This window comes from Oncorhynchus keta, chromosome 4 (assembly GCF_023373465.1).
Source record: "Oncorhynchus keta strain PuntledgeMale-10-30-2019 chromosome 4, Oket_V2, whole genome shotgun sequence".
In the NCBI taxonomy this organism is placed as follows: domain Eukaryota; kingdom Metazoa; phylum Chordata; class Actinopteri; order Salmoniformes; family Salmonidae; genus Oncorhynchus; species Oncorhynchus keta.
Window position 1 is genome coordinate 27,318,577 of NC_068424.1, and position 121,896 is coordinate 27,440,472.

The window sequence follows — 121,896 nt, forward strand, 5'->3', positions numbered from 1 at the left end:
ATAAATATTTCGCAGTTGTTTAGGTACATTGATTCTCTACACAATGACTGCTTGTTTTGGCACATAAACTGAAATCTATGAATTTTGGCTACCAAGAAATGGCAGAGCAATTTCTGCATAGAGCATCATTAAACTGATGGATTTTGATGGGGATTTTTTAAAATGTTACTGAGCTTGTGTATGTTGATACATGAACTACTATTCAACATGATCAGACCTGGGATTTGAACTCACAACCTCTTGGTTCACAGTATTCCGATCATTGTGTTACACCAACACATCTGCGTCAGTAGCTGATTTCCCCTGTATTCTTATACTTTGAAATTCAAAAGGAATCTCAGCTTTGTTAAAAATAAACTTGAGAAAAACTGTTTTATATATATATATATTCAGGAGTTACATTGAAATAGAATGATATGCCCCATTAACATTCGACATCAATACAGATAACCCTTAAATTGGTGAAATATGTAAGTAGACACTCTTTCAAATGAGTTGATTTCAGCCATACCCATTGCTGACAAGTGTATAAAATCGAGCGCACAGCAATGCAATCTCCATCCACGAACATTGGCAGTAGAATGGCCAGTACTGAAGAGCTCAGTGACATTCAACGTGACACTGCCATAGGATGACACCTTTCCAACGAGTCAGTTGGTCAAATTGTTTGCCCTGCTAGAGCTGCCCCGGTCAGCTCTAAGTGCTGTCTTGTGAAGTGGAAACGTCGAGGAGCAACAACCCGCGAAGTGGTAGGCGACACAAGCTCACAGAACGACACCGCTGAGTGTTGAAGCACATAGCGAGTAAAAATGGTCTGTCGTCAGTTGCAACACTCACTACCAAGTTCCAAACGGCCTCTGGAAGCAAAGTCAGCACAAGAACTGTTCGTCGGGAGTTTCATGAAATGGGTTTCCATGGCCCGAGCAGCCACACAAAAACCTAAGATCACCATGCGCGATGCCAAGTGTTGGCTGGAGTGGTGTAAAGCTCGCTGCCATTGGACTCCGGAGCAGTGGAAACACGTTCTCTGGAGTTATCGAGTTTCACCAACTGGCAGTCCGACAGACAAATCTGAGTTTGGTGGATGCCTGGAAAATGCCAGGAGAAGGAATAATGGTCTGGGGATGTTTTTCATGGTTCTGGCCCCTTGGTTCCAGTGAAGGGAAATCTTAAAGCTACAGCATACAAGGACATTGTAGACGATTCTGTGCTTCCAATTTTGAGGCAACAGTTTAGGGAAGGCACTTTCCTGTTTCAGCGAGGCCCATAAAGAAATTGTTTGTTGAGATCAGTGTGAAAGAACCTGACTGGCCTATACAGAGCCCTGACCTCAACCACATCGAACACCTTTGGGATGAATTGGAACGCCGACTGCGAGCCAGGCCCAATCACCCAAAATCAGTGCCCGACCACACTAATTCTCCAGTACCTGAATGGAAGCAAATCCGCGCAGCAATGTTCCAACATCTAGTGGAAAGCCTTCCCAGAAGAGTGTTAGCTGTTATAGCAGCAAAGGGGGGACCAATCCCATATTAATGCCCATGATTTTGGAATGAGGTGTTCGTCAAGCAGGCGTCCACATACTTTTGACCATGTAGTGTATTTGTTTTTTTTGCATCTCAATCCATCACATCTGCCAGTGTCACACTTCCACATCTGTGATGAATGGTGGCAGAGCTAAAGCATGTTTGTCAGACCGTGAGAGATCCTGAAAATCGATCTTCTCACCAAAAGTCTGTAGCATCCAAACGATTTGACCCACAAACTACTACAACCACTCTATGGAAGGAGAACATTCTCACGACCATGATGGTGTTCGTTAGAACCCCCACGTCTGAAGGTAACCTGTTTAAATGGAAGTATGGTTGAAGGTAGTTTTGTGCCCAGCCAAAAAAAGGTATTCAATATGTGTACACACAAAACAAAATATTTCCTAAGTGATTTTATATCGCCTAAATATAGGACAGACACTTCAAAACCTTGTTTCTTTTGATTTATTTTTTGACCGTCCTTTTTGCCATTTATGACCAAAATCAATATTTTATTTTAAAAAATTTAATATATTTCTTGTACTTAAAGAGTCCTAAAATTATCCATAGTATGATATGATTTCACATGTGAAATTTCACAAGTGAAATAGTGATTTTCCATGTAAAGTCATGTGGATTTTCCACATGGGGGGACACCAGCTATCTGAATTAGGTCTGTGGCCATGACAGAGATAGACCACAGATTTATTGGCAAGAATACATTTCTGCACTGCTAAAATTTGCACAGAATCAAATTGATAATTGTGTGATTATCTGACCACACCAACTAAAAAGTAGAAGTTCTCAGGGACACTTGATATTAATGCTCTTGGGATTTTTAACTTGCAACCTTTTGGTCTGGAGTTCATTAATGCCTCAGCAGTGCCACCAGATATATATCCTCACACTCTTGAAATGAAGAGTATGGTTACGGTACAATGTTGTTCCCTGGTTTACAAAAAGGTCAAAGGTACACATAGGTACCCTTCAGAGGTACTCATAGGAACTCACATGGTACTGGTCGGTACCTTTTAGGGTACATGTGCAGATAATTTAGTATAATTGTACATTTTTCTACACAATTATTCAATATTCAGTATTCAATATAAAAGTTACAATCATTACTGCACTTTGAAATGTAGGTGTGGATAATGTGATGTCTCAGGCTCATTAGCATATTTGGGGGCATGGTGTAAGATACTCTGTTGTATTTGTGCCAAAGGGTCAGTGGAAATGTTGTACGAGTTTAAATGGTTTATTGTTATGTTGCTGAAAGTTGAGCACGTCTTTTGACTCGGTCAGTTCTGCAAACATTGTAAGAACTTGTGACACTCAAGAGCTAAACTGTGAAGAGGTTACTGTGCATTTTCCAGTAGCTTAAGGGCAGCAGGTTCACAGAAAGATAAAGTTACATTTTCAAAACGTATTGTCAACTAGCTGCAAGTTGGTTGTTGTACATTCCACAGTGCTGTAGCCACTGTCCACTGCAGATGCGGAAGGCTGACATAGTGGATTGACATGCAGCCCATGCAACAACCTGATATCTGTAGCTTAAACAGAGATTTTAATGGTGATTTGTTTTTGTTTTGCTATGTTTAATCAGATTGACACATGTGCATCAATTGACTCTTAAGAATAAATGAAATGTTGTATGGCCCTTCAGTATCACATGCACTGATGTCTGCCTTTAACAATGCTGGAGAACTGACGTTGCACAAACTTAGTGTTTATGAGCAGAATACAACAGATCACATTAACTGGGATATAACGTCCCCTCTCATTGGAGACCAATAAGAGCTATCTGAAAGCCAAGCCTCCAATAAGCCACGGCTGTAATGTTCTACCGCTGCTACAGTATGCTGCCAAGTAGCACGTAATGTTACATGTTGTCAACAGAAGAGTCAGTGAAGGCACAGTAGGTTACTGGAATGTATTGCTAGTTCCAGCCAGTTGCATGTAAGTTTTTGTGAATTTTACAATAGCGTACTGACAAATGGTTTCCAATTAAGAAAATACAAATTCACAGCAACAAGTTGCCATTATATTACTGGAAAATGCACATTAAACTCTTTACAGCTGTATTATCAATTTAATACCAGAGTGCTGAGGCATCCGTTGAAATCGCTAAGCTGTTTATTTCGAAGCAGTGTGCCGATGCTTGTATTGCTTTATCAGAAGCAAGTGAACAATGACGTCCAAAGCTTGGTTTCTTTGAACAACCACCTGATTGGTTTGGTATTGGTAGAAAACAAGAATGCTACACTCTGTGCGTGCGCTACGGCGTGTGCAATATCATCTGTAGTAATTTTGCTGTTCTAAATTCTTCTGACCAGCACTTGAGTAATTAACATATTTTCAACACAATTGGCTGGAAATGCTCAATGCCTCTGTAAGCTTTGTTTCTCCATCACTCTTACAACATTTGCAGTACAAACAGTGTCAAAGGAGGTGCTCTACTTGAATTGGCATAACCGGCAAACACTTAAACTGCTACAACACTTCCACTGACGGTTGGCACAAATCCACATGTATTTGTACCACGTCCCCAAATATGCTAATGAGCCCCACCAGTACATTGCCCCCATTTATCAAAGTGCAGTGATGATCGTACCTCATATTCAATTTTATAATATTGCGTAGAAAAATGTCCCATTATACCTACAATGTATCAAATTGTACCATGTGAGTTCATATACTGTATATACCTCTGAAGTGTACCTTCGACTTTTGTAATCACAGGGAACAACACTGTACCCTAACCATACCTTTATTTTTTAGTGCATTAGTACACATTCCAAGCAATAAGTATGAATCTGGTGGTACTGCAGAAACATTGATGCTTTCAACCAAAAGGTTGCAAGTTCAAATCCCCAAAGCATTCATGTATACTCTATGTCCAGTGTGCTTGAGTACTGCTAGTCTTACGTTGATGTAATGTTTGTGGTGATAATTATTTACTTGATTCTGGGTAACTTTTAGCAAAGTGCAGGAATGCACCTGGTGGTGTAGTAGGACATTTCAAGTTGCTAGCAACCAAGTGGTTTGGGATTCAAATCCCAGTTGAGTTCCAAGTGTGGTTAGAGTACACTCTTTTTTACACTATTACATTCACGAAAATGGTTAGCTCCTACAGACAGTGAGTCACGTGGCCGTGGCTTGCTATATAAAGCAGGCAGAAAGGCATTGAGGCATATAGTTACTGTTTAATTGAACATTAGAACGGGCAAGACGAGAGACATAAGTGACTTTGAGTGTGGTATGATCGATGGTGCAAAGCGCGCTGGTTTCAGTATCTCAGAAACATCTGGCCTCCTGAGTTTTTCATACACGAAAGTGTGTAGAGATTATCGAGAATGGTGCGACAAACAAAAAATCCAGTCAGCGGTAGTCCTGTGGATGAAAGCAGCTCGTTGACGAGAGGTTGAAGGAGAATGACAAGAGTCGTGCAAGCTAACATTCGGACCACAAACCACAAATAATGAAGCAGTACATCAGTGGTGTGCAGAACCACATCTCGGAACGTACAACTTGTCAGTCCTTGTCACAGATGGTCTATTTCAGCAGACGACCACACCGGTTTGCACCCCTATCAGCTAAAAACAAGAATGAGCTGCTCCAGTGGGCACGAGATCACCACAACAGGAGGACTGGAAAAACATAGCCTGGTCCGACGAATCCCACTTCCTGTTGCGTCATGCTGATGGCAGAGTCAGGATTTGATGTAAGCAGCATGAGTCAATGGCCCCATCCTGCTAGGTGTCAACGGTACAGGCTGGTGGTGTAATGGTGTAGGGATTTTTTTCCTGGCACACGTTAGGTCCCTTGATACCAATTGAGCAATGTTCCAATGCCCCAAAGAATTACGTCTGTTCTGGAAGCAAAGAGGTCCGACCCAGTACTGGATGGGTGTACCTAATAAACTGTCCACTGAGTGTATGTATAGTCAATCTGCATTATGTCCACATAACTGGTGGCGCAGCAGGCACTTCACAACCAAGAGATTGCAAATTTAAATCCCAAGTAAGGTTCAGTCCCAAGTTATCCAGGGGATATTGACACAATGTTCTGAAAACATTCTCGGGGATAAACTGGGAACTTGATAAAAACTCACAAGGAACCATCTGTTTAAATTGAAGTAATATCAATGATGCATTTTAAAGTAAAATATTCTCAATGACATTCGACATTTGGGTTTTCACGTGCTCAAATGTTGTCACGTGTAGTTTCATCGTACCGTGTTCAAAATGTACACACTCAAACACGCACACACATACTAGACAGGCATAATCACGTCACAAACAGTTGCCGAAGAACTGTTGTCGTGCAGTATAAGGTTTACTGTAGTAAGCAATATTGATTAATTTCATTGGGAAAAGATTCAACATAATATCATTAGTATAATATACAAACCTGCTTATATACAGATTATGATGCATCTCAGATTAATCCAGCAGATTGATTCAACCTACTCAAACAGTATAATTTAATGCTGTTGAATTGAATGTGAATTGCATGACATTTACCTCTATTGACCTTTTTCGGATCCTTCTTTATAGGCCTAATCATTTGCAATAACACTTTGCCATTCCGTCACAGAAACACAACACTGAACATTCATTTTGTTCACAACATACAGTAGAATGAATAACCTCGAAGACGACCTATAAGATATTGATAAGAGAAAACCAATAACGTCTACTAGTCACAGGTCATTTCTCATAGTTTACTATTTCTTCAACCAATATTTCAACATTTGAGATCCCTGTAGCCGAGTAGTAAAACCTCTTCATTGGACAGGCAGGCACACATAGTGCTCTTGAAAACAGAAAATCAATCCTAAAATGGTTTCTTTATATTCTTTCAGGGTGCGTTTAGGTTACATTATAGCTCATCATATTTTCAGATTGACAGGGAGGGGAAGCGCAACTAGGTCTTTAGTCTCTTAATACTCTGGCGCTAAAACGCCAGCATACTGATTGATGCTATGAACCTACGGTGAATGGTTCTCAGGAACCTGGACATTTAAATCGAGGCCTTGGGATTCTGTTTAGAGCTCTAGTCAATCTATTGTTGGGTTTGACTTTTTATTTATATACATATAAATATATATATTTTTAAGGGGTATGACTTGATGGGTTTGCATTGATCGGCTCTAGACAATCCATTGAGGGGGTTTTGACTGATGTTTGGCTATTTTTCTCCTTAATTGTTAAAAGAGAAAAGCATAGTGGCTTGATAGTGAAGCGATTGCTTTCATTTCGGTCAGTACAAAGTCATTTGAAATACACACATTCGAGACTGGAAATTCAAATGGCTGTTAGCCTGGGCATTGGGCAATAGTATACTTGATTCAATAGATTTCAAGCTACTGTAAGAGGTATAATCCAGCCAGAATGTGATGTCATCTTATCCTGCTCTCTCTTTCTGCAGGGGAACTATTGATCTCGGTATAAAGCCCTGTTTATACATGGTCCTAACATGTCCTTTGTCCTGATCTTGCATACATTCTTATTGTGGCCACATTTTTAGACAGGTGTAGGTATTCAAAAGACACATTTTGATTTGATTCTGATCAGATCTTCCTGCCCACAACTAAAGGTAGTCAGGCACACAAGTGTGGACGGATCTGGACAGTGAAACCATTTAAATCATCATTATTCCACCCTGTAAAATCCTTGACAGTTTGCACCATTGTTCATTAATTATGTGTGAAATAATTCACTTGTGGCATCAATATGTGTGATAATAAATATTATTTTGAAAGAATATATGTCAAATAACTTGCATACAGGGAGGGACCAGCAAATCTGGTCACATTGAGGAGACATCAGACATATAAGAAACACATTTTAATACAATGTGTAGACATGTCTGAAAATGTGTGCACAATCAGAATTTGGACAAGATCAGGACACATAATAGAACCAGGTATAAATAAGGCTTAAAAGACCACAACATCCCATAAAAGCATTGCAGGAAAGCAGCCAGGACATGCATACGAATATCCTAAAGTGGTTATGGTGCACAATGCTTTTAAAGGGATGCATTTCTCAAAGTCAGGATTCAAAGACAGTAAAGTAACCTGAGACAGGGAGGGAAAATTACTGGCCCGGCACAATGCGCCCTGGGAGTGTCCCGTGTCCATCTTAGACTGGAGCCACTGCTAGTGTATTGTATGCACACAATGGTGGTGGGGGGAAAAAGGCTGAGATACTGTAATTATCAAATCCGTGTGGCTTCATCATCATACTGTGTGGGGATTTAGCTGAAATAGGTTCTGTGGATGCTTTGAAGATGGAGCACCTGTTGAAATATTTTGAGAGCTATTGAGAATGTGCGTATAAACTCAAGAATTTGCTTATATTCATCTCTAACACATTTAAATTATGGCAGCCACCTGTTCAGTCTTGACAATTAAGCATGCTTCACTCACATTATACAGTTGACAAGTAGGCTATGCCTAATTAGGATCTCCACTCAATTTCTCTAACACAGGTTAAATGCATAATTACATTAACTCAGTATAAAATGGCAGGACATAAGGAACTCTTGGCTAGTTTCTTTTCACCCCCAGAGACTCCCAATTGGAGATTTTGAATGTCAGTTATTTCACTTCTACACCTTGTTATCTTTGACAGGATTTTGTCATTCGAGATAGGCAAAGGACACACTGAGGGCAAAACAAATTGTTTGAAAAAACGGCCTTGTTTAGTCGAGAAATACCTTGACATTTTCTTTTCAGTCTCCTATTATTCCATCAGAAAATATGGCTTTAGCCTAAGTAAGCTATCAACAGATACACGTATAGCCTACGATATCCGACCACTCTTACCTGTAAAACACCAATCACACAGTTGAGTTTCATATAAATATTTATTGCAGAGGAGGTATTTTTTATGTACATGCTATCACAATAACACAATATAAATCTACCAAATATTCCCATATACGGATGCTATACGCTTGTCATAGAGCAGTAAGTATAACAAGCACATAATACAGTGGGTAATGGTACAGTATCACTCACTAAACAACTTGTAACAGTCCATAAAAGATACCGTTTTTTTTTTGTTCTATCAAGGGCAGTGAAACATTGGTCCTACGAATTTCTTGATATCATGCAGAAGCCACGAGAGCAATAGTTACAACGTTACAGCACTGAGTAGTAGTAGTAGTAGTATTTCCCAATCAGTGACTTGGTTTGGTCACAAGAGAAGTCAGGTTAAATCAAACAAGCTTACGAACGGAAATCGCCCATGGTTAAAAAGTAAAATCATGAGATCGAAGAAAAGTGACAGGACACAATATTCATGTTGAAAAGGTAACAGGTAACAATGGGTCTTTAGTCATCATTATGTTCAAGAAGCGAAGTAGGTAGGACGTACTATACATACAATGACCATTTCCAGAGAGACTGACAAAATAGACACAGATTGAAACACTTTGTTACAAATCCATGAGCTGATTCGACTGCCACAAGGTACTGATACACATATCATTGAAGGTTATGTGTATCTAATGTGACTGTTAAGACCTGTGTGATGTTAATTTTTGTTATTGGTACTTAACAGCACTTTCACGCCATTTGAGAGGTATGAAGACACCCAATTATGAATGGTATAAAACATAACTTTTTTAGCTTCGAGAGTTGTTTGTAGTGATCTTACAGTGGCTGAAATGACCAGGTATCATATGCTCAAGAGCCAATGGGTTCATCTTATCAGTGTTTGAGGGGATACTATTGGCTAGGGGCAGGCTAAGTCCCTGGGATTGTCTGAAGTTGACATTTAAGAGCAGATATCACAATGTATGTGATGGTTGATACGTCTAGTTCATAAATATCATCGAGGTCCATCAAACCATTACAATCAAACTTGGCAGGGTGACATTTCCTTTCAGACACTATTCCAGCTGCCCATTAAGCAAAGCCTGTGACAAATCTCAATCTCATGCTCTAAGGCTGATAGTCTGGGTTTGACATATTTCAGACATGGCCCCATGAGGTCAATGGTAGATATAATTTTCTGTAGAGGGAGACAGAAATAAGACGTAACATCTAAATCATGTTTTATAGAGTCTGGATGTGGAGTGGCTATATTATGATATACTGTACCTGTTTGGTTGTTAAACAAGATCAAGTGAAATATTATAAAGAGATAATAAAAGCATAAAAAATATTGTTTGATAATTATTTTGCTTTTGAAAACAAGTTAAATCTCCTTGTTCAAGTGTTAAGTTACGGAGCAAAAATAAGATAATGTAATAATTTGAATGAAGCCGAAATTTGATTACCTAATCACATGTACAGGCATCATACCCTACAGTAATCCATGCCAACTGTAACAAACAACTATGATAGCTGTACAGGAATCATTACCAATGACAACATTCAACTCAGTCCAAAATAACATTTAATTTATGAGTACACTGTTACATTATTGTTATATTGATATATTATTTCCATTACATTACCTTTCATCAGATGTCGCTAAGAACCAGTATGGTTAATAAACTACAATAAATTATTATTGTGATGTAGCTATTTTGTAACTCAGATATTCCTCTAAACGTTCATCTTTAATTGATGCTTGAAAGCAAAATGATTTTTTTGCTTGCTCAAAGAATTGAAGCTTTTGGAAACGTTAGACATAAAGTGTGAATAAGGAATAATACTTTTGAATATGAATAATGAAAACCTGGTGTGAATTTATTCGGCCAAGAATTTGTAGAGACAGTGTTAAGCAAAAGTCCTACGACAATAAAACGAGCATTATACTTCAAACACTAGAAATATACTGTATGTATAAAAATGCTAAAACGATCACAAACACAGGTATATGTTCTATCCAGAAAGAGGAACAATTAGACACACATTAATGCCATAATGCCTCTCCTCATTGTATAATTTCAACTCTCAATGTGCTTTTGGGAAATGCAAAAGCTTAAAAGGATGAGCTAATGCTTTTCTAAAAGTGAAAGAAAGAAAAAAAACATGCTGAAGTATTAATAACACAAATGAATGATTATTTGCTTCAGTTGACAAACCGTTTGGATCCCACCCCTCTCGTTACCTCACTGTGCATGCTGTTTATATAATACACCTTCGCAGAACAATCCCTGTTCCACTCAGGACTTTACACAGACTGAAAGAAGACAGTTCTATTTAGTTAGGCACATACAGTAAAACATTTCTGCAGACTTGGAAGCATTAGACATTGCTGAGAACTAAAGGAAATCTAAAAACTCAGCAATTTAAACATGGATGTACATGTGGTGACTTGCTAGAACCATGAGGCTGAATAAAGTATGTGATGAAAAACATTTTCCCTAAGGTTTTCGCCTAAAGTGCTATAAGCTGATTTCCTCACTAGCAGCGCCTTGGTCTGGGAACACAAAAGTTGTTAAGTTGTTTGTCATGACGCGATTCTTGTGAGTTCTTCCACTATTTTGTTAAAGATGTTCCCTATATCTTTGGCATTCTATTATTTGTTCAACAAGCCACTCTGACTATAAACATAGACATGGTAGTTCATGCTCAACAACTAGTACATTTCAGTTAATAAAACCTGCAGGAGAACATCTATTTACATAATATCGATTAACCTTGTTTTCGAAGTGTGCCATGTTAGTGTGTGGAGGGCTTTTTATGACCGATTAAAAGAAGATACATATTTTTTCTTAAATGCAAATGTCCACTGAAATGTCCACTCATAAAGAATATGAGAAATGTCTATTCAACATTGCACATAAAGTGAATTGGAAGTTGCATAATTGTACGACTAAGATTTATCATTCAGAATACTCTGTAAGAATCTGGAATGCTTAATATGATTTTGTTGCTTTGTTTTCGTAAGTTTATACATTTTCACACAAAAAAAAGACAAAACGGGGGAAAATATTGGAAAGGAAGGCAACTTGTGCAACTTGATATTTTCGTCGAAGTCACCATATTCATAGTAAAAGTCTATTATTTGAGGACTCTAAAGTGGAAAACAATGTATACAACAACAACTACATTTCCAGTTGTCCATAAATGTTGATTTATGTCAGGCCTTCTTCCCTGCAGTACTGTCGTCAAAGTCCCAAGGACATACATCAGCCTTTTTCCCGCCACTTACAACCCCCCCTTTGGGATTTGGATTACTCTGTTTCGCTGCAGAAGTACCCTTGTCTGTTCCTTTTTTCTCTGATGCATCCTCATAATCCCACGGACAGACTTCAACCGGCTTCCCTTTAACTGCTCCAACATTTGCACTTTTCCGTTTTTCTACCATTGGCACCTCCTGACTACTCTCTACGTCCCAAGGGCACACCTCTGTCATTTTGGATTGGCTCATATGTTTCTCTGTGGATTTACTTTTGTCCTTGGCTTTCGCTCTAAAGTTGTCATCGTCAGTGTATTGTGCCTTCTCTTTCTCCTTCTCAAAAGTTCTTGTGAAAGGTGTGCCCTTCTTTTTGGAGGGGAATTCCTTTGTTTTGGAAACTGTAGTAGGACTAGGAGTTTTCTCAGAATTGGGAGATATCGCTGGGGTGTCATAATCCCAGGGACAGACGTCAACCTTTGTAACCGGCTGGAGGAGAGAGCTGCCTGGTAATTTGCAGAGTGGTTCTGACAGAGCACCTTTCCCTTTGCTCTCCACTAGAGTAGTGCACTTGTTGTGCCGAGTCTTGTCAGGTGAACAAGCTACCTCAGCTATCTTGACAGGCTCCTCTTCAAAGACCCAAGGGCATACGTCAACCTTCTTTTTAGAGCTCTCTGCTGCAGGTGGAGGCTGGCTAGACTGGATATTCTTAGCAGGTTGAGGAACCTGACTGGATGATTGCGGCTTGGATCCCTCAACTGGGGCTTTTCTCTCAACTCCATCCTCCCAAGGGCATATGTCTGCTCGCTGGATGTCTTTAGAATGCCGGGAGCTTGTGGAGGACTGGTCACCTTTCTGCTTTTGCTGTTGGGGCTTGACCCCCTTGGTTCCATTTCCATGGACTGTGGTCGTTTCCTCGGGTGCTATGGAGACATGCTTCTGGACCTTGTTCTCAGAAGGTGTTGGCAGGTCCTCTACTTCCCAAGGACACACCTCTGTGAGGTCTTGTATTTCCTTGGCCTTCGATGAGTCGGAGCAGATGGATGGCTGGCTGCCACTCACCTGCTGCTTCATGATCCCAGTTTTCGCTGCAGTCTGCTTGTACTCCACCGACTGGCTCCCTATCATGTGAGGATAGCAATCGTCTTCTGATTCTGGACTTCCCTTGGTTTCTTTAGCGTTCTGTTGGAACTTCTTGCAGCTGTCTTCAACAGTCTGTGTCTTCCCTCCTGTCAAGCCCAAGGTCTTCTCTTTGGCGCTGGCGATGACGCTCAGTGACTTCTGTAGCATGGACGTTCTTGGGTGGATGGGCTTCTTGTCTTGTGTCAGGTTATGAGCACTGGCCGATTTGCAGACCAAGGGAACGTTCTCAGTCAATTCGCTCACAGCGTTTATCTTCTCATTGGACTTCTTCTTGACCAGCTTTTTGCCCATCAGGGTGTCTATAAGGGATCCCTCAGTGGTCATAACCTCCATCTTGTCAGTAGTAGAGCTGCTGGAGTCCTCGCTCTGGTCGCGGACATGGTCGTAGCTACTGTGCGACTTCTTCAGGGTGAAGACTTTGCTCTTCAAGGACTCCTCTTTGGCAGGCTTCCCCGGATGAGAGGGGTCGAAGGGGTTCTTCCTCAAGACGCAGATGCTGTTGCGATTGCTCCCATGATCGCCCCCTTCCTTGTCTTCACGGCTGCACTGCCGGTGTACCGTCTCTGGGATCTCCGTAATGCGTCTCATCAAGGAACGACCCAGTCCCTTCTTGGAGCTGCGCTTCTTCTGTAGGTGAGGGTTGTTGGCCAACATCTTCTTCCTCTTGTAGATCTCCAACTGGGAGTACAGTTTCTTCAACTCCTCCTGGACATTTATGGAAAACACATAATGACAAGAATAAGACAAAAAAAATAGAGCTATTAAAATGAATTAATATGACTAAAAGTGATCTGGGCCCGGTTTCCCGATAGTGTTGCAGTGTTTTAAGTGTTTTAACGATGCATCAATTGAATACAGAACATGCACATTTGAATTTGAAACATGAACAGTGCTTAAACTACGGACAGTGCTTCAACGATGTACACAGTGTATAACATGCTCTTTGACATAAATAAAAAACAGGTTTTGGACAGTATTAAAGATGCAATAGGCAGAAATCGCTCCGCCATTTCCTGGTTGCTAAAACTGTGATAGTTAATCTAATTTCAGTTTATGTGAAAAAAACAAGCAGTCATTGTATGGAGAATCATTGTACCATCTAAACGGCTGTGAAACATATTTTCCATAACCATTTTTTCCCCAGCAGTTTAAAGTTGGTGTACAAAACCGAAAAGATGCAAAAATTCAACCTAAGCATGGGTAGCATAGAAATAGCGCGCATATAATAGATCTACCGCTTCTTAGACTTGGTTTCAATGCGAATGACAGATCTATAACTTAACTTCTATGTGCATTTGGTCGGGTCGCCAAAAAAGGTTAGATATTGCCGCTTTAAATAAGGAAACTGGAGTGTGCTTTATTGTTAGGTCTTTGAGCATTGGTCTTGAATTTAATGTATTGACTGCTCTCTCAAGCATAATTTTAGGAGATCTTATCTCTCGCTCTGATAAATAGACTTGGACAATGTGCTCAAGTCTTTGGCAAGAAAATTCTTCAACTCTAATAAACAAACGGAAACCTCTGCTCCTGCTGATACGTTTTCCCCAAAGACTGTTGCTAGACATTACATCTGCAAAAATCTTTATTTTTGCCACAGTCAGAGGACAAGGATTCAAAACGTACTGTATCAAAACGGTTATGCAATTGAATGAGAGAATTTATTTTAAAAAATGGAAAGGGAAAGTTGCTCACCCGGATGTCCTCTGGATCCAGACTGTGTTCGCTCCAGGCTGATGTTATGCTGCTGTTGAGGTAAGATCCAGAGCGACCCATGTCCAATTCATCCTCATAAGCCTCAGAGGCAATGTCATCTCTCATGTGAGTACCATGAAGCAGAAACTGTAGTCGACAAAAGAGAGTGCAATGACTTAGTTTGATTTGATTTCGATGTATAATATCAAAGCAATGCTATGATCAGAATGAGAGGTTTACCTTGGGGACAATCATTAGCCCCAGAGTGACAGTTACAGTCAGGTGGGTGTGAGCAAACCATAGTAGCAGCATCCAGTCTGGGTGGAGCTCAGGTGCAAGAGTAAACCTGTACAGAGAGAAAGATAGAAAGAGAGAGAGAGAGAAAGAGAACAAGAAAGAGAGAAACAGAGAGAGAAATGGAGAGAAAGAGAGAGAAATGTAGAAATAGAGAGCAAGAGAAAGAGAGCGAGAGAAAGTGAAATAGCAAGAGAGAACGAGAGAAAGAATGAGAGAGAGAGTGAAATATAACGAAGAAGAAAGAGAAAGAGAAAAAGAGTGAGAGAAAGAGAAATAGCAAGAGAGAACGATAGACAGAGAGAATGAGAGAGAGAGAAAGATAAAGAGAGGTTGAATTAATAAGTGAGAGAGAGAGAGAGAGAGAGAGAGAGAGAGAGAGAGAGAGAGAGAGAGAGAGAGAGAGAGAGAAAAAGAGAGAGATGGCAAGCAAAAAAAACTTTTTTTAATTGATTGTGAAAATGTAGAAAAACACAACTGTAATAAAAAACACATTACAAGACATACAGTAGGACCCGGTTCTATATTTAGCAGAGGTTGTGTTGGGTTACAGATGAGATTCCCATTTGAATAATGCTATGCAGAGTCATTAATCATAGAGCTCATTGAGAAATCCACAGAGGGCTGGCATCTGCCTCACTGACAGTTTGCAGAGAAGAAATTGGGCCTGTTAGCTACAGTACACAACGTCACCATTAGCATGTTTTTATTCAATAGCTGATCTATACATGTAATATTGAATAGATTGTGGCAGGCAGTGTTATTTCTTTCTAAACTGTAAACCTAACCCGTAACCAAAGATGAATTGGCAGGAACATTATAGCGTGACAGACAAAACTGCTGATTCTAAGCATCACACAAAACACATAATGCATATTGCAGAATTTAAGTGAATGACAGTGGTTTTTGTGTACTGTATCAATAAGAAATGTATTTTTGCGCTGCAGCACACCTCTCAACACGCAGGCAGTGTGAGAGACATAGACAGGATGTAAGATGTTCATTTTAAACCAAACTCTGTCTGGGCGTGAACATATTTCATTTCACTGCTTGGAGTGGTTTATCCATGCTGATTACTGCCTCAGTAATCCATTTCCCATCAGGGAGATTGTCTTCACCTTGGATTGTTACAGTATAGGACACTGATTCGCTCTGATTTAGAAGAAGCAGCTTGATAACTTCCCACTGGGCACACACTGGTTGAATCAACGTTGTTTCCATGAAATTTCAATGAAACGACGTGGAACCAACATTGAATAGAGCTTGAATTTATGTCTGTGCCCAGTGGGTTCCTTGCTGAACTGTATTAAAAAAGTCACTTTGAGGCAGCAACAACATTGATTATAGATCCACTGCACATCTATTTTCGACTGACGATCAAGGAGAAAACATACTAACAGTTTCCAGAGTGAACAAAATGTAATTGTGGAATAGTGCTTTAATTACAGTAGCTACAGTGTTGTAATTCAGCTTGGTCTCATTAGACATAACATAGTACATGTAAATCCGGGATACTGAAATGAGTATGATACTGTATGTTAAGTTTGGTATGGTTACATAAGACAGAAGGTTAAAAACTAAAACTTTTAAACTACTCAGCATGTTAGAAAATCCTTCCCTTTCCCCTAACCTTAACCCTTTTAGCTAATCTTCACCTACCCCTAGTCTTAAACATTTAACCAAACTCCTAACCTGAACCCTAATCCCTAACCTAGCTAGCCCGCTAGCTAACATTAGCATTAGCCGCCTAGCTAACGTTAGCGTTAGCCACCTAGCTAACATTAGCCACAACAAATTTGAATTCGTAACATATCAAACGTTTTTCAAATGTGTAACATATGGTACATTTAGCAAAGTAGTAATGTATTGTACATTTAGCAAATTCGTAACATATCATACGAATGGATGATGGATATCCACAAGTTAATACAAATCATACAAAATGTAACATATCATACTAAATGGAGTGTCTCGGATTTACATATAGAATAATACCAAATGCTCTGAGACCAGGTAGAGTGATTAGGAGGCATGTCCTGTCACACAGTAATTTAACCACTTGAAAGCCTACATCCCAGTAAATGGCATCCAGCAGGCTCATTAATTGGCAGGAGTTAGTGAATGGTTATTTCATGTACAGTTAAAGTAGTGGTAGCTAAAAACCATGAGGGGAGACTAAGGTCTAGAGAGAATGGGTGGTACATTTTCAAGAGTTTTTCCCAAAACACCTCATTAAGAAAACATTCAATAAAATCATCGGTAGAGCTTAGAGTAAATATGTTGATTATGAAATAATCACAAATAATGATCTGAACACTTAGAACAGAGAGTTCGCTAATTGCCCCTACAGATGCGACAGGACGTCTCCTTGACTTAACTGGTCACAGTGGGACCACATGCAGGTTCTATGAGTAACAGCCATAGATTGTGTTAGCTCTAACAAGCCCATGCGATACTCCCTGGTGACAAGCTCTCAGCATTTCCCAAACAGACAAGACACATTTTTGCATTTACGTTGGGCCTCGTCTTGCTTTTAACTGCTGAAACCATCCCAACGCCATAACAGAAGTCGAACGCCGCCATAAACACACGCTGGCTGTCAGATTTCCAGCTAATACAGGTAGCCTAGCTGTTAGTGTTGGGCCAGCAACTGAAAGGTCACTAGTTTAAATCCTTGAGCTGACAAGGTGAAAAATATGTTGATGTGCCCTTGAGCAATGCATTTAACCCTAATTGTTTCAGGGTTGCCGTTGATAATGGCTGACATTGACTCCACTCTCCAAGGGTGTCTCAGGGGGAGTTGGGATATGCAAAAAACACATTTCCACAGGACAAATATAACAGACCGATTAAAAGGTAAAACGTCCATGCCTTCCCATCCTATCTGTAATCTCTGTTAACATCTAACTGAAATGATGCTGCCAATAGCTCTGAATATCTATGGTGTGTCAAAACATAAATCATGTTGACGTGCCTAATGACTGAATAATCTGATGTAGCTGAGCTCCCAATAAGTAGGATTCCAACTGGGAATGGGTTTGGTGGTGTCAGCTGAAACGGTGCAACATCTAATTTAGGATGTCTAGTACTTGATACATAGGCTACACGGAAAGCAGAGGGCATATTCATAGACTTGGATACAATAACACAACTCCCCTTTGAAACGCATCGAGATACTAAACTTGTGGCTCATTGAATATCGTTGCAAATTGGTGGAAAGCAATAGGCAAGCCAACAGTGAGTGACAAGAAAGTGTCCGATTATTTACATATAAAACATATTAAAGTCCACGATGTGTAATATTCAATGCATATACTTCTCTCTAAATATAGCTAAATATTACAAAAACATATACACATCCATACTGTCATATCTCTCCCCACCACAGGTTGGGATCTTTACCTAATAACATGGAAGATGGCAGACAGGACGAGCTCGTTGTGGAGGGCGATGGCCATGTAACGGGGCTCGTGGAAGGCTGACGGCACCGTCCTCACAGTGTAACACAGATACACTCCCCACAGCAGGAACAGGAACTCCGCTGTGTGACAAACATGAAGAAGGACATGGAGAACTTCAACCCAATGGGAGCTACATAGCTACTGTAGGAAAGGCATTAGAGTGTAAATCGGCAGTAGCAATAATAACAAAGCCCGCTCTCCGCTCCTGTTTCGGTAAAAAGCCGAGTTATGGAGCTGGAGAAATATAACCACAGTCAAATTCATAGATAGAGCTGTGGATGTGAGGACTGACATCCATGATATGAAAATTAAAGTTTTAGCATTTTTGGACTTTTTTTATATAGTGTTTGTTTATATGTACTTTGTTTACAGACATTGGAGTGAAACAAGCTTATAATTTCAGCTCTTATGGGATACGACAGTTAACTAAACTCATGAGACACTGATAAGGTATATTCTTCAAAATGTAGCAACTGCTGATTGTCCCTTTAAAAATAGATAGATTGAATACTTTATATATACCCAGGGGGAAAGACATTAGAGTAACAACAAGCAATACATACAAAGCCTGTGCATCATGCTTGGAATGCAAAGGAATGGGAGGTTTCACCCTTAAATGCTCCCCTCCTCACCTTAGCAGTATAACTATCAACATCGACCACCCATACACTCCACAGTTGACTGATTTCATGGACTCAGGGCAATATAGATTGTCTAACACTGGCATGTTGAAAAATGACATGTTCAATAAATGCAATGAAAATGCAAACCTGCTCCTACTGGCTGTAATTCTCCAGACACTCCATGACTTGTCCAAGGTTTTATAAATCTTCCCCAACCCCCCTTGTTTTCTGGGTGTAGCTTAGCCGGCTTGACAGCAATAAACGTCTGCCGTTTCCATGAATAGTTGTCACCATTATTTTAACATTCACGTTGCTTGTCTGCATGAATGGAAGTGCTCCAAGGTCTGACAGAGGCCTACAGTATGTGCCTTACACAGCAGGATAAACACTATTGAGTGCCATAGCTCACTCAAAATGCCATTTGTTATGTTTATCTAAGGACTAAGATCCATCAAGAGCTATGACAGGCTGTAATCTACCATGGCCCTGGGTAGATATTTAGGTCTACATCAATAAACAACAACACAAAATGGCCGCCCTGTGTGTCCTACTGTATAGTTGAGTCGTTCCGCGAAATAGGTAGTGTAACTCACCTTATTTGAACATTCTGTCATAACGAGCACATGATGTAAAAAGGGCTTCATAAATACTTTTGATTGATTGATTCAACTTAATAAGTCAAATAAACAAATTACTATAGTAAGTGTCTAATAAGTGCCAAATAAAGTCACAGGGTTGACCGTAACAGGGTTGATGATTTAATCTTAAATCTGCCATGAATCCCCTTGTTATAGAGGGAATGCAAGCTTGTTGTGTGCAACAGGGAGGGGCAATTGAATGTACAGCTTCACAAAAAAATGTATGTGTTAAAACATTTCTAGTCTGTCGATCTATGGGTAACAGGGTTGATGTGTTATACTCGGCCCGCTCAGTTTTTCACCACAAAAGACAAGAAAATGTCCATAAAAGAGTTGAATCAGCTCACCTGCTTTTAGATTATGCTTTGACTATTACAGTGTCTTCATAAAGCATTCCCACCCCTTAACTTTTTCCACATTTTGTTATGTTACAAGGTGAGATTAAAATGGATTGAATTGTCTTTTTTTTAGTCTACGATATACATGAAGTACTCTCTAATGTCAAAGTGGAAGAAAAATGTGAACATTTGTAAAAAATATATATATATATATATATACATATACACTACCGTTCAAAAGTTTGGGGTCACTTAGAAATGTCCTTGTTTTTGAAAGAAAAGCTTATTTTTTTGTCCATTAAAAAAAACATCAAATTGATCAGAAATACAGTGTAGACATTGTTAAAGCTGTAAATGACTATTTCAGCTGGAAACGGCTGATTATTAATGGAATATCTTCATCTACGTACAGAGGCCCATTATCAGCAACCATCTCTCCTGTGTTCCAATGGCACGTTGTGTTAGCTAATCCAAGTTTATCATTTTAAAAGGCTAATTGATCATTAGAAAACTCTTTTGCAATTATGTTAGCACAGCTGAAAACTGTTGTCCTGATTAAAGAACAAGTATCTAGAGCATCAGCATTTGTGGGTTTGATTACAGGCTCAAAATGGCCAGAAACAAAGAACAAAGTACATGAGAGTGTCTAGTTTGAGAAACAGACGCATCACAAGTCCTCAACTGGCAGCTTCATTAAATATTACCAGCAAACACCAGTCTCAACATCAACAGTGAAGAGGCGACTCCGGGATGCTGGCCTTCTAGGCAGAGTTGCAAAGAAAAAGCCATATCTCAGACTGGCCAATAAAAATAAAAGATTAAGATGGACAAAAGAACACAGCCACTGGACAGAGGAACTCTGCCTAGAAGGCCAGCATCCCGGAGTCGCCTGTTCACTGTTGAACGTTGAGACTATAAAATAACACACTAATATATCTTGAATACATAAGTATTCAACCCCCTGAGTTAATACATGTTAGAATCACCTTTGGCAGTGATTGCAGCTATGAGTCTTTCTGCGTAACTCTAAGGGCTTTGCACACCAGGATTGTGCAATATTTGCTTATTAACTTATCGTCTCCAGCTTCCAATTGGCTCATTCATTGCCCCCCTCTCCCCTGTAACTATTCCCCTCTTCGTTGCTGTAATGAACAGAACATATGTTTTGTAATATTTTATTCCGTACAAGCTATTTTTATTTTCACTCTGTTGTTTATGGTTAGTATTGTGGAGTAACTTCAATGTTGTTGATCCATCCTCAGCTTTCTCTTATCACAGCCATTAAACTCTGTCACTCTTTTAAAGTCACCATTTGGATCATGGTGAAATCCCTGAGATGTTTCCTTCCTCTCCGGCAACTGAGGAAGGATGCCTGTATCTTTGTAGTGACTGGGTTTATTGATACACCATCCAAAGTGTAATTAATAACTTCACCATGCTCAAAGGGATATTCAATGTCAGTATTTTTTTACCCATCTACTAATAGGTGCCCATCTTTGTAAGGTATTGGAAAACCTCCCCGGTCATTGAATTTGTGTTTGAAATTCACTGCTTGACTGAGGGACCTTACAGCTAATTGTATGTTGTACAGCGATGAGGTAGTCATTCAAAAGCATGTTAAACAGCATTACTGCACAGAGTAAGTCCAGGCAACTTATTATGTGACTTGCTAAGCACATTTTAATCCTGAATTTAGGCTTGTCATAAGAAAGACGTTGACTACTTCTTGACTCAAGACATTTCAGCTTTTCATTTTTTTTTACTTGTAAAAATGTGAAATAACATAATTCCGCTACATTATGGGCTATTGTGTGTAGGCCAGTGACACACAATCTCATTTTTATCCATTTTAAATTAAGCCTTTAACACAACAAAATGTGGGAAAAGTCAAGCGGTGGGAATACTTTCTGAAGGCAATGTAGATGTAAATCAAATTCTATTTGTCACATGCGTCGAATACAACACCTCACTGTGAAATGCTTACAAGACCAACAATGGAGTTCGAGAAAGAGTGTTATTAATAAAACATTTACTAAATAAACTAAGGTAAAAATAATAATTGAATCAATCAAGAAATAACACAAGAAATGTACATAACAATAACGAGGCTTTATACCAGGGGTACGGGTAGGGAGGCAATGTGCGGGGGTACAGGTTAGTCTAGGTCATTTGTAAAGTGACTATGCGAGGAGGAGGGGGTCAATGTAAATAGTGTGGTTGGCAATTTGATTAGCAGTCTTATAGCTTGGAGGTAGAAGCTGCTAAGGAGCCTTTTGGTCTAAAACTTGACAATCCAGTACCACTTGCTGTGCGGTAGCAGAGAGACCATTTTTGGACCTTCCTATGACACCACCTAGTATATATGGCCTAGATGTCAGGAAGCTTGGCCCCAATGATGTACTGGGCCGTACGCACTACCCTATGTAGTGCCTTAAAGTCAAAGTCAAATAAAATTTTATTAGTCACATGCGCCGAATACAACAGTGAAATGCTTACTTATGCAGTTTCAAAAAAAATATGAATAAGAGTAAGAAATAAAAGTAACAAGTAATAAAAGAGATTAAAGATGCCAAGCTTATAGAGCTTATAGAGACAGGTGAGTGTACCAGATATACGTCATCAGACATGTCATCAGAGAGCGCAACAGAACATTGTACTGTCTACACTCGGTTTGTTGTTTATATTCAAATGTTTTCATTAAATCCATTTTATTCAGAACTAAAGTTTTGTTGCTAAGGATTCCATGACGCGGTTAGCCTTTACGGCTGGGACTGCAAGTTTGTGTTGCTTTTTTTGCGTGGATTCTGCGCGTGCTGGTTGGCTGTAGTACAGACACCTGTCATCGCTGTGGGAAAGACTCATTGTTATCTTTTCCTAAAACAACTGGTTGCAGTAAAGAGTCAATCTGGATACTAAGGAGATCCTGAGGGAAATCGATGAGTACCAACAGCTTTACGCTATGGAGGAACAACATACTCCATCATGGAAAGATCTGACCACCTCACAAAATAACTTTAACCCCCCCCAAAAAAGAAAAACAGATTAATCTACAGACACGGGCAATTTACTTACCATTGAGGTAGAGGCTAGAGCTCTGGCTGGAATCCATGCAATACTGGAAAAGTTGTGTGAGGAGGTAGCAGGGCTGAGGGGGAGTTTGGAGTTCAGCCAAAGTGAAATTCTCACGCTCCAAAGAGAAAACAAGACACTCACAGCCAAGGTAAAAATCCACGATTCCAACATGGATTGTCTACTCAGGGTAAACAGGGACACTCACAAGTCGCAGCATTCGTGAAAATCTCATTTATTCTGAGATTCCTGAGGACGCATCCAATAATCCAGAGGGCGCGATCAAGAGAATTCATGCAATCCGCCTTGAAACTCCCTATAGAGCCTGTAAACAAGGTGGCTTTCCACCGAGTACACAGACTTGGAGCTCGGAGCGACAAGACCAAGGGTCCCAGACCGATCATCACAAAATCTGAACACTACCAACAAAAGGAGCTGATCAGAAGCAGGGGAAGGGAGCTTAAAGGGATGAAATTCGGTCTCAATGATCAATTTCCAAGGGAGATAAACAAACATCGTAAGAGACTGTATCTAGTACAAAGATAACAAAGGGAGAATGGTAGGCGTGCCTTTATCATTGTGGACAAACTCTTTATAGATGGACAGCTATTCCGAGACAGCTCCATGACACCGTGGCTGTACTAAATTCTACAGGGACTTCACGTTACGAAAAAAAGAAGGCATAGGAACTGTAAAAATATCTGAAAATGATGAAGTGGATATGAGCACACACATACTCAATGGCATGCTTGCTTACACATACACATTTATACATACACACACACCTGACTTCACTCTCTTCTCTCACTCTCTCTTTCTCTCTTTTCTCTTCTCTTCTCTTCCTCTCTGTTGTCGAGAACTGTTTTATAGTTTAATGTGTTTATTGTTTGTCTGTATTTTTTATGTACTTGTCTACAAGTTTATATATGTTTACAAAACAAGCAAGGGGAAGATATCAGAATAGGGGCATTGGGGAATAATAACATATTGTACGGAATACATTTGTACTGTAGTGAAGCCGTCTCTAGAGCAATGCAAGGTCTCTTTCATGATCATGTGAAACGTCAATTGCTATGGAAATGCTGGGATGTGTTTTTCAATTATGTTAAAGGTAATTATGATGCAACTATGATGGTGATACGATATGGATTACAATTATCATCATGAATATTAAGGCTATATGCACTACATGTTACACACATAGACACTCAACCATGCAGAGTTATTATTTATTTGGACAGCACACATTATAGTCTTACTCTTCTACAGTCATCGTACACACTCACTATATCACATCCGATATCATACACATCAACCTACTCAGATTTGCTACACACATAATATCTTTCAATTTTTCAACATCTGTGGCATTGGCTCACAGGCAAACAGGCAAGGGAATAAAACAAACCTATTTCTTGAATTCTAAATATCATACATTTGAAAGCTCTAGTTATGACCTTCATAATACCTCTTATGGCAGTAACTTTACAAGCAGTAATTATGGTAAATAAGACTGGATTTTATTTCTAAATACCTGTTTTAAAAAAAAATCCATTAGTTGTCTTATAGAATGGGTAAAGAAATGATGTATAGCAACCCCAGGAGTTAAATAGTAAATAACGGCTACTTCTCAGAGAGTTTTGTATTGTCAAGAGGAGTTAAACAAGGGTGTCCGCTGTCACCAGATCTATTCTTTATGGCCACTGAAATGCTAGCTATTATAATCAGATCCAATAACAACATTAGAGGATTAGAAATCCAAGGCTGAAAAACAAAGGTGTCCATGTATGCCGATGACTCGCGTGTTATATTATGTCCACAAGCTAGATCCCTGCAATATCTCATTGAAGATCTAGATAACTTTTCTGTATTCTCTGGACGAAAACATAATTATGATAAATGTACAATTTTACGTATTGGATCCTTAAAAAATACAACTTTTACATTACCCTACAGTTTACCTATAAAATGGGCTGATGGTGAAGTAGACATACTCAGTATTCATGTCACAAAATATATAAATAAGCTCTCAACAATGAATTTCAATAGAAAACTTGTCAAAATAGACTAGATCCTGAAATCATGGAGAGGTAAATGCCTGTCTATTTATTTTAACCCTAAATGTTTCTCAAGTAGATTACTAATAAAAGCTCATCCATTGTTTAAACATTGCCTTTTTGCTTTTGTGCAGATTGCCATGTCTCATTTTAGATTAATTGAAAATTATACTTTTTTCAAAGTATCTCTATTTTTCAAACAAGCATTGCAAAGCTGGCTACAATTTCAATTTCACCGCCCTGAAAAGGTAAAACAAAATATTACAACAAATATTATGGCTGAACCCAAATGTGCTGGTTGATAAAATACCTGTATTTAAGGGAAAGGTGCTTGAAAAGGCTATTTTGTTCATATATTGTAAATTGGAATGGTAGAGTTATGTCCTTCATGGAGTTATCAGAATTGTACAGAAAGGTCTGCTCAATCCAAGAGTACAACCAATTGATTACAGCATTACCCCAAAAATGGTGGAGGCAGGTGGCAGCGTGAGGAGGTAGGGAACAGGTCTGTCTGCCCAATATAAAGGAAAAAACTGGTGGAGGAATTAAAATAGCATAAATAGGAAAGTATTCCAGTTTCATTTGAGGACCAGGATGTTGATAACTGTGCCATACAGATTTCAAAATAGTTGGGAAGAGATTTCTGATGTACCGATTCCATGGTAGAGGGTGTATGAGTTGATATATAAAACAACGCAAGATTCAACACTTCGTGCTTTTCAGCCAAAATTATTATATATAATTCTTGCCACCAACAAAATGTTGACTATTTGGGCCATAAAATCATCAAAGCTCTGCAGATTTTATTGTGAGGATACAGAATCAATAGTCAATTTATTTTGGTATTGCCCTCAGGTAGCCTGTTTCTGGTCTCAGGTTCAGGAATGGCTGAAAATGCATAGCATTGATCTAAAATTGACCCTAGAAATAGTACTGTTAGGAGATCTGGAGAGACAATTACTAATATACTAATACTCGTAGTAAAAGTATTTATCTTCAACTTGCGATCTGTGGATTATATTTGATTAGATAGATTGAAATTGTACGTTAAACATCACAGCATAGTTGAAAGATATGTGTTGCGTAGAAACCCGAAGTGGGTGGTCAGGAGAGATAGACGAGATGGGCTGAGGGAAGCTGAGGGTTGGTATGTGGAATTGGAGACAAGTGGGAGTGGAGTTGCTGTGAGGGAGATGATGGTCAAAGGTAAAAGTCAAAACTAAGTCAAAATTAAACATTATAAAAAGTACATTTGAATGACACTAAGTGGCAGTGTTTTTACAACTAATGTCGATTTGCCTGAGGCTGATTCCGTGCAGATGTTTGTACACATGTATATACACACACTCTCATTCAAATAAACACATACAAGAACACACACATACATGTAATAATGCCAGACATGCACACACACATATACAGTTGGCATTGCTTTTATGATTTTAGTTGTCCTTGATGTCCTTTGTTTAAATGTTGTTGTTTTTTGCATTGTTGTTGGCTGTTATCTTCTGTCTTTTCCTTTTTTCTCTTTAGTTCATTCTGTTGGTTGTTGGTGTATTGGGGGGTTCTTGGGGGTGGGGAATGGAATTCATTGTATTTTATATTTTTCTTCCGGGGGGGGGGGGGACTGTTGGAGGGGTCTCGAATGGTTGAGGGACAGCTATTGGAAAACTGTGGGGGGGGTCTTGAAGGGTTCGGGTTCACGTTTTTTGGCCTGGTGGTAGATAGGTCAACAGCACATTGACCCTGAATGTTTCTATGTGTCCCTGTGAATGGGAATCTGTTGGATGACTGGTATGATGTAGTTTTTGAGCGGCTTCACTGCAAGTATATTGTATGTTTTGAATACTCAATAAAAATATATTATTTTTTAAATTCAAATAACTAATAGAAGAGCAGCAGTAAAATAACAATAGCGAGACTATATACAAGGGGGTACCGGTACAGAGTCAATGTGCGGAGGCACCGAATAGTCAAAGTAATTGAAGTAATATGTACATGTAGGTAGAGTTACTAAAGTGACTATGCATAGATGATAACAACAGAGAGTAGCAGCGGTGTAAAAAGAGAGGTGGGGGGACAATGCAAATAGTCTGGGTAGCCATTTGATTAAATGCTCGGGAGTCTTATGGCTTGGGGGTAGAAGCTGTATAGAAACCACTTGGACCAAGACTGTGCTCCGGTACCACTTACAGAGAGAATAGTCTATGATTAAAGTGGCTGGAGTATTTGACAATGTTTAGGGCCTTCCTCTGACACCGCCTAGTATAGAGGTCCTGGATGGTAGGAAGCTTTGCCCCAGTAATGTACTGGAATGTACGCACTACCCTCTGTTGTGCCTTGCGGTCAGAGACCGGACAGTTGCCATACCAGGCAGTGATGCAAACAGTCAGGATGCTCTCAATGGAGGAGCTGTAGAACCTTTTGAGGATCTGAGGACCCATGCCAATTCTTTTCAATTTCCTGAATGACTATCTTGGTGTGCTTGGACCATGTTAGTTTGTTGGTGATGTGGACACCATGGAACTTGAAGATCTCAACCTGCTCCACACCCGCCCCGTCGATGAGAATGGGCGTGTGCCCGATCCTCATTTTCCTGTAGTCCACAATCATCTCCTTTGTCTTGATCACGTTGAGGAAGAGGTTGTAGTCATGGCACCACACGGCCAGGTCTCTGACCTCCTCCCTATAGGCTGTCTCGTCGTTGTCGGTGATCAGGCCTACCACTGTTGTGTCATTGGCAAACTTAATGATGGTGTTGGAGTCGTGCCTGGCCGTGCAGTCATGAGTGAACAGGAAATACAGGAGGGGACTGAGCACACACCCCTGAGGGGCCCCTGTGTTGAGGAACAGTGTGGCGGATGTGTTGTTACCTACCCTTACCACCTGGGGACGGCCCGTCAGGGAGTCCAGGATCCAGTTGCAGAGGGAGGTGTTTAGTCCCAGGGTCCTTAGCTTATTGATGAGCTTTGATTGCACTATGGTGTTGAATGCTGAGATGTAGTCAATGAATAGCATTCTCACATGGGTGTCACTTTTGTCCAGGTGGGAAAGGGCAGTGTGGAGTGCAATAGAGATTGCACCATCTGTGGATCTGTTAGGGCGGTATGCAAATTGTAGTGGGTCAAGTGTTTCTGGGATAATGGTGTTGATGTGAGCCATGACCAGCCTTTCAAAGCACTTCATTGCTACAGACATGAGTGCTACTGTTCGGTAGTCGTTTAGGTACATTACCTTAGTGTTCTTGGGCACAGGGACTATGATAGTCTACTCAAAACATGTTGGTATTACAGACTCGGTCAGGGAGAAGTTGAAAATGTCAGTGAAGACACTAGCCAGTAGGTCAGCGCATGCTCGCAGTACACGTCCTGGTAATCGTCCTGCAGCCTTGTGAATGTTGACCTGTTTAAAGGTCTTACTCACATCGGTTGCAGAGAGCGTGATCACACAGTCTTCCGGAACAGCTGGTGTTCTTATGCATGTTTTGGTGTTTTTTGCCTCGAGCCAGCATAGAAGTAGTTTAGCTCGTCTGGTAGGCTCGTTTCACTGGGCAACTCTCGGGTGTGCTTTCCTTTGTAGTCTGTAATGGCTTGCAAGCCCTGTCACAGCCGATGAGCGTCAGAGCCGGTGTAGTACGATTCGATCTTAGTCCTGTATTCATGCTTTGCTTGTTTGATGGTTCATCGGATGGCGTAGCGGGATTTCTTATAGGCTTCGGGTTAGAGTCTCACACCTTGAAAGCGACAGCTCTAGCCTTTAGCTCAGTGTGGATGTTACCTGTAATCCATGGTTTCTGGTTGGGGTATGTACTTGTGGTCACTGTGGGGATGATGTCATCGATGCACTTATTGATGAAGCCAATGGCTGATGTGGTGTACTCCTCATTGCCATCAGAGGAATCCCGGAACATATTCCAGTCTGTGCTAGCAAAACAGTCCTGTAGATTAGCAACTGTTTCATCTGACCACTTTTTTTTTGATCGAGTCACTGGTGCTTCCTGCTTTTAATTTTACTTGTAAGAATTATGGTCAGATTTGCCAAATGGAGGGACGAGGGAGAGATTTGTATGTGTCTCTGTGTGTGGACTAAAGGTGGTCCAGAGATTTTTTCCCTCTGGTTGCACATTAAACATGCTGATAGAAATTTGTTAAGACGGATTTAAGTTTCCGTGCACTAAAGTCCCCGGACACTAGGAGCGCCACCTCTGGATGAGCGTTTTCCTGTTTGCTTATGGCAGAATACAGCTCATTGAGTGCAGTCTTTGATGGTATGTAAACAGCTACGAAAAATACAGATGAAAACTCTAGGTAGATCGTGTGGTCTACAGCTTATCATGAGATACTCTACCTCAGGCGAACAAAACTTCGAGAAATCCTTAGATATCGTGCACCAGTTGTTATTTACAAAAATACATAGTCCTCCGCCCCTTGTCGTACCAGACGCCTCTGTTCTATCCTGCCAATACAGCGTATAACCAGCCAGCTGTCGTCGTTCTGCCACGACTCCGTGAAGCATAAGATATTAATGTTGGTAGTTTAATATTCCACATCAGTCATTGATTTTATTTTCCAGTTATTGCATTTTTGCTAGCAGAATGGAAGGAAGTGGGGGTTTAATCGATCGCCTACGAATTCTCAGAAGGCAGCCCGCCCTCCGTCCCCTTTTTCTCCGCCTGTTCTTCACGCAACGATGGGGATCTGGGCCTGTTACTGGGAAAGCAGTATGTCATTCACGTCAGGCTCGTCGGACTTGTTAAAGGAAAAAAAGGATTCTGTCAGTTCGTGGCGAGTAATTGCAGTTCTGATGTCCATAAGTTATTTTCAGTCTTAAGAGACGATAGCAGCAACATTATGTACAAAATACGTTTTTAAAAAAGGAAGTTACAAACAACGCAAAGTAACGAACAAAAAACACAATTGGTTAGGAATACGTCAAACGTCAGCCTTCTTCTCCAGCTCCATCTTGTAGTATCAGCCTTCTTCTCCGGTGCCATCTTGTAATGTTCAATGTTTCTTTTTAATTAATAATAAAACAAATAGTTTCACCACATTAAAACAAGAGTTCAGTTCACTTCACAAGGTTGACCTTAAATTAGGGACAGGTTATTGTTTTTTCCATTGAAATGAATCGCATGAAATAAATAATAATCTTCAGAAATCACTTTGTGAAAGCAACAAAATAACTAGGGCTTTACAATGATGATGAAATGATAGGGTTAAATGGGTTCAAATCTTCCTAGAAGTCACGGAGAGACATTTAAAAATGCTGCATTTTGGCACTTTAGCAAGTCTTTATTTACAGTATATCTCTATTTAATATAACAGGCTTTTAACATTCAATATTGGTGCACATTTTCTATTTAAAACATCAAACCTTCTAATTGACGAATTTAACAGTTTTTCTTGAATATTTGTGTTGTGCTGTATTTGACTTGTTTTATGTTATATTTGATTATTAAATTTGATATGCAGGACTCCCTTGTGAAAGAGCCCTGCTCTCAGTGGTGACACACTGCTTGAATAAAGGTGAAATAAAATCAAATAAAGGGACTCATTTAGTGGAACGACCCAGTTGCTTATACACAGCTTAGTGAGTCAAATATAGCTGGACATTGAAAACAACGCTGTGTTCCATCCTCCAGTTTTTCCCCTCTTGAACACAAAGATGTTTGGCTTCAACACAGCGTGTAATGGTTGCCCTGGGCTACACCTGTTCCACAAATGCAAAGCAGGGCCAGCGTTCTGTTTTCCTGGACCTTGGAGCATTACTTGGACCTTAGTCAGCATATGCTTAAAACAAGTCTGCTTTTCACTCTCAATTTGGGCTGACTTGCAGGATATCTAAAGAGAGTTAATGTCTGTTATGGGAGCACAGATAAGGGTGTAAGCCAGGGATTCCCAAACTTTTTTGGCACGCTACCCCACTTTGATATTTTTTAAAATTTGCAACCTCACCATATAAAAAATTGTGATGTTATCAAAGGCCAATGTATACATTTTTAATTGGGGCTATAACAGTCTATAACAGCCTATAACAGTCTATAACAGTCTATTACAAATCAGTCTGGTGTGAGTATGGTTTGAATTGACTGAAATGCATCAGAAAGGTATTGGGAAGTTCAGAAGATCATCAGGCAATAGTCTTGTATTACTGTATATTCTGTGTAGAATTTTTCCCCCCATCTGATTTAGCGCCTGGTCTTGTACGCTCTGTACTAATGAGTCCTGTGTGGCTTGAGGGTTACCAGAAGACACATACGTGTTCCTGAGAGTCTTATCTTTCAGTGATGGGGTCATCACTGAAAGATGGGTTGGACAATCCTTTTCTCATCAATCAACTTGAAAAAAAACGTATAGTTAAAAACTGGAAATCAACCAATCCTGCAACGTTAACACAATGGGAAGATTAAATGCTTTATTATCTAAGTGCGTGGGCGATGGAGAGGAACAAAATGGTGCAGTTTGAGGCCATGTGGTAGAGAGTGATACGGGTGCTGGAGACTGCATGTTGTCGTTTGTATGTTTATGTTTTGTATTATATTTTTTTTTTTATGAATCGAATCGAACAAAATCTAATAAAATCAAACAAAAATTGAATAAAATTTAAAAAAATTTGCCTTCATGACTTCCTCCATGACTCACCTTCTGATTACAAAAAAAAAAAAAAGTTCAAAAGATAGAGCCACATTTGTAGCAAGGAAACCAAAACCGCTCTGTTTATTACAACCACATCTAGCGGCTGCTGGACGTTACTGATGTGACTTCGGTTCAATGAACCAAGTGCAATTTTCCCCAAAACAACGTGTTCATATAAAATATTTATGTCTCTCTCTCTCTAAGTGGGGATCTTCACACATTTAAGCCATAAAATACATGATTGGCCCTCGTATCTTTAACAGGAGGCAGTAAGATTACTATGTTTCTGTCTCAGTTGGTGAGAGAAAGGCGCTGGCAATTCCCTCAAGCATCACATACAAAAAATGCACTCACTTGCATAGTTTGCTAAGTGGCATATATTATTATTGCCATCACAAAAGAGGTTTCCAGGTTAAATAAAGATTTTAAAAAATGTCACTTACCGACGGCCATCATGTAGTCCCAGCGATCTAGCAGGCACATGCTGAACTGGAGGCCGTCCGGGTCGGGGGTGTAGCCCACCTCGATGAGGGCCAGGTTCCTGTCCAGGTTCTGGCAGACGGCCGAGGTCCAGGCCACCAGGAACCAGCAGACGATGAGCAGGATAATGGCCAGGAGACGCAGCACCCGCCAACTGGTCATGTAGGGGATCCGTTGGGCCGTTCGCGACAGGAACACCTTCAGGACCCTGGGGAAATGTGACAGCTCAACGTCAAGACACACAAGGAAAGGTGCTGCTGTGATGCTGCTTGTTGATTTTATTGTTGTGGTTTTATTGTCATCGTCATCTATGAATCACGATAACATTCGTCATTATAGTCACTATCATCATTCTCATTAGCATCATCATGCAATGATTACAATGTAATGATGTAATAGTGGCATTGCTACATCTCTTAATTCCCTTCCCTTTCCTCAAATGAACACCCATGGGGGCCATCAGAGACAGAGAGGTCCTGTAGAGTGTTTAACATCAGCCCCATCCTCATTATTAGCCCCTAATCTTCCAGACACATTGATGAAGTGTCCTGTGCATCCCCCCTAATGAGCTCCTCTCAAAAATGGATCTGTGCAATGTGCTCAACTTCCTCCACGACTCACCTACCGATTGCTCTCGCCCAAATTCATCTCCCCTCGCCATAATTAAGAGCTTCCTTAGGTATTTTTGCCACCTTCACCTGCTGAGAACACTGGTGCTGTCGCCATTTCCGATCACACTCCTGTATCTATTTAAAAGACGTCTGCCCCATGCCTCATTATCAACTGTTCACAGGGGCTCACCCTCCACCTCTCCTCCTCTAGACCCCTCCCTCTCTCCCACAGCTAGCTTTGACTAAGGGGTTTCCCTCTTTCTACCAGCATTACTCCCTCTATTTCTTTTCTGCCTCCTGGCCTGTCTCAGCCATTCGATAAAATGTAATAAATTGAGACCATTTGGGCCAAAGTGCTCTCTGTTTTTTTCTCCCCTCACTTCCTCCCACACTTTAACTGGGCAAACTCTCAGTCTCGCTTAACGAGGTAGTGACTTTTTTTCTAAAGTGTGGCCTGATGAACAAGCCAAGAAACACCACTCGCTGCTCCCCGTACTTTATAAGGGCTCTTACTTTCAGGAAGGAATTAGACATCATCCGACCTATAATTGCTTTTATTAAAGAGTATCACAGTGGGTCAATAGGGATGAACTGGCTTGTTTAACACGGTTTAAACACATGTAGGTGGCTTGTGGATAAAACAAGAGATTGCACTGTAAATGTGAATGCACTTACAAAACTTAATACAGACTTGAAGTGCCAGAGCTCATATTTCATTAAATGACTGTAAATGACTGTAATTGTATGTGCCAGACTTTGTCTCATCTGCAGTGAAATATCTTTTTAGTCCAGGAGTAGGTTTAATCTACTGTAGGTCCAGGAAACCAGCCCTTGGGGTACATCCTTTCCATTGTTTTCCCTTTCCTTTAGTTCATTACCATTGCGGATGAGACAGACTTTGAAAGCAGGCAGAATGGCCCTTACAGCATTCCATTTGATTCATGTTCAGAGTAAAACAGATCATTGAGTAACACCCTGAACTCTAAAGCTGGCAGAACACAGGCAGGATGTGATTGGCTATGTTCAACCTTTGCTTCTTTCTTCCAGTGCACAATCAACTACAGTAGAATCCTTCCCTTCGCCTCTCAGTGCACATCTTTCTCTGGTGTTCCCAGGACATTGGTATTGGGTTGTCCCTGTCAAATAGGACAGCCCCAGTCACCTAGAGAGGGATGTGACATTTAATAACATGGATTATCTAGAAACTGCCAGTGAATCACTGCCAGTGAAAGAAAAAAGAAAGAAAAAAATCATAAATAAACAGGGTGATTCATTGGCAGTTTCTAGATAGCCATGTTACTGTGTGTGTGTGTGTGTGTGTGTGTGTGTGTGTGTGTGTGTGTGTGTGTGTGTGTGTGTGTGTGTGTGTGTGTGTGTGTGTGTGTGTGTGTGTGTGCGTGCGTGCGTGCGTGCGTGCGTGCGTGCGTGCGTGCGTGCGTGCGTGGCGTGCGTGCGTGCGTGCGTGCGTGCGTGCGTGGAATATACTCTGTTACACATGTGCGTACATGAGTGTTTTCCACTGCATGCAACCCTGTACAAAGCCATCAATCAAGTGCTTTCCAGAGTCCCTTTCTTGGGACATGACTCTCATCCTAAAGTAATTACTCAGCAGGTAGCAATATAACATCATTTATCCCATACCTGGTTAATAGTAATGCTTAAACATGGTAAAAAAGAGTACCTGTAGAGCTTTAGGGTCACTGTCCCATAGACTGTGGTGAATCCCAACAGGCGAACCCATCTCAACAAGATACAGCGGAATACACTGGGCTGGAAATACAGAATGACCACCTGCATGCAAACAGAGAGAGAACATAAGTGTAAATTACAATCATTTCTGTTTTTGTGATTATACTGCTATGGTGTCCATATTAGTACAGTCACATAAAATAAAATCATACCAAACGGTATTGGTAACAAATCTTGTCGTCCTTGACCTTTAAAGGATGGGAGGACTGCTAAATCACACAAACCTTATTTTCCATGTACTGTACGGAATAGTTTGCAAAATGCCAAAATAAGTTCCTGGAAAAGCCCTGCTGTTCCTGTTATGCTTTTGAATGTTAATGTGGTCATAGGTCAAGTAAACACAGAGTGAAGTGGTGAGACATGGCCTACATTCAACTTCTAAGGGTGACTTTTAAAGTATAGTCGTGTAATCTGAATTGTGTCCATTCAAGCAACAAGCCAACAATTCACCTTCTGTATGAAGTGCCTTCAGAAAATATTCATACCCCTTGACTTATTTCACATTTTATTTTACAGCCTGAATTCAAAATGGATTAAATGTGGGTTTTATCTCACCCATCTACACACAATACCCCATAATGATAATGTGAAAGCAGGTTTTTAGACATTTTAGCGAATTCTTTTGAAGAATTACATCCAGAAATATCTCATTTACATAAGTGTTCACACCACTGAGTCAATACTTTGTAGAAGCACCTTTGGCGGTGATTACAGCTGTGAGTCTTTTTGGGTAAGAGCTTTGCACATCTGGATTGTACAATATTTGCCCATTTTTCTTCAAGCGCTGTCAAGTTGATTGTTGATCATCGCTAGACAGCCATTTTCAAGTGTTGCCATAGATTTTCTAGACGATTTAAGTCAACTGCAACTAGACCACTTAGGAACATCAATGTTGACTTGGTAAGCAACTCCAGTGCATATTTGGCATGGTGTTTTAGGCTATAGTCCTGCTGACAGGGGAATTTGTCTGCCAGTGTATGTTGGAACAAGGTTTTTCTTTAGAACATTGCCTGTGCTCATAGCTGTATTCTGTTTAGTTTTATCCTTTAAAAAAACTCCCTAGTCCTTGCCGATGACAAGCATACCCATAACATGATGCAGCCACCCCCATGCCTGAAAATATTGAAAGTGATACTCAGTGATGTATTGTGTTGGATTTGCCCCAAACATAATGCTTTGTATTCAGGACATAACATTAATTGCTTTGTCACATTGTATGCAGTTTTACTTTAGAGCCTGATTGAAAGCAGGATATATGTTTTGGAATATTTGTATTCTGTACAAGCATCCTTCTTTTCACTCATTTAGTTAGTAACTACATTATCCGTCCTCAGTTTTCTCCTATCACAGACATTAAACTCTTGAACTGTTTTAAAATCACAATTGGCCTCATGTTGGAATCCCTGAGATCCCACTGAAGTTGGTTAGGACCGCGACTTCAGGGAAAAAGGGAAATTATAATATCTTATACTAATACAATTGCTCAGAGAAAGAGATTTTGTTGAACAAGTAATACTTTTTTCTCAAAAAGGTAGGGGTCAAAGGGATCCAAATTATTGACACCCCTGAAGATTCTGATAAATAAAGTAGTCAAAAGTTTAGTATTTGGTCCCATATTCCTAGCACGCAATAACTACATCAAGCTTGTGACTCTATAAACTTGTTGGATGTATTTGCAGTTTGTTTTGGTTGCGTTTCAGATTATTTTGTGCCCAATAGAAAATAAATGACTCCAAAATGTATTGTGTCATTTTGGAGTCACTAAATAAGAATTGAATAAGAATTGAATATGTTTCTAAACACTTCTACATTAATGTAGATGCTACCATTATTGCAGATAATCTTGAATGAATCGTGAATAATGATGAGTGAAAAGGTTACAGAGGGTCAAAGATCATACCCCAAAGACAAGGGGAGGTTAGCATGTCTTGGCGGTAATGATCTTTGACCCTCTGTAACTTTTTCACTCATCATTATTCACGATTCATTCATGATTCATTCAGGATTACAATTGTGTTTGTAATATTTGATACTATTTCCCTCAAAAGCGTTGCATACAATATAGCTTTATATTATTTATTTTATACAGTCATTATTGCTCATCTTTATCAAGGGTGTCAATCATTTCGGACCCCACTGTATGTATGTATGGCGGGATGGACACACATACGCACATACACAAACTCATCGACACCCTCCAAAACAAGGCAGCGGGCACCAGAGGAGGGGCTGTATTTGAAAAAAAGGCACAGCTGTGCCTTGGCCTCCTGCGGACCTCCACGAGCATCTGCTGTCGGGAGTCTTCCTGGTTTAGCCCTTAGTAGTGTGTGAACGGGGGAAATGCTCACTCTGTATAATCCAATAAAGCCTGTATGCTCACTGCCAATGTGAGTCCATCGGATTGATTAGCTAAAACTGCTTCCGTGTAGATTAATTACATCTCGGCCGTGTTTGAAGTACTGACTGTTTGGTCATAATTGAGTGCAATGATGGTTAGGAGAGGAAATGAGAGGAGAGGAGAGGAGAGAGTGAGACAGACAGACATAGAGAGTGAGACAGATAGAGAGAGTGAGACAGACAGACATACAGAGTGAGAAAGAAAGAGAGAGAGAGAGAGAGAGAGTCAATACTTTGTAGAAGCACCTTTGGCCGTTGATTACAGCTGAGTCTTTTTGGGTAAGTCTCTATGAGCTTTGCACAACTCGAATGTACAATATTTGCCCATGAGAAAGTGAGAGAGAGGGAAAGAGAGAGAGGGAGAGAGGGAAAAGAGAGAGAGAGAGAGAGAGAGAGAGAGAGAGAGAGAGAGAGAGAGAGAGAGAGAGAGAGAGAGAGAGAGAGAGAGAGAGAGTGAAAGAAAGAGAGAGAGAGAGAACTGGTACTGAGTAAATACCATTGGTTGTTGATGTACCAGGAACAGTATGGGGTGTTGTAGTCAAAGTTGAATGTTCTGTAGGGGTTCTATTGCATTGACTCTGTGTTCATTTCCTAGGTGAGAAAAAGTGTCTAACCATCGCCCCAGTATAGGTCATCTGACCATAGCCCGAGACAGTATGTCTGTATGACTCTATTCCCAAACAGACACAGTATGTTACCCCAGACACTTGTCTGATGCCCAGTCCCAACACTCTATAGTGTGTGTAGACTTCTCGCTGGTCACACCAAGTCATTCAAAGTGGAAATATAGGTCATATATGGTTGTGACGTTGATCAATGAGATTTCAACCTTTATTTGCCGATTCAAAAAATTCCAATGGGAAAACAATGTCCGATTTCTGGTCTCGTTGTCATCTAAATGTGTGTCGCTGCACTTTCAACCATTTAAAAGCAAAGCAAAGTTCAAATATATTTTGTATTCATACAACTTAATGTGTTATCACTGTGCTTCATCTAATAGTCTAACCAAATGACCTGGATTGCAGTTGAGATTACATAAAAAGTACATGGTGCGAGTGATTAAGGCCTTTTCTGCTCAGATTATTATAGCAATTGTGAAAATCTCCACAGATCTGCGACCTTTGCATGCAATCTTGAACATGCACATTTTCTATGATTACATAAGAAGACATTTATAGTTACTGTAGGCTAACCTCAAAATGTGGCAATATATGTGTTACTCATTTTAAGGTTAAATAAATACTGTTACATTAGTTTGTAAAAATAGCCTTAACTTAAGGCTATTTACTATATTACAAAAGTGATATTGAGTTGTGTTTGGTTTGTCAACACAGTCCAATATCAACATTTGAAGGAGATGTATTTTTTGTGACACTGATTAAGTCTGGCTTTAAGTCCAGTTTGTCTACAAATGAATAATTGATATGTTGGATTCACGTCTCCATCTCAACCGAGAATCAAAGTAAAGAATGGGACTAAATCAAATCAAACTTTATGTTAAGCGCATTTAGTCCTATTCTTTAACTTAACATTTTTGTGGTTGAGATGGGGACGCGAATCCAACAAAACAATTGTGCTTTTTTCAAATCCAACGTATTTCCCACATCAAAATTGGTTGAGAAATGACATTGGAACAACATTGATTCAACCAGTTTGCGCCTAGTTGTGTTTTCATGAGTGTATGGGGTTTAAGCTTCCTGCACTTTGGTACCATTTGAACTGTCTCTCTGTTCTTCAGTGTCCTAAATGCATATCTACAGTATGGATGTATTGTAAGTAAGGATGTATTGTGAGTATGGATGTATTGTAAGTAAGGATGTATTGTAAGTATGGATGTATTGTAAGTATGGATGTATTGTAAGTATGTATGTCTTGTAAATATGGATGTATTGTAAGTATGGATCTATTGTAAGTATGGATCTATTGTAAGTATGGATGTATTGTAAGTATGGATGTATTGTGAGTATGGATGTATTGTGAGTATGGATGTATTGTGAGTATCGATGTATTGTGAGTATGGATGTATTGTAAGTATGGATGTATTGTAAGTATGGATGTATTGTGAGTATGGATGTATTGTAAGTATGGATGTATTGTGAGTATGGATGTATTGTAAGTATGGATGTATTGTAAGTATGGATGTATTGTAAGTATGGATGTATTGTGAGTATGGATGTATTGTGAGTATGGATGTATTGTGAGTATGGATGTATTGTGAGTATGGATGTATTGTGAGTATGGATGTATTGTGAGTATGGATGTATTGTGAGTATGGATGTATTGTGAGTATGGATGTATTGTAAGTATGGATGTATTCTGAGTATAGATGTATTGTGAGTATGGATGTATTGTAAGTATGGATGTATTGTGAGTATGGATGTATTGTGAGTATGGATGTATTGTGAGTATGGATGTATTGTGAGTATGGATGTATTGTAAGTATGGATGTATTGTGAGTATGGATGTATTGTGAGTATGGATGTATTGTGAGTATGGATGTATTGTGAGTATGGATGTATTGTGAGTATGGATGTATTGTAAGTATGGATGTATTGTAAGTATGGATGTATTGTGAGTATGGATGTATTGTAAGTATGGATGTATTGTGAGTATGGATGTATTGTGAGTATGGATGTATTGTGAGTATGGATGTATTGTGAGTATGGATGTATTGTGAGTATGGATGTATTGTGAGTATAGATGTATTGTGAGTATGGATGTATTGTAAGTATGGATGTATTGTGAGTATGGATGTATTGTGAGTATGGATGTATTGTGAGTATGGATGTATTGTGAGTATGGATGTATTGTAAGTATGGATGTATTGTGAGTATGGATGTATTGTGAGTATGGATGTATTGTGAGTATGGATGTATTGTGAGTATGGATATATTGGAAGTATGGATATATTGTGAGTATGGATGTATTGTGAGTATGGATGTATTGTGAGTATGGATGTATTGTAAGTATGGATGTATTGTGAGTATGGATGTATTGTGAGTATGGATGTATTGTGAGTATGGATGTATTGTGAGTATGGATGTATTGTGAGTATGGATGTATTGTGAGTATGGATGTATTGTGAGTATGGATGTATTGTGAGTATGGATGTATTGTAAGTATGGATGTATTGTAAGTATGGATGTATTGTAAGTATGGATGTATTGTAAGTATGAATGTATTGTGAGTATGGATGTATTGTGAGTATGGATGTATTGTAAGTATGGATGTATTGTGAGTATGGATGTATTGGAAGTATGGATGTATTGTAAGTATGGATGTATTGTAAGTATGAATGTATTGTGAGTATGGATGTATTGTAAGTATGGATGTATTGTGAGTATGGATGTATTGTAAGTATGGATGTATTGTGAGTATGGATGTATTGTAAGTATGGATGTATTGTGAGTATGGATGTATTGTGAGTATGGATGTATTGTAAGTATGGATGTATTGTGAGTATGGATGTATTGTAAGTATGGATGTATTGTGAGTATGGATGTATTGTGAGTATGGATGTATTGGAAGTCTTTCTGTACAAGCATCATTTATTATGACTCTCTTTAAAGACGTTTATAACAAAACTTAATTTACTGCCCAGTAATCACAAATCAATCATACTAAAACCACGAATCATCGCAATAACAACCAAAATTGCCCTTTAGACAAGGAAAGCGGTGTTTGGTCTATGTTAGCTATAAGCCCCGGAAACCCACTGAAATGATGCCCAGCCTAGCAGACAACAGAAAAAAAACTGATGATTGTCCAAAAAACATCCAGAACCTAAAAGCGAGAAAATAAACATTTGAAACAACATAATTATCTGTGCATTGCAGATGTGGGATAGTTCATGTTAATCCGATTAGCAGAGGCATTAATATTTCCCCCCAGGCAGAGAAGCAGTAGGCTAGTGAAGCTGCACGCAGGCATAGTAACCTTTGTGCTCACTAGGTTTGAGTCAGTCAGAGGACAGAGAAGGACCCCGCTGGAGATGGATGAGTCCCACATCATCAGCAGCAGCTCAGAAGCAGAGCGACAACACTGAGCAGACTGAACTGAATTAAACTGGCTAACAACACACAGAACAAAGTAGACTGGCTTGAACCAAAACCTCCACCCCACTAAGTTGGACAACATTAACTACAGTTACTCTTCCTGAAATATACCTGCTTTGATTGAAGCAATGCGAAGTTGGCCACTTCCTTTCGTTGAGAAAGTCCTATGGGGACCAGTCTTGTAATTACAGAGCTCCAGGCTCTTAAGTTGAACTGTCTTAGTGTTGATGGGGGATAAATCTGTTACATATCGGATATTCTTTTTGACGATATGTATCGTTTTGACAATATCTCAATATTATTTTGGCGCTCGTTGGCTGTGCCTGCACCAAAACGGCAGTATTTTTCCTTCATAGCTTATTTTTCCATCTTATTTTTATTATTTCCCCAATTTCAATCTTGTCTCATCACTGCAACTCCCCAACGGGCTCAGGAGAGGCGAAGGTGGAGTCATGCATCCTCCAAAACATGAACCACCTAACCGTGCTCCTTAACACGGTGCTCCTTAACATGGTTTAAGCTGGTGGCAGCTTAAACCAGAAGCAACAATGGGTTGGAGGAAAGACCGTTCAACTGGCAGCCTTCAGGCACCCGACCCTCCACAAGGAGTCTCTTGGGCGCAATGAGCCAAGTAAAGCCCCCCCGGCCAAAACTTCCCCTAACCAGGATGACACTGGGCCAATTGTGCACCGTCCCTATGGGATTCCCAGCCACGGCCGGTTGTGGCACAGCCCAGGAATGAACCCAGATCTGTAGTAACTCCTCTAGCACTGCAATGCAGTGCCTTAAACCACTGTGCCACGCGGGAGGCCCAAATCGTGAGATCGTAATACATATCATATCGGCACAACGATTGTGATAAGATCATCTCGCGAGGTCCCTGGAAATTCACAGGCCTATGTGTTAGTGTCTGCTTTTTTTCTATTCCTTCTTAACTATGACGTGACTATGTTACCGTATATTTCAATTGCACTGGTAACTCAATATTTATACAACAAACAAACCAATGGCACTTCAAATCTAGTCCTGGGAATACACAAAGACCGCAAATAAAGTTGTGCCATTTGGTCTCAAGTCCCACTTTCCACAAATGCAAGTGATAGAAGAGAATGAGAGAGAAGAGAGAAGGAGCGAGGAGAGAAGGATCGAGGCAGGCACTGAGCAACTTGCTGACGCATGCCCAGGTCCATTGGGAATTAACAAGGCACAAGAGGTCACATGATTTGTAAAATGCACCATGGGAAAACACAGATCATGACACCCTTTTAGATAAAGTGCATAAATACCCAGTGAATCCGTGATGACGTGATGTGGCTGTATACGGTTTGCTTCTGCAGGATGCCACAACTGACACTGAACCGTCTTTACTCGTACACTGTAATAGTATTGATGATTTGATCAATCATTTACCTTTTTTTTTTTAAAGCAATGTGATGATGACTACTGTGGCCATGTTGACCCAAATGCCTCCCAAGGTTGTGTCAAGTTGGCTGGATATCCTTTGGGTTGTGGACCATTCTTGATACATACGGGAAACTGTTTAGTGTGAAAAACCCAGTAGTGTTGCAGTTCTTGTCACAAACCGGTGCGCCTGGCACTTACTACCATACCCCGTTCAAAGACACTTAAATCTGTTGTCTTACCCATTCACCCTCTGAATGGCACACATACACAATCCATGTCTCAATTGTCTCAAGGCTTAAAAAATAATTGCTCATAGTTACTCATACAAGAGAATTTTACAAGGCTCTAATTTCCTATTCCAAAACAATGAGAGGAGATGACTTGGCCGAAACACAAGGTCCAAAATGTCTCCCTCCTGGATTCTCCACTCTACTCTGTAGCTACGTCTCAGATATCCAATATGATATCCTCTACCCCCCACAAATCTCTCTCTTACCATCGCCATGCACTGCTACCTACTTACCTACACACACACACACCAAAACGCAAGCATGCACACACACACACACACACACACACACACACACACACACACACACACACACACACACACACACACACACACACACACACACACACACACACACACACACACACACACACACACACACACACACACACAATATCCTATTCAGCAGAGAGCCATTAGGCTAGCAACACACTGTTGAACTGCACTTTCTTCAGACTGCATCAGTTCTGGGAAAAAGGAAAGCCCTGATGCTTTGACAAGTGGGTGTTAATTCCAGTATGCATAAAGAGGAGGACAATTCCTCTCCCTTCCTCTGTTTTAAAGCCTTCTATTAATAATCAATGCTGAGTGCTCGGAACTTGGACTCCGCTCTGGGGGAAGAGGGAGGGGATCGGGTGTTGTTTGTGTGTGGGAGATGTGTATGGGTGGGGGGAGGGGTAGTCTACCTTATACTTTTCTAACAGACATCAATGTCCTGGAGAGCATTATCAACACACACTCATCTCTAGAATGTCTACCGTGACTATCAAGGCTCCAGTTACAGTATAGGGCGATTCCATGCCAGCGTGGCCCAGTAATATTATGGGTATCTCAGATTGTTCTGGAAATTCTCAAATAGAATTCTCTCGTTACGAAACAGGATGTTTGACATGGTTTTTACGTTTGTGTCAAAATATTTTTTTGGGAGAAGAACATGATTAAAGTGGCCATATTAGGCCCTTTTTAGACCTATACATACATGCCTTCTGTAAGACCTGATGATCTGTGAAACGTACACGATACAGACATCTTCGTGTCATTATACTCCCCTTAGGGTGCTCTAACATATGGAGTAGGTCTAGATTCTGAAATGCTATTTTTCACATTAATTTATTCAACAATAATAATATTCATATCTCAAAAGTACCCTTTTTTAATAAATTTATTTAACCTTTATTTAACTAGGCCAGTCAGTTAAGAACAAATTATTATTTACAATGACGGTCTAGGAACAGTGGGTTAACTGCCTTGTTCAGGAGCAGAACGGCAGACTTTTATCATTGCAGCTCAGGGATTCAATCTAGCAACCTTTCGGTTACCGGCCCAACGCTCTAACCACTAAGCTACCTGCCGTCCCTGGATTTTGTCAATGTTTTTGACGTATTGTTTTAAACAATATAGTCTATAAGTGCATCACATTTCCAGAATGGGCTCTTTGCTACTTTTCAAGATCTGATACATGTTATGAGCACCACCAACACAGTGGATGGGAAGATGGATTTAAAGGAAACTCTCTGCTGGTGATTTTCTGAATGTGTAATCTTGAAGGACGGCTGTGATTGTTACGACAAAATGGTGCTAAAGTAGCAGAGAGCCTGCTCTAGAAATGTGACATGTTTGAAGAGTATGTTTTTTCAAACAACATGTCTCAAAATAATCAGAATCAAAAAGTGGTACTTTTGAGATATTCATATTTATAAGTATAATGACAAGAGTTGTTTTGACAACAAGTTGTTTTCTGTATCGCATGGTTCACAAATCATAGGGTCTTACTGGAGGCATGTATAGGTTTGTGGTTTGCGATACAAATGTAAAAAGCATATCTAACATTCTTCCCTCCCAATTACATTTCTATGTGAGAATTGCCAGAACAATCGGAGATACCAAAATATTTTCGGGCCTTCCTGGGGTGGAATCTCCCATAAGCTATGATGAGATGACTACTCATTGACCACCTACATGTATGACAGGATACATAGTTTGTTCTCATAATTACTCTCATAGCATTTTCTTACAAGTTCTTATACTCCGTCCATTGTGATTTCACCATTTATATATTTTTAAGCACTTATCTACCTTAAGTCTGTCCCTAGAGCACCACGTGCTCTTCTTTCTACAGAACACAATAAGAGCATGGGTGGAGTAGAGAACCTGTCAGTAAGTGTTTGAACACAGACACGAGTGGAGACAGGGATGAGTTTGATAATAACACTTTTGTCAGTCAACACTGTCTGAAAGAGCCCACAACTTTCACTTAACGTGCTAGACATCGACATACGGTAGCTTCGCCCCATTAAACCACCTCAGTCTGTTGCTCAAACGTTGTTCAAGGTAATATAAGCTCGGCAGAGGGAAGTAAGAGAGAGAGGCAGCGAGTGAGATGACAGAGTGAGAGGAAGAGAGAGAGAGAAAGAAAAAAAGAAAGAAAGAAAGAAAGAGAGAAAAATATCATAATGCACTATACATGAATCATGCTCTCATTCCAGTGTTAATGACCACCTTTCCTGAATGAACAGTCCTATTGTTGCTCATCACTGCATCATAGTACTGGGATCTCAAAACCAGCGTTTGTCAGTTGAAAGCGTAGTTAGAATGCATTCATATCTTTCTATTCCAGCGGGAGTGATTTGGTTTTTGCACCCGTGTACATTAGCTGGGATTCTTTGACTGCTGTGCTTCCTTCACAAAGGCCTGTGGGTCCTGAGAACGTCATTGTGCTACAGTACAGTAGAGAGCCCTGCTGACGAGCTGACTGTGTCAGATTGTACAACTCAAGGCTTGATACAAATGGATAAACAAACGTATTGATGGCAATAAGTCTATAATGCTGACTTTACTGTTGTTGGCCTCCCAAATCCACTCGCTTTTCTCAGCATCCCAGTCACAAAGGTGGGAATGAGCAGACTAAGAAAACTCTATAGAATGAAGCTCATTCAAGCACCCATAATGCTCATCATTGCCAGCTTGTGTCTTAGAAGAGTCTGCCATCATGGGTATTGTTGCTGAAATCAAATCTAAGTTTATTGGTCACCTACATATTTTAGCAGATGTTTTAGCAGGTGCAGCAAAATGCTTATGTAACTGGCTCCTAGCAATGCAGTAAATGTCAAACAATACACAATAATAAAACAATAAAAATGTCTAAACAAATCCAATTTTAGCAAAAGCTCTTATCCAGAGCAACTTACAGGAGCAATTAGGGTTAAGTGCCTTGCTCAAGGGCACACAAACAGATTGTTCACCTAGTGGGCAAGGGGATTCGAACCAGCAACATTTCAGTTACTGGCCCAATGTGCTTAGGCTACCTGCCGTCCCAATTAATCACCAACTAGCGCTGTAACAGTAATCCAAACGCACCAGGGTAGTTCCCGTCACCTCATTTCTCTCAGTAGTCTATTGAGTAGGACTGTTCCATGTTGTTTTTTAACAGCAACGTGTGAAACCCTGGGTTTGTCCCAAATGACACCATATGTCCTACGAAGTGCACTACTTTTGACCAGGGCCATATTGTACTATATTGGGAATTTGGTGCCCTTTAGGAGTTTGCCGTGCTACAGTGGGAGGTGAGGAGGGAGCTATTGACCACATGAGACCGAGATCACAACAACATAGCCTTTGACCACCAGAGAATGGGCCGCTAATAGTTTATCGAATCCCATTGTGACAAGGGGGGGGGGGGGGACTTTTTGGCAGGGGGACACTATTTGGCATGACAGGCCTTTATGTAATTGACTTATAGCCTGTAGACTATAAACATGTAAATGAGATGGAGAGATGGTATTGATAGATGCTTGGAGGGGGGTGAGTACCTGAGGGATCGATCCCCCACATGGACCCTTTCCTTCCTGTCAAGGTCAGGACGTGTGGCCCCGGGTATTGATCTCCCGTCAGCTATTTGATTCCACTGTTATTTAGTTAGATAAAACAACTGAACTGACAATGTGTGTGTATGTGTGTGTGTGTGGGTGCGTGCGTGCGTGTGTACATGCGTGTGTGTTGGGGGGGTTGTGTGTGTTTGTGTTTTTTTATGTGTTCCCACAAGAGATTGCAGGTGTGATTACTGACTGCGACCATCACTTAAATCATTCAACTACTGTATGTAATGTCAATACATTTCCAATGAAGTTCCGCTTCATCGGTGAACCATTCCAAAAAGCTAATATTTTCATTCAATCTCAACCACTGGTATCTAACCGTTGAACCCCTGAAGGATTTCCTGTGTCACAAAGGTCAAATGCCAATAACCTCATCACCATAATACTAACAGGATTAAAACCTTATCAGGTGCTTACCTTAGAATGCTTGCATCCCACCCCCACTTATATAGTAGGTACAGTGCCTTTGGAAAGTATTCAGACCTCTTGACTTTTTCCACATTCTGTTACGCTACAGTCGTATTATAAAATGGATTAAATAAATTAAAAAATCCTCCGTAATCTACACACCATTTTTTTTTTTAAATACCTTATTTAGTGTTCAGACCCTTTGTTATGAGACTCGAAATTGAGCTCAGGTGAATCCTGCTTCCATTGATCATCCTTGAGATGTTTCTACAGCTTGATTGGTGTGCACCTGTGGTAAATTCATTTGATTGGACATGATTTGGAAAGACCTGTCTATATTAGGTCCCACAGTTGACAAAAAAACGTTTTTGCTTTGTCATTATGGGGTATTATGTGTAGAGTGATGAGGAAAATGTTTTATTTAATACATTTTAGAATAAGGCTGTAACGTAACAAAATGTAGAAAAAGTCAAAGGGTCTGAATACTTTCGAATGCACCGTATGTGACTGTATACAAGGTTTGAAATTATTATGCTTCAGTCAAATATTATATCTGTTTGGGCAGTCTACAAATTATGTGTAATTATGTTCCAGCCCCCTGACCATCCGTTCAAGAAACAATTGTCCCTTTGACCTCTTATTCACCTTTCCCGCATACACTAGTAACCCTATAGTAAATTTTCTGGCATAGAAATACAACAAATAGAACTGCCGCCTGTTCTTTATTCTGCATGGTAGCTTGATTTGAATTAACACGATAAAATACAATGCATTCCATAAAGGATACTAGGAAATACACAGAAGTCCAGCTCTGGAGTTGTGACCTGAGCTCAAAAACAATATTTTGGTATTTAAAAAACAAAAATTGTCCTCTGTTGAAACAAAGTCTCAAAGTGTTTTGCATGTCAGCATTCAAGGTTTCAAGATATTGGACTTTCAACACGCAAAGTGTCACCAGTGACACTTTCCTTATTTTTTCCTCCTACAGTGTAGTATCCTAACTTTCAGTTGAAAGGGAGCATGTCTGTAGGGAGCCAGGCAGTGCTTGAAATCAAATCTACTCCCAAAAAAATGACATTTCATAAGCTTCAAATCGCACCTTGGTTCAGCTGCTTTGACTGCCTGTCTCCCCTGCAAGCTTATGACATTTCACGAGTGTGAGTTTTGGTTGAGAAGATTGAATTCAGCCAAGGCAGTGCGTGATGGTGTGTGCTGCCAATAAACAGGCATGGCTAAGGGTCTGAGTGACTGGGTTTACTCAGGTTCACATGGGCGAAAAGGGGAAAAATCCTCCAGATGGAAGTAATATTGTGGGCTACAATTTGTCTCCACTCTAACATTTTTGCATTGGTTGCATTCAAGACCATATCATTTTTATTGAGCTCAGGTTATCAGTGTCAGAGTAGCATAGCATGTTCGTTCATTTTTGCCTTATCAAAACAAATGTTGGTAATTTATCGAGTCATGTAATATGACATAGAATTGCAAGAAATGCATTTATAAAAATAACATTTTCCTCCTAAAAATAATAACAATCCTGAATGTGTACAAATCCTAGAAACGCCTCTAGTTGCCAGAATGTTGCTAGAACATTGCCAGAACCATGCTCCAACCAGCAGACATTAACTAGTTAATGCAAGACGGTTCACTATGTGGGGCATTCCAATCTTCTCATACAACGATAACTGTCAACATGTGTTGGGCCTGAGGCAAAAAAAAAAAAAAAGAACAAATCCCTATGAGCTATTTAACATGTCTGTCTGTTTCCATCTGAGAAGGAGATAATGTGAGACTGAAGCCTCAGGAAAGTATTATGTCATTACACCCCTTCTCCTGCTTTGACATGCCCACTGCCATTCTATCCATCCATCTCTCTCAATCCTCTCTGTTCTGGTCATCATCTCGTTCCCCTCCTCTGTCTCATCATCTCGTTCCTCTCCTCTGTCTATTCCACTCTAATCGAGTAAATTCCTTAAAGGGAGAGAGGGGTGGGGTGTGGGGTTGGTATGGGATAGGGGCAATGAATCTGTTTTGATATGAAAGCTGACAGCTACTCCCCAATGATATGATATGAGAGGGCCCAGTTGCTATGGGCAAGGTAATGGTTTCTCCCCCTCGTCCCCCTGAGGTTGGCCTTGTGTAAATTACATCCAACTTGGCCTCCCACAATACCTTCTCCTTTTCACCACTATTTCCTGTGAGATATTCCCTCTCAATGAGACATGGGACATATTGGACCGTTTGTGTGAGTATGTGCCGCAAATTACAGTGTGCATACAGGATGTTCATCTGGACATTTTGATATGTGTCACCAACACAGAGGTCCCCAAGTTACTCAGAACTCAGCTGTGCACACTTCACATGTTGTCACATTACTGTCCGAGAGGTGAAAACCCAACTCAACACTCCAACCCTCCACATTAGGAAATCAGCGGATGCATTTTAAACAACCGCCCTGTATGGCCTCACTGAATATGAAAACTACGCTCAGGAAGAAGAGGAACGAATAGCGAGGGTTGAAAGATGGCGACTAAAGATAGCGCCGGAGAACAAGGCTGACGTTTTACGTATTCCTAACCAATTGTGTTTTTTCGTTCATTTCTTTGCGTTGATTGCAACTTATTTTGTACATAATGTTGCTGCTACCGTCTCTTATGACTGAAACTTAACTGAACTGCGATTACTCACCACGGACTGGCAGAATCCGTTAACGAGTTCGACATGAATGATATACTGCAGGCCCAGATCCCCGTCATTTGCGTGAAGAGAAGGTGGAGAAAAATGTGCTGGAGGGCGGACTGCCTTCTGAGAATTCATAGATGATCGAATAAACCCCCACTTCCTTCCATTCTGCAAGCAAACGTGCAATCTTTGGATAAAATCGATGACCTACGTGGAAGATTAAACTACCAACGGGACATTCAAAACTGTAATATCTTATGCTTCATGAACGACCACGGCTGATCAACGACATTATCAACATACAGCTGTCTGGTTATAAGCTGTATTGGCAGGATAGAACAGCAGTCAGTGTCTGGTAACACAAGAAGTGGCGGACTATGTATTTTTGTAAATAACAACTGGTACATGATATCTAAGGAAGTCTCAAGGTGTTGCACGTCCGAGGTAGAGTATCTCATGATAAGCTATAGACCCCACTATCTACTTAGATAATTTTTATGTATTTTTAGTAGCTGTCTACATACCACCACAGACTGATGCTGGACTGAGACCGCATTGAATGAGCTGTATTCCGCCATAAGCAAACAAGAAAACGCTCACCCAGAGGTGGCGCTCCTAGCAGCCAGGGACTTTAATGCAGGGAAACTTATATCTGTTTTACCAAATTTCTATCAGCATGTTAAATGTGCAACCAGAGGGAAAAAACACTGGACCACCTTTACTCCACACACAGATACACATACAAAGCTCTCCCTCACCCTCCATTTGGCAAATCTGACCATAAATCTATCCTCCTGATTCCTGCTTACAAGCAAAAATAAAAGCAGGAAGCTCCAGTGACGTGATCAATAGAAAGTGGCCAGATGAAGCAGATGCTAAGCTACAGGACTGTTTTGTTAGCACAGACTGGAATATGTTCCAGGATTTCTCCGATGGCATTGAGGACTACACCACATCAGTCATTGGCTTCATCAATAAGTGCATCGATGACATCATCCCCACATCATACCACAACCAGAAGCCATGGATTACAGGCAACATCCATACTGAGCTAAAGGCTAGAGTTGCCACTTTCAAGGAGCGGGAATCTAACCCGGAGGAATCCCGTTATGCCCTCCGACGAACCACCAAACTGGTAAACGTCAATACAGGACTAAGACCGTATCGTACTACATCGGCACTAACACTCGTCGGATGTGGGAGGGCTTGCAAACCATTACAGACTACAAAGGGAAGCACAGAACTGCCCAGTGAAATGAGCCTACCAGACAAGATACACTACTTCTATGCTTGCTTCGGGGCAAAAAAACACTAAAACATGCATGAGAGCACCAGCTGTTCCGGAAGACTGTGTGATCACGCTCTCCGCAGCTGATGTGAGTAAGACCTTTAAACAGGTCAACATTCACAAGGCTGCAGGACCAGACGGATTGCCAGGACGTGTACTGCAAGCATGTGCTGACCAACTTTCAAGTGTCTTCACTGACATTTTCAACCTCTCCCTGTCCGAGTCTGTAATACCAACATGTTTTAAGCAGAGCACCATAGTCCCTGTGCCCAAGAACACTAAGGTAACCTGCCTAAATGACTACCGACCCGTAGCACTCACGTCTGTAGCAATGAAGTGCTTTGAAAGGCTGGTCATGGCTCACATCAACACCTTTATCCCACAAAACATAGACCCACTCCAATTTGCATAACACCCCAACAGATCCACAACTCCAACTTCATCATTAAGTTTGCCGATGACACAATGATGGTAGTTCTGATCACAGACAATGACGAGACAGCCTATAGGGAGGAGGTCAGAGACCTGGCCGTGTGGTGCCAGGACAACAACTTCTTCTTCAATATGATCAAGACAAAGGAGATGATTGTGGACTACAGGAAAAAGAGGACAGAGCACGCCCCCATTCTCATCAACGGGGCTGTGGTGGAGCAGGTTGAGAGCTTCAAGTTCCTTGGTATCCACATCACCAACAAACTAACATGGTCCAAGCACATCAAGACAGTCGAGAAGAGGGCACGACAAAACCTATTCCCCCTCAGGAGACTGAAAAGATTTGGCATGGGTCCTCATATCCTCAAAAGGTTCTACAGCTGCACCATCGAGAGCATCCTGAGCCCCAAGTCACTGCCTGGTATGGCAACTGCTCGGCCTCTGACCGCAAAGCACTACAGAGGGTAGTGTGTACTGCCCAGTACATCACTGGGGCCAAGCTTCCTGCCATCCAGGACCTATATACCAGGCAGTGTCAGAGGAAGGCCAACCACCCTAGTCATAGACGTACGGCAAGCGGTACCGGAGCTCCAAGTCTAGGTCCAAGAGGCTTCTAAACAGCTTCTACCCCCAAGCCGCTAGACGCCTGAACATCTAATCAAATGGCCACCCAGACTATTTGCATTGTCCCACCCCCACCCTCTTTTACACCGCAGCTATTCTCTGTTCTTATCATCTTTGCATAGTCACTTTAGTAACTCTACCTACATGTACATATTACCTCAACTATCCGGTGCCTTCGCACATTGACTCTGTACCGGTACCCCCCTGTATATAGTCTCACTATTGTTATTTTACTGCTGCTCATTAATTACTTGTTCATTTTATTTCTTATTCTTATCCAGATTTTTTTTTAAACTGCATTGTTGGTTAGGGGCTCATAAGAAAGTATTTCATTGTAAAGTCTACACCTGTTGTATTCAACGCATGTGACTAATACAATTTGATTTGATTTTGATTTGATTTGACTGGTCGACCTAAGTCAATGTACTGTGTTTGTCCAACCCTCTTTCATGCTCTTCCATCCATGTTCAATCTCACTCTCTTAAGTTCCTCTTTCTCTGTAAACACACCAAGCACCACAATAGCACAAGTTTATCTACCCCCTAACGTTCTACTCAGAGAGCATCTGTGGGTTTTGGATGAGCCCTACGCCTCAGCACTTTTGCAGAGAAGCAGGGAAGCAGGGAGGCACACGATCTGGCGGTAGGGGTGGGCGGGGGGGCTCCAAAACACGGCGCTTCACCCTCCACCCACAACAGATCCACTTAAGGCAGATTGAAAGTGTCGGAGCAGCTGGGATAGGAAGCAGGAAGGGGGCAGGCGATGCCAGGCGGGCTGTGTTTCATGGCCTGACAGGTCAGGATGCATTATCCCTCAGACATACTGTTTCTCATTAGCCCCCTGATGTGCTGTGACGCTATGTCTGTCTGCCCTGCACTGCATGGGGACTGGGGAAGGCCTGAGATGGAGGAGGAGAGGAGAGACGCAAGCAGACAGGTGGAGGAGGAGGAGAAGAAGGGAGAGGTGGAGTGTGTATGAGAGAGAGAGAGAGAGAGAGAGAGAGAGAGAGAGAGAGAGAGAGAGAGAGAGAGAGAGAGGGAGAGGGGGAGAGAGTATATGCATGCATGAGTGTGTGTACATGTTTGTGGGTGTATGTGTGTGAAGCAACAGGAAGGTAGCAGAGTAAAAGCCCAGAGTCTCTGATGGGGTACCCAGGCAGGGGGAGAGGGAAAGACGGGGGGTCTCAGTGGCAGCCTGCGCTAGCACACACACAGATGGGCTGGGAGAGGGAGCAGCACAAAACACTGTGGGGGAGGAGAAGACAGGAAACGAAAGAAAGAGAGATGGAGCTACCAACAGTGAATAAAGGGAGGAGAGAATTGTGAGTGAGTGAGTGAGTGAGTGAGTGAGTGAGTGAGTGAGTGAGTGAGTGAGTGAGTGAGTGAGTGAGTGAGTGAGTGAGTGAGTGAGGATGTCCCACGATGGACAGCTCCCACAAATGATTCTATCTGAATATATCCCCCCTTGATTGAGAAACTTGGTGGCATTTTGAAAATGATGAGAAATAGCAATCCAAACTGTCACTTTACTCCAATCTCAGGCTTTCGAGCCACCTGAATAAGAGAAAAATACATAGTCAGAAAGCTAATGCACAGATCACATGGAGAATCACAAGTTATGTGTCTGTTCCCTCCTTTCTCATCTCCACACAGCCAAACAGAAATAGCCAGCATTGGCACTCCCGTAATTTCCTTTCTCTCCTTTTTTCCACTCGCTCCCTGTCTCTCCTCCTGCCTTATTCTGGGCAGCGACTGAAGTTATTGCATGTGACACACTGAGGAGAAGGGGGGAAAGGGGGGGAAATTGCATTACTCCAAAGAACGGAATGCCAAGAGAGCGCTGGGATGAGATGCATCTCCTTGCTCCTTAATAACACTGGAATTATTTAAAATAGAAGCAGCAGCAGCGGTGGAATATTTCTGAATCTATATTTAGATTGGGAGTGATGCGACTCGCCCTAGCAGGCAGGAAGGAAGGCTCATGTGAGATTCACAAAGGAGACATGCAAAGGGATCAGGCTGGAGATCAATATAGCGTGCTGCGTAGACAATGGACTCGAGCAGAAAGGAACCATTTTCATATAAAGGGACTGAAAGACAGCATATCAAAATGAGACAAGGAGGTCTTGTGGTGACTTGGATTTCAATACATAAAATATGGGTATAAATCATTTCCTCAGCCTTCCAATATGTTCAGTATTCAATTGGGATGGCTCATTTTGATAATGGAAGATGTTTGCCAAAATGGTGTTACATAAGAATTGTGGTCCATTCCATTTCAATGGAAACAAAAGACATGGAGCAATTTTTCAACCACAGTTTTTAATGAATTTGTTGTTGTAATTTCCATATTTTAATTTCCATCTGAGAAATGTCCACTTCCTGCTCGTTCACCAATCCTCCAACAGGACTGACGTTGTCCATCCAATCACAGACGACCCCAACCCCATCCAACCAACCCCTGCTTTCGCTCCCTATTTCATTGCAATTTCAAAGATGATTACTTTCCTTGTCAGTGGCTAATTGCATTGATTAGCGAGCTGCTCTAAATCAGTTCACTTTAATTTACCCTTCGTGGCTATGCTAAGCCCATAGCTCGCTGCGATCACCACTAAATTGCAATCACCCAGAGGCCCGGGGCACCACTGACTAAGACATAACAATACATCCGCGTAAATCAATGTTATGTGGAGACGCCCTGAGGCTCGGTCATCTGTGGAAATAATCAGACGCTTCAAATAGAAACTCTGGTTATTTGGTTATTTTCATCTGCCTCTAAATTGTATCGTTTGCTCTTAATGTTACTTAATCTAGTATAGTTGATCGTTTCTATGAGTTTCTACACTTAGAATGGTATAACATCTGTTATGAGTGATGTCACACGTGTCAAATAAGGTTCTAGACCGTTAATGTCAACCATCCTTATTGTGAAGAAATGTGTTAGCAAATGTAATGTAATTGAATAGGAGACTTGTTAAGGTCTGAGTAGGTGCTGCACACATGTAACATGAGTGGCTGGTCAACAGATGGTATATTTCACAGGTTGCTGGGTTCATTGGGCAGATTAGCAGCATACAGCTTGCAGGAGGTCAGAGGAGAGCCCCAGGATGTTTGTCTCCGCCAAACAAAGAAACACTGTTTAACTCTACTCTGTAGAAACCCTCCAAAACAAGGCACTGTGATTTATGAACGGTTTTCTATGACCTGACCAAGTCAACATTCCATGGCAGCCTTCATGCCACATTAGTCTTGTCATACAAAAAAAAAAGTTGTTTTTGTGTGTTGTTGAATTAATATATGGTCTGGATCAAAAGTTAAACTGAATGGCAACTTTTTGTCACATTCTAACTTTGTCGTAAACTTTTAAATAATAAGGGCAGAGGCCAATCATACTACAGATAGTAAATAACCCCCCTCCTACACACACACACACACACACACACACACACACACACACACACACACACACACACACACACACACACACACACACACACACACACACACACACACTGACTCACCGGAAAGTAGAGAAGCAGTGCTCCAGTCAGGACGGCCTCCAATAGAACTACCCCAGAGGCTCTGATACTCTGGAACACAGGAGACAGAAACAACATTTAATAAAGGTTTAATTTGAATAATGCTAAAACTCTACGTATTAGTAAGAGCCAAGACGACCTGAATGAAGCCTACTTTCATAGCTACTTTATTGAGGACAAATGTACTCACGATGACTGTGATATGTGGTTGTCTCACCTAGCTACTGTACCTTAAGGTGAATGAGCTTATTTTCAGTCGCTCAATAAGAGTGTCTGCTAAATGACTAAAATGTCAATGTACTAGTGCATTCGTAAACAAACAAAATAAATAACAGCTGTATCCTAAGCCTTATCAAAACTCATCAAATAAATATTTGCCCCACAGAACTAGAACATTCTACGTTTTTCTATGGTTTTCCATTTCATGGATATTTCCAGGCTCCTATTACAGTCCATCAGACATTCAGCCATGCATTCTTTTACAGTAAACGGTGCGTGAGGATGCTTTCAAGGGGCAATGGACAGCTGTGCCATTGGTTGGCAAACATACAGTATAAGTGCCTATACACAGCTTACTGCTCTTGAACCTTGAGCAAATGATAGTGCTGCTACCACGCATAGAGTGGCAACAGAAGTAAAGTCCCTTTTGGAGGATAAATGATGATTACATACAGGGACATTCAATATGACATACCTCCCAATTCTAGAAGTTCTATTCGTGAGAAAAGACATTGTTCGTCTCAGCCCTATTAGAGCAAACTCATCCCAAGGTGTGTGTGATCCAGTAAGGAGATGTTCTCCTGTCAGTGAATCTGTCAACCTACATCCTAATCAGAGATTTCTCACGCTCAAGACAAAGTCCTAAATGAAGCCAATTAATTGACCGAACCCAACTGAGGGCTTAGGTGTTGTGCTCCAATCCAGAAAGCTAATGCGATTATAGAGCCAAAAGTTCAACAGCCGAAAGTTCACCAGGCTATGAATAAGGAACTGGTTCAGGACTATACGGCTCTACTACATAAAGTAAATGTTATGTTGTAGAAGTAGAACAGCGAAGTTGCCTTTAATACTGTCAAATCTAAGTAATGGCCTTGCCATATTTTGCCAGTATCAAATCAAATCAAATGTTATTCGTCACATGCGCCGAATACAACAGGTATTAGAGTGAATACCTACTTACAGTGAAATGCCTACTTACGAGCCCCTAACCAACAACGCAGTTAAAAAATATGGACTTGGACTTGGAGCTCCGGTACCGTTTGCCGTGCGGTAGCAGAGAGAACAGTCTATGAGTAGGGTGGCTGGAGTCTTTGACAATTTTTAGGGCCTTCCTCTGACACCACCTGGTATAGAGGTCCTGGATGGCAGGAAGCTTGGCCCCAGTGATGTACTGGGCCATTTGCACTACACTCTGTAGTGCCTTGCAGTCGGAGGCTGAGCAGTTGCCATACCAGGCAGTGATGCAACCAGTCAGGATGCTCTTGATGGTGCAGCTATAGAACCTTTTGAGGATCTGAGGACCCATGCCAAATCTTTTCAGTCTCCTGAGGGGGAATAGGTTTTGTCATACCCTCTTCACGACTATTTTGGTGTGTTTGGACCATGTTAGTTTGTTAGTGATGTGGTGGAGCTCTCAACCTGCTCCACCAGAGCCCCGTCGATGAGAATGGAGGCGTGCTCTGTCCTCTTTTTCCTGTAGTCCACAACCATCTCCTTTGTCTTGATCACGTTGAGGGAGAGGTTGTTGTCCTGGCACCACACGGCCAGGTCTCTGACCTTCTTCCTGATGTGGTGTACTCCTCAATGCCATCGGAGGAATCCCGGAACATATTCCAGTCTGTGCTAGCAAAACAGTCCTGTAGCTTAGCATCTGCTTCATCTGACCACTTTTTTATTCATCTAGTCACTGGAGCTTCCTGCTTTAATTTTTGCTTGTAAGCAGGAATCAGGAGGATAGGTTTATGGTCAGATTTGCCAAATGGAGGGTGACTGAGAGCTTTGTATGTGTATCTGTGTGTGGAGTAAAGGTGGTCCAGTGTTTTTTCCCTCTGGTTGCACATTTAACATTTACATTTACATTTAAGTCATTTAGCAGACGCTCTTATCCAGAGCGACTTACAAATTGGTGCATTCACCTTATGACGTCCAGTGGAACAGCCACTTTACAATAGTGCATCTAAATCTATTAAGGGGGTGAGAAGGATTACTTTATCCTATCCTAGGTATTCCTTAAAGAGGTGGGGTTTCAGGTGTCTCCGGAAGGTGGTGATTGACTCCGCTGTCCTGGCGTCGTGAGGGAGTTTGTTCCACCATTGGGGGGCCAGAGCAGCGAACAGTTTTGACTGGGCTGAGCGGGAACTGTACTTCCTCAGTGGTAGGGAGGCGAGCAGGCCAGAGGTGGATGAACGCAGTGCCCTTGTTTGGGTGTAGGGCCTGATCAGAGCCTGGAGGTACTGAGGTGCCGTTCCCCCTAGAAATGTGGCAAAACAGATTTAAGTTTCCCTGCATTAAAGTCCCAGGCTACTAGGAGAGCCACCTCTGTGTGAGCATTTTCTTGTTTGCTTATGGCGGAATACAGCTCATTCAAAGCTGTAAAAGCCATAGGTGCTAAAGCCATTGCTTAATGCCAGCCTCTGACTGTGGTGGTATGTAGACAGTTACGAAAAATACAGATGAAAACTCTCTACGTAGGTAGTGTGGTCTACAGTACACACATTCTTGAGGATTCCATATCCAAGGCAAGGAGGTTTCTTAAAGTTTTTACTTGTATCAAAGAATATCACTGTACCCAAGATTATTTTATCACAGAGATGTTATTATTTTACTGTAAGAAGCCTGGGGGATTTGGAGAGTGTGTGGGAATTGGAGAAGCAAGGCAGATCTATTTATAAGCCTATAGCATCGAGGACAGCCATGGAGAAACTGAATCTTGTTAAGAGAAATCAGATCCCTCCACACACCAACTCAGTGGCCTTGTGGTTAGAGTGTCTGCCCTGAGATTGAACGGTTTGGAGTTCGATCCCTAGTCAAGTCATACCAAAGACTCTAAAAATGGGTCATAATGCCCTGCTTGGCACTCAGCATTAAGGTGATGGATCGGCCCATGAAAGTCTAGCATCCTGTCCAAGGGCTGCCTCATGCTAAAAAAAAATATGTAATAGGCTCCTGCACTTTAGGCTGCTCTGACAAGGCTTACTTACCAGTGAGGCCTAGACTAAACCCTTGTCTTAGACTCAACATAGTTATTTTCATCTACCTAAGGTATGCAGCACTGTTCTCAATTTCATTGTACTAACATTCTCCCTTCATAACATATGCTGAACATCAGGGCCTATATTCTTCAGTTTTCCCTTTAAGATCATAATGAATAAGATAATGTAGACAGGGTGGGCCTGTTCCTAGATCAGCACTCCTACTCTGAAACATCTCGTGGATAGAAGCCCAGCTCTATAGTGAACTCCAAAACGTTGTAGCTAAGATCATCTCATAGAGTCTAAGAGTGAGACATTTGGTTGGCAAGGAGCGAACGCTGATCTTAGTGCCACGAATGTCTTGGAAAACTCACTCCAGTTCAGTTGAAACTAAAGATACAACTTTTGAACTGGTGCAAATGCCAACTAAATTCGTCAATCGGCATTAAAGCTTAGAGTTGGAACCTTAATTCTGCCATCAATGTGCCAAACTGTACCAGATTGTGTGTGCCCAATGAATCATGTATAATCAGATAGAGTCAATTATTATTTGTGCTGCTCTGAACTCTCAGAAGAGGTATCTCCATGAATAATACACTTGTTGAACGTTCCTGAGCTACCCATGGCCATATGGTCGAAACACATCCAATCTATACAGTAAAATATACAGCACATATCAATCTGTTCAAAAAGTACAGCACAGTGTGTCCCCTGTTCTCATTCAGGTTCAGGAACAAAAAAAGGAAAGGATAAGATAGACCCAGTCATCCATTAACTAATACATCGACATAGATGATGAATTAGGATGGAAAATAACATGAATAACATGTATTAAATCATTAACTATATATCAATATATCATAAATCAATGTAATAGATGATGAATAGTGATTATGATCCATGTAGATGGGGATGAATGACGGCTGAATAGTGCCTCACCTTGTTCCTGCGGAAGTGGTAGATGATCACCATGCTGACAAAGTCCACCAGCATACACAGGACCTGGAAGGAGAGCACGGCCATGCGCAGGGCGCTGTCGCTTCGAGCAATACAGGGCGTGTCATCCTTGCAGTAGGCACAGCCCTCCTGACAGGGCAGGCAGTCGCTGGACGACCCCTCGGCCAGGTTAGGACCCCCGTTTGAAGCTTTTCCCTTTCTGCCCCAACCTGTGACAGAAAGATTTGTTAAAGATTTTTTACCTGGGTCATAAAAACTATTTCCAATAAAATGGCACTTCAACACTCAACTAAATTAGGTACTTTGTAGTACTTTATGGTAGCTTTATTTGGTAAATTACTTAGTGCTATTCTTCTGCTCCTTTGTAGCAATTAGAGGGAGCCAGGCTCCTTATGTCAACGTAACCTTTCACCCTGTTCAAGTGGCTCTCCTTAAACGTGTTAAACATAGGCCCTTCTCTCTGATTATGGCTGCTCCTCCTGTGGTTTCCTGTAGGTCTCTACGTGGGTGTTCGAACACCATCTGTGCCAGGCCTCTATATCTCTAATATCTTCTCTGGCTTCGGCATCATCACCATCATCATCATCATCATTATCATCATATCATCTCACCTCCATTTATTGGAATTTCACAGCTATTTTTTTAAGATAAGACCCAACATGTGCATAAATTGCACCCTATTCGCTACATTGTGCACTACTTTTGACCAGATCCCGGGCCCTGGTCTAAAGTAGTGCACTCTAAAGGAATAGGGTGGCATTGATTAACTTCCACATCTTCGATCATTGATGACATCATTTTCAGTATGTAAAAAAGGATTTATGTTGTGTACCATTGTATATAACAAGGAGGGGTGGCATACTGTTTGTTGTAATAGAGTGTTTCTGTCAGCAGTACATACACCTACACCTGACATTGCTAAAGCCATAGCTAAGTAACGGACACTTTAAACGTCGCTGACTGTTTGATTGGCTGTATGGATGAGGGCATAGAAGCACATCTTGTTTAAAATGTTGAATTCAAATTGAGTCTGAATGACTCACTCGGCTCTTGTGTTAAAGGTCCAATGCAGGCGTTTTTATCTCAATATCAAATCATTTCTGGGTAATAATTGAATACTTTGCTGAGACTGTTTTCAATTATAATGGTCAAAAATAAACAAAAATAGCTTCTTAGCAAAGAGCAATTTCTCAAGAAAGAATATTGCTAGGACTATCTGGGAGTTGTCTGAGTGAGAAGGGGAACACTGAAAACTAGCTGTTATTGGCAGATAGGTTTGGAACTCTCTTTCTTATTGGTCTAATAATGATGTCCCCAGGCAGGCCAAAACTCCATCTGAACCAAAATATGAAGAAATTTGAGGGGGTTTTCAAACAGCATTTACACTAAAAAGGCATTATCATAATTTTCACAATTAGTATTATTATTATAGTATTCAAATATGATTCCAACCTCATAGTATGGAAATATATACATAAAACACAGGAAATCAAGTTTTTGACTGCACTGGGCCTTTAAGTAAACAGCCTTTTTAAAATGATGACAGTATCCTCTGTAAAAACAAAAATAGGTGCAGTGAAATGTGTTGTTTTACAGGGTCAGCCATAGCAGTACGGTGCTGGCTCAGGTCTTCGAACCAGCAACCTTTCGGTTAATGACCCAACGCTCGAAACGATAGACTACCTGCCACCATATGATAGAGTGAAAGCCTGGAGGATGAAACCTAAGCTCTCTCTGGTGTCTGTACTGCACCTAAACATCAAAGCATATGCGTGAACATGAAAAGTCAACACAGTTTCCCTGGTTCAACGATTGGCATACCAGGATTCCGCAGAGAATACTCATGGCTAAAGCACAGAGAAATGTGCAAGGCTCACATTATTTCTAAATGGACAAATTCAGGGGACATGAAAAAGGCTGCTGGGCTCAGATAATTGTCTCAAGAGGGGTGTCGATGGAGAGAGCGAGAAACCCTTTAGTGATGCCAGGTTGGCAGCGATATTGGGTAAAAATCCAACCAGTTCTACCATTTACTGGGACTTTGCTCTTAACCAAAGACTATTTTAGAACTCTATGACTCTGCACATCCTTGATCTCCTGAAAATACCTACTTATCTCCCATTGGTTTGATGGTATGACTCATAGCTGTTTCTCATTTGGCTCATTGCTTCTCCTGTTGACTCAATTTCTCACAGTCTGAAAGCGAGCCTAACTTCATTGGAAGCTAAAGCTATAGAAATGTAAGGAATCGAAAAGGAAAGGTGAACAGTGGCGGTTTCCTCTACAAAGAGTGTTGAGGATGGAGAATGTTCACTTTGAGATTAAGACAACAGTTGTTATTGGCCCGGTGGTGGGCAAGACTGCTGAAGAACATCTACCCCTCTCTGAATGAGAGAGAGCTTAACTTCGTGGTGGGAGCTCTTGCTGTGCTGTCATATGAAAAAGGGGACGAGTGTGGGTAAGGATGGAGGGATGAAGAGAGGGAGGGAGGGATGACGGGGGGGGACTGATGCAGACACAGAGAGACATGCAGAGGTCCGGGTGGGATGAGAGGAGACTGAGGGAGAGAGCTGGGAGGAGAACACAGGAGTGTGAGTGGGCTTCAAGCCCGACCAACCGAATACCACAGGGGCTTCATGTCTGCAAGGGCCTATTCTAATTAACATACAAAGGAGGGAAGGAAGAAGGGTCACAAAATGACGATTCCACTGTATCTTGTTCCTTAAATAAAGGATTATAAAGGACCACATGGTGCCAACACCAGGCGAGGTTTAAGATAATGTCGTCATAACAACGGTAATGTCGTCAACAACGGTAATGTCGTCATAGCAAGGGTTATGCTAATGCTACTAACACTACTTAACATGTCGTGAGAGAGTGTTCAAAGGGTCAGACAGCTACATCTGCTAAGTTCCTCTTCCCGATTAGGAGCCATCATATGCGACTGGAAGGAACAACAGAAAGAAGAAGAACTGGAATACATTTGCATGGTCAACACATCACCGTCTTGCAGCTGCTGCGAATGAGGATCATGATTTTTTTGAGGACCATGATTTGCCTTCAGTCCTCGCCATGCTCTCATCCCAAGTGATGTCACACATCGCAGAGCATGTTTGTAACATGTTGGCAAATATCCGTAATGTTACTTACTTTTGAAGCCATTGACCGCCACTCTGTTGGGGTGGTAGAAGCCTGTCTTGCACTGGCATTTGTATTTGTCCAGCACAAACCCATGGCCTCGGATAGACATGCACTGTGGATAGGAAAAGACAATACAGTATTTGGCATCTACTGTAGGTACAGGTGTCAATATATGTTGAATAAAATGGACAATATATGGATTTACGGTACAGTGTATGTGTTCATCTTGAGAAGCAGTTGCTCTCAATGGTAATTCTATTTACATTTTAAAAAACATATGTCAAAGAATCACACTCAATTCTCTCAGCAATTAACCAATGAAAACACTTACAACAGTGAGCACAAACCTCCAAAGCCTCGTCTTAATCAATGAACATAATGGGAAAACCAGTGAAATGCTCCATATTAAATTAGGCGAGGCTGTTTCATTTGATTGAGCTGATAGGAAACAGAGAGAGGCCTGTTAGAGAGAGCTCCAGAGGAGCGTCAAGGGGCATCCTTGGCAGACTTTTCGCCGCATTTGCCAAATTACAAGATGTAATTAATATCTAAATTAAGAACAGGCGTATTTGCAAGGATTAAAAGAGAACTATTAATTCTATGTCTCGGGGGACCTGATTCCATCTTCCATTCCGCTTCTAAAACATCTGGGTCACAGTGAGACAAAATTGTATTTTTTTTTAAGAGTACCGTCTGATTTTCAAACTGAAACCAGATTTTATTTTCTCTGCCCAGATGATTAATATAACTTCAGTTGAGAATCCCAGGATAACAACAGGGACTCAGACTAAGTATTGGACTCCACCAGACACTTAACACGATGTGTTGAAGTGTTGGTGACCTGTGGTTCAAGACCAATGGCAGTGGCACAGTCTACTCTAAATGAAGCAGTGGCTATTGTGACTGGACTTTGCATTAAGAGGTCGCTATTTCTGGCTGTCTCTCAAGGAGCTCTGAGCCGGGGCCATCTGCATTTACAAATCTGAAAACAGTCAACCAGGCCCTCAGACAAATCCTTTGAGACTCTCCTTCCCGACCATCTGCAATCGCAAGGTAATTACAGAGTTACCGCTCAATAGACACTCTTCTCAGACGAAGCACCGTTGTCACCAAGCCACCTAAATCAGCACTACACAGTTTTTTAAACAGAATTATTCAGCAGTATGGTGGCATAGTAGTCCTTGATTCAAGCCCTGCCTGAGATATTTAGTTTATTTTTAAATGAACCTTTATTTAACTAGGCAAATCAGTTAAGAACAAATGTATATTTACAATGACAGCCTACCAGGGAACAGTGGGTTAACTGCCTTATTCAGGGGCAGAACAACAGGTTTTACCCTGTCAGCTCTGGGATTCAATCCAGCAACCTTTCAGTTACTGGCCCAATTCTCTAACCACTAGGCAACCTGCCATCCCAGCTGGCTATCTGCTGCCCCAGGAATATGGTGTCAGAAGTGGGATGTGCATTCAAATCAAATTTGCCATATGGGGTACAATATGATTCGCTTTACATGGCGTCAAATCGTAACTTCATTGCAGTGGCAAAACCAGTTTGATCTCAGGCCTACCCAAAAAATGTCCCAGAAATTATTCAGTATAAATTGTGTTATAATTTATTACATTTTTAAAAGAAGCGCATGTGAGATTTATTTTCTATGGGTAATTTTATTATAATGTAACAAAGAAATAGCCCGCGACAATCAAGTTTGCTTCCGACTATTGGTTACATTTTAAATAAATTCATACTGTGGTTTGCCTCAACAACCTGCCAACGTCACATGGCTAAACTTTGTAGCGCATTAGCTAGCAAGTTCTACAATGCTAGCTTACTCAAATTTACTCACCGGCTAAGGTCATTTAGTAGTTCTAGCAATGGCAAACCAAATGTCGATCGCTAGGTTTTTCAAAAAAGGAAAAGGAGTGAGGAGAAGGAGAGTGTGCCAGAAAATCATTTGGATCAATACACGATAGCTTCCAGAATGAGACATTAACAGGTGGCGCCATGATAGAAACAACCGCAATCGCCATCACAACCATCAATGCCACGTCTAGCCAGGCATGCTTGCCTACCCCACGGCCTCCTCTCGTTTTTGATGCTTCGGGCGGGAGTGAACCTGCAGTAGGTCCACCGACAGATTTGTCTGCTGTTTATGAACAAGCCTGTCAACCAAAGCTAGCAAAGTTCCCTTCAAGTATGATAAATGGCAAATCACGCTGCTTCACTTAAAGTTGGTATGACCAGTTAGTGTGGATTGAGTATAGTAAAGCAAAATATGCAATTTATTGTACATTTTGTAGGCACTTTCCTGAGGCAAATGTCGAATTCAGATTTATGACAAAGTATGACTCAGAAATACAAAACAGGCTTAATGTTCTACCTCGCAATGCCACGCTTATGAGCCCCGAAATTCAGAACAAGATGCTGGAGTGTGCAGCAAGACTGTTACTGTGGAGGATAAAAGATGAAGGTCATTCTGCGCCTTCCACGTATTTTGCCATACTAGCAGATTAATATAAAGATCAATCTAAATGAGAACTTATTGCTGTGTGCATCCGATACATTCATGCTGGAATGGTTAAAGAAAGAGCTGTTGGTTTTATGGAAACTGCTGATTTGTCTGCACAAGGAATGTCTCGGAAAATACTAGAAGTGTTTCAACCCCTGGAGTTGGATCCCACTCTGTGTGTGTCTTTGTTTTGATGGTGCATCAGTCATGTCAGGGAACAGAGGAGGGGTACATGTCCTACTAAAGCAAACATTTAAGCAAGCGGGAATATGTGCATTGCAACTCCCACCGTCTGAATTCGGGTTCTGTGCACCGCAGCAAAAGTGTCTGGACACGTCAGGACTTTTTTAGACACGGTAAATCAGCTACCCACATTTATGAGTGGATCCCACAGACATGCTGGATTCATAGGAAGTACAGAAAGAGTTGCATCCCGATAGACCGTGTATCGAGCTAGAAAGATCCACGGGTGTACGGTAGAGTTCAAAATCAGGGTCTGTGAGCAAAGTGCTGTTACTGATAGATGTCATTTTAGAGGTGCTTTCAGGGTTTTCAGAGGCTTGTGGACAAACCAAATTAGAAGCCGATGGATGCCCTCTTACAACAAATCCAGGACAACAAGTGTGTATTCCTTATTCCTGTTACAGAGCTCTCTCTACATTATCTGTGACGGACTGTATTGGTTTAATTGAAATCCTCAAACGCAGGTGTTCTACGTTCAGAGACAACTCGGGAGGAGAATTCGATAAAGTTCTCAGGCTAACTGAAGAGGTGATGATTAAGCGTGATATTAGTAAATGGGATGTGAGTGCATCACGGCAGCGAAAACTGCCTGTAAAATGTGCAGACAAGTGTCGTCACAACTTCATTAGGGAGAACAACAATATTCTAGACAGACAGATTACTGAATTGAACTCAAGATTTCAATAAAACACATATGGGATCATGCAAGCAGCAGCCTCCTTTTCCAAGGAATCCCAAACCTGCGGCCTTAAAGAGCGGCTGAAGACCACATGCATTCTGCAATATCAATTGAGGATGCTGAAAAGTAACATGGGAAAGAGTGACTTTTCCTCCATAATGGGTGTACTTGACAGCTGCCCTGATGATATTTTCCTGAATATAAACTCTCTGTTAAGGATCATTGACACACTTCCAATGACATGCAGTGTGGAGAGACTTTTCTCAACAACAACTAGGATTAAAAAAATTGTCTTCGCACATCAATGACAAGCGGCCGGCTGAACCACTTCAGTTTGCTGTCTTTTGGCCGTGAACTGAACCACTTCAGTTTGCTGTCTTTTGGCCGTGAACTTACAGATACATTGGATTTTGATGAAATCGTCACCATATTCAACTCAAAACCTCTCCATTTGCACCTTGTGATGTAGGTCACGCCTTATGACACGTCTACTAAAGGTAAGGAACCATTTTATAGTACTACTGCCCGCCGTGGTATAAATTGTAACATCGAACATAGGCTTGTAAACCCATTGAGATTAAAGTGCATCTGAAGATGAGTTTTGTGTTGTTGGCAAGTTGGCAACTGGTCTAAAGTTACTGTCTTATTTTAATATGCTGGGATAGGTAATTATTTGTAAATGTAACGAGGTTGCTCCAAGTACTATGCACTAGTATAAAATGATTGTATTACGAAAATAATATATGGTGCAATCACTAAATAAATAAATGAATAAGTATAAAAAATGCCTATCCAAAAAAGATATATATGCCTACGCCCCTGTTTCAGTGACATGTAACTTGCCATGAAAATCTGTGGAAAACTCCACCCAGCAGATCTTGTTTACAATCGGATGCAAATATGCTGTTGGGGAAGAGGGCTCCACCCCTCTTCCTTAGAGTGTGCCAGAGAATCCTATAACTGGCTCAGGCTGAATTTACATTAAATACTTTTTTTGAAAATGAATGATGCTGCTGAGGTTTTTCATTGATAAAGTATATTTCAAATTCCATAAAATAGGATAGTGTAGCACAGTTCCTCCTGAATCTTTGCCATCTCTTTTAGTATTAGTCCTCTGAATTCCCCACTCAGCGGGCATCTTCTCAGACATTCAGTAAGGTCAACTGGGACCACCATGCTTCCAAACCCTATGAATCATTAAGAATGTGTGTTGGCCTGCTGAACTTTGCTCACCCTGCTTCACAAAGGGGCCAACAGTGAACAACTCCAGGACAATACGCTACTATAGTGTCATGCAGCTCTCTCTCTCTCTCTCTGTTGCCTTTAGAACAGAGAACATGTTTTATTTTCTGTGAGCTATGGGAGGACTGGCGATCCTTTTTCTGGAGTATCGCAGGCAGGTCAGATTTTTTTACGTGTCATGTTCAGTGGTGTGTATTCATGAAGGCCAACGGAAGCCAGCCCCCCCCCAAATAATAATATTATAATTTATATTTTTTGTCTCTCTGTGTTCCATAATATTCCTTCAATTGGCAAGAGGCTGAATGTATCTCACAGGAGAAAGCATCCGAATGAGCGAAACAGCGCCCCCTGTCTCTCTACGTGTAGGCCATCTATCTGATGCTGTCTGGTCCAAACAAGTATGAAGTTGTTGTCGTCCATAGCATTGAAGGCATGGGAAGCCAGTGAGAACATGGCCTCCATTGACAAGACAAATATACAAAATTAGCCAATCAGCATTGAACTAAACTGAGCGAGCTCAACTATGAATGGTCCTGGCGGAATAAAAAAAAAATGTCAAAGGAAGCCTGCTTGGATTTGACGTCTCTCCTATCAAGTTGCTTTGAGAGCACACATCATTAACAGAAACAACTTGAATTGTTGCATCTCGTTGTGTTGTTCTCCTCCAGTGGCTAGCTAGCTAGTTAAAATTGGCCCCTAAATTAGCCATGGATGGAGAGACGGATTTGGACGGTTTTACATAATTCTCTGTACTGGCCAATGATTATAACGGTGGTTCTGATCCAACCATTATTTGAATTAATCAGAACAAATATTCAATATGTACAGTAGCTAGATGTAGAAGGCTAATGTTAACTAGCTAACGTTGCCCGTGAATGGAAGATGGGCTAGTGAGTAAAAATTTTAGCCAGGTAGCCTAGGACAACAAAAAATAAAAGCATGCACTGTATGACAGAGTGACAAACCATTTTGTCAACATGAAAGAGAGGAGGACGGCATTGGCGTTTCTCTACAAGTAGGGTGAGTCAACATGTTTTTCTACTTGCACGAACACATACATACACGCGCGCAAACAGAAATCAGAACCATGGACAGCCACATCATATTCAGCTTATGTTGATTGGACCAAATTGTTTTTGGTATCTTTTAGTTATCACTGCGTTAGACTAAGCAGAGGTGATTTGATGATGATGAAATGTTGAAGTTGAAATGGTGCTGTAATAGTGGCGGTAGCTCCTGTTTTCTTTACAACTTGTGGTAACTCTCTGTGGTTCCAAATAAATTGTTGTTTAGTGGACCGAAAATGTCGAAATCATTAACTTGCTTAACCATGCTGTAGGTCATGTCTGTTACATGCAATATGCGTTGTGGACTTCACCGGGGGGATTTTACCCATGCACTGCTGCTGGGTCATGTTTGGGTTTTGACCTGAGAGCACAGGTAGGTGAGATTCTTCAGGAAATCACTGAAATGGATCAATTAGCTCAGTTGATGAAGTGAAATGTCTTGTTGCAGATATTTTCCTACCAATTGAGACTATACCTTTGTGCAGCTTGGTTTGAAATGCAAGTCATTCCCAATTCTCCATCTGACAGAACAAACAGCTGTTGAAATCTGCTCTGTGTGTAGGGAAGGAAGGGAAGGTGGGGCGTAGTGGACCTGTCTGCCACTTTCAATACAGTCCCTTTGCATTAGCTTGGGAAATGAGAAGTGTGTACGTGTTTGTGTGTGTGTGTGTGTGCGTGTGTTTATGTGCGTGTGCGTGTGTGTGTGTAAAAGTGTGAGGGGCCGGGAATAGTCACAGCACTCCCCCACCACTCTGACTAGGTGATTGATGCGGGCTGGGCCCGGAGTGTGTTGAACGGCGAAGGAGGCCAGACGGAGCAGCCTGCTTCCCAGCTACCTGCCATCCGTCACATGTGATCTCAGCAACATCGGCCCATCGGCCAAGCCAGGAGTGGGATTACCTCCAATGGGCCGTAAAATGGTCCGTTTGGACAAGATACATAAACCTTTCCACACAGGGATAAGGAGCTTTAGAAGCATAAGTGACAGACCGTTGGATGCTAGGTATTATATGGCACAGTATATGGATGCATACTGATATGTATTCTGTCATACATTCTGTCATACATTCTGTCATACAGTATCATTATAATGATATCAGTTTCTGACCATCTGTCTCCACCTTGCACTGGCGGATGTACAGAGATTCCTACAGTATGCAATGTATTTCTACTATCAATCATAAAAGGAAAGGTGTGATGCAGTGGTTGCCGTAGGTCTCCCTACGAGCACAACTGCTCTTTGTTTACAACACAGCTGTGGCAGCTGTCAATCACCCACTCTCTGGCACGCTAATTGCCATGGTGACATGTGTGTGACCGGGAGCGAGAGCCTTTTTATTGGAGAGCGTCATGCTGTCACGCCAGAGGGGGGCCGTCGGTACCAAGAGCCTATGACAGGGTAGCTATAGGAGTCAGAAATAAACGGTGGACACACTGGCTCCAGTACAAACACATTATACAATAAGTATTGCCTGCAGGAAAACTTGCACATATGGTTCAGGGTATATGACTCCACAAATATACTGTAGAGCTGGGACGATAAACAGAACATTTTTGACACCAGCCACTTATCAAGGGCATTTTACTAATATAGATAATCACAGTAAGTAGCTTATACTAGAGAAAGGTTTGAAATTAAATAAGTCTGCTAATATGGGCACAAACACACACACACATACACACACACTTTCACATTACATATAAGAGGGTCTCCTCATTCACTGCTCTCTGACATGAATGGGGGGGGGGCATATTGCGATTGGGCTAATTGATACAGAAGCCTTCCCATTTCCACCTGCTCAGTAAGTACACTGCTCAATCATTAGACCTTTACCCATAAACCCCTTCTCTTTGAATTAAGCCCACACTCCTCCGGCCAAACACAGCGCCTCATCAACTCTCTAATAGGTCTGGATGTGGACTGAGTGATCCCTCCAAGTCTTAATGCAAAGCACAGAGGAACAAAAGCTCATCATACAGTGGTTACTGCTGAGGAATGTGTACGGTATGTATAGCATGGTATTTTGGGAGGAGTTAAAGGGAACTTTCAAAAATGTTCAACTTCACATTCATCATCTCCAGCACCACCCCAACATGTGAAAATGGTGCGTTTCAATGTTTTGTCATAAGAAAGGTAGAGGAAGATGAGTGTTTCCAATGACATCATCAACTGATGAAATCACACCGATGATGTCATTGGAAAAACCTATTTTACTCTATATCTTCTACTACAAAACCGAGACACGCAAAATGTTCACATATGTTGATGTTGGGGTGGTGCTGGAGTTGATGAATATGAGGTTTCAATATTTTGAATGTTCCCTTTAAGGTAAAGAGGTGCTGTGGGAGTTATCATGGCAAATGAGAGTGATTGTGGACCCCCCATATAGTAGACATTCAAAGTAACACTGGTAGTTACATGATAATGATCTTCATATTGATAACCGCTATGATGTCCTGTCATAAACCATTCGGCTCGCTATGGCTACACCAATGACAAGGTGACATTTCCAGATTTTACTTATCCCATAGTTTTCACGCGATACTGAAATAAGACCCAGCATACTATAACCTTCATACATGTAGCATTTTCAGGAGGTGCATGGATTTCTATGACATTTAAAAATGCAACATTTGCAGGCATGATGTCGAAGTGTGTGTGTGCGTGTGTGTGTGTGTGTGTGTGTGTGTGTGTGTGTGTGTGTGTGTGTGTGTGTGTGTGTGTGTGTGTGTGTGTGTGTGTGTGTGTGTGTGTGTGTGTGTGTGTGTGTGTGTGTGTGTGTGTGTGTGCGTGCATGCATATGTACGTGCGAGAATATGTGTTTGTGTTTGTGTGCGTGCGTACGTGTGTGTGAGAATCTGTGTGTGTGTACGAGAGAGAGAGAGAGAGAGAGAGAGAGAGAGAGAGAGAGAGAGAGAGAGAGAGAGAGAGAGAGAGAGAGAGAGAGAGAGAGTCTGTGTGTGTGTGCTTCAGCTAAGATGCCAGCTCAGTACGTGTGAAGGCTCAGGGGGAATAAGAGGATATTAAGCCAGTGCATGTTTTGTTTGACAGAAGAGAAAAACAGGAGTTGTGTGAGAATTGCTAAACATAGCACCATCTTGACACCACACGTATTCTCATTAGACACATTCAGAGAGACATAAACACACAGAATCACACACACACACACCTTTGAGCAGTCTGGTCCGCAAAAGGCAATGCCCTGGGTGATGTCCAATGGCCAGCCTCTAAACGGTACTGAGATAAACACTGAGACCAAACACTGAGCTAAACAGCCTACCAGGCAGGGACTGTGGCAACTAGCACAGACAGCTTGTGACATATTGCTCCGATCATACACACATATCAACAACACGCATGCACACACTCCTAAAACGTACAGTTGGCGTACACACTCTGATAAGCATAGGGGCAAGGAGAGCAGAGATGAGTAGAGCATAGGCAGAGGATGGACACCCACTCTCAGCCTTTTTGACAGGCCCATAACAGCCCCAGGGGGGAGAAGGCCTAAATAGCTTCATGGCTGATATAATAAAGCTCAGGCCCATCCTAATCATGCAGTGTGGTGAGTTACTGATCTGTCCTCCACTGATCTGACCCATTGCCTCTTATTATAGTTACTTCTTTCCTTTCCTATGTGCTGTTTTGCGATGACTTTTTGCTGAAGCCAACAGTGTACAGTTTCTTGTTCAGGTACACCAACGACTTGCATTTAATTACCAGCCAAGGTTTAAGATCAATTCCCATTTGTATTTAAACTCAAGAGCTCTGGACTTACAGTATCTGACAACCCTTCTGTCATCCCATATTTCCCTGAATCTGTTTCCATGCTGCTTTTGCTTTCTGTTTCATACACAGACATGGGAAACTAAAATGTGAAAGTATGCCTTGGGGCATGTGTATTAAAGTCTTCAAAGCATTTTCATGTAAATTCAGAGTTCCAACATTATCCACATGGCCAATTAACGGGACAGTGCTGAAGGAAGGCCCGTACAGACAAAGCCGGAGGCTACTGTTAAATCCACACGTGTTCTGTGATCTCTCCACGAACAGTATCACGGACAACAGCCCAAACTTTGCATTTGATGTTCTTAACTGGCTGGCCCTGTGGAGTTATGGCCATGGGAAATTAGATTTCTCAGCAGTGTCCACTTTGGACTGAGCTCTTCGAATACCATTGGGGTGCCATTACATTGCCTGGCTAATTCACACAATAAGGTCTGATTCAAAAGTCTGGCTAAAATGTTTCCGAATTATTTTCTATCCCTTCCAACCCAAATCTCTCACACATGATACACCCCTAGTGTGTCAAAAAAGGCAGAGCAAATAATCAGTGTTGAATGCTTAATCCCAATCCCTTTGCTCAGTGTCACCGTCTGGCCCCTAATCAGTTGTACTGTAGATTGGGGGTGGGCGGAGGAGGAGTTCTCACAGAGGCCCTCATTCGTTGACATAGGGCCCTACTTGGGATGACACAATGTTTATAACGCCGGGGAAATCCCTCAAGGGAACAGGAGAATTTGCTATTTTTATCGAGCAATCTGGAACTAGGGCTGGAGATGAAAGAGTAAGCACCTCTTTTTTCACTCCGTGTAGAAGGAGAACCAAGGCGGAGAAGCTGTCACCGTTAATAACAGATAAATATGTTACTCACTGACGTTCTGCTAAAATATCACCTACTTTCCCAGGGCTGCATGGGGGAGTATATGCCTTCCACATAAAAAAAAAGACAAAATAACATATTTGAGCATAGTTAGACTAGAAAAACAGACAGATTTTCTTTATCTCAGTTGATCATTGATGACTGTGATTAGCATTTTCCTTTGAGTTGCTTGTGCGTGTGTTATATGTTGATGCTTTGTTATTTATTTAGTGTTTACAGTAAGTGTTCATACATTGTCGTTCAATGTTGTCCTATTCAGTGCTATATCCAACACATTCTATGTACATTATCTGGTGCAAAATGGCTAGCTTCAAGCATCCGAATCACAAGTTTGGCATCATGTAGGCCTATTTGTGTCACAGGAACCCATGGGATCTCAACATAATATTCCACTTCATATTCAGAGAGCGCCAGCCTATCTCAAAGTGTCTTTGGCTGGCTTTTGTGGGAGCTGTCAGTGTAATTGCTAGATAATTGTGGAGAAAAGCTGTTTTCTCCTGCTCTTTGAAAGGTAATTTGTAGGTCTTGCCTGAAGACAAAGTCAACAAAAGCTTGATTAAATTGTTGATGTATTCAATAGTTTTTGCCATTGTCTGTGTTTGATGCTCATTTTCGGGAGGGCGCGGGTCCCATCACTCACTTATACTAATTCATCACTTGTTTGCTATTTCAGCATAATCAATTTTGCCTCAACTAAAGTGAAGTCCTTACCATACCCATGTCGACCTCTAATTGGTTATCTCATTAAAAACACACTCAATTAGAGAGACAATGAATCCGATGTCCAATGATGCTACTCAACTAATCCTAATGCTAACACTGCAAAGCCCAACCCCTTCGAGCATGCTCAGTGTGTTTCAGAGCTCCCCTTTGGGTGGTCACCCAGACGAGATCCAAACAGCATTAGCCATGTTCTTTTGACACCCATTTTGGCTGGGTCTGGTTGCTACACGTTGCTGGTGAGCACACCAGATGAACTGTCCTGTGTTGACATGGAGATGGATCACTTCTTCTCACAGCTAGCAGTGTAAGGCAGGCCTCTGTCTCATGCTATTACACTGAGGCCATGAGGATGCATACAGCATCTCTCTATGTCAACTTGTGAAACAGTGAAGCCAATAAGACATCATTGGTTACCACCACTAAACATGATCAATTATCAGGTACCGTGAATTTATAAGTGATTGTTCCCATAAATCCATTATAAGCCTTACTAAACATTCAATGGATAGATATCGCTAAAAACCTGTGTATCCGTATCCATCCATATCCCTTTGTCATCTGTAGCCTGCCTATGAGTCTAAACAGCTTTTCAACACTGGAACTCCGGTGCCATCATACGTTTTCCCAAATGTATCACTGAGAAAGATTAATGGAGCAGACTGAGGCATGTTGGTTTCTCATTCCTCTTCATGGAGTTTGTGTTAGCTCAGGGCAGCAGGTCGCTGGAACACAGATTGCCTTATTAATTCAGAAGCATTAGGGGGACAGGGAACACCACAGCATGATAGAGATGACAGTGTGAGGCAATGATAACCTTGTGAACCAAGGTGAGAATTAACCAAAAAACACATTGAAAGAAAAGACCTGGCTTATTCACTCAGGAACGATAAAGTTGGTCGTGGCACACTGGGAAAACTAAGCGTGTCTCCCAATATGTTTACTACCATGCTGTACACCGTCATACTCTAAGCTCGATCTCTGATGACGTTCTCTTGCGCATGTTCTTGTTAAGATGAGAGTGTGGAGAAAGCAACACATTTTACACTTGAGAAGCATTCGCAGATTAAACAAGATAGCTACATAAAAGTTTAACTTCAGAATGATCAGCAGCTATGTCAATAATGTTAATCTAGCTAGCTAGCTATATGTCAATAATGTTAATCTAGCTAGCTAGCTATATGTCAATAATGTTAATCTAGCTAGCTAGCTATATGTCAATAATGTTAATCTAGCTAGCTGGCTATATGTCAATAATGTTAATCTAGCTAGCTGGCTATATGTCAATAATGTTAATCTAGCTAGTTTTACATGTAAAAAAACAACCTAAAACTAATCCAACTGGGCAAAATCTGGTTGGATCAACGTTGTTTCCACGTAATTTCAACAACAGATATTCAATGTGATAACATAGACAGGTTGGTTGTTTAGCAACAAAACCAAGTGGTGCGCAACTATGGGGCAAAACAGACGGGTTGGCTTAGATTGTTGACAACATGTAAGATATATTTTGTCTCTAATGTTTATTGAAAACACAAATACATTTGCACAATGAGCACTTGTTGTCTCTCAAATACATTGTTGCAGTTGTTGGTTAGTTAGCTACCACATTTTTTGTCATATTAGCATTGAGCTGAAATCAGTCAAAACACCTCAAAACAAGACATGGTATCAATAACAAGATGAAACGAGCTGAAATGGGCATCTTACGATTCCCTTCATGGCAGTTTCTTCAGTTTCTTCAGTTTCTTCGTCATTTTGCTAACAATCTGACCATCCAGCACCACCACAACACGTTGACTTCTGCCCCATGGACGCACGCATATTGTTTTCATGACATTGTCTATTGAATCAACGTGGAAAACTGATTGGATTTGCAAAAAAGTCATCACCGTAAGGAAATTTCCTATTTTTTTTCACACAACTTTCAACCTATATTCAATGAAATTATGACATTTTATGTTGATTTCACGTTGAATTCACTTTAATTGACAACTCAACCAAATGTAAATCAAAACAAGATGATAAATTGACATATGTGACCAGTGGGATGTTTGTATACAGTATGCAGGGTAGATTTTCAACGTTAGCTACACATTTTTCATGGGTAGTTATCTAGCTACCAATTCTTCGTCAGTTAGCCTACGATCTACGCAGACTACTGTGGATATTTTAGGCAGTTAAACATGTCAAAAGGAACACAACATGTATTCATTAACAAATCAAGATAAAATATTGAAGTCCGACAACATACTGTACATAAGATAGATGTAAGTGGGCAACTTTTCATTCCGAAGTTGGAGTTAATTTTCTCTCGCTTCATCTAAAAAAAACAGCCGCCATCGTTTTGAATAAATTTTGCATATTTTTTACGTGGTTGCGTCATGTTACGTTAACAATCCTGGGAATATTTCAGTTGAAGCTTGCTTCGATGCTTGCTTCTTATTGTGTACAAATGGAGTTCACATCTGAGAACTGTTCTCCGTGCTCTGTTTGGACCATTCCCCGCTCCAATTAACGTGATCGAAGCACCAAGGTATGCATACTGAGAAACACTTGAAATCTCTGTTACAATATCCACACTAGCATACGACCTGAATGAGGCAATGTGTTCGACATTCAACGTGATATCTTAGTATGGACATGAGGATGTAGCCTGAGACTTTATGTTACAAGAACAGCACATATCAGAACTCAAGTTCCATGAAATACTAGGTTAACTCACTGCCAGGTTTGAGGTCAATGCCATTTAAATTCCAGTCAATTCAAAAAGTACACCAAATTCCAATTCCAAATTTTCCTCATTGAAAAGCATTGAAAACTGTTTGATTTTGAATTTCAGTGTACTTTCCGAATTGACTGGAATTGAAATGGAATTGACCCCAACCCTGCTCACTGTTGCCTGTTGATTTGAGGCCGGCCAGTGCAGCCAAGCACTAGGTACAACCATTTCTCCACAGTCAGTCTCTGTGACTGAGAGCCTTGTGAAGCCTGCAGTCACTGTTATTCTGCTGGGTCAATCATTCAAGCTATGTGTCACCGCATCCACTGGGCTCCAGCAGCCAGTCCCTGAGGGCTTCACCACTTGTTCTGTGCAATAAGCTAAGTGATTGAGACATTCATCATCATTTTTATGTACTTGCATGAAAGGTGCCCCCGGTGCAAAGTTCAAGACTTTTGAAGAACACCGAAGCACACGAATGAAAGTGCCATTAGTGGGAGATGAGGAAAGAGGGGAAAAGGAAAATGTCAAGTATGACAGGTTCGACTCCTATTTGCTTCCCGATTGAAGGCCCATCTTGTTTGTAAATGTTTCTGCAGTATCCATTAGATAGCAAGAACATTATGGCTCACTAGTATGGCTGCAAACATTGTGTATCCATTAGAATATATATATATATATATATATATATATATATACCTGTCTCCGTTGAATACATGCTGTATTTAATACGTTTCATATGCATTGAGTCTTTACAACATTATTGATACAGTTATATAGAGATCCAATCGGTCAAAGTAGCCTGGCTGTTAAGCTAATGGATGGTTGGTTCACAGCCTAGAATCCATGACCAAATTGATTGTCATATATTGTCCTTGACAGGCCAAGTAGCATTGGCATTGGCCTAAACAGTCTGATTGATGCTTCCACCCCGTAGGCATAGGCCTTCTTGTATTCAACGGTGATATACATTTATTTACAAATGTTAACTGAATATAGCTTGGTCACCACTTTTCCTAGCCTGGTGTACCAGCCGGTGACAGGTAGCTACAGATAAAGTTTGAGCAAGTTTTTTAAAGCAGGAAAAGAATCCTGCAGCAACAGGAAATGTTAATTATTATGTGGATTATAATTAATGGACATTTCTGAATGGATTGATACATTTTTCATTAGGGAAAATCAAGTCTGAAATTCCAAAGTGGAATCTACACATTCAGTAGTCTTTTTTAACCTCAAAGAAACGAACAAGTTTTACATTTCCTGCATTGCAGGAGAGTTCTCCTGCTACAGGGTGATCAAATTAAGATCCTACATCTATAATGCACCCTCTGGTAGAATGGAATGTAATTATTTGGAAAGGGTCCTCCTAAGGACCGCTGCAAGCCGGAATGTTGAATAAAATTACATTTGAACTTACTTACATTTGAACTTACTTACTGGTTGTCTGGGTGTTGGTCCTTATGCTGCTTGAAATTTGAGACAATATATGCACAGGAATGTATTATTAAACCAACTTTTAAAAATGCTGGTAGTGCGTTCGGATAAAACGAGCTAGCTATCACTGGCTGTGTCACGCCCTGGTCGAAGTATTTTGTGTTTTTCTTTATGTATTTGGTCAGGCCAGGGTGTGACATGGGTTTTTGTATGTGGTGTGTAGATAGTGGGATTGTAGCTTCGTGGGGTGTTCTAGGTTAGTCTATGGCTGTCTGAAGTGGTTCTCAATTCAGAGACAGGTGTTTATCGTTGTCTCTGATTGGGAACCATATTTAGGCAGCCATATTCTTTGGTTGTATTGTGGGTGATTGTCTTGATGTCCTTGTGCTGTGTTAGTTGATACAAGTATAGGCTGTTTTTGGTTTTCGTTTCGTTTATTGTTTTGTAGTGTTTGTGTTTATTCGTGTTTACGTTGTTTGATTAAACATGGATTGCAATATACACGCTGCAGTTTGGTCCGACTCTCCTTCACCATATGAAAACCGTGACAGGCTGGTCCGCCAGACTACCCTTCTCCCAATATTACTTCCTCATGCCTTGCTGTAATTGTCATTGCAAAGGAAAAGGTGCAACACTCGCTCACCTTCATCAGAGTTCTGTCCTTTTCATATTCAGACCATAAGCAGAAATGTAAGCCGGAAGAGGTAAAAAAAAATGAAATCTAACATCTGACATTAACTCGGGTGGATCTCTGAATTCAGAATGTGCAGGATGATTGTACAAGGACACTTGGTGGATGCAAACATTTCCATACAGATGTAAGCATGTTGATGTTGGAAGGAGAAGACAGTGTACTTGAACTGATCATCGTGGTTGTGTCCTGATTCTGAGAGGCCTCAGAGAAACTGTTCCTGAGCCACCATGCAGCGAAGCCCCTTTCATTACCACCACATCTCTTTGAAGACATTTATCTCCTTCATGACACATCTAAAAGACAGGCAAGGAGAAAAGGCTCACTAAATATGTACTTTTAGCAAACTTCACGATAGAGAACAAAACTCTGCATGCATGCACACACACAGACACACATACATACACAACCACTGATTATTGCAGATATTACAAAGGTAAAACATATTACGGCTTATGTAATCCACTGTATTTGTTTGGTAGTCAGTTATGTTACAAAACAGCTCCTTCAAATGCTCATTTTTTCCCCAGTCTACTTTACGTAAAGGTTGGCAAAAAAATTGAAGATAGTGAAAATGATCAATAAGGACAAAAGCTGGATGAGTCAGTAGGAATAGATCGATTCAAGCGGATATGGGGGTTGGATCTTAAAATAGCGATGTCTGGCAGAAAATAAACATTGGTTGTTGTTGTTGTCGGGTTGTTTCTGTTTCTTTGGGTCTTCTTTTTCAGACAGAGAGACAGACTGGGCCTCATTTTGTTTTTTCTCTCTGTGATGAATCAGACATCCGTCTGTCTCCATCTCAGTTTGGGCTAGTTGCATGGTTGGCTGGCCAAACAGCAGCTTGAACAGTGGGGTAAGATATGGGTGGGGGGCTGTATTAACCCCTTACATTGTCAAACATTCAATGAAGGGAAACAATCACTGGCAATATTGTAGTATGAAAGAAGGAAAATAGCTAACAGAGAAATACCATTATTTGGATAGAGGGGGATACATTGATAATAATTGGGAAATAAGACACTTCAGTTGAAAAAGTACCATTTGTCAAACAATCAATCAATAGCAAATATAGCTGCGAGCAGCAATGAATGGGGTTCACAGGATGATGGAAATCATTTTGTATGACAAAGCTATCACTCTATAATGTAGGGACTATCTTCCTTTATGTGCAATCATCTCTCAATACCATTTTGAAAAACAGAAATACCTTATTTACATAAGTATTTAGACCCTTTGCTATGAGATTCGAAATTGAGCTCAGTTGCATCCTGTTTCCATTTATCATCCTTGAGATATTTCTACAACTTGATTGAAGTCAACCTGTGGTAAATTCAATTGATTGGACATGATTTGGAAAGGCACACACCTGTCTATATAAGGTCCAGTTGACAGTGCATGTCAGAGCAAAAACCAAGCCATGGGGTAGAAGGAAATGTCCGTAGAGCTCCGAGGCAAGATTGTGTCGGGGCACAGATCTAGGGGAAGGGTACCAAAACATTTCTGCAGCACTGAAGGTCCCCAAAACACAGTGGCCTTACATCATTCTGGAAGAAGTTTGGAATCACCAAGACCATTCCTAGAGCTGGCCGTCCAGCCAAACTGAGCAATTGGGGGAAAGGGTCTTGGTCAGGGAGGTGAATGAGAACCTGATGTTCACTCTGACAGAGCTCCAGAGTTCCAATGTGGAGATGGGAGAACCTTCCAGAAGGACAACCATCTCTGCAGCACTCCACCAATCAATCAATCAATCAATCAATCAAATTTTATTTATATAGCCCTTCGTACATCAGCTGATATCTCAAAGTGCTGTACAGAAACCCAGCCTAAAATCCCAAACAGCAAGCAATGCAGGTGTAGAAGCACCAATCAGGCCTTTATGGTAGTGTGGCCAGACGGAAGCCACTCCTCAGTAAAAGCCACACAAAGGCCCGCTTGGAGTTTGCTAAAAGGCACACAAAGATTCTCAGACCATGAGAAACAAGTTTCTCTGGTCTGATGAAACCAAGATTGAACTCTTTGGCCTGAATGCCAAGCATCATGCCTGGAGGAAACCTGGCACCATAACTACGGTGAAGCATGGTGGTGGCAGAATCATGCTGTGGGGATGTTTTTCAGCGGCATGGACTGGGGGGATCAAGGGAAAGAAGAACAGAGCAAAGTAAAGAGAGATCCTTGATGAAAACCTGCTCCAGAGCACTCAGGACCTCAGACTGGGGTGAAGGTTCACCTTCCAACAGGACAATGACCCTAAGCACACAGCCAAGACAATGCAGGAGTGGCTATGGGACAAGTCTCTGAATGTCCTTGAGTGGCCCAACCAGAACCAGGACTTGAACCCAATTGAACATCTCTGGAGAGACCTGAAAATAGCTGAGCAGCGACGCTCCCCATCCAACTTGACAGAGCTTGAGACAATTTGCAGAGAGGAATGGTAGAAACACCCCAAATCCATGTGTGCCAAGCTTGTAGCATCATACCCAAGAAGACTCGAGGCTGTAATCACTGCAAAACGTGTTTCAACAAAGTACTGAGTAAAGGGTCTGAATACTTATGTAAATGTGATATATTTCCGTTTTTTATTTGTAAAAAATCAACAAGAAATTACAAAAAACTATTTTCTTTGTCATTATGGGGTATTGTGTGTAGATTGATTAGGAAATAAACAATGTAATTAATTTTAGAAGATGGCTGTAACATAACAAAATGTGGAAAAGTCAAGGGGTCTGAATACTTTCCGAATGCACTGTATACATAATGTTTATATACCAAATGTCATGGCCCCATGTCCATCTGTTCAGCCCTTATAGTCCTGTATGGTGCCATCTAGTAGGGTAGCATGGCCGACTTTGAATGCAGCAACTAATTATTCTCAAATTCATTAGATGCTAGCGTTAGTGCAATGACTGGAAGTCTATGGGTACCCATAGAATTCCAGGCATTGTGCTAATGCTAGTTAGCATCGGTTCGCAAAACTACAGTACCTCGAACTTCCTTCATACTGGACACAGGGACAAGGGCACTGCGTTCATCCACCTCTGGCCTGCTCGCCTCCCTACCACTGAGGAAGTACAGTTCCCGCTCAGCCCAGTCAAAACTGTTCGCTGCTCTGGCCCCCAATGGTGGAACAAACTCCCTCACGACGCCAGGACAGCGGAGTCAATCACCACCTTCCGGAGACACCTGAAACCCCACCTCTTCAAGGAATACCTAGGATAGGGTAAGTAATCCTTCTCACCCCCCTAAAAAGATTTAGATGCACTATTGTAAGTGGCTGTTCCACTGGATGTCATAAGGTGTATGCACCAATTTGTAAGTCGCTCTGGATAAGAGCGTCTGCTAAATGACTTAAATGTAAATGTAATAAATCACGAAGTATCCATTTTAACATGTCCCATTGAGGCCCATTGAGACCAATGTCTCTTTTTCGAAGGAGCCCTGCATTACAAGAGCACCAAGCAAGTACACATTAAAAGTTAGACACAAATACTTCATCTAAGACTTTGTGTCACGGTTTTCTAATGGTGAAGGAGAGTCGGACCAAACTGCAGCGTGTCGATTGCGATCCATGTTTATTTAAACAAACGTAAAACACGACTAAACACGAACACTACAAAACAATAAACGAAACGAAAACCGAAACAGCCTATACATGTGTCAACTAACATCTTACAAGGACATCAAGACAATCAGGACAATACAACCAAAGAATATGGCTGCCTAAATATGGTTCCCAATCAGAGACAACGATAAACACCTGCCTCTGATTGAGAACCACTTCAGACAGCCATAGACTTTCCTAGAACACCCCACTAAGCTACACACCACATACAAAAACCCATGTCACACCCTGGCCTGACCAAATACATGAAGAAAAACACAAAATACTTCGACCAGGGCGTGACAGGGGGTTCTAAGGTGCGGGCTCCCGAACGCACCTCAAATCAATAGGGAGGGTCCGGGTGGGCGTCTGTCCATGGTGGCGGCTCCGGCGCGGGACTTGGACCCCACTCAGTTAATGTCTTAGTCCCCTCTCCTTGCGTCCCTGGATAGTCCAACCTCGCCGCCAACCATGGCCTAGTAGTCCTCACCCAGAACCCCACTAGACTGAGGAGCAGATCGGGACTGAGGTGAAGCTCGGGACTGAGGTGAAGCTCAGGAGTGAAAGGAAGCTCAGGAGTGAAAGGAAGCTCAGGAGCGAAAGGGAAGCTCAGGAGCGAAAGGGAAGCTCAGGAGCGAAAAGGAAGCTCAGGAGCGAAAAGGAAGCTCAGGAGCGAAAAGGAAGCTCAGGAGCGAAAAGAAGCTCAGGAGCGAAAAGAAGCTCAGGAGCGAAAAGAAGCTCAGGAGCGAAAAGAAGCTCAGGAGCGAAAAGAAGCTCAGGAGTAAGAGGAAGCTCAGGAGTAAGAGGAAGCTCAGGCAGGTTGATGAATCTACCAGATCCTGGCTGACTGGCAGATCCTGGCTGACTGGCGGATCCTGGCCGACTGACAGATAATAATAATAATATATGCCATTTAGCTGGCCGACTGACAGATCCTGGCTGACTGGCAGTTCTGGCAGAAGGACCAGATCCTGGCTGACTGGCAGATCTGGAAGAGTCTGGCTGACTGGCAACTCTGGAAGAGCCTGGTTGACTGGCAGCTCTGGAAGATTCTGGTTGACTGGCAGATCTGGAAGAGCCTGGTTGACTGGCAGTTCTGGAAGATTCTGGCTGACTGGCAGATCTGGAAGAGCCTGGTTGACTGGCAGATCTGGAAGCTTCTGGCTGACTGGCAGATCTGGAAGAATCTGGCTGACTGGCAGATCTGGAAGAGCCTGGTTGACTGGCAGATCTGGAAGAGCCTGGCTGACTGGCAGCTCTGGAAGAGCCTGGTTGACTGGCAGATCTGGAAGATTCTGGCTGACTGGCAGATCTGGAAGAGCCTGGTTGACTGACAGTTCTGGCAGATCCCGACTGACTGGCAGATCTGGAAGAGCCTGGTTGACTGGCAGATCTGGAAGCTTCTGGCTGACTGGCAGATCTGGAAGAATCTGGCTGACTGGCTGATCTGGAAGAGCCTGGTTGACTGGCAGATCTGGAAGAGTCTGGCTGACTGGCAGATCTGGAAGAGCCTGGCTGACTGGCAGATCTGGAAGAGCCTGGCTGACTGGCAGATCTGGCAGATCTGGAAGAGTCTGGCTGACTGGCGGATCCTGGCAGACTAGCGGATCTGGCAGATCCTGGCTGACTTGCGGATCCTGGCTGACTGGCGGATCCTGGCTGACTGGCAGATCCTGGCCGACTGGCAGGTCTGGCAGATCCTGGCTGACTGGCACTTCTGGCGGATCCTGGCAGACTGGCGGATCCTGGCTGACTGGCGGATCCTGGCTGACTGGCACTTCTGGCGGATCCTGGCAGACTGGATCCTGGCAGACTGGCGGATCCTGGCTGACTGGTGGATCTAACTGATCCTGACAGACTGGCAGCGCTGGGCAGACTGGCGGCGCTGGGCAGACTGGCGGTGCTGGGCAGACTGGGGGCACTGACGGCACTGGGCAGACTGGGGGCACTGGCGGCGCTGGGCAGACTGGCGGCACTGGCGGTGCTGGGCAGACTGGCGGCACTGGCGGCGCTGGGCAGACTGGCGGCTCCTTTCAGACTGACAGCTCCTTGCAGACTGACAGCTCCTTGCAGACTGGCAGCTCCTTGCAGACTGGCAGCTCCTTGCAGACTGGCAGCTCCTTGCAGACTGACAGCTCTGGCTGCTTCATGCAGACTGACAGCTCTGACTGCTCCATACAGGCTGGCAGCTCTGGCTGCTCCATGCAGGCTGGCAGCTCCTTGCAGACTGACAGCGCTTTACAGACTGACAGCTCCTTGCAGTCTGGCAGCTCCCTGCAGACTGGCAGCTCCCTGCAGACTGGCAGCTCCTTGCAGACTGGCAGCTCCTTGCAGACTGGCAGCTCTGGCTGTTCCATGCAGACTGACAGCTCTAGCTGCTCCATGTAGACTGGCAGCTCTGGCTGCTCCATACAGGCTGACAGCTCTTGCTGCTCCATGCAGGCTGACAGCTCCTTGCAGACTGGCAGCTCTGGCTGCTCCATGCAGGCTGGCAGCTAGACTGGCAGCTCCTTGCAGAGACACTGGGCAGCTCTGACAGCTCTGACTGCTCCATACAGGCTGGCAGCTCTGGCTGCTCCATGCAGGCTGGCAGCTCCTTGCAGACTGACAGGCAGACTGACAGCGCTTTACAGACTGACAGCTCCTTGCAGTCTGGCAGCTCCCTGCAGACTGGCAGCTCCTTGCAGACTGGCAGCTCCTTGCAGACTGGCAGCTCCTTGCAGACTGGCAGCTCCTTGCAGACTGGCAGCTCCTTGCAGACTGACAGCTCTGGCTGCTCCATGTAGACTGGCAGCTCTGGCTGCTCCATGTAGACTGGCAGCTCTGGCTGCTCCATGCAGGCTGACAGCTCTGACTGCTCCATGCAGACAGGAGACTCCGGTAGCGCAGGAGAGGAGAAAGGCTCCGACAGCGCAGGAGACTCAGCGGCAGCGGGAGAGCAGCAGCGCCGGACAGGCGGGAGACTCCGGCAGCAGCGCCGGACAGGCGGGAGACTCCGGCAGCAGCGCCGGACAGGCGGGAGACTCCGGCAGCAGCGCCGGACAGGCGGGAGGCTCCGGCAGCGCAGGAGAGGTGAAGCGCACTGTAGGCCTGATGCTAGCACTGGTGGTACTGGGCCGAGGACACGCACAGGAAGCCTGGTGCGGGGAGCTGCTACCGGAGGGCTGGGGGTGGAGGTGGTACTGGATAGACCGGACCGCGCAGGCGCACTGGAGCTCTTGAGCACCGAGCCTGCCCAACCTTACCTGGCTCGATGCCCACTCTAGCCCGGCCGATACGAGGAGTAGGAATATACCGCACCGGGCTATGCACCCACACTGGGGACACCGTGCGCACCACTGCATAACACGGTGCCTGCTCGGTCTCTCTAGCCCCCCGGTAACCACAGGAAGTTGGCTCAGGTCTCCTACCTGGCGTAACCATACTCCCTGTGAGCCCCCCCCCCAATAAATTTTTGGGTCTGACTCTCGGGCTTCCATCCGCTCTGCCGTGCTAGCTCCTCATAATGCCGCCTCTCTGCTTTTGCTACCTCCAGCTCGACTTTGGGGCAACAATAATCTCCAGGCTGTTCCCAGGGTCCTTTCCCGTCTAGAATCTCCTCCCAAGTCCATTTCTCCAGGTAGTGCAGCCTCTCCCACTGCAGCTGCTGCTGCTCCTGCTGCTGCTGCTGCTGCCTCTGTTGCCTCTCCTGTGGCTCCTGCCTGTTGACACGCTGCTTGGTCCGTTTGTGATGGGTGATTCTGTCACGGTTTTCTAATGGTGAAGGAGAGTCGGACCAAACTGCAGCATGTCGATTGCGATCCATGTTTATTTAAACAAACGTAAAACACGACTAAACACGAACACTACAAAACAATAAACGAAACAAAAACCGAAACAGCCTATACATGTGTCAACTAACATCTAACAAGGACATCAAGACACTCAGGACAATCACCCACAATACAACCAAAGAATATGGCTGCCTAAATATGGTTCCCAATCAGAGACAACGATAAACACCTGCCTCTGATTGAGAACCACTTCAGACAGCCATAGACTTTCCTAGAACACCCCACGAAGCTACACACCACATACAAAAACCCATGTCACACCCTGGCCTGACCAAATACATGAAGAAAAACACAAAATACTTTGACCAGGGCGTGACACTGTGTTTTAAAAGACAATTTGTCATTGATCCAAATGCCCAGGTATCTATAAGAAAGGACATGCTCCAAGTTATCCAGCAGGTTTAATTAAAATATAATTACAATTAAAATGCTCTATGTTGAGGGGTATTTTCCCCAACATCATTATTTGTTGAATGTTTGTGATATTATGTCCTGATATGTTGAAATGCATATGAAATGTGTATGTACTAGCCATTGATATTGAAACTGGTGAAAAAGACCGATTGTTCATTTGTATTAATTGTTAATAGATGAAATACCTATTTAGGTGCTTTTTGGATTATCACAGTGTTTACGGTTGGACTTTAAACCTGTTCATGTGAAAACGTGTTTTTGGAACACTTCATATGTGATCACATGTGTAGTCTCATATTATCACGTTGCTTTCATCACATGTTATCACATTAACTTCACATGTACGATCACATAACAAAAATGGTTTTTGGAACACTTCACATGTGAAATTTGTGTTTTTTTCCATAAGGGTAAGGCTGGAGTGTAAACTCAGCTGTGTGAAGAACTTATAAGAACTTATATGCACAATACCTAGTTTGAAGGTACTCTGCCTATTAAGTGTATCTGCTTGTAATCTTGAAAGTCTATACAGTATGTCAGTGTTGTCAATGTCTTGTAAATGCTCATGGATCTAGCTCACCAGCTATAAATAAATACCACCATTTGCACCTGAATTCTACCTGACTCCTGATTTGTCACACCCCCCCCTGACAAGACCTACACATCTCAAAACCCTTTTTATTTAGGGTAACAGTGTGACAGTTTCCGTGGAGGATTGTACAGTTTCTGTGTGAAACAGAAGCACAGTAATAAAACAAAATTAGTCCTTGTTTTTTATCAAATTACAGCACTGTTGAGCATGTCTTGATTACATTGCAGTCCAATGTGCTATTTATAGAGGTAGTCTCCATCACTAGAGAAGCCCCACTCTCCCCTCACCTCTACTTTACCTCATACTGTAGCACAATCCTATAGAAAAATCAAGCTGTTTACTGTAACAGATACATTGCTGACATCGACTCATGATGGCACTACAGTACGTTCAGATGAGTACAGCAGCTGCAGGATGCAACACAAGGTCTGAGGATAGCGGTGAGTGTCTGTACTGGAGAAAAATACTGTACCGTCAAGGGTTTCTTTCATGCGGATTACTATCACATTCACAAAGCTGTCATATAGTTGTCAAGCTCCTATTACATACAGTATGCAAGGCCAGATATATTACAGGGCCAAGGCCAGATATATTACAGGGCCAAGGCCAGATATATTACAGGGCCAATGCCAGATATATTTCAGGGCCAAGGCCAGATATATTTCAGGGCCAAGGCCAGATATATTTCAGGGCCAAGGCCAGATATATTACAGGGCCAAGGCCAGATATATTTCAGGGCCAAGGCCAGATATATTACAGGGCTAAGGCCAGATATATTTCAGGGCCAAGGCCAGATATATTACAGGGCCAAGGCCAGATATATTTCAGGGCCAAGGCCAGATATATTACAGGGCCAAGGCCAGATATATTACAGGGCCAAGGCCAGATATATTACAGGGCTAAGGCCAGATATATTTCAGGGCCAAGGCCAGATATATTACAGGGCCAAGGCCAGATATATTTCAGGGCCAAGGCCAGATATATTACAGGGCCAAGGCCAGATATATTACAGGGCCAAGGCCAGATATATTTCAGGGCCAAGGCCAGATATATTTCAGGGCCAAGGCCAGATATATTACAGGGCCAAGGCCAGATATATTTCAGGGCCAAGGCCAGATATATTACAGGGCCAAGGCCAGATATATTTCAGGGCCAAGGCCAGATATATTACAGGGCCAAGGCCAGATATATTTCAGGGCCAAGGCCAGATATATTACAGGGCCAAGGCCAGATATATTACAGGGTCAAGGCCAGATATATTTCAGGGCCAAGGCCAGATATATTACAGGGCCAAGGCCAGATATATTACAGGGCCAAGGCCAGATATATTTCAGGGCCAAGGCCAGACTGAACTGGGTTACTGTATCAACAAGCACAAAAAAATGACCGCATACAAACACTGAGAGAGAAAACAGTTGCACTAACACACATAGGCCTATTATTGTGTACACACACACACACACACACACTCTGCCAGTCTCCTACTCCAGCCAACTGTCCATGGAGAGGTGGAAGTGCTCAGACAAAGAGACAAATTAATTATTCAAGGAGCTCCCTGCAATCCATTACATCACATGTATTATGAAGGAGTCTGATCTACAGTGCCTCTTAAAAATCTATCATTCCCAATAATGATCCTAAAACAGCAGGTTAAAGCATTTTGACCATCGACAAAAGACTAGCTGATAGATACAAGAACCTATTAAATACAGTAGGTACAAAAATATAATAGTAAAGGCAGTCGGTGTACCGTATTGTTGTAGTGTAAAATGAGAAATTTGATTATATGTTTCTGTACACGATCCAACTCTTGGATTATTGAATTTACTTAATAAAAATGGCTGAAATGAGTAAGCCTCTACTAAAAAAAATGGGACAAAATATAACCAATCCAATAATACAATGACAAGCAACATAATGTGACTATCAAGTGCTGTGATACAGGTACAACATCAATCAAATACAAGTATACTATCTGCCATTGATCAAGTGGTACAATGATTCAGCTTTTACCCATTCATGGCATTCAAGACATTGTAATGTGACTTGCCATAGGCCAGTGTACAGGTTTATGGAAGGTATGAATCATAAAACACACACATCCACACACCCACACGCCCACACGCATACACGCACACACACTCAAATCAATCAGTCAGTCATGCATCCATTAGACATAGCTACCTCCATAGTAGTCAGGTTGCATCGATGGGTCCCAGCAAACCAGCCGTCCGCAGAGCACTGGTCGATGTCAACATCCTGCAGATTGACGTCCACTCGAACCACACCCCTAAAACAGAGGAAGAAACAATGATGTACTACCAAAGCCCGTTACAGACTATCTATCTGTTATAGGGTATATCTGAATGTACTTGTCAATATACAGTACTAGTCAAAAGTTTGGACACATCTACTCATTCAATGGAATCATGTAATAACCAAAAACAGTGTTAAACAAATCAAAATATATTTAGTAGCCACCCTTCGCCTTATTGACAGCTTTGCACACTCTTAGCATTCTCTCAACCAGATTAACCTGGAATGCTTTTTCAGAAGTCTTCCAGGACTCTTGAAGGAGTTCCCACATATACTGAGCACTTGTTGGCTAATTTTCCTACACTCTGCGGTCAAACTCATCTCAAACCATCTCAATTGGGTTAGGTCGGGTGATTGTGGAGGCCATGTCATCTGATGCAGCACTCTCCTTGGTCAAATAGCACTTACACAGCCCGGAGGTGTGTTTTGGGTCATTGTCCTGTTGAAAAACAAATGATAGTCCCACCAATAGCAAACCAGATGGGATGGCGTATCGCTGCATAATGGTGCCGACAGAGAGTGCTGCCGTGCTTCTAGCTCTTAGGAAACTTTGCAGTATTTTGTTTTTTTATGGTTATTTCTTACATTATTAGCCCAGAATATTTTTTGTGTTATTTCATACAGCAGGGAAGAACTTTTGGATATCAGAGCAGTGGTAACTCACCAGCAATACCAGCATTACGACCAGGAATACAACTTTCCCGAATCGTATCCTTGTTCGTACCCCCCAGGGCAATTGAACTGATTCCAGAGGCTGAATCAAAACAGCGCCGGCAGAGGAGAGGTACCTGGAGTGGTCTTCTAGTCCAACTTAGGAGGCGCACACACCACCCACCGCTTCCGAGTATATTACTCGCCAATTATTTTCAGGATAATAAAGTTGATGAGCTCAGGGCAAGGATTTCTTTCCAGAGAGATATCAGGGATTGTAACATACTCTGTTTCACGGAAACATGACTCTCTCGGGATATACTGTCTGCGTCCGTCCAGCCAGTTAGGTTCTAAGTTCATCGCAGAGATAGGAATAAATATCTCTCCGGGAAGAAGAATGGCAGGAGTGCATGTTTCATGATTAATGATTCATGGTGTGATTGTGATAACATACTGGAACTCAAGTCCTTCAGTTCATCCAACCTAGAATACCTCACAATTAAATACTGACTGTATTACCTCCCGAGATAATTATCTTCGTTTATAGTCACATATATGTATATCCCCCCTCAAGCCGATACCACGACAGCTCTCAAAGAACTTCACTGGACTTTATGCAAACTGGAAACCACATATCCTGAGAACGCATTTATCATAGCTTGGGATTTTAACAAAGCAAATTTGAACACATTGACTGTGGTACTCGCGCTGCTAAAACACTCGACCACTGCTACTCCAACTTCTGGGATGCCTACAAGGCCCTCCCCCGCCCTCCTTTCGTGAAATCTGATCATGACTCCATTTTGCTCCTCCCTTCCTATAGGCAGAAACTCAAACAGGAAGTACCGGTGCTAAGGACTATTCAACGCTGGTCGGACCAATTGGAATCCACGCTTCAAGATTGTTTTGATCACGAGGACTGGGATATATTCCGGGTAGCCTCTAAGAATAATATCTATGCATATACTGAGATGGCGACTGAGTTTATCAGGAACTGTATAGGAGATGTTGTACCCACTGTGACTATTAAAACCTACCCAAACCAGAAACCGTGGATAGATGGAAGCATACGTGCAAAACTGAAAGTGCGAACCATTGCATTCAACCATGGCAAGGTTACTGGGAATATGACAGAATACAAACAGTGTAGTCATTCCCTCCGTTAAGGTAATCAAACAGGTAAAACGTCAGTATAGAGACAAAGTGGAATCTCAATTCAACGGCTCAGACACGAAACATATGTTGCAGGGTCCTGCTTGCTCCCAGGCAGACTAAATAACTTTTTTGCCCGCTTTGAGGACAATACAGTGCCACTGACACGGCCCGCAACCAAAACATGCGGACTCTCCTTCACTGCAGCCGAGGTGAGTAAAACATTTAAACGTGTTAACCATCGCAAGGCTGCAGGCCCAGACGGCATCCCCAGCCGCGCCCTCAGTGCATGCGCAGACCAGCTGGCTGGTGTGTTTACGGACATATTCAATCAATCCCTATCCCAGTCTACTGTTCCCACATGCTTCAAGAGGGCCACCATTGTTCCTGTTCCCAAGAAAGCTAAGATAACTGAGCTAAACGACTACCGCCCCGTAGCACTCACTTCCGTCATCATGAAGTGCTTTGAGAGACTAGTCAAGGACCATATCACCTCCACCCTACCTGACACCCTAGACCCACTCCAATTTGCTTACTGCCCAAATAGGTCCACAGACGATGCAATCTCAACCGCACTGCACACTGCCCTAACCCATCTGGACAAGAGGAATACCTATGTGAGAATGCTGTTCATCGACTACAGCTCAGCATTTAACACCATAGTACCATCCAAACTCGTCATCAAGCTCGAGACCCTGGATCTCGACCCCGCCCTGTGCAACTGGGTACTGGACTTCTTGACGGGCCGCCCCCAGGTGGTGAGGGTAGGTAACAACATCTCCACCCCACTGATCCTCAACACTGGGGCCCCACAACGGTGCGTTTTGAGCCCTCTCCTGTACTCCCTGTTCACCCACGACTGCGTGGCCACGCACACCTCCAACTCAATCATCAAGTTTGCTGACGACACAACAGTGGTAGGCTTGATTACCAACAACGACGAGACGGCCTACAGGGAGGAGGTGAGGGCCCTCGGAGTGTGGTGTCAGGAAAATAACCTCACACTCAACGTCAACAAAACTAAGGAGATGATTGTGGACTTCAGGAAACAGCAGAGGGAACACTCCCCTATCCACATAGATGGAACAGTAGTGGAGAGGGTAGTAAGTTTTAAGTTCCTCGGCGTACACATCACAGACAAACTGAATCGGTCCACCCACACAGACAGCATTGTGAAGAAGGCGCAGCAGCGCCTCTTCAACCTTAGGAGCTTGAAGAAATTTGGCTTGGCACCTAAAACCCTCACAAACCTTTACAGATGCACAATTGAGAGCATCCTGTCGGGCTGTATCACCGCCTGGTATGGCAACTGCACCGCCCGCAACAGCAGGGATCTCCAGAGGGTGGTGCGGTCTGCCCAACGCATCACCGGGGGCAAACTACCTGCCCTCCAGGACACCTACAGCACCCGATGTCACAGGAAGGCAAAAAATATAATCAAAAACAATAACCACCCGAGCCACTACCTGTTCACTCCACTTCCATCCAGAAAGCTAGGTCAGTATATATGATATGTCTTGTGATATGTATTAATTTGTGGATGTCCATCAATCATTTCGTATGATATGTTACCCTAACCTCAACCCCTAACACCAACCCCTAGCCTTGCTAATGTTAGCCACCTAGCATTAGCCACCTAGCTTATGTTTCCCACAAAACAATTACAATTCATATGATATGTTACCAATTGCATTTCATACAATATGTACGGAAACTGCACCGCCCACAACCGCAAGGCTCTCCACAGGGTGGTGCGGTCTGCACAACGCATCACCGGGGGCAAACTACCTGCCCTCCAGGACACCTACAGCACCCGATGTCACAGGAAGGCGAAAAATATCATCAAAAACAATAACCACCCGAGCCACTACCTGTTCACTCCACTTCCATCCAGAAAGCTAGGTCAGTACATGTGCATCAAAGCTGGGACAGAGAGATTGAAAAACAGCTTCTATCTCAAAGCCATCAGATTGTTAAACAGCCACCACTAGCATAGAGAGGCGGCTGCCTCCCTACAAACTTGATATCATTGGCTACTTTAAAACATGGAACACTAGTCACTTTAATAGTGCCACTTTAAGAATGTTTACATACCTCACATTACTCATCTCATATGTACATAATGTATACTATATCCTTCACTATCTATTCTTTACTATCTATTGCATCTTAGCCGCTCTGTTACTGCTCATCCATATATTTTAAACGTATATATTCTTATTCCATTCCTTTACTAGATTGTGTGTATTAGGTTTTGTTGTGGAATTGTTTGATATTACCTGTTAGATACTGCTGCACTGTCGGATCTAGAAGCATAAGCATTTTGCTACACTCGCAATAACAACTGCTAACCATGTGTATGTGACCAATACACTTTGATTTGATGTTACGAATTTGCAAAACGTATGATATGTTACAAATTCAAGTTTGTTGTGGTAAATGTTAGCTAGGTGGCTAGGCTAGCGGTTAAGGTTAGGGTTAAGAGTTAGGTTTAGGGTCAATGTTAGGGTTAGGGGAAGGGTTAGCTAACACGCTAAGTTTTTGCAAAGTAGCTAAAAGTAGTAAGTAGTTTCAAAGTTGCTAATTAGCTATAGTTGTCTGTGATGAGATTCAAACACACAACCTTCGGGTTGCTAGACATTGACGTTATACATCTATCCATCCTTCCATCCATCCATCCACCCCAACCAACCGCTCTACTTTCTTTTTTTGCCTTAAGTAGCCTTCTGTCTTATGTAACCATACCAAACGTAACATAGCATACTAATTTGAGTGTCCCGGATTTAGCTTTACTATGTTACATCTAGTCTATGAGACCAGGCTGGTCTATATGTTAGACAAAAGATGGACACCACTACCCATGTACCATTATCTTGTGATTTTTTTAACTGATAAAAAAAACAAGGTCCCTACACCTGCAGATTTGTTAACAAGGCTTTACTGTGCTTATGATTTCTAATGTTTTTTTTGCCCCCAGTGCCATAGAATAATGCTCCTGTGCAATACACTTTTAGAAAAAAAGGAGAACCCTTTGAATAACCATTTTTGGTTCCAGGTAGAATACTTTTGGTTCCAGGTAGAACCCTTTGGGTTCCATGTAAAAGTCATTTACACAGGCGGTTCTACATGGAACCCAAAATAGTTTTAATTGGAAGCAAAAAGGTTGTCCTACGGGAACAGCCTAATAACCCTTTTGTAACCCTTTTTTCGAAGAGTGCATAAATTACAGAGAACAATTTCCAACCCAGTACTCATTCCTAATGACAAGTCATCCTTACACCTCCCTCCTCAACAACAAGAGCTGATGAAATTAGTATATTTTTCTCATTTGTGGTAATGAAGAGGAGCTATTCCAGTGGACTTCCAGTCATTGCGCTAACGCTAGATAGCAATGGGTTGGGAAACTACCTTCAACTTCCTTCAAACTGCACGCAGAGACATAAAAAGGGATTGATTGACAAAATCTCATACTGTCCCTTTAACATGGGAGAATCTCATGAAATAGTGTTTGACCCGTAGTTGGTTAGATCCATGAGGCTTATGAGGACGGTGGGTTCCGATGGCAGAGAGGATATAGGAGGTTGACTGCGCTATTCAGTCACAGTATGCTGCTATCTTTTCACCTTGTTTATTTTTACTCTTGGTGCAGCAGGTGTTTGCACCTGATTTACCTGCACCTGCTGTTGGCAACCTCACTGTGATTTGGAGAACAGCTTGGCACAAGCAGATACCGACCGAGATGAGAAAAGAAAAAAGGTGCAATTTCTCCGTCCTCCTATGATGCTACCAGCTGCTGCCAAAACTAGATACCGGTAAACGATATTTTGAAAATAATGCATTTTAATGTTCTGCCTCTGACACAATCATACAATCATTCAGTCTCAACTACCTAAAAAGTTATATTTGGATGTGTACATAAACTGATACTATGTACTAGGACATATTAATATTACTCCTAGTACTTCTTCCAGTCACGTACACATGTTGCTATGAATGTTGCTGGTGAAGCACCTTATCCAGGTGCAAGTGAACTGGCTTATAGTGTACCCAGTGGACATAATGTGATGTGTGGACAAACACTCCCTACCTACAGTATGCCGTTATTTATAACTCTTGCTGCGACCTCGCCTGACCCACACCCCCAGCCACTGCTCAGTTAACAAGACATTGCTTTCCCAGCAAACAAAAAAATTATGTTCTGCCCTCTGAATCCTGAGATAACACACTGTCTGCTCGTCACATCTTGTCCAAAATACCCTGAAAAGCTTAATTTGGCTTTTTTCTTCCGAATTCATCCATCTATTTTGGAGCCTAAGCCAAATTCCCCAGGCAATTTTCAGCAGCCGAGCCAAAGCGTCCATATGGTACGCAAAAAGTCTCAAGCACGTGCAGTTTTCCGAAGCGTCCAAATGCCTAGAACCATGGCTCTATCCGACAGAGGCAGTGAATGAATAAAGACGACACCGTTGGAGTGCAATTTAATCTGGGCAGCCACAAGGAGCAGGCTCCAAAGGCATCATAGTGGTCATTGGGCCCTCAGGCACAAAGGCTGAAAGATCACAGGGAACAGGAAAGAGTCTTGTCCCAGGAATCAGAGAGCTCTCTTTTTTTTCTCCATCTCCATTCATTGCGGGTTCTAAAGAACAGTGGGAGAAAGGATGAGCATCGGACAGGGGGGGTTCCACTTCCTCTAATGGACCAGTCAGCCACAATGCCGTGCTAATATTTTATCAAAGCCTATTTGTTGACAGGGGAATTTATGACTCAATTTTTCAGACAAAACATAGGTACAGCAGATCCCCTTATTGTATGGGACACTTTTAAATGTGCCTTTAGAGGCCATTCAATTCAGTACTCAGCTCTAAAACAAAAGCATTTTTTTGTCAAAAGAGTCCATATTAACGAAGGAAATAGAAGGTCTAATAGAACATATAAATAAAAACGGTACCATAGAGGCTCAGAATAAGTTAGAGGAAAAACTAAAAGAAATGCAGGAACTTATTCAAGAAAGAAAGTATAATATATTATAAAAAATAAAACAAACTTGATGGAATATGGGGAAAAATGCACCAAATATTTTTTTCATCTTCAACATATAAATGCTACCAAAAATAATTTACTGAAACTTGTCACCCATGATTCACCAAATTAGATATTGAAAGAGGAAGCAATTTGTTTTCGTTTCAGTCTCCTCCATCTCCTCTAACTGAAGCTAATTGTACAGATTTTTGTTCTGTTAATAATGTAAAATGAACAGCTGTACAGAAAGACTCATGTGAAGGCAGAGGAGGAACTTCTTGATGCTATTAAAGCCTTTAAGACCGGGAAAACTCCAGGGCTGGATGGCATACCAGTTGAGGTATACCAAACTTTGATATACTCAGAGGACCATTACTAGCATGTTTAACCTCTCTGATGTAAATGGTAGATTATCAGACACTCAACAAGAAGGTCTGATTGAATTATTACTGAAGCAGGATACAAGTGGTAAATATAAAGATCCAGTTCATTTACAAAATTGGAGGCCCCTTACACTTCAGTGTTGTGATGCAAAAATTCTAGTGAATTGTATTGCACGTAGAATTGAAAAGGTATTGTCAGATCATATTCATTCTAATCTGACAGTTTTTTTTTACATGGATGATTCATTGGAGATCATATAAGACAAGTACTGGAAACAATGTCTGCTATTCATAACTGAAGCTTTTGAAAAAGCTTTCGATAAAGTACGACTGGAGTTTATACATCAATGCCTGGAATATTTCAATTTCGGAGATTCTCTTATTAAATGGGTTGAAGTCATGTATAGTAACCCTAGGTGTAAAATATTAAATAATGGCTACTTCCCAGAAAGTTTTAAACTGTGAAGAGGAGTAAAACAAGGTGGTCCACTATCGGCATTTCTATTTATTATGGCCATTGAAATGTTAGCTATTAAAATCAGATTCAACAATAATATCAAGGGATTAGAAACACAGGTCTTAAAAACAAAGGTGTCCTTGTACGATGAAATCTACTATTTGGATCCCTCCACAGCCTCATAGAGGATCTAGATACTTTTTCTAACCTCTCTGGATTACAACCAAATTATGACTATATTATGTATTGGATCACAAAAAAATGCAACTTTTACATTGCTGTGAAGTTTACCAGTAAAATGTTCTGAGGTGGACATACTCTGTATACATATTCCCGAAATAAATAAATGATCTCATTCCAATACATTTTTAAAGAAAGTTAGCAAAAATAGACAAGATCTTACTACCATGGAAAGGAAAATACCTGTCTATTTGTGGAAAAATCACCCTGACTCTTTAGTCATATCCCAGTTGACCTATTTCCATATGGTCTTGCCTACACCTAGCAAACAGTTATTTAAATTATATGATTAAAATAATATTACATTTTATTTGGAATGATATAATGAATATGAATTCAGAGGGCAGAAATGATTGAATATTAAAGCATTAGACCTCTCACTAAAGGCTTCAGTCATACAAAAGCTACACTTAAATTTGAACTGGTTCTCTAGCCAATTAATAAGAATGTCTCACCCCATGTTCAAGAATGGCCTTTTTCCCTTTATTCGGATTACAACCTCGCACTTTCTGTTGTTTGAAAAGGAAATAATCAATATTTTTTTAAACAAGCCATTTAAAGTTGGTTGCAATTTCAATTTAATCCACCTGAAGAAAAAAAAACAGAACAAATAATTCAACAAATATTGTGGTTAAACTCAAATAGATAAACAAAATAATAATAATTATGTCACACATGCAGCTAACAAAACGAAATGTCTGCTCTACCCAAAGAGTACAGACCAAAAAAAGAACAACTGTGACATATAGTTTGCAAAATAGTTGCGAAGACATTTTCGATGTACTGATTCCATGACACGTGGTTTATGGACTGACCTGCAAAATGATGCCAGATTTAAATTATTAAATTAATTATTAAATTCTTGCAACCAATAGAATGTTATATACATGGGGGAATACAACCTTCCCAGCTCTGAAGATTTAGCTGAGAGACAGAATCAATAGATCATTTATTTTGGTACCGTCCATATGTAGCTTGTTTTTGGTCACAGGTCCAGGAATGGCTGAAGAATTGCAACATTTACCGGGAGCTGACTCTGCAGATAGCACTACTGGGTGATCTGAAAAGTCATAGTCAATCGATCAATAACATAATAATAATTTTTGCAAAAATGTTTATTTTTCATTTTACAATCTGTAGAAATTATGAGAATAGAAAGGTTCAGAATTTTTGTAAAACACAGTTGAAAAATATATAGCAAATAGAAATCCAATATGGATGGTGTTAAGAGATAGATGGGGGGTTGAATGGAGCTGAAGGTTGGGACTAATAACAACAAATAACAACAAGATAACTCATGTAAAACATACTGTGTCCATTAAAGGTATATACACTGTAGGTTCAAGACTTTTGTGAAATAAATAGATGGGAGAGGTTGAGGTTACAGGAAGGACAGGAGTGAAAACAAACTAAATATAATTATTTTAAAATAGACTGTGCCCATAAAATGTATATAGTATGTATAAACTGGAAGTAGAAGCCTAAGAGTTGTTGTTCACTTTACTCCAATTAGGGGATGGGTGGTAGGGTTAGAAAGTTTAAAAAATACAACTTTTTTTTTAGATGTGTGTACATATTTACATATACCTTAGCCAAATACATTTAAACTCAGTTTTTCACAATTCCTGACATTTAATCCTAGTAAAAATTCCCTGTCTTAGGTCAGTTACAAGTCCAACGCTCTAACCACTAGGCTACCTGCCGACCCATACGTATGTGTACGTATGTATATGTATTGGCATATATTTTTTTGCAAATATATATATATATATATATATATATATATATATATATATTATATTTGCAAAACAATATATGGGGGATTGGATGGAAGATGCAATCTGTCTGCAATATTAAAACTTATCTACCCCCTAAAAAATATAATAATAATATTAGCCCACGTACTTTGAAGTCTCTTCCACATGCTTCAAAGTCAATATGCTATTACGTGCAGTGATTTGCAGAAATGCTGAGACCTAATGCTAAATGGAGTAGAATAGTCATCAAAAAAAAGGAGGACCAAGGCACTCTTCATATAATGAATTAAAATGCCTTTATTTGTATGGCATGTTCTATGGAAACCGAGTTTAAAAACTCCAACGTGTTTCAGCTGCATGGCCTTCGTCAGAGAGTACAAAGATATGATAATACAATGTCTTCTTTTGAACAGCTTTTTTCAATCAACCCTGATTTGAAGAAGGAGTGGTTAAAGAATGCATTGGACAACACCTAGCAAGCAATACTATACACATTAAAAAGTGAAATACTGTAGATATGTTATCAAAATTCAACTCAAGGCTAGAAGCATCAGAACCCCTAGAAAGGTAGTTCTAACCTTGAATATGACTGGGCCAAGTGCTACGAATAGGAGAGCCATCTATTTTATAGTACACTAGATCAGAGCAGACATGGACAACAACAGTCTAAACATAGCTGAGGGCAATAGAGCAAAATGTCCACTAGATGACAGCAAATGGATCCATCACGACCCTACAGGACAGGTGAGAAATCCATATCTTCATTTAAAACAGGGTACTTAGCGGCCTGGTTTGTAAATCCCCAAACTTTCCCTTTGGTTTAGCTGTTTAAGACGACCCCCTTTTCTAATTGAGGCCAGAACATGATCAATACCCATAGCTTGAAGGGAGGCAGGGTTGCCAAGGTGTAAGGACTTGTAGTGCCTTGACATGGAGTAGTCTTCATTGCCTAGCCGTATGGCGTACTTGTGGTCCACTAAGTGGTCTTGAAGGCGCCTCGTTGTCCGTCCAATGTAGAACACCTTGCACTGTGGACGTTCAAATTTGAGATGACATGAGTGGTTTTGGGGGCAGAATAGTCGTTCAGAATTGTCTTTAAAATCCTAAAGCTTATACTAACTAGAAAGAACAAGAGCAACAAAAAAAAGTATGTTCTCAATGGTCAAATGGTTTCCATTAGAGAACTATGTAGCCGGCTTTCAGTTTGGCTCAGCAGCTGACTGCTATCTGGACAGCTTGACTGCTACGGGACATCCCACTGTCCTCCAGAGTGGGAGCACAGTGAGGTGCCAATAGCATCTGCTGAGATGGTGGCCTTCCAGAAACAGCTAGTAAGGAAGCCCCAGTATGCCTCTAGCTAAGTGGAATAATATGCTAGTAAGCTGTGAAGATCGGAGAGGACAGAAAATGATCATTTTGACAGCCATACTCTCTGAGATCAGGGACTTAAAATTGCAACAAACACAAAACCTACCGTAATGTTGCAGTAACGTTATGCCAGGGTAAATTATATGGTTTTACAGCGCTGTAGCAACGTTGTAATAATAATAATAATATATGCCATTTAGCAGACGCTTTTATCCAAAGCGACTTACAGTCATGTGTGCATACATTCTACGTATGGGTGGTCCCGGGAATCAAACCCACTACCCTGGCGTTGTATTTGACATGTGCAATGGCTAGCTAACAATCCCTAGGATTTGCCTACATTTTCCATTGATGCCATGGGGACTCCACCGCTCAGTAAGGTTACTTGTCAATACTCTGTTGCCAATCAGGTAAATGTGAACAGTGAGTAAACGGCTGAGGCTCATTGGACACACAAAAACCCGACTTCCCCTACATAGAGAGAGAAAGCAATTAATAATAACCATTTCATTAATAATAACCATCTCAGTGGTTTTATTAATGATAATCAAATCACCATCTGTTGTTGCATGACAGATCGCCTACAGGGATTTTAATCCTGTAATGTCTTTAGATTTATCCCCATGTAATCTTTTGCAGAGAGCTAGAGCTGCAATACAGTAGAGAAGGCCTAATGAGAGATGTGTTTGGGCTGGCTAGTTAGGGGTAAAGATACATGCTGTAAACAATACCGGGTGTAATAAAGGATAAACAATTCAGCTATGGCCATGTCTGCATGTTTCGCTGAACTAAGAGTAATGGTGAGATTATCTTAAATTTGATCTTCTCAATACTATGGATGCTTTCACTTTTCATTCATTTGATAAAGATGGGGGTATTGCTCAATCATCTCAATCATTTCTGGGTTACGGTCTAAAGAAAAGAGGGTTGACGTGAGGGTGTTTAAAGTGCAGTGCCGCTATGACAGAAAAGCGAGAGCACTCAAGAGAACGGCGTTCAGTGCTTTCTGTGACATTAAAGTCGCCGTGGGCGTTCCGTCTGCTTTGATGACCGGCGACAGAACTCTATAAAATGACCCCGGTTGCGTTGCTTCATGGAGGCAGCAGAGGCGGAGTCCGGCCAGCGGCTAGCTGGTCACATTAGTCTCTGCTTGTCCTGTCAGGTTAATACATTTCCATCACATTGGAGACGTTTTCCCATAGAAAATCGGACATTGTGATCATTCTTTGACATAATGCATAAGGTGTTGTGCTCTTCTGAAAGATATGATATATTTGGTTATATGTGGGCAAGCATGTGACTTGGACTGGCTTAACAAATTACTTTTGGTCAGAGGAGCTTTGATTGAATACAACACATGAAGAAGTGACCATGTATATTATTGCTTGGCTTGGTGTACAGTCATCATGGCAAGGCCAAGATATGACCACTGCATACTGTATATAACTATATTAAATGGTTGTCCTTGTCCCCTCTCTACACTTAGAAAAAAAGGTGCTATCTTGAACCTAAAAGGGTTCTTCGGCTGTCCCCATAGGAGAACCTTTGAAGAACCATTTTTGGTTCCAGACAGTACCTTTTACACAGAGGGTTCTACATGGAACCCAAAAATGGTTCTAACTGGATCCAAAAACGGGTTCTCCTATGGGGACAGCCGAAGAAGCCTTTTGGAACCTTTTTTCCCAAGAGTGTACTCTACCTCATCCATTCTCTGACACTCATTTTCTAGTCTACAGTATAGTCAGTATGTTTAATATTGTAACCTCATAGGACATTTGTATCTTGAATAGAGTAATAAACGTGTAGTATATCGGTCATGATCCTACTTGTTCTTTTCTTTGTATTACTACAGTAGTGTGCATTATGAATGGATTTGCAATCACATTAACAGAGTAGAGAATCTATGTTTTCATGGGGTCTTTTCAACTCAAAGCTTCTCTGAATGTCTATTCAAACTGATGTAATCGAGACACCGCATTGTGAAACTAGATGGACTAATGTATCCAACCGTGCAATCACGGCTTGAATATTGGCCTGTCAAGTTGTTCCTAGTACCTGCGATCATGTGCACAAATGAAAACAAATCTTATTTTAACTGACTCCAAATGTCAAGCAAAGAGAGGTTAATCCCTTCATTATATGTTATCCTCTAACACTGAGTTCAGTTGCTTACTGGGAATAAAGTCAATCAAAGTACATGAGATGAAAACTATTTGTTTAGAAGGTGCTAATTATATGGTCAAAAGGGAAGGACACTTTTCCTTGCTGGGTTCTTACCAGCTTGATCAGAATGTGAGTGTGAGCTCCCTTACAAAGAAAAACATGAAGATATCCTGGTATACCAGTCAAAATTTTGGACACACCTACTCACTCGGGGTCGGCAGGTGGCCTAGCGGTGAGAGCGTTGGGCCAGTAATTAAAAGGTTGCTAGATCGAATCCCTGAGCTGATTAGATAAAAAATCTGTCGTTCTGCCCTTGATCAAGGCAGTTAACCTAATGTTCCTAGGCCGTCATTGTAAATAAAAATGTGTTCTTAACTGACTTGCCTGGTTAAATACAAATCCAGGGTTTTAATGTATTTTTTACTGTTTTCTACATTGTAAAATGATAGTGAAGATATCAAAACTATGAAATAACACATATGGAATCATCTAGTAACCAAAAAAGTATTAAACATATTTTATATTTGAGATTCTTCAAAGTAGCCACCCTTTGCCTTGATGACAGCTTTGCACACTCTTGGCATTCCCTCAACCAGCTTCACCTGGAATGCTTTTCCAACTGTCTTGAAGGAGTTCCCACATATGCTGAGCACTTGTTGGCTGCTTTTCCTTCACTCTGCGGTCCAACTCATCCCAAACCATCTCAATTGGGATGAGGTCCGGGGATTGTGGAGGCCAGGTCATCTGATGCAGCCCAAACTATGAAAAACACCCCCAGACCATTATTTCTCCTCAACCAAACTTTACAGTTGGCACTATGCATTTGGGCAGGTAGAGTACTCCTGGCATCTGCCAAATACAGATTTGTCCGTTGGACTGCCAGATGGTGAAGCATGATTCATCACTCCAATGAACGTGTTTCCACTGCTCAAGAGCTTTACACCACTCCAGCCGACGCTTGGCATTGTGCATGGTAATCTTAGGCTTGTGTGCAGCTGCTCGGCCATGGAAACCCATTTCATGAATCTCCCGAGAAAACAGTTATTGTGATGACGTTGCTTCCAGAGGCAATTTGAAAGGACAGGACAGACAGTTATGTTATTTTGTTATTGGTATGCGCTTCAGCGATCCCGTTCTATGAGCTTGTGTGGCCTACCACTTCGCGGCTGAGCCGTTGTTGCTCCTAGACGTTTCCACTTCCCAATAACAGCACTTAGAGTTTTTTTAAATTTCATTTTACCTTTATTTAACCAGGCAAGTCAGTTAAGAACACATTCTTATTTTCAATGACGGCCTGGGAACAGTGGGTTAACTGCCTGTTCAGGGGCAGAACGACAGATTTGTACCTTGTCAGCTCGGGGGTTTGAACTCGCAACCTTCCGGTTACTAGTCCAACGCTCTAACCACTAGGCTACCCTGCCGCCCCAGAGTTGACTGGGGCACCTCTAGCAGAGCAGAAATTTGAAGAACTGACTTGTTGTAAAGGTGGCATCCTATGACAGTATCAAATTGAAAGTCACTGAGCTCTTCAGTAAGGCCATTCTACTGCCAATGTTTGTCTATGGAGATTTCATGGCTGTATGCTCGATTTTATGCACCTGTCAGCAACAGGTGTGGCTGAAATAGGAAAATCTACTAATTTGAAGGGGTGTTTAAGACATACATCTTTCACAACGTCCAGCTACATCTTGTCCCCCATCCAGGGACAGACCCTGCTTAGCTTCAGAGGCAAACCAGCAGTGCTATACCGTGTGCTATGTTGCTGGAATGAACATGCCAAAACTTGCAAATGGAAAAAAGGCAGCGAAAGCTAAGGACAGTGTAACATATCCAAAGACAGGGATTATTGCAGGGAAAAGGGAGGTGTTTTATTTCACCCAAACAATGGTACAACCTAATTAACATAATAAAAAACATCCCCATCAAAATCTGTCCGTGTAAACTAGAGATATGTTTTTTTTGCATGGGCTGCATCTCAATCCACCGCATCTGCCGATATCACCCTTGGGCATCTGTGGTGAAAGGTGGCAGAGCATCCCAAAAATCGGTCTTGTCGCATAACAGTCTGTAGCATCGAAACGGTTTCGCCTACAAAGCACCCGACTGAAAGCTGAGACTCTCAGGAACATGATGGGTTTCTCCGTTTTGCTCTAGGATGCCCAGAAATCTCACAAGACTCCTCTTCTGCCAACTTATTTCTGTAGTTTCCAAACAGTTTAGGCTACAAACTTATATGAATGGAAGTATATATGGAGATCGCTTAGTGCCTAAAATAAGCGGATGAATACATGTAAAAATACACTACTTTCTCTCTCTCTCTCTCTCTCTCTCACACACACACTCATCCCCGATGGGTGGCCAGAACTGTACAGATAGCATGTCTCTACACACTGTTCTAACTACACCCTGTGGCCTCCCTCTTGTCCCCTGTGGCAAATGTTGATGAATTGTGAGGATGTTCAAAGTGTGAGCTCACACACCTCCATGTGAGCAGGTTTATCTGCCACACACACATCCACACATGTTCATATAGACACACACTCATTCTACTGTACCAATCTACTGTACCGTATAGGGACAGATTAGTATGTGTTTGCGCCACTATAAAGTTTCCTCAAATCTACTTTGAATAACTGTAGAAAGACATTAACTTATTCACAGTTTCCCTCTCCGTGTTGTGGGCAACAATTTGAACATGAGGCACAAATCTCAAATTCAGAACGAGTGCATTATTAGTCAAAACAAAAAGTAGCTGTTGAAGAATTAAAGGACTGGAATCAAGATGGCCCAGGGTTGTTGTTGAACATCTTTCATTATTAATTCATCATTGTATTGATTGCGTATTGATCTGGATAGGAGACTGAGAAGTGCTGTCTGACGCAGTATATTAGCAAACATTTCCCCCTTTGTATCCGTGTATGGGGGAGGTAAGGGACAGAAAGGTTTTAAGAGAATATATACATATATATTTACTTTTAATCTAGTCTGAGAAGAGGTAATTGGACATCACACAATTCAAAGAGAACGTGGAGGGAAAGGGGTCACAAAACAAAATGTTGACTAAGTAAAAACCTGGTCAACCACATATCATCTTATAACCAGATAGGCCTATCCTCTGCGTTAAACAAAAGGTAACACAGCAGTCTTAATGGCTGAGCATATGACAGCATCCCAACATGTTCTCATATAGTTTGAAGGTGGGGGTAAGAAAAGACCAGACTGATACAAGCTGTTATTTAATAACTAATCATTGAGGTGAAACACAAATGTTTTATGTATGGATACGGATTCGCAAAACAATGATTTTCAGAAGAGAATGTATAATGCTGACCGGTGAGACATTTCCGAAGTACCTGTGGGATCAATTGGATTGAAGAGATGCACCATTGATTGCTGTTGTTGTGGCCACTCCCCAAGGACCCGAGACAATACATAACATCCCCTATTTAACCAGTATGATGTTGTTTGTGAGTTTACACGGTTGATGGGGTAAAAATGCATTGTAACATTCTTGTTGTACGTTGTTGTTACATTGAAGCAACATTGGTATCACAAATGGACATGATGCTGCATCTGCAATGAGGAAAGGGAAACTGAAGAGAAAATGAATTTGATTCCAAAGCTTAATGTAACCTAGCTATAGTAAAGCCTTATACAATGTTCAGCACGATATGTCTCATTTGCAATCCATGCCTTTCCGTGAGCAACCCTGGTGTGTGTCAATTAAAGATCAATTGAACGCAGTGCACACAACTATCTATCTGAATAAAAAATGTATCACGAAGATGTCGGTCAAAATTCTATTGAGCCTCAATTAGGCTAGGCTACCTATTCCACTGTTGTCGTAAACATGACAATACCACACTTACAGGAGCCCTATTAGACAGTAGTGGTGGTAAACATATTGGAGCATGAATAATAGATAAAACACTCATATTCAAGAATATATATTTCAACATTCCTCGTTACAGCTGAGACGCAAACTGGCCACCCTGGAGCTTGCGTGTGACTGTCTCGCATTTCAATTGGATGCAGTTTTACTCGAAATACCAGGATGTTATGTTTATTATACACATTTGAGTGATATGAAAATAGAAGGATTCCTTTTCGGATAAGGGAAAAGCACGCACCCAACACTGTAAGAGTCGTAAAGGAGATGTACGAGTTAAAAAAATTAATTAGCCAGAGGTTTCCATCGTTGCAACGGAATAACATCGGGAGTTATTTTTAGCATCATCCTCTGCACCTGCAGTGACGCTTTCCCAACGCGAGTTGTTAGACGAGAGAAGGAGCGACACCCGTTGGAAACAACGGCGGCGGTAGATAACTTGAAATCAATAATTAGCTTTCACGCCAAAGTACGGAGTACCAGTAGACCTACCACACCAACTGAAATGTATTATATTGCGTTGGGCATTGGTGTGTTTTAAGAAAGGTGACTTAAACAAAACAAGTATAGGCTACACAAAGACACCAGCATGCGGCTGCCTCACTACTTTACTCATGTGCCAAAAGTAACGTTACCTTACAGCAGCAGCATAGGCCTACTATTCTGGTATCTCCTGGGTGCAATGCTTATGAATAATGACTGAAACAACAGTAGTAGTTCAACCATACCTGAACTCTGGAGCCAGGTTGGGTTTGAGGCCATAGAAACCAGCGGATAGGGTCAAAAGCCACCGCGGGATGAAATTCCCGTGTTCACACTCCAGGTATGGTGCTGACCATTTGATATGGGATTTGTCAGGTATGAAACTCTCTCCTCTATTCAGAGAAGCGTCAACTGATGTAATGTCTTGGCTCAACACCCTTTTGTGGAAGTGGGGCTTCTTCTTGTCTTTGATGTCGTGGTACCACTCTGTCTCGGCCGTTCTGTTTTTGAGGTGATGGTGGGCCGTGCTGGAGAGATCCTGGAGAACTATCTCGCCTCCTGCTCTCGTAGCTTGGAGAAAGACAGAGGGCCCTTGGGCAGACGACTCAGTGTTGAATATGACCACGGCCCTGTGGATCTTGGAGTCCCCCTCCAATATACTCCTGACCAGCGCGTGGTACCACTCAATGTCTCTTCGGAGACTCTGCTCCCTTGACCTGTTGGCTTGCAGTATCATGTTTAGGAAGTTAGTAGCGTGCATCACAGTGTCTAGCACGCTGTGCATGGTATAATGCGGGGCCGTATGAGACCTTCCTCGCAGAGCACTGAGCTCGTATCTCCGTGAGCAGTTGGCATGTTTTAAGGTAGTAGAATCCCCTGTGTGTAAAAACGCCGTAACGACCCGAGGAAGATGCTCCTCAATAGTCTGCGGCAAGACAGAGCGCTCTGTCGCGCCTTTTGGCAGATGAGACGCACGAAGATGTGCTTGTTGGTACTTGATATGAGTGTTGTAGATCGGCTGCTGTGCTCTGATATCTCGCTCGTGCTCTGGCCACTCCACATGTCTATAATTTGATCCAATAACAAATCCCACTTGCAACAGTATTGATAAACGGAAAACAGCCATATCCCCAATCATTTTACAGATGTTTGGCGACTGGGTTGATGCTCAGCAAATGATTGCGTTGGGCACCATAGAGCGAGCCAATTTCTCAGTTACAAAATCTTTTTTTTTCACCTGTAGATATTCACGCGACTTCCACACTTGGCTCCTGAAAATAAGATAACTATTTTGAAATCTCTAATCAAATCCCTTATTTTTTTCTCCAAACATATGTCACGTTTGGCTTGTTATTGTGTCTCCCGCTTGCAGCTGTTTTATCCTCTCTGATTCCGTTTGGTAAACCAATGTAAATAACATCCAACACGGGCTTGGGTGTTGCTTGGCGTCCTCCTTAGACTGTGATGTTTGTACACAGCCTGAATTGAAACGGGGAAAAAATCCTCAGATTTTTGGAAGCAATACTTCACACTTGGGTGACAAACACACTCCGCCCTCTTCCGTCCACAACAAGCAGTAACTAAACCGTGGGGACATCGGGAACCATTCGTTCTTAAAGCCCGTCTCCTTCATTATCTTATAGGATTTCTAAAGTGCCCTTGATTCGCGTATGGCCGTTTCCTCTGTCAATCATTGCAATGGGAGCGCGGGTTAGGTGGAGCGGCGAAGGAGCTGTCCAGTGCTGAAAGCTGCGCTCGAGAAAAACAGGCAAGGAAAGGAGTCGCTCGCTCAGCAACCTGTGATCTCTCCCAGATGATGATTTTTAGAGGGAGACTTTCGGTTATTATAATCTTTAATAACGTTCTAAAGATAGGTTTACATTATTTGGGGATTTTATTGATTATTTTTGTCGTAAAATACGCGGTGTTTATTTATTTAGGCTAAGTGTTATAAACGACGCTGTCCATAGGCTAGTCAACTGGGATAACAGCAGAATTGACTACAAATTGAAAATGTAGATGTTGTAGGAAGAGTAGATTGTCAGTTGTGGGTTAAGATTGTGCAGAGTCAATCTGTTGAGGCGCTAAAGCCTACTCTATAATACGTATAGGCTACAAATGGATTGATGATTAATGCTAAAAACATGCCACAGCGCAGATTACGTTGCTTTCGTCTTTATTAATAAATCCGTTAGTGACTACAGGCCAAAGGAGGCAACCACAATGTAGGCTAAATACAAAACCATTCATCACAAATTGATTAGAAACATTTGAATACATCTTGAATGATGTCACAATGGCTGAATTTACACAGGCTACCGAAATCTGATATTTTTTTCCACTATCAGATATTTTCAAATCAGATATTTTTCAGAACTGATGTGATTGGTCAAAAGACCAATTAGTGAAAAAAAAGGATCAGAATTGGGCTGCCTGCAGACGCAGCCAAAGTAGGCTATGTGGCATCGAAATTGTATTGCATCCTTTCTGCCTCGCAGACAAATATGGTCCAAGAAAAGGCGATGAGGGACCACCGGAAAATAGAACAGGCTGAATGTAAAACGTTTCAAGTTGTGAATCATGGTGCAATGAGTCATTGCAGCTGCACGACCGCTTAATCCGTTGGCTCATGTCTGTAAACAAGGTAATATCAAATAACAAACGACTTCATCTTTCTTTGGACTTGCGTCACTGGGTCATGTGGCACAAAAACATATTTTTCTCGTTTTAGACATCCTAAATGAATTCTAGGGCGTGGCTTGAGTTGCACAAGTACACACTGTCATATTATGCAATGTCAGTTTCACTCCTCTTTATAAATGAAACAATATGTGAGACGCAATTTGCAGTGAAACACTGTCACACACACAATGGCCAACATTCTTACTCAATTCCATATCCAGTTTATATGGTAATGGATTTTGTACTACAATCAATGCATTCTGTGCCAATAGTAGTTGTTTCTGTGTGCCTAATATATACCTAGATTGTCTGGAGCCTATGCGGGAGCTGTGTGCCTAAATACAGGATGACGGAAGATGAAGTCAGGTTACTAGTAAAAAATAACGTTTCTCCAAGGACGTCAAGAAATGACGTGAGTCTGTGATATCTTGTTGGCCATAGGGTGTCACTATAACCCTCATAAATGTTTATGGGCATGAATATTTAAAGTACATTTTTCGCTTCATCAACAACATTCCTTACAACCAAGACCATCAATACAACAGTCAGGCATTCACAGCACATTTCCTGTCACCTTTGCATCTTAGTCTTTTGACACCTTTTCAATGGGTCCCGCTATCCTCACAATCAATCAAGTTGTCAATCAAGCTATAACTCTCTAACCTCATGGGCGGTACAGTATTCTCAACAAGATAATAAATAAATAAAACATTCAAAGAATGAAGCCATTTCTATGAATTTGCTAGTGTAGCCGCACACCTTATTGATTCCAAACTAATCCGACTAATAGAATAGAATAGAATATGGACTCCAGTTCTACTTTAGACATCTTGTGAGGCATAAAATGAGGTGAAGCGTGCCTTGAAGCCTGTTATATTATATCCTGCCAACAGCACCTTGCAAATTCAGGTGTGTATTTCCCCTACAATCTACTATAGACCTGTGCACCTTCCAATCAATAAACTCATCTAAAGTATTCTGTGGGTCCCTCATTTGTGTTATTCAAGTAAGCATCATTGAAAGATCATGGCTTCATTAACTCATGTGGACCCTCTATCTATCTCATTGCATGTCTTTCACCCCCCCACACACACACACACCTCTATCTCCATCTCTCGCTCGCTCTCTCTCCACCCCATCCCTCCTTCCCTCTTTCTATCCATCCCCCTCTCAACCTCCCCCTCTACCTCTCTCTCTCTCTCCCCTATCTCTCTCTGGGGTGTAGGGGCATGTCAAGTCACGCTGTTTGGGCTGGAGGCATCTCATCCAGGGAGGAGGCTGAGGCTGGGGGAATACAGCCGTGACGGAGGGGAGGGAGGGTGTGTGACAGCTGGGTGCTGGGGTGCCTCCTGAGGACCACTCGGGAACTAAACCCAACATCCAAGACAGACTTATGGATCAGCAGAAGCAGGTGCACCCATTGTTATCAGCCACATCTCAAACCTCTGCTTTTCCAATATATTGGTTGAGGAATTGCATAAATTGTGTTTCAGTTCAAAATAACAACAGTATTCACATGAGGGATGCAATGTAAATGGCACAGATAAGCAATTTGATACAATAAGCAAACACATATAATGATACATTCATTTTGAAAGAGGTCACCATTATGCCATTATATTTAAGCAATCAGGCACCATAGGCAATGCTGTATCATGAATACAGTCACAGGTAAATGGCATTGTTCTGCTCTGGCCAGTCAACCCATTTACCTGTGACTTCATGATACAGCACTGCCTCGTGTGCCTTAATGCTTTTATAAAACTGTTACCATATTTAAAATAACAATTCAATAGATATTTTAATTAAACCGTTATTTTTTACAAGTAATTTCATACAATTTCATTCTTCCACCAGAATATGTAGTCCGAACAAAAATCTGGTTGTAAATTATTTTGGTTTAACGACCTTAATTATTTTCACATAGTTATTACTATGCAAAAATAATACAATCCGTTCTCAACCAAATTGTTGCTATGCAGGCTGGACAGCTAATGTTTTTGTCACTTGCTAGCTAGCTAGCCAACTTTAGCTAACTGAGTCACTCAAACATTGAACCTGGAATGGTTGGCATTTACTTGGATATGTCCATGATAATGACGTTGATGCGTGATATCCACTGGCTCAGAAAAAGTTGTCTCGTCCTGTCTCTTCTGGGTACTGTTTACTCTGGACGGAAGTACAGAGATCCAAAAGCAAAAGTGAAACATGGTTTCCGAGGCTTATATTAACCCCCGCTGTGCCAAACTAAATGCTAGCCTGGAAGTAAGGGGAAATAATGTGCGAATTGGGATAAACACAAGAGAAAATTCGAACAGTAACATGAACATGATATTCTTATTGCAGAGCAGTGATACTTTTCAGGTGGAACTGTTATCAGGCATATGTGTGTCTGTGACGGCCTATATAGCACGGCTTGGAACGCTGCTCGTCCAATCACCATCCAGGATCCAAGCAGCCAGTTTTATAACGGTAGCTATTAGAAATGATATACTGTGTGGTTCGAGCCCTGAATGCTGATTGGCTGAAAACCGTGGTATACCGAATACCACGGGTATGACAAAACGTATTTGTACTGCTCTAATTACGTTGGTAACCAAGTTATAATAGCAGTAAGGCACCTCTGGGGTTTGTGATATATGGCCAATATACCGCATCCGTAGTGCCTAAGAACAGCCCGTAGCCGTGGTATATTGGCCATATACCACACCTCATTGGGCCTTATTGCTTAAGTATGGTGTACAGATTGCTCAATATCTTCACACCCAGACAATCAAATGTAAACCATTTCAAATTATTTATTCTAGACAGACTAACTGAAGTTTTTTTTAAAGTCTCTTAAAAATACATGCCAGTGTTCAACGTACACTATAATTTATCAGAGGACCTTAATGCAGAGTAATTGGCACTTTGAGAGACATTTAAGTCCAGATCTCTCTGACCGTTTAGAGATGGAAGTAATGTATTTAGCCATTTCTCCTGGAATTGAAAAAGCTGTAAGACTTGTATTGATAGGTAATTTAGCTGATTTAGTGATCTAAGACGTCAGGTAATTGTTGTAAATGTCACACCAGCCTTCACTTTGGCTCCCCCTCCTGTCCAGCTCAGGCGTTCGGCGTTGCCAGCCTTCTAGCTGCTGCCGAACATACTGCTGGCAAACGCCCTTCATTACACACACCTGGTTCCAATCCCCACTCTATCACTGTATAATTACTCCCTCTGCCATTTATCTTTGTCGGTCATTGTAAATGTTACTTGTTATCCTGAGAGGAATCTCTCCTACTATTTCCTGAGTAATTTATATTTTGCATTTTGGGTTCACCCTGTGCCTTTTTGTTTATGAAGATATATTTTGAACACAACAGTGTTTGGGTTTTGTCCTGCTTTGTTCTAGGGTGCTGAATAAATTCAGTAGTTCTAAACCAGCGACTGCTTCCTGCCTACTCCTCTCTACACCAGTGACAGTAAAATGACCTTTTAAAGTTGAAATAAAACTGTCAACAACAAAAAAAAAAATGCAAGTTTCTTAGGATTTCTACTTGTGACACAATTGGTTACCCATTGGATATCATTTAAACGGGGCATATGAAGCAACCTTTATTTGACATTTAGAAAAAGGACACAAGTCAACAGATACAAAGTACAAAATGAGTAGATTTTGTATACCATATTAAAAGGTGAAAAAAACATAGACAAACCAAAGAAATACAACTGTAAACAGCACCTTAATTGACACACATGGTCAATAATAACTTCAGTGACTTATCTACCAAACCTGTACAGTACATGAAGACGTCCTGGGCTAGTATCACCATACTGCCTCATGGGCAGTCAGGGTCTGTGGCCCAAATTGCGTGAGACAAATTGTTTTTGTTTTGTATTACACAAATGTGGGTTTTCTGTGTACATATTGTGTGTTTGTCATTGCAAAAAGTATCGCTGACAAATACTTTGTCACAGGCTACACACTTCTTGTCAAGCTTCATTTGAGGCATAACCCCACTCTTAAAATCTTTTTTCAGATCACTTTTTTGTTTTTCTGAGTTGGATGTGAATAAAGTTAGAAACACTGGGAGGAAAGTGATGCCATGAATGAGCCCAAAAAGCATTACCAAGCACATAATCTTAAAAAATGTCCTGAAAATATGATTCTTGGAACTAGCCAAAACCACCACACCTAAAATGGTCGAACTAGCCCCTTGTACTATGGGATAGCCCAAAGTAAAGAGAGCATCAACAACTCTTTCATTGACACTCGATTTTTTGCATGAGACAAAGGCGTAGGATATATGAGCAGAGAAGTCAACGGTGAAACCAATGCAGACAACAAGAATGATCATGGATATGGAGTCTAGATTGACGTCCCACAATGCCATGAAACCAGTGACGCCCACAATGACAGAGACGATAGAGAATGTCACCCACAGAGAACAGAGAGGGTTTGGAATCAGTAAAAGGGCGATAATCAACATGACTGCTGTCGTGACTCCAATATTCTGGAGGGTGCCACTCACTATAACAGCATACTGGTCATAGTAGATGAATGCCGGGTGGTAAACCATCAATGGGACAACACTACAACCTTCTGCTGTTTCTTTAAGGCTGTTCACCATTTCAATTTCCATACTGGCATTGACTATATGAACAGTTTGGATGAAGAATCGAGAAGCATGGATAGCGTTACTGGTGAGGTTCACATCTTGCTTAAAATCAGGGTACAAATTCAGAAATACAAATAAATTTGCACTGAATACAATTTCATCATCAATGTTTAAATGTGTACTTCGTGCATAGCCTTCATAGTAATCTAGCCAGGATGTATACAAATCATCCGTAATAAATTGAAGCTTCTTGAAGTCATCCATGCAGGAGTGGAGTTCAGATCGTTTGTTCTTATCCCAATATGGAAATTTCTCACTGACAATTACCATGACATTAGGACCATAAGTAGAGAAGTATTGCCTGTCATTGTTATAATACGGAATAACATAAGAGTCATCAGCCGCCAAATCACGAAGATCAATTCCTTGCTGTATTTGAAAACACCCATAGATGCTTGCTGCCAAATACCCAGCATAAATAAAGATTACAATTACTTTGGTCCATGGTTTTGTCAGAAAAGGACCATAGTATTTCTTAAAGAAATGATTGATTGGTTGTTCTTTCTCTGTCCCAGTGGCTTTATCATAGTTCCCTCCCACACAACACATACTATACCCATTAGAACATTCTTTGGGATTCTCAGATGGGATCTTTATGCAAGTCAACCAGTGTCTGTTGCTTCTTTCTCTCCTCCCATTCAATGCCAGGAAAGCTCCAAAGAATGTGACGTTGTAAATGTAGCAAAATATAATGGCAGTGCTTGTATACAGGCAGAAATATTGTACTGACAGAAAGTCGGACGTGAGTCCAATGTAAAACCCAAGGACGTCAGTCAAGGTGGTGATGGTTATAGACATGGCAGCTTCTTTGTAGGTGTGTGCCATGCGTTTCTCCACGGGGTCTTTGACATTGGTCTGCTGCCAGTTTGACACCATAATGAACATGTCATCGACACCAATTCCTGTAAAGATTACATGCTGTTGTCATCTAGTGAACAGAGTCAGTTGGAGCTTTGAACTGCATTTAACCTGACATTGAAAATGGACTTATTATTGACTCCATAAATGATCTTACCAAGTATAAGGAAAGGACAGTTTGCCACAGTAATGACAAAGGGAATTCCAATGTAAAACATCAATCCAAATGAGGACAGCACAGCCAGGCCAGCAGAGAGGACACCAATAGCAGCCACCCACACTTTGTTCCTCACATTGTCCAGCCTAAGATAAAATGGTTGTCATCCACAAACAACCCAATTTACTTGGAATGATCGACAGTTGAATAACAATTTACCATACTTTGAAAGCGACTGGTCAATTTGGTCAACAACAACAAAAAAAATGTGCTTACCTTAGGCAAGATATGACTGAGAAGGCGATGGCAAGGGCATATGTGGCTGAGAACAATGGAATCCCGTCTGTGGTGTGTTTTTCTATCTCCTCCTGCTTCGATTGTGATGTATAGTAAAACACCTACACAATATAATAATAATAATATATGCCATTTAGCGGACGCTTTTATCCAAAGCGACTTACAGTCATGTGTGCATACATTCTACGTATGGGTGGTCCCGGGAATCGAACCCACTACCCTGGCGTTACAAGCACCATGCTCTACCAACTGAGCTACAGAAGGACCACAATGAAATGTAACACTTTACAATATGGTTACATACATTTGAATTAATGAATGTTTTAGCGTGAGAAAATGATTAACAAATACATTGAAATAGCAATGTTCTGAAAATATCGTTCATAGTTTATATTCTATTCAATTTGTCATATACAGTGTCTTCAGGAAGTATTCAGAACCCTTGACTTTTCAAAATGTTGTTACGTTATAGCTTTATTCTAAATATTAATTCAATAAAACAAAATCCTTAGCAATCTACACACAATACCCAGAAATGACAAAGTGAAAACTGGTTTTTAGACATTTTTGCAAATGTAAAAAATTATATATTTTAAAAATGTAGGAAATACCGTATTTACATAAGTTTTCAGACTATTTGCTATGAGACTTGAAATTAAGCTCAGGTGCATCCTGTTTCCATTGATCATCCTTGAGATGTTTCGACAACTTGATTGGAGTCCACCTTTGGTAAATTCAATTGATTAGACATGATTTGGAAAGGCACACAACTGTCTATAAAAGGTTCCACAGTTGACAATGCATGTCAGAGCAAAAACCAAGCCATGAGGTCAAAATAATTGACCGTAGAGCTCCAAGACAGGGTTGTGTCAAGGCACAAGGCACATCTGTCCACCCGGCCAAACTGAGCAATCGGGGGGAAAGGGCCTCGGTCAGGGAGGTGACCAAAAACCCAATGGTCACTCTAACAGAGCTCTAGAGTTCCTCTGTGGAGATGGGAGAACCTTCCAGAAGGACAACCATCTCTGTAGCACTCCACTAATCAGGCCTTTATGGTAGAGTGGCCAGACGGAAGCCACTCCTCAGTAAAAGGCACATGACATCCCGTTTAGAGTTTGCCAAAATGCACCTAAAGTACTCTGACCATGAGAAATAAGATTCTCTGGTCTGAATGCCAAGTGTCATGTCTGCAGAAAACGTGGCACCATCCCTACAGTGAAGCATGGTGGTGGCAGCGTCATTCTGTGGGGATGTTATTCAGCAGCAGGGACTGGGAGACTAGTCAGGATTGTGGCAAAGCTGAACGAAGCAAAGTACAGAAAGATCCTTGAAGAAAACCTGCTCCAGAGTGCTCAGGACCTTAGACCGTGGTGAAGGTTCACCTTCCAACAGGACAAGGACACTTAGCACACAGCCAAGACCATGCAGGAGTGGCTTTGGGACAAGTCTCTGAATGTCCTTGAGTGGCCCAGCCAGAGCCTGGACTTGAACCTGATCTAACATCTCTGGAGAGACCTGAAAATAGCTGTGCAGATACTCTCCCCATCCAACCTGACAGAGCTTGAGAGGATCTTCAGAGAAGAATGGGAGAAACTCCCCAAATACATGTGTGCCAAGTTTGTAGCGTCATACCCAAGAAGACTCGAAGCTGTAGTCGATGCCAAAGGTGCTTCAATAAAGTACTTAGTAAAGGGTCTGAATACTTATGCAAATGTGATATGTTTTTATTATAAATTCGCAATAATGTCTGTTTTTGCTTTGTCTTTATGTGGTATTGTGTGTAGATTGATGAGATAACAATAACAATGTAATCAATTTTAGAATAGGGCTGTAACATTACAAAATGTGGAAAAAGTCAAAGGGTCTGACTAGTTTCTGAAGGTACTGTAGCTAGCTAGCTTGCTGCAGTTCTCCAGTCAATGTTCAGCTGCCTAGCAAAGTACAAAGAGTTCTATATTTCAAGTGCTGTAGCCATGCCATTACTGAACATGTTAATGCTTAAAATAAGGTTACCGGTACATACAGTACCAGTCAAAAGTTTGGACACAACGACTCATTCCAGGGTTTTTCTTTATTTTTACTGATTTCTACATTATAAAATGCATTTTATATTTTATGTGTATTTATTGCCTTGACGACAGCTTCGCACACTCTTGGCATTCTCTCAGCCAGCTTTATGAGGTAGTCACCTGAAATGCACTTCAATTAACAGGTGTGCCTTGTTAAAAGTTAATTTGTGGAATTACTTCATGCATTTGAGCCAATTAGTTGTGTTGTGACAAGGTAGGGGTGGTATACAGCAGATAGCGCTATTTGGTCAAATACCAAGTCCATATTATGGCAAGAACAGGTCAAATAAGCAGAGAGAAATTACAGTTCCATGTTTTTTTCTGTAAAGGTGACTGCAAAATGCTTCTACACCTGCATTGCTTGCTGTTTGGTGTTTTAGGCTGGGTTTCTGTACAGCACTTTGTTACATCAGCTGATGTAAGAAGGGCTTTATAAATACATTTGATTGATTGATAATAGGTTTAGTTTGCTCCGAGAAGAAATCCGTCTCGGCGAAACGAATGTCTGTGCCTCCCATACTCCCTTATAGGCCTTCGCCTGAAAAACGAGAAAAAAAAGCGGCCATGTTACTGTTTGTCCCTCTTGAGGCAAGGTAGCTACAATTTTGTCAGTATACACTTCCTTAAACTATTATGTATTAATCTAAGATAAATCCATTAATCTAATTAATTTAGACTTTTTTTGCTGAGGAAATCTTAGTCGCGCAATTTTACATCTAACTACGATGTTTGGTTTGGTGTAGTATTTCTCAAGTGAAAAAAATGTGCATGAAAACTAGTCGCATTTCATGCAATGACAACAAACACTTTATTGAAGAATTACGTCCATAGTTCCCACTCCTTTTAACAGTAGTACTGTTGGCGAATCACCTATGAAGGGGCGTAGACTTCGGCTACCGAACCTTAACTTGACTCAGCAAAAACACCAACTAAAAAATAGAAGCGCTCAGGGACACTTGACATAAATCCTTTTGGGATTTGAAATTGCGACAGTTTGGTCTGGAATGCATTATGGGGTTTCGCACTCTGGTGGGTTTCCGTTTACCCCCTTAGTTGGATTGTTTGAACTGGTGCGCATTCCGGAGCGCACTAAACAACAACACACCGCGTGGTTCGCTCAAACAGGGTGATCTCGGTCATATTCAGTTCATACAATGGTTCGGTTAGCTGTAGGTGAGAATGCAGTCCGGACCAAACACAGGAAAATAATCAGAAGCGCACATTATTATTGGTTGTTTGACTGGGAGCATTTGATTAAATACACGCAGCATCATAACTTGATATCTCTGAAACATTCAGTGAGTAGGAGCTATACGGGGGCTATACCGGGATAAAGGCTACATGAATATAACCTATTCACCTTGCAGTGTTAGCGGCTTTTGCGCTCCCGCACTTTGTTGAAAGACCAGAGCGAAATTAATATGAAGATTGTAAGACAAGTGATGCTTCATGATAATCATAAATGGATTTAACGTGATTATGTCTGTCCAATAAACAAACATATTGCATGAACACGTGGTTTTATTTAGGCATTTTTGTTAGTTTGAAATTTTGGGAATGTGAAACCAACCAAGTTTTAAAAAATCACAAAAATACAATGTAACAAATAGTCAAACTCTGATTCGAACTATAGCTCAGAAGATGCCCTTAATGTCTCATTAGTACCACCACTTGTTACCAAGAACATACATTCACCTGCCAGTTTATTAGGTGCACCCATCTACGAACCCCCTTTGCCTACAAAACAACCTTTATTCTTCGGGGCATGGATTCTCGAAGTCGGAAACGTTCCACATCGATGTTGGTCCATGTTGATGGATGGCACTTTCCTCTTTTGTTCTCTATTGCTCCTCTATTGTTTCTCAAGCAAGGGGGAGGCCGATGACACCACAAATATCCATCAGACCTACTCCTTGATGTTTGCATCTATTTTTCTAAAAAATAAAAAAAAATGAACCATTTTTGTGTGTGCACTTTCCTGTATTTATACTTGGGTTATAGCTTGTCAACAGTAAAAGTAAAACAAATATTTAAATATTGCCCATGTTTTGTGAATCAAATTGATAATTGTTAGCTTATAATGGCACAGTTGGTAGAGGATGGTGCTTGCAACGACAGGGTTATGGGTTTGTTTCCCATGGGGGACCAGTACATAAATCTTTGCACTCACTACAGTAAGTCACTCTGGATAAGAGCATCTGCTAAATACAAAATGATTAGTTAATGCTGATTTATGTAACCTTCTTGTGAAGTACTACACCAGTACTTTAAACTTGTTTTCATGACAACACTTTTTTTTCAATTTTCTGTAGTCAGATTTGAGGAGCAACTGATTACATGTAAGTTACATGTTACATGTAATCGGATTTATAAAAAACTAACTGTAATCAGTTATGTTACCAGCAAAAATATTGTAATCAGATTACAGATACTTTTGAAAAACTAGATGATTACTTCTTGGATTACTTTTAAATTCAGAAAGGATGTTTTCGGATTACATCTAGAAAGTAACCTAGCCAACCCTGTCCGTTGTAATGCTCTCATAAGGTTGGCTAAAGCTATAGTACATATATGCTGTTATTTCAATGACATACATACCTTAATATTTTCATTGTCTCTCTCATCTGATAGGATCCTTTGGAATTCTTTTAGCCATGCCTCAGCTCTGGTGGAGTGACTTTCCAAGAAGTAGAAAAGCTTTACAGCTTTGGCACTTTTGACTTCACTTTTGACATTTACTTGAACCCCACCTATTGCAGATCCCAGAAAGATTTGTCTTGATTTGTGTGTATATAGAGGGAAAGTAATGTTTGTCTGCTCAATTCTGCTTGCATTGAAGTCAATAATTTCTAAAATCTCATTTGACACACAATGTCCATTTGTCTTGGCACATAAATGGCTGAACTTCAACTCCCTTTGGTCTACATCAACTGAGATATCTTTAACCTTATCGTTCACTTTGATAATGTTCTTCAAATGTTCTGTGCTTAGAATGTTTGATTCGTCATTGGATACCACAATGATTGATGCGTAATTCCCTTCTTCATAGAGCCTCTGGCTTGAGAACTCTGCGTCGTCATTTGGAAAGTTCTCTTTGACAAAGGCCCTAGCAATCTTTGAGGGTCCACTCCTCGGTGTAAATTGTCGTTCAATGTCATTATCCTCCCTGTCTTTCAGAAAATAAAACCCTCCTCCCAGAATTCCGGATACTATTAGAGTTATAACAAAAAACCAGACCGGGTAGGTGCCAACAATTCGTCCAAATTTCTCAAAGAGATTCGACAAGGGCTTCTCAATGCAGTCTGTACGTTGGCAGCCCATCCTATGACTTGAGCTTGTTCTTCATTCAGGTACAGTAGAAAGCTGAGGCTGCTGATGGCCTTTCTATAACTTAGAGACTGGTTAAAGACTGACAGGCATATTTATTCATAAACTGTACTCCTACAGTACACCTGACCTTTCGGAACAAGAAGGGTTGGGTTGTTTGCAAATTTAGATAAAAGAATAAAAGGCTTTAATAAAAATAATACAATTGTGGAAAGTCAAACAACTTCCCTAAACAAATAAGAAAACTATACAAATATCCCCCTAAGGAAGTTGATCATAGGGCTTGGGTTACTACAGGTTACTCTTGAGAAAGAACACAACAGAGTCAATATTTTGCCAACGTAACCACAGAGATTACATGAACGTCAAATCCATTATTTCACTTTTTTTGTATTTTATTTAACTTCTTTGATTAAAGAAAAGTCATCCAAAGGTTGTACTGGGAGTTTTCTTGAGGTACAATTGTGTAAGAAGTTCACAACTAAATATCAACTGATACCTATAACCTATTTAACATTAAATGGGTCATTTCACTGATTCATAGACTGTTCGGTACCGGAACGCCAAGTCTGGGACCAAAAGGCTCATAAATAGCTTCTATCCCCAAGCCATAAGACTGCTGAACAGTTCAACAAATGGCTACCCAGACTATTTGCACTGACTCTCTGGCTTTATGCACACACACTGGACTCTACCCGCACACTCAGTTATACTACACTGACCCTCCAACACACACATACACACACACACACACTACATACGCTCACACACATAGAACACACACATGCATAGTGACACCGCACACTCACATACTTTCACACTCTTCACTGTTGCTACTCTGTTAATGATCTATCCTGATTGCCTAGTCACTTACAT

General features: G+C 41.5%; 2 protein-coding genes across 2 annotated transcripts; both read right to left on the reverse strand.

The window, feature by feature from the left end:
• Positions 1-8,383: 8,383 nt before the first annotated feature.
• On the reverse strand, positions 8,384-108,905 carry gpr158a (G protein-coupled receptor 158a). The gene is made up of 11 exons (XM_035758228.2): positions 107,215-108,905; positions 89,276-89,381; positions 62,692-62,794; positions 59,524-59,750; positions 55,376-55,444; positions 34,334-34,443; positions 32,005-32,249; positions 18,143-18,281; positions 14,687-14,792; positions 14,447-14,593; positions 8,384-13,459 (listed from the first exon to the last, which is right to left on the reverse strand). The coding sequence occupies exons 1-11, from the start codon at positions 108,105-108,107 to the stop codon at positions 11,576-11,578; spliced, it is 4,029 nt and encodes a 1,342-aa protein (XP_035614121.1). The 5' UTR covers positions 108,108-108,905; the 3' UTR covers positions 8,384-11,575.
• A 4,335-nt stretch (positions 108,906-113,240) lies between these two features.
• LOC127916178 (patched domain-containing protein 3-like) lies at positions 113,241-121,061 on the reverse strand. The gene is made up of 4 exons (XM_052497665.1): positions 120,292-121,061; positions 115,604-115,725; positions 115,328-115,473; positions 113,241-115,214 (listed from the first exon to the last, which is right to left on the reverse strand). Exons 1-4 carry the CDS (start codon positions 121,012-121,014, stop codon positions 113,473-113,475), a joined length of 2,733 nt encoding a protein of 910 aa, XP_052353625.1. The 5' UTR covers positions 121,015-121,061; the 3' UTR covers positions 113,241-113,472.
• Between the last annotated feature and the right edge of the window lie 835 nt (positions 121,062-121,896).

Bases quoted from the DNA above. Each gene is read 5' to 3' on its own strand.
- gpr158a (XM_035758228.2), bottom strand. From the start codon at position 108,107: ATGATTGGGGATATGGCTGTTTTCCGTTTATCAATACTGTTGCAAGTG. The intron at 59,751-62,691 runs GTAAGTAACATT...TTTCTGTCACAG, and splicing joins GGCGGTCAATGGCTTCAAAA to GTTGGGGCAGAAAGGGAAAA. The intron at 55,445-59,523 runs GTGAGGCACTAT...CCTGTGTTCCAG, and splicing joins ACCACTTCCGCAGGAACAAG to AGTATCAGAGCCTCTGGGGT.
- LOC127916178 (XM_052497665.1), bottom strand. From the start codon at position 121,014: ATGGGCTGCCAACGTACAGACTGCATTGAGAAGCCCTTGTCGAATCTC. The intron at 115,474-115,603 runs GTAAGCACATTT...ATTTTATCTTAG, and splicing joins TCAGTCATATCTTGCCTAAG to GCTGGACAATGTGAGGAACA. The intron at 115,215-115,327 runs GTAAGATCATTT...TAATCTTTACAG, and splicing joins CTGTCCTTTCCTTATACTTG to GAATTGGTGTCGATGACATG.